This window comes from Tachypleus tridentatus, unplaced genomic scaffold, assembly GCF_004210375.1.
Source record: "Tachypleus tridentatus isolate NWPU-2018 unplaced genomic scaffold, ASM421037v1 Hic_cluster_2, whole genome shotgun sequence".
Classification (NCBI taxonomy): domain Eukaryota; kingdom Metazoa; phylum Arthropoda; class Merostomata; order Xiphosura; family Limulidae; genus Tachypleus; species Tachypleus tridentatus.
The window spans coordinates 57,578,578-57,722,756 of NW_027467782.1; the positions used below are offsets into that span (position 1 = coordinate 57,578,578).

The 144,179-nt window shown below is 35.5% G+C and overlaps 1 pseudogene across 1 annotated transcript; it reads left to right on the top strand.

The window, feature by feature from the left end:
* The first annotated feature begins 32,769 nt into the window (after window positions 1–32,769).
* LOC143242981 (neurotrimin-like) lies at window positions 32,770–102,703 on the top strand (annotated as a pseudogene). Its single transcript, XR_013023541.1, has 8 exons — window positions 32,770–32,890; window positions 49,430–49,636; window positions 54,232–54,387; window positions 56,843–56,971; window positions 57,642–57,932; window positions 62,258–62,359; window positions 62,627–62,698; window positions 101,724–102,703. The product of XR_013023541.1 is annotated as a neurotrimin-like (transcript).
* Window positions 102,704–144,179: the final 41,476 nt, after the last annotated feature.

Here is a 144,179-nt window from a genome sequence, read left to right on the forward strand (position 1 = left end):
AGTCACGCTATATTTTTATCTCTAAGTGTTAACTCATCATATTAACTGGTAGATGTTAAGTCACGCTATATTTTTATCTCTAAGTGTTAACTGATCATATTAACTGGTAGACCATAACTGGTGTTCTATTTCTTATTTTATTCCTGTTGATCTATTTACATAAAACAACGTTTTAAGTTCATTATTATTATTTTTTAATATCTTCATTAGAACAGATATGCTTAATGCATCAATTTCGAACATTGAACCTAAATGTACGTTTTGCATTTTTTGTTGAATATTCAGGTTCGGTTTCTCATCTGTTTATTTCTAGTTCTTATTTCATCAACAAATATTATGCACAAGTTTTGAAGTTGTGTTTCTAACAATCTCTCTTTGCCTGATCTTTACCTGATTGATCTTTGCCTGATCTTTACCTGATTGATCTTTGCATGATCTTTATCTGATCTTTGCCTGTTCTTTACTTGATCTTTACCTGATCTTTACCTGTTCTTTACTTGATCTTTACTTGATCTTTGCCTATCCTTTACTTCATCTTTACTTGATCTTTGCCTATCCTTTACTTCATCTTTACCTGATCTGATATTTGCCTGATCTTTCTGAATCAGTTTCTTTCCTTTTTTAACTGATTGATTTAATTATTGGTTATTTATGTGGTCACAGCAACTGATGTCGTAACTGATTTTTGTTTTATTTCTCAAGTGCTCACCAATTGACTTAGCTTAAATCTCTGATGTTAAGGTCTTGACAAACCTTCAGTCGTATAAATGCTCACTAACAAACGTAGTTTAAACTAAACATATCCAAGACGTGACAAACCTTCAGTCATAAAACTGGTCATGGTCTTGTTTCAGATTCTCATGACCAAATCAACACTTTTCTTTCAATCCAGATTTCCCCAACGCTGACACATTTTTATTATCATGATTCGTCCTTAGTTTTATAGTTGATCACCTCTCGTTTAATCTCAGTTGTTTCACCAACTTACGAGTTCTAAAAGTTATTTTTAATGTTATCCCATTTTAGTTTTTTAGGGCCACTATTTTACGTTTAGAACATTAATTATCTGTGTCGTAGTCAACTCCTGAATTTTGTACCTTGTAAACTTTGTCTGAACTGTAAATAAACGTAATTAGACCTCATAAAATACTGTATCGGTTTTCTCTTCTGTTATTCACTTCTTACTTACGACATATTTACACGAGGGTTTGTTTGTTTTTTAATTTCACGCAAAGCTACTCGAGGGCTATCTGTGCTAGCCGACCCTATTTAGCAGTGTAAGACTAGAGGGAAGGCAGCTAGTCATCACCACCCACCGCCAACTCTTGGGCTACTCTTTTACCAACGAATAGTGGGATTGACCGTCACATTATAACGCCCCCACGGCTGAAAGGGCCACCATGTTTGGCGAGATCGGGATGCGAACCCGCGATCCTCAGATTACGAGACGCACGCCTAACACGCTTGGCCATGCCGGGCCTTACACGAGGGAGTCTACAATAAGTTAAGGGTCTTGTAACGCTAAAATTCAGGGTTCGATTTCTCGCGGCGGACAAAGCGTGTATTGTTCACCGTGCAGCGTTGTGCTAAAATAAACAAAAGAAAAACAATTAATAATAACATGGACGTCATTTTTGCCTCCAAGTCAATTTCAAATCTCACAGAATCCCGGGAATTATCTTATTTTACTCTAATCCCGTCAATATGCCATGGAAAAAAATTCGGGCCAAGCACAGAGTTTCATCTTTTCTTTGTGGTTTCGGATTTAGATTGGAAGATTGACCATTTATCTTAGGACGGGGAGGTTTGGGTATTGTGTCGTGCAGTGAAGCCGATTTCTCACAATGAAAATAAGCAGCCTGTACTTTCTCGTGTAATTTTCGACGCCGCAGGGAAACCGAAGGGGTCTGGCAGCCAGAATTCCCGCTGAGAATTTCGCTGGTAGCTCAATTGCCCTTATCTTCATCAATTTTCCACGACTCCACCTTGTTCACCGCTCTGTTCAGTGCGCGAAGATTGTTAATATAATTCATTGCTAGCCCGCTAGAGTTCTGAAAAGAAGCACCCTATTCATGATGGAATTGCTTACATTAAGAGTTCTAGAAATGTCTGTGGAAAAGCGGCGAAAGGTTTTATCCCACCGATGAGGACTTTCTTTCAAGCAAGGACTCTTTTGAGAGCCTTTAGCTTTCCGACTCTTTAGTTTCGGTTTCTAGATTAAAACAATAGCTGTTGGCAATAAGAACTATTTTTGTTCTATAAGAATTGTTCCCCCGTGTCTTGTGACCTGAAGGTGGGGGGGAACAGTAAAGCGACTTTCTGAAAGGTTGGGTAATATGTACATTGTTTACTTTACGTACACCCGAGAGAAATGTGGTTGTCTCCCATATTTTTGTATTTCTAAGACTACGTTGTATATAGATTGTAAACAAAATTAGAGTGAGAATGTTGTTCTAAGAAATCTTATGAAATAGACACTACTTTCTTTTCTTTATAAAGTTTATTTACAAAATTTATAATCTATACTCCTAATATTATTTACTCATATCGGAATTATATCAAAGAGAAATAACTTTAAAAAAAAACCAAGGGCTGTCTATTGCGTAAAACGTGTTTCATGGCATTGATATGTGTTGATTTATGATAAATTATCCCCCCAAAATCTATCAATAGTACAGGTTGTTATATCACGTTCGTGATAAAAATCTAATATTTCTACTCAACCCTGTTGAAGTGATATACGACAAAGATCATACATGAATGGAACTATTAACGTACGAAGATTTATGGACCATTTTCAGTTTCATAATACGCATAATAAATCAAGCAAAAATACACGTGTAGAAAGACTAATATGTTTCAGGAAAAGAATCACAGCAAAAGATGAGAGAGAAAGAAACAGAAATCGACGGGAAAGTTGAAAAACGGAATAAGATGACATTCCATATTTATGAAATTAAAAGGAAAAAAAATCTGGTAATATATGACGAACGAAAATCCCACTTCGGTCTCACCTGCGACTGTGGGTAATCATACAGCATGTCTCTTTCAGCGATGTCTCTTTCAGCGCAAAGGATTTAAAGATACGTTGGTAACGGTTTTACGTTGTCATTAGATTGATAGAGAGTCAATTTCATAAGCTCTCTCCGAAGCTAATATCCATATGAATATGTTAATTTCTACGTTAACTGGAAGCCACTGAAGGAGGATAAACCTTGTGAAATATATTATTTCTTAAACGGATTGACTGAGAAATATGGGAAATTCAGCCTTGTGTAACGTTGATTATAGAAACGTTGGCCTCGGGGGCTCTTTCGTACCATTTGAGAAATGGTAGGAATAACATTTTCTTTCAGCTGTGCCGAGAAAACTTGTAAATATATATGCTTATTTCTTTAAAGGCCAAGACTTTTTAAAAAAAACAAACTTTCAAAATTGTTGCAAATTATGTTTTTGTTTTTCGCAACAAAGCTACTCGAGGCTATCTGTGCTAGCCGTCCCTAATTTAGCAGTGTAAGACTAGAGGGAAGGCAGCTAGTCATCACCACCCACCGCCAACTCTTGGGCTACTCTTTTACCAACGAATAGTGGGATTGACCGTCACTTTATAACGCTCCCACGGCTGAAAGGGCGAGCATGTTTGGTGCGACCGGGATTCTAACCCTCGACCCTCAGATTACTAGTCGAACGCCTTAACCTACCTGGCCATACTGGGCCCAAGTTGCAAATTATACCGAACAGCAAAGAGAGATAGGTAAATCGGAGGTTTGAGTCAGTGATATAACACGTCTAGAGGAATAAATTTAAAGGCAGGTTATTTTCACGAGTCACAACTGTTCCTGACAGTTTTCATAACATCTTTTGTTGCTAGGAAACACTTTCTTTATCAGTTTTCGTCCTGTCGGGAAAGTACCGATTCGTATTACGACAACTGCTGCAAAATTGGATTTTTGTGTTTTGTTTTAAGCTTTTGATACTCGTAAAATATTTCCAGTTGGTTAATTTTTAGATGTTTCGAGGTATTGAGACAAATGACAAAAGAAACGCTGGAACAATATTGTTTTCATCATAAAACAGACGTGTAAAGTTGGTTCTGATTTTATAAAATTCGTCAAAGAAATGAGTTCTTCTTATTCTACTGTAATTACTGAACATTTCAGGAAAAAAGACAAATAACGAAACGCACCTTTTTATGCTTTAAAAATGCAAATAATCATTTTATTAAATATAATGTTTATTGAACAAAAACTATTATTCCCTGCAAATATTTGTTTTGAATTTCGCGCGAAGCTACACGAGGACTATCTGCGCTAGCCGTCCCTAACTTAGAGGTGTAAGATTAGAGGAAAGGCAGCTTGTCATCGCCACTCACCCGCCAACTCTGGGGCTACTCTTTTACCAATGAATAGTGGAATACCATTATAACGCTCCCACGTCTGAAAGGGAGAGCATCTTTGGCGTGACTTGGATTCGAACACGGGACCCTCGGATTAAAGAGCAGAGAGAAAGAAGCTAGTCATCACCACTCACCGCCAACTGTTGGGCTACTCTTTTGCCAACTAATAGTGGGATTGACCGCCACATAATTAATGCCCTCCACAGCTGAAAGAGCAAACATATTTGGTGCGAGGGGTTTTGAACCCGCGACCCTCAGATTGAGAGTCGAGCGCCCTAACCAGCTGGCGTGCCAGAACTATGCAACATTTAGTAATAAAACGCAACGTTTATCATCTACAAACAGCAATTATTCTTTTATTGAAAATTGTGAAATAAATATGGTTGTATATCATACAATAATTTACTGAAAATTACAATAACTCAACTAAAATAACGTCTTATAAGCAACATATTATTACGATATCCTTTTTTAAAATTACAGTGAACCTAAAAAATCATGCTAGAAGTTTAGTTTCGATGCCCGTAGTGGGCAGAGAACAGACATCCCATTGTGTAGCGTCATGTTTAATTTCTAACAAATAAGCAAGAATCAGTGAATTTTATTCATTTCGAAAAAAAATATAAAAAGTTATTTTAAGATAATGGCTCTTCAGAAGCATGAAGGTTTAATATGATAAAATTCGAGTTTCGATACCTGTCAGGTGCACACCGCGAAGAAACAAGAATAAAAGCAACTACGTTAACCTACAGAAGCAGCTACAACGGTAGTTTTGACTTAAGTGTTGTCCACGTGCTTTTGAAGGTTTCATAAGGCCCAATTAACCCTCGCTATTCATCAGTGTACGTTACCTTCGGCGTATCCTAGTTTTTGTCAGATATACCGAGTTACAAAAGTGTTTTTACTTTTGAATAGTGTTTTGTTAAAAAAAATGTATATATACTATAAATTGTATTTGTGAATTAATAAGCCAAACGTACTGTAAAATTAAATGACGGAAAACACATAATTATCTGTAGATACTGCAGAAGTCACCTAAAGAATCTTTGTTTTAGATACCATCTACAGGTTGATATGTAGCTAAATAGATACATTTTCGCAATAGAAATGTTAGTATATTGTTTATATTCACGAACCACAGAAAACAGCACTTTAACGGTGAACTACAAGATATAGCCTGCTTGTTTTGAGTAATAAGGGTCGAATACCGGTTTCAAGGGTTTCGAACAGAAGATTTAGACTTTTCAGAAACGTGTTTCGTTTCGATATTAGTTGAGTAACTAGCATTTTCAGGACAGAAGTTTTGGTTGCTTTAAAATGTGTTTCGCTTCAGTCTGAACTGAATGGTTAGCGTTCCTACATAACGACTGTCTTAAGAGATACTGGACATTTCTGTTTTATTCAGCACCTCCTGGTGACAAAGAAAGAAATTCATGTTTAAAAATATTAGAGTTTTAGTACGAAAAACAAAACTTTTATATTTTAAGATGAGTTAAAGGTAAAAGTCATAATCAAGATGGTTTTAGAGTGATAATCAATAAACGTTATAGAATACTTTAATTATACTCTGAAAAACTGAATTACAGGAAACTTAGCAACCTGCGCCATATTAGAAGAGATACAAAGCCTCACCAAGCCTTTATAGTTTATGTGTCACGACCGGTCTTGCTTTATCTGACGACTGTACATTTTACCAATAGCACTAGAGTGTAGTTTCCATTACAAAAAGCTATGTCGTATAGCTGTTATAACCGAAGCACACCACTCTTCCTTGCACGCTTTCCATAATCTTACCAAGTATAAGAGGACAAGAACGACTGTTTCTGGATGTTCGTTTCAACAGTCAAGTTGTACAGAACTGTACAGCGACTGGTATATCATCGTAGAGAACAACAAAGATACCGTTTCATTTTCCAGTTGTTTGAGGTGCTGATTTGCATATTAAAATTGTTTTAGCGTAACGTACTAAAAATCTCTAAATAAAGAGTGAAATACTTGAATTTGATACGAACATTGCAAAAAATATCATCCCATGCATTTAGAAGAGCTATTTAAACATGAAAGTGAGCTCAAAACAGATATCTCACCCATTGTTTCTTCAAGAGAGTCAAACCCTGATGTCGAGATAACCGTGAAAGGATACCTTACAGTAACCACTAATTACGATTTTTCCTTCATTTAAGAACTTAATTATTAGATGATAAAACAGTGGATTTCTTTGTGTAAAATGAGCAGTGTGAGAAATTGCCTCTACACAGTTTTCGTTCAATATGTAACGTAAAGAGCTTTTCTCATAACATTGAAATGAAACTTTAATCTTGTTTCTCTTATTTTATTCATGCTACAAAAACTGGATAAATTCTTAGCATTTTGAAATACAATAATCAATTGAAATTAAGGTCAATAAGTCCTAGACTGAAGCATGAGACAACTTTACAATGTCGAAGTTTCAGCAACAGGAAGTTGACTTTCCTGCTCTACTATACAGGTGTTCTGTACATCCATATATACAGGGGAGTGCAGTTTCTCTTTCTGTATAACGTTGACTGACAGACAATGAAGATACTTTAATGTCAGTAATAATTTGAAACATTTAACCCCGAGACAGAAAGCTTAACCTGTTCAATACTCACACAAAAATCTATCTATAATCGTTTACTAATTAATTGTATATATTTTTTGAGCCTCCTTGGGATTCTTTAACCCAAAGGTAATGTACTTGTAAGCCCATTCGAATGACAGAGAATTCAGTATCATTTACTGGTCTCCCATGTATTCCTTTTCTAAATCCACCATCTCCATAAAAATTCCTTGTCAATCTCATTACTGCGACTAACTCTCTGGGTACTATTAGTGGCTAGCCCTCTGGGAAATCTCTTTAATTTGTAAGAAACCAACCAGTAAACGCATCTAAGATTTTTGTGACTATTTTGTCGTATAAACGTTCACTTGCTTTGATCACGTACGTTTCTGTGTGTTACGACAATCGAATAATTAAAAGAAACACTACAATAATTTTAGATTATTTATCCAAAATAGAAAGGAGTATGTTACAGTTAATTAAGCGACGGAGATGTCCTCACAATATGATTTAAAACTGTCTTACAATTCTTCACTTGAAGCCGTTGCATAATAGTTCATATTGTGCGTAATTGTATCGGGCTTTTATCATCCAGACGCCATCATATTTACTGTCTAAAGAGTTATAAAAAACCCAGACACATTGATAATTCACCAGTAATTGAAATGTGCGTTTATTATTTTGGTAACACTTCTTAAAATAAGAAATCTTTAGCAAACGTTTCAAATATGTTGTATTTTATCTCCAAACGTTCAGATTATTATGTTCGTATTCTATGTTTATGATAAACTTACTGACCCTGGAGAAATCAACCAGACACCAGCATCCTACCACTCGTCAATCACGCTAAGGAATTAATTGTTACACTTATAACTCATTCACAGTTTAACGTGCAGGTGATATGTTGTCGTACCTCCTAGAATTATCAAATTATTTTTATATCGTTCGCTACTGGTCGGTTCATATGTTGTGATCTTGTGTTTTTACCTGTTATAATGTTTGGTGAAATACTGACAATATTTGTGTTATAACGTTTGGTGACATACTGACAATATTTGTGTTATAACGTTTGGTGACATACTGACAATATTTGTGTTATAATGTTTGATGACATACTGACAATATATGTGTTATAATGTTTGGTGACAAACTGACAATATTTGTGTTATAATGTTTGGTGACATACTGACAATATTTGTGTTATAATGTTTGATGACATACTGACAATATTTGTGTTATAATGTTTGGTGAAATACTGACAATATTTGTGTTATAACGTTTGGTGACATAATGACAATATTTATGTTACAATGTTTGGTGACATACTGACAATATTTGTGTTATAATGTTTGGTGAAATACTGACAATATTTGTGTTATAATGTTTGGTGACATACTGACAATATTTGTGTTATAATGTTTGGTGACATACTGACAATATTTGTGTTGTAATGTTTGGTGACATACTGACAATATTTGTGTTATAATGTTTGGTGACATACTGACAATATTTGTGTTATAATGTTTTGTGACATACTGACAATATTTGTGTTATAACGTTTGGTGACATACTGACAATATTTGTGTTTAAATTTGTTGCTGACCCGTGTTTTATTAGTGACCTTGTAACCAGCAATGTTATACGTCAGTATGCAATGTGATGTATAAATATTACAGAAAAATATGACAACAGACGTTTTACATCACTTTTGGTAACTCTAGGGTTAAACAGACTATTTTTTTTTTAACAACCGCTTAGCAGATCCGTCACGACCATCTCACCGATCTATGGGATTTCATAAAAACACGAAAACACCCATAATATTTGTATTTAGTTATTTCTTTGTTATTAAGAAGAAAGGGCTATTTGTTATCTGCCCACAACGGGTATCAAAACCCGGTTTATAGCTAGTACAAGTCCGCAGACGTACCTATGAGCCACTGAGGGTGTACTTGTATTTACCTTGTAATGTTTTTGCGTTGTACTTGCGTTTTAGCTATCAGCAACAGTTTATGAAGGAGGCAAGACAGAGTATTCTACTAAAGGATTTATATTTGTAAGATATTGTAATGGAATAGCTAATAAGATACATAGATAGAGTCTCCTGCTAAAAATGTGTATTTGTAAGATATTGTAATGGAATGGTTAATATCATACACAGATAGAGTCACCTGCTTAAAATGTGTATTTGTAAGATATTGTAATGGAATAGCTAATAAGATACATAGATAGAGTCTCCTGCTAAAAATGTGTATTTGTAAGATATTGTAATGGAATGGTTAATATCATACACAGATAGAGTCACCTGCTTAAAATGTGTATTTGTAAGATATTGTAATGGAATAGCTAATAAGATACATAGATAGAGTCTCCTGCTAAAAATGTGTATTTGTAAGATATTGTAATGGAATGGTTAATATCATACACAGATAGAGTCACCTGCTTAAAATGTGTATTTGTAAGATATTGTAATGGAATAACTAATAAGATACATAGATAGAGTCTCCTGCTAAAAATGTGTATTTGTAAGATATTGTAATGGAATGGTTAATATCATACACAGATAGAGTCACCTGCTTAAAATGTGTATGTGTAAGATATTGTAATGGAATGGTTAATATCATACACAGATAGAGTCACCTGCTTAAAATGTGTATGTGTAAGATATTGTTATGGAATAGCTAATAAGATACATAGATAGAGTCTCCTGCTAAAAATGTGTATTTGTAAGATATTGTAATGGAATAGGTGATAAGATATATAGATAGAGTCTCTTGCTAAAGGATATTTATTTGTAGGATATTGTAATGGGATACCTAATGACATACACAGGTTGTGTCTCCTGCTAAAACATACGTATTCGTAAGATGTTGTAATGGAAGAGCTGATAGAATACACAGATAGAGTCTCCCGCTAAAAGGTATGTATTTGTAAGATATTGTAATGGAATAGCTAATAAGATACATAGATAGAGTCTCCCGCTAAAAGGTGTGTATTCGTAAGATATTGTAATGGAATAGCTAATAAGATACAGAGATGGAGTTTCCTGCTAAAAATATTTATGTGTAAAATATTGTAATGATATAATTAAGATTAGGGACAGTTAACTTTTGTATGAGCGTTCTGAGAAAAACAAACAATATAAATTATGTTTATAAGTGTGTGAGTGTGTGTCTGTTTCACGACGATAGACGAGAAAAGACGTCATTCTGCTATCGGTATTCTGGCATTTGACATTTTGTCTCTTGTGGTGAATACAGTGGCTTGTGTTACCGATAACAGTAAATTTTGAAACTGAAGGATAATAAGTGCTTAACCGTAGGGTAATTTTAAAGTATTTTCCAAACCCATTCAACAGTTTCATATTTCATCAAAAGTAAGATATAAAAATTTTCGATGGTTCCTAAATCACATCTCTTTTCCTGCTTAAGTATTTAGTATTAAACAATATAAAATCAGAGGAGAGACATAAGAATTCGGAAGCGACATCTGGAGACCTTAATGAATACATCTGAGATTGCTGGGAAAGAAGGAAGGAAAAGAAAACCTGATGTGGCGCATCGACCGAAACGTTCCATCTGCTGGTTGCCTTCTCAACGAGAAAGAATAGGAGAGTGCAGGTTGATGTGCCACTTAGGGTGTAGTGTCAGCGTAACCATTGTTTCGTGTAACAGATACACATCGATCAACTGTTTTATTCTCGTGTGTGTGTGCATGTGTGGGTCTGTTAGGTTAATGAGAACTTTCTAAATTATCCACACTAAACAGAATTACGGATCAACATCATCTGAACCTATTTAACTGAAAGTGGTGGTGTTATAGACAAAATAAAACTGTATTTATAAGCCATTATAATAAGGTACCAGTGTAGAACTAAACATAAAAAACATATCATTAGTAGCAAATTTGAAAGGACGTAATATAAGTTATAAAAGTTAGTTATAGATCAACAAACACTGACATTCGGACAACGTCGACAAAACACGTTAAATGAGCAGCAACTGCTTATTGTAGAGTGAACAAAGTTATTGTTTATATGGTATGAAAATTGTTAAATAAACATCATATAGACAATAAGTGCTTATTGTAGAGTGAACAAAGTTATTGTTTATATGTTATCAAAATTGTTAATGAAACATCATATAGACAATAAGTGCTTATTGTAGAGTGAACAAAGTTATTGTTTATATGTTATCAAAATTGTTAAAGAAACATCATATAGACAATAAGTGCTTATTGTAGAGTGAACAAAGTTATTGTTCATATGGTATGAAAATTGTTAAATAAACATCATATAGACAATAAGTGCTTATTGTAGAGTAAACAAAGTTATTGTTTATATGGTATGAAAATTGTTAAATAAACATCGTATAGACAATAAGTGCTTATTGTAGAGTGAACAAAGTTATTGTTTATATAGTATGAAAATTGTTAAATAAACATCATATAGACAATAAGTGCTTATTATAGAGTAAACAAAGTTATTGTTTATATGGTATGAAAATTGTTAAATAAGCATCATATAGACAACAAGTGCTTATTGTAGAGTAAACAAAGTTATTGTTTATATGGTATGAAAATTGTTCAAGAAACATCATATAGACAATAAGTGCTTATTGTAGAGTAAACAAAGTTATTGTTTATATGGTATGAAAATTGTTAAATAAACATCATATAGACAATAAGTGCTTATTGTAGAGTGAACAAAGTTATTGTTTATATGGTATGAAAATTGTTAAATAAACATCATATAGACAATAAGTGCTTATTGTAGAGTAAACAAAGTTATTGTTTATATGGTATGAAAATTGTTAAATAAACATCATATAGACAATAAGTGCTTATTGTAGAGTAAACAAAGTTATTGTTTATATCATATGAAAATTGTTAAATAAACATCATATAGACAATAAGTGCTTATTGTAAAGTAAACAAAGTTATTGTTTATATAGTATGAAAATTGTTAAATAAACATCATATAGACAATAAGTGCTTGTTGTAGATGTAGTTTGTCATCAAGTTTGTCTCAGATGAGTCAATATAAGATTTTGTATCCGTTCCATTTACTCTCAGTCACGCAGTAAAACAGGTTAATGAATATTCTGGAAACTACGTTTTAATTACAAACATCGTGTTGTTGTTTCCACTCGCAGTAGTAAAGAAGAATTATTGGAAAGAGAAATATACGTACTCAGTTATTTCTCTTATTTAAGCCTATTTTAGATCATACAAGTATTTAGAAATAATGACGAAGTTGTTCTGGTGAGGTGAAGCTCTCTTACAGAGCTTGTTAAGAAACTGGTATTACTTGGGATAAAACCAACAGCTGGTGACGTTGTTCGCAATGTTTCTAACTCACCGGAATGTCCTTGTCGTGTTGAATGATGTCAGTCCGGTGTTCCTGTCTCTCGTAACACTTGGACGAGTCTTCTTTCTCGTACGCTTCTAACTTTTATTCTTGTACGTGCTTTGAGCAGAATATTATAATAAAAATGTCGTGTAGGCGATTTGTGTGTGAGATTTAACGAAATATTTGCCAAATTTTGATGGATTTCATTTATTGTTTGTATTCAGAATAACAAATTTTGTAAGCTGAGTTACATGCCAAAAACCACTTTTTTAAACCGTCTCTAATGGATATACAAGTTTTGACATTTAATATCAATATATTACATTTATACAATAATCACTAAATGTCTCTGCTTTTAAGGACACATCACCTCCAACATGGATGTATTAGCTAAAGCTACCTCCAACATTGATGTATTAGCTAAAGCTACCTCCAACATCGATGTATTAGCTAAAGCTACCTCCAACATCGATGTATTAGCTAAAGCTACCTCCAACATTGATGTATTAGCTAAAGCTACCTCCAACATCGATATATTAGCTAAAGCTAACGGCAACATTGACGCATTAGCCATAACTCCTTAAATTATCAGTTTTAACACTTATGGATATACAAACAATTAGAAGTTACATTTCTTTACGGCGCAGCGTGACCAGGTAGTTAAGACACTCGACTCGTAAACCGAGGGTCGCGTGTTCGAATCTCTGTCGCACCAAACATGCTTGCTCTTTAAGCCGTGGAGACGGTATAATGTGACGGTCCATCCCACTATTCGTTGGTAAAAGAGTAGCCCAAGAGTTGGCGGCGGGTGGTGATGAATAACTGCCTTCCCTCTCGTTTTACACTGCTAAATTAGGGAACGGCTAACGCAGATAGCCCTTAAGTGGCTTTGCGCGAAATTCAAACCAGTTCTTTATAATAAATATGAGTTTCATTATATTAGAAATATTCAAGTTTTTCTTTTCAACACAACACCCTTTTCTCCAAAGCAAATCCCAGCTTTAAGATCTTCAAGCAAGATAAATCCACTGCTAGTTATTCTATTACTGGAAATTTCTTTAGAGAGATTAACCAATAAGGTCCCTACGCCTTTGTTTGAACCGTTGCTTACTGAGAGTTCTCCTCTTATAAGATAAGAAAAAGCTACTTTGAAGTTTACTGAATAGTGAGATGTGTTAAACAACACAATTCTATATTAATACCAGTTAGATCCAGCAAAACGAATAACTTACAGTAAGTTGAATTGGTTGGCAAAGTTGGGAATAAAAAGTGAATAATCCAAATCATCTGGTTGATGTGACTTCAAAGTCAAACATTTGGCTATACTGATTTCATTCTCCGAGTAACGTGATAGAATCTTCAGTAGAATATTTTTTCTCATTCAAAATTTATCATTATTATTTAAGAAATAATGTGTCAATCCCAGTTTTAGTTTTGTAATTACATACTAATACAGGCTAATTTCATAGTGTTCACATTTTCCCTATTAAATACTAAAAAAAGTTTTTTATTTTTATTTTCCCTTTTATTATTTTCATCTTTCGAAGCTCGACTCAAATAAGTGGTTGAGTCTAACAACGCAAAATGCATATTTTTTCTTTATGTTCTTTGGCCTTAAGATTTTGGCCAGCAGTGTATAAAGACAATAAACTACTGTGCCCCACTTATTTATAAATCATTGTAAACGTATCTACTATTATTGAAAAGTTGCAGTTTATTGCAATTTCAGATTTATTTTGTACTAAAAAACTACTGTTTGAAGTGTCAGAGATTCAGATTTCACAGATGGCGCTTATAGCCTCAATTCTCTGCAAATATTTTCAAACTCTAGTTGTAAAATAAATCTATAATTTCTATAAATGTTTAGAGCGTAGTGATTCGCTTTGTAAAGTTTGTATGGTTTGTTACTTTTTAGTGAGGTTGTCTTCCATGTAACTGAAGTTAAGTTACTTTTTAGTGAGGTTGTCTTCCATGTAACTGAAGTTAAGTTCCTTCCCAGTTGTTTTCTGAGTTATAGGCGTGAATGATGCTCTTCTCAGCGTTAACTTTAGTTATGACGTCACAAAGAGAGTAAGAGATTGTTTGCTTGTTTTTGAATTTCGCGCAAAGCTACTCGAGGGCTATCTGCGCTATCCATCCTTAACTTAGCAGTGTAAGACTACAGGCAATGCAGCTAGTCATCACCACCCACCGCCAACTCTTAGGCTACTCTTTTACCAATGAATAGTTGAAATGACCGTCACATTATAACGCCCCTAAGGCTGAAAGGGCGAGCATGTTTGGTGTGACGGAGATTCGAACTTTCAACTCTCGGATTACGAGTCGAGTTCCTTAACCACTTGGCCATGCCGGACCTTTATAACTTTTTACTTAAAATCAAACGATAATCAGAGTAGCCACTAGAGGTCGCTGGTGTAAAACAAAGTCCGTTGAAGTATTCAAAACGATAGAACCTTACTTGAATATTTAGATGCAGTATTTGTTTCGGGGGGAGTTCCTGAAGTCACCATTTGTACTCGAGAGGTTAAATAATTCCCAGTTCCTTCGAAGGCAAAGTACGTACCTATGACAAACTTCTGTCATGACGTATATACAAGGAGAAGCAAAAATAATTTGTCTCCAATGCACTGAAGCATATTTCTTAATATAAATTCAGAAATACGTTGTTTTTAGTTTCTAGTTTCATACGTTAATAACCATTATACCAACTACGATAGCCATTTGAAAGATTAATGGAGATTGTGTTTTAGCTTCACAGCCCCCGAAGAGTTAAAAAGTTGCACATCTAATTGCATTGCACTTTATACCCCAATACACTGATTATATAAAGAATCTCAAACGTTTTAGGTTCTCATCTGTTTAGTGCCAGCGCACGGAACAGCGTTTAGAGCCGAGAATAAGATGGTCTAGTGTTTCAATGCAATAAAGGTTTTCTGTTTAAGCTCGCGACGGTAACGTGACTGTGGGCGATTACCTAGTAATAAATGATTTCATCTTCCTATCCTACGTCCGTCGTGTCCAAAATTATATTTACTCTCACAAGAATATTGCCGTTTTATTATTAGGTATCCAGCGTAATGACAGAGGGCAGCATGAAACTGTTTCGAAATAACTCATGTCAGTTAAAACAATAGGCTATGTCAGTTCGGTCACACACTAGCTTCTTCCCCTGCATTATCTAGTTCAAGCACGAGGAATATTAACTTTTTAAATTAGCTTCAGAAATCAGCGTATTGCAAAAGCAATAAAGTTTTCTTTACACGGTTCCACTTGCTGTAAACGTCCGTTCGATAATAAACTCTCTAAACAGAAGGGAACCGAACTCGTGTTTACGTTTTCACGTAAAGAACCCTATGACCAGTATAGGATATTTTATGTCCGTCGTTGGAAGACCAAACACCAGCGTGCTTTTTAATACACATTTTACGAACTCCAATGGAAATAAATGCTTCGCTTGCTTGAGTTTTTCTTTCTTTCTTCTTATAAAGTTAATATTCGAAAATTACAGAGGGCACCGATTACGTTTCACGTAAGTTGTGGGATTTTTTTTTATCTTTTAAATGGTTTGGTTTGTTTTTAATTTCTCGCAAAGCTACACCAGCGCTAGTCATCTCTAATTTACCAGTGTAAGACTAGAGAGAAGACAGCTAGTCATCGCCATCCACCGCCAACTCTTGGGCTTCTCTTTTGCAAACGAATACTGGGATTGATCGTCACATTATAACGCCCCCATGGCTGAAAGGGTGAGCATGGTTGGTGTGACGGGGATTCGAACACTCGACTCTCAGATTACGAGTCGAGTGCCTTAATCACTTAGGCAAGCCGGATCAAGCTGAGAGAAAGTTACGTCTTAGTTAGAACTTGGTATATGAACAGCACTTTTAAGGTTTTAAGAGAGTAGGATTAACACATGAAGCTGGGCATATTAACCGTTTCGTGTCTAGTTATAAAAGTCTACTACAGGAAGTCGTGGTGGATCAATACTAGTACAACCGGTTCGTGTCTAGTTATAGAGGTTCTAACATAGGAAGTCGTGGTGGATCAATACTAGTACAACCGGTTCGTGTCTAGTTATAGAGGTTTTAACATAGGAAGTCGTGGTGGATCAATACTAGTACAACCGGTTCGTGTCTAGTTATAGAGGTTTTAACATAGGAAGTCGTGGTGGATCAATACTAGTACAACCGGTTCGTGTCTAGTTATAGAGGTTTTAACACATGAAGTCGTGGTGGATCAATACTAACACAACCGGTTCGTGTCTAGTTATAGAGGTTTTAACATAGGAAGTCGTGGTGGATCAATACTAGTACAACCGGTTCGTGTCTAGTTATAGAGGTTCTAACATAGGAAGTCGTGGTGGATCAATACTAGTACAACCGGTTCGTGTCTAGTTATAGAGGTTTTAACATAGGAAGTCGTGGTGGATCAATACTAGTACAACCGGTTCGTGTCTAGTTATAGAGGTTCTAATATAGGAAGTCGTGGTGGATCAATACTAGTACAACAGGTTCGTGTCTAGTTATAGAAGTTTTAACATAGGAAGTCGTGGTGAATCAATACTGCTACAACCGGTTCGTGTCTAGTTATAGAGGTTTTAACATAGGAAGTCGTGGTGGATCAGTACTGGTACAACCGGTTCGTGTCTAGTTATAGAGGTTCTAACATAGGAAGTCGTGGTGGATCAATACAAGTACAACCGGTTCCTGTCTAGTTATAGATGTTTTAACATAGGAAGTCGTGGTGGATCAATACAAGTACAACCGGTTCCTGTCTAGTTATAGAGGTTTTAAACTAGGAAGTCGTGGTGGATCAATATTGGTACAACCGGTTCGTGTCTAGTTATAGAGGTTTTAAAATAGGAAGTCGTGGTGGATCAATATTGGTACAACCGGTTCGTGTCTAGTTATACAGGTCCTTATATAAAACATCGTACTTGATCGATATTGAAACAAGCGGTTCGTATCGAGTTATACAAATTATAACATAAGAAAGTGAAACTTACAGGTTTGACATCACATCTAAACGTTGTGTGGCCCGGCATAGTTAGGTGGTTAGGGCTTTTTACTAGTAATCTGAGGGTCTAGGGTTCGAATAGAGCTGATTTCTCTGTTAAACTTCGAACGTTTTCTTAGAATAATTTATATATTTTTATTGCTACATTTTGTCTTAATGTATTTAAACATAACAGTACTGTTTGTTGTCTGTCCACGTACCTGCTTTGAAGGATGGATGTATATTCACCGAAATTTGTGTGGAAGTTTATAGTTATGGAGCTACAAAAAGATTTTCAGTTTTGTATTTTGGTTGTTTTATGGTCGTTGTTGCGTTTTGTATCACTACTCCTTTCCATGTTTTTAGATATTCACAAAATTTGGCATGATAGTTAATCGGGTCTATGCCGAAATACGTGCAAATTTGAGATTTCATATTTTATGTTTTGCTGTTTTTAATGGATATTTTTGCGTGTTTTTGTTACAATTACATACAAGTGAGGCATATTTTAATGTCCTAAGAAACGCATTTATTAATCACAGATTTACATAACTACCATCCAGGAGATGGAGTCTCCCAGTGGATGGTGATAAGACTTCGGACTTACAACGCTAAAATCATGGGTTTGATTCCCGTCGATGGACACAGCAGATAGCCCGACATGGCTTTTTTATGGCGAGACACTCATCAGGTGATGAGCTGTCCAATTAGTTTAAAATACGCTTTTAGTATCAGTGAAATTGTTTAAAACATTAAACAACTCAATAGTTATCCAATTAATTCGATAATACATATTAAAAATATTCATAAAATTAATATACCTTCAACTTCTGATCGTACCTAAAAGTGACATAATGAAAATAAATGAAACTTTTCCGTGGTCCAATATTTGATTGAAAAAGTTCAAATAAGTTGGTCATTTCTGTTGAAAGAATTATATGATAAAATTAGAAATGTACCTTCAAGTAAGGAAACTAGAAACATTTATAATGTCAGCCCTAGTCACGTGTTAGGTTTAGTTTGGTCTGTTTTGAATTTCGCGCAAAGCTACGCGTGGGCTATCTGCGTTAGCCGTCCCTAATTTAGTAGTGTAAGACGAGAGAGAGGGCAGTTAATCATCACCACCCACCGCCAACTCTTGGGCTATTCTTCTACCAACGAATTGTGGGATTGACTGTCACATTATAACGCCTACACGGCTCAAGAGGCGAGCATGTTTGGCGCGACCGGGATTCGAACCCGCGACCCTCAGATTACGAGTCGCACGCCTTAACACGCTTGGCCGTGTCGGGCCGGACAAACTGAGGCTTATAATAACATCTGCAGCTTTTTCACTAGAATAGTATATGTATATTTATATTACATATACATTGAAGCCACTAAATAATTCGACTAATCTTTTAATCAATTCTTCCAGTTTTGTTAGTAATAGTGATTTAACTCCAATTTTTTAAAGAATATATCGTTTCACGAGCTCTTTGTGGAAAGATAACATTATAAGACGGACACACCAATGTGTTCTGTGTTCTGCTTGACCAATCTTGATGGCTAAAAAAAAGAAAAAATCTCTTAAGTGTTTCACTCATTAAGAATTTACCATTGAAGGATTACTGGTTCGATTTGAAGAGCAGCTCACTTGTTAATCATCGAAATTTTATGTGAACTTAATTTTAAGTTAATACAGAGGATGTTAAACCGAGTTGAAATTAGCCTAATGATTACAATTTGTGAGTTTAAAGAATTTACACTGCTGGCAGAAATACACCGTAGGGTTTCAATTAACCATCTGATTATTGAATGTGCTTTTACAACTGATCGTATCCTTAGAAACTTTGGATGAGAAATAATTAATCCAAATTAACTATTTGGCTGTAGCCAGTGTCCAGCGGAAAATCTGTAGGAACCTTCTATTATAAAAAGGTTATTCTAAATACAAGTCAGTACAATGTGTACGTAACACAAGGATTTACAACTACAGTTAGCAGGTGTGGGAAAGAAACAGAAGATGAGATATCAGCTCAAAGCCTAATAAGTAACCTCAACGCGATTAAGCCTTTTTTTAAAACATTGCTAAACAAGGCTCATACAAATGATGAACCTGAGTGCTAAACCTAAATTTATTAGAGACGAATCTTGCTTAACGTTCGTAAATGGAAGGAACTATGACATGTTACTTTTAAAATAAAAGATAAATCTGAAGCGAAATACAAAGAGAAATACAAAATTAATGTCATATTAAATGTCTTTGTTCTTAGTTAAGCTCAAAGCTACACAATGGGATATCTTTTCTCTGCCCATCGCGGGTGTGTAAACCCAATTTTTAGCACTCCGAAGCAACTGGGTGTCATCAAAATCATTTTTTTAAATTTTGTTGCAATATTGATAGTGGGTGGTGTCTCGCGTACACTTGTTTTGTGGTTTACAGTGTACGTAGTTTGTGAAGAAAGACAATAATATAACGATATTGGAGTGAATGACGTCATTTTGCGGTTTATTTGTGACACCTGGTTTCAGTTTTGTTATTTTTACACGAAAGTATAAAAGTAGCGAAAAACTTGAAATTATTTCACCGTCAAAACGTTTGTTTGTTTGTTAAACAAATACCTGCACATGGGCTATCTGTGCTGTGCCCACCATGAGTAACGAAATTGCGTTGTTGTACTTATCTTTTCAGTCTCTTTGAGGCGTTTCAACACATTTGGACAATTGGTAGTTACAGCTCGGACGCAATACTAGAAAGGGAAACATCTCATTGGTCGAGACGTGTTCGTGATTCTTCTTAATACGGAATAGATTTTATTATCACAAAGGAAACCTTAGGTTTAGCACCTACTAAAGTGAATTATCCACATCGATAGTAGATACTAAACTATTTCTGTATCGGATGATTCCTTCGGTCGATTAAACACTGAGACCCATGAGGTTTTAAAGGCTCAGCTTGGAATCCTTTACGTAGCGAAAGCGTGTCCTCTAAGCCTAAAGCTTCCGAGCGCAAAACGACTTATAACAATATGTTATCAAACACTCACATCTCTATTGCTATTGATTAGGCTACGTTGAAGATAGCAACTGTGTTTTAATTGGCTGGCTCTTGCTTGCTTTGTTACGTAACTCACGAGGAACTAACAATAGATTTAATTAGCTGAAAGTGTTGGTAAAAGGGTTAATACTCCATTTCAGCCCATTGAACTTTCTTGACAAATAAACAATTCCCAGTTTATAGTAATAGAACTTTTGTTTTTAAAGAAATAACAAATTACATTTGTTTTAGAATGCACTGTATATATATATATATATATATATTATTATTAGTTATTTATGTATGTATGACTATTCCAGAATTTCCAAACGTAAAGTTAGAAGTAAGCAATGATGGTGGAATACTTCATGATAAAAAAGAAAGTTAAGTCATTAACGCTATTATGACTGTAAAAAATATGTGCATACGATCGAGAAGTGCCTAAATAGTTAAATATAAACAAGTATATAACAGGTCAATTAATCTTGATGTGGTCGGGTCCAACTGTAAGGCACGTTAGGATATTCTTCGAGAGTTTCGAAAACGACTTTATCTCTCCACTTAATGAAGACAGGGATACTTGCTCAAAATGTTGGGCTATTTTTCGTAATTAGATTTTTCAAATGCGACATTGCCCTTAACCCTAATGACAACCTGTCAAACTGCTAGGTCGTTGTTGTTTGTTTCTTATTTTTTCAGAGACAAGGGTTATATGTGATGCTGTCATTACCCTTGATCAAGACCAGTCCACCTGTCAAACTGCTAGGTCGTTGTTGTTTGTTTCTTATTTTTTCAGAGACAAGGGTTATATGTGATGCTGTCATTACCCTTGATCAAGACCAGTCCACCTGTCAAATCGCCAGATTAATTTTCAGTGGTTTTGAACGTGACGTTGTCATTACTTCCAATGAGGACAGGCTCACATGTCAGACTATTAGGCTGTTTCCCGAGATATCTTGACTGTAATATTGTTTTTATCCCTGATGAAGACATGCCTACCTATCAAAACCACCAGAGAGTTTTCATGCGTTATTGTTTTAAAAAATTAAAATTGTGAAGTATGTCTGATCGACTGATTTTAATTCTAATGTCATGGCTATGACATGAAAAGTCTCAGAAGAGAAAAGAAGTTAAAACTCGAAACATACAAACTATATGACATCAGAATTATTATATTTTCCGCAAGCTACAATAAAACGTCAGCAACACTTTGGTTTTCACCTGATTCGTTTGTCTGTGTGTCAGTCAACTACACACAGATCTGTATTAGAACAGTGTTTGTTTTCAGTGGATCGTTGCTCACCAAAGATAAACTTTATTCTCTTGTCATTCGCGGTACGGCCCGGCATGGCCAAGCGTGTTAAGGCGTGCGACTCGTAATCCGAGGGTCGCGGGTTCGCATCCCGATCGCGCCAAACATGCTCGCCTTTTCAGCCGTGGAGGCGTTATTATGTGACGTTCAATCCCACTATTCGTTGGTAAAAGAGTAGCCCAATAGTTGGCGGTGGGTGGTGATGACTAGCTGCCTTCCCTCTAGTCTTACACTGCTAAATTAGGGACGGCTAGCATAGATAGCCCTCGTGTTGTTTTGCACGAAATTCAAAACAAACAAACATCTGTGGTACCCTCACCCTGGACGGATGTTACATAAATTCATGATAAGTGAATTGTTATCTTAGGACAGGACACGTCGCTTCCTTTATATGTAATTGAAAAAAAAATCACACAAACTTTCATAAAAAAACTGTAAAATGCGAAATTACAATTTTGTTTGTATTTTTTCATGAACCCTAAAAAGTATTCATGCCAAATTTGGTGGATATACATCTTAGAGGATCGAAACAGTGTTGAGAAACGCGAAAATACTCATAACACTGCTAAATGCAAAATATGAAATTGAAATGTGTATGCACCCTGAAATGGATGCTCATGTCAAGTTTGGTAAGGATCTTTTCTCACCGTGCAAAGTAATTACGTGGATAAACAGAGACAGAGCAATAATATATATATATATCGGTACTCAATGAAGAGGCACGAGTGTGCTTTTATTCCCGAGTCTTTTAAGGCCAATCATGATAGCTGTTACATTCATACAAACGAATGAATAATGTTCTAACATTGGGTGAATTACTTGGAACCAACGGAAATATTACTAATGCGCTTTAAGCTACAAGTTACACCAGTGTTAGTTACTTATAACCAGTTCGTGCGGAATAACGAAGGATTAATACGAGTTCATGTGCCTATTTTATCCAATGTTCTACTGAATGTTTTCACGTCTTTGTTTTCATTAAAATTTTACAGATCGTGTTAATAAAGTTTTCATCAGTGTTTTATAGAATGTGCTTGTATGTTTCCTTCCGCCAACATTCTACAGTACATTAGGGGCTCTGTCATGTGGATTATACCCACAATGTTAACTTAATTTAGTATTATTCGTACTGTAATCCTGAGGATTCATGGTTCGTGGTTTATTGCAGCAAAATCGAGTTCCGCGTTCTGGAACTTTAGGTGTGTTATAAGTGTGACGGTCAAATCATTACTCGTAGGCCAGACTATAGAAGCCTAATAGAAGTTCGTGATGAATTTAGAGATCTGCCACTGAGAAAAACATGAATATCAAGGAGTTATTGTTGAGCTTAGGGATCTATCATTTAAAAGAAGTGATTTAGTGAATGCATTTTCAGCTGTGAAAAAGGAAAAAAATAATAACCATCGGTACCTCGTGTGATGATTATTCCACGTGTCTTTGTTTCCATAGGTACCTCGTGTGATGATTACCCACGTGTCTTTGTTTCCATAGGTACCTCGTGTGATGATTATCTTTGTTTCCATAGGTACCTCGTGTGATGATTACCCCACGTGTCTTCGTTTCCATAGGCACCTCGTGTGATGATTATCCCACGTGTCTTTGTTTCCATAAGTACCTCGTGTGATGATTACCCCACGTGTCTTTGTTTCCATAGGTACCTCGTGTGATGATTACCCCACGTGTCTTCGTTTTTTTTTTTCGGTTAACTGTTGAATACGTTATAATTAAAGTTAGAGACGAACCATCAAGGTACCTGGGTGAGTTGTAAGTTTATCAACTTACAACGCTATAGTTTTCAACTTAAAAATTGTAATAACGTTTCATTTAACAGTTTATGGGGGTCTGAATATTTGATTTCAAGTCCGAAATGGTGGACTAAAACTCTTATAGAATTAATGTTTGGGAACAGAAATCACCGAGAATTTACCTTTTTCTTTCTTGCCTTAATCGAAAGTTCTGACTTAATTTTATGTAATATTACCTCCACAGAAATATAAATCTGAGTATTATGTCTCAAAACCAATAATGGGTTCCAGCAGCTTAAGAGTCCAAATGACAAAGACATAAGGATGACTGGCGCATTGGGAACATTATAACTTTAGTTGCGTTTCAATTTTTGCTCTGTATTTATCATCATTAGTTTCATCATCATCCTTATTCTTATGATGTATATATAAGGATGATAGATGAATAAAATGTGCAGAATTTCAAACTATTATTTACGGTGCTGTATTAATCATACGTAATAATACGTTCGGATATCACCGTGACGTTGGCATAATGGAATGTGGTCTCGGGGTATGCTTCAATCACAACATGAGTTCTTAGATTTCGTTCAACGTGTGGTTCACCGGGGAAGGAAAGCAATAGAACATGAATAATTCGTGTTTTATTAAAGTGAAGGTTTCCTTTCACTGAATGTGATATTACCTTACTTGCACATAATTGTAATACTTTGGGCCAAATTAAAAAAAATAGAAATCGTACTTTTGATTGGTAATAAGATACGTAGCTTGGCTGAGGAACAGTTATTACCACTGATAAATCTGCTAAGGAACAGTTGGTATAACCGCTAAATCGGTTTAAAACATTTAATACCACTGATAAGCCGGCTAAGTAACAGTTAATACAACCTGTAACTTGGCTTAAAACAGTTAATACCACTGATAAGTTAGTTTAGTAACAGTTAATATAACCTATAACTTGGCTTTAAAACAGTTATTATCACTGATAGGCCGGCTTAGTAACAGTTAATATAACCTATAATTTGGCTTAAAACAGTTAATATCACTGATAAGCCGGCTTAGTAACAGTTATTACAACCTGTAACTTGGCTTAAAATAGTTAATATCACTGATAAGTTAGTTTAGTAACAGTTAATATAACCTATAACTTGGCTTAAAAACAGTTAATATCACTGATAAGTTAGTTTAGTAACAGTTAATATAACCTATAACTTGGCTTAAAAACAGTTAATATCACTGATAAGTTAGTTTAGTAACAGTTAATATAACCTTTAACTTGGCTTAAAAACAGTTATTATCACTAATAAATTAGTTTAGTAACAATTATTATAACCTACAACTTGGCTTAAAACAGTTAATACCACTGATAAGTTAGTTTAGTAACAGTTAATATAACCTATAACTTGGCTTAAAACAGTTAATACCACTGATAAGTTAGTTTAGTAACAGTTAATATAACCTATAACTTGGCTCAAAACAGTTAATACCACTGATAAGTTAGTTTAGTAACAATTAATATAACCTATAACTTAGCTTAAAACAGTTAATATCACTGATAAGTTAGTTTAGTAACAATTAATATAACCTATAACTTGGCTTAAAACAGTTAATACCACTGATAAGTTAGTTTAGTAACAATTAATATAACCTATAACTTGGCTTAAAACAGTTAATATCACTGATAAGTTAGTTTAGTAACAGTTAATATAACCTATAACTTGGCTTAAAAACAGTTATTATCACTGATAAGTTAGTTTAGTAACAATTAATATAACCTATAACTTGGCTTAAAACAGTTAATATCACTGATAAGTTAGTTTAGTAACAGTTAATATAACCTATAACTTGGCTTAAAAACAGTTATTATCACTGATAAGCTAGTTTAGTAACAATTAATATAACCTATAACTTGGCTTAAAACAGTTAATACCACTGATAAGCTAGTTTAGTAACAGTTAATATAACCTATAACTTGGCTCAAAACAGTTAATACCACTGATAAGTTGGTTTAGTAACAATTAATATAACCTATAACTTAGCTTAAAACAGTTAATATCACTGATAAGTTAGTTTAGTAACAGTTAATATAACCTATAACTTGTCTTAAAACAGTTAATATCACTGATAAATTAGTTTAGTAGCAGTTAATATAACCTATAACTTGGCTTAAAAACAGTTAATACCACTGATAAGCTGGTTTGGTAACAGTTACTATAACCTATAACTTGGCTTAAAACAGTTAATATCACTGATAAGTTGGTTTGGTAGCAGTTAATATAACCTATAACTTGGCTTAAAAACAGTTAATACCACTGATAAGCTGGTTTGGTAACAGTTACTATAACCTATAACTTGGCTTAAAAACAGCTAATACCACTGATAAGTTGGTTTGGTAGCAGTTAATATAACCTATAACTTGGCTTAAAAACAGCTAATACCACTGATAAGTTGGTTTGGTAACAGCTAATACCACTGATAAGCTGGTTTGGTAACAGCTAATACAACTGATAAGCTGGTTTAGTAACAGTTAATATAACCTATAACTTTGCTTGAAAACAGTTAATACCACTGATAAGTTAGTTTAGTAACAGTTAATATAACCTATAACTTGGCTTAAAACAGTTAATGTCACTGATAAATTAGTTTAGTAACAGTTAATATAACCTATAACTTGGCTCAAAACAGTTAATACCACTGATAAGTTAGTTTAGTAACAATTAATATAACCTATAACTTGGCTTAAAACAGTTAATATCACTGATAAATTAGTTTAGTAGCAGTTAATATAACCTATAACTTGGCTTAAAAACAGTTAATACCACTGATGAGCTGGTTTGGTAACAGTTACTATAACCTATAACTTGGCTTAAAAACAGCTAATACCACTGATAAGTTGGTTTGGTAACAGCTAATACCACTGATAAGCTGGTTTGGTAACAGCTAATACAACTGATAAGCTGGTTTAGTAACAGTTAATATAACCTATAACTTTGTTTAAAACAGTTAATACCACTGATAAGTTAGTTTAGTAACAGTTAATATAACCTATAACTTGGCTTAAAAACTGTTAATACCACTGATAAGTTAGTTTAGTAACAGTTAATACCACTGATAAGTTGGTTTAGTAACTGTTAATACCACTGATAAGTTAGTTTAGTAACAGTTAATACCACTGATAAACTGATTTAGTAACAGCTAATACCACTGATAAGCTGGTTTAGTAACAGTTAATATAACCTGATAAGTTGGTTTAAAACTGTTAATACCACTGATAAACTGATTTAGTAAGAGCTAATACCACTGATAAGCTGGTTTAGTAACAGTTAATACCACTGATAAGCTGGTTTAGTAACAGCTAATACCACTGATAAGCTGGTTTAATAACAGCTAAGTAGTTATATAAACTTGTATTCAGAGCAGTTAGTACCACTGACAGTTGATATACGAGCAGCTAAAGTCATCAAAAACCTAACTTATTAGCAGCTAATACTTCTGATAATTTAGATTAAAAGCAGTTTGTATAATATAATTAGTTTTAATGAATAGCAGCTAATATAACAGTATCTTTATTGTCTGAGACTCGTTCACAGTCGTTTGGTTCAGACATAAGCGTGTTTTTGGTGACAGTTTTATTTTAAGGAAAGTTACTTATTGCAAGAACTGATGCCTTGTTTTAATAATTGTCTGCTAAACGTTTGTTTGGTAACAGTTACTGTTTCAACTAAAGCATGTATAGTAAACCAAGCTATACGCATGGTCTAATAGCACTTCACGTGTGTCCCTATAGTTTTTACTTATGTGTTTGATTTATTACACGAGATTAAATGATTAGAATATTTTGTTAGAAAGAAGATTAGAATGATTTAGTGAGAAGGATAAAAACATTAGTGAGTTAGATGATCAGAAAGTTTTGTTAGTGGAAAGCTAGTATGAAGATTAGAATAGTTTATTAATAAGAAAATTAAAGCATTTTGTTTGTAAAAATGGAGGAACCTTCTGTCAGTACGGTTTGTTTGTCAGTACAGTTTGTTTGGTTTTAATTTGGTGCAAAGCTACTAAAGGGTTATCTGCGCTTGCTCTCTCTAATTTAGCAGTGTAAGACTAGAGGGAAGGCAGCTAGCCATCGTCACTCACTGCCAACTCTTGGACTACTGTTTTACCAATGAATAGTGGGATTGACCGAACATTATAACGCCCCAACGGCTAAAAGGGCGAGCATGTTTGGTGCGACCCTCAGATTACGAGTCGAACGCCTTAATCCTCGAAATCTGATGGTCACGGGTTAGAACTCCCGTTGCACCAATCGAACCCCAAATTTACCACTGATGCACTAGAGAGGTATTTCGCTTTATACACTGGTTTTGAGTACAAAGTGTCATAATAAATATGAAAGAGGTTTATGCGCTCGTTAAAATTCCTTCATAAACCAGTCCAGCATGGCCAGGTAGGTTAAGGCGTTCGAGTTCTAATCTGAGAGTCGCGGGTTCGAACTCCCGTTGCACCAAACATGCTCATCCTTTCAGCCGTGAGTGCGTTATAATGTGACGCTTAATCCCACTATTCGATGGTAAAAGAGTAGCCCAAGAGTTGGTGGTAGGTGATGATGACTAGCTGCCTTCTCTCTAGTCTAACACTGGTAAATTAGGGACGGCCCATGAGTAGCTTTGCGCAAAATTCAAAACAAACAAACAAAGAGAAAGATTTTATTATTTAGACGATTAGAACCATTTCGTTTAGTGACAAAGCTACAAGAATATATTCTTAGTGAGAAAAAATATTTAATAGAAGTATTAGAAATGAAAAATAATCTCACGTACAATATCTGTGAAGTATTTAAAGTGTGAATGAACGTATAATATAACCTGGTGAGCAAGTTTGTGACTAGAAAGTTCTCCAGAATTTGTATACTCGATCGTAAAATGGCTGGAAAACTCGCAGTACACATGCGCACTACAAGGCACAACTTTTTCGAGGAATGGATTAGACATACGGACACAATCAAATAGAGAAATTATGCCAGACGTTTAATGCTCCAGACAAAAGTGTTGTTTAACCAACAAATTCAATACATACATCTATCTATATAAAAAATGTGCAGCGTATGTACGTATCGCTTAACTTCTCCTAAATCGCTGACCGCACCGACTTCTAAGTGGTAGTAAACAAATCAGTCCAGAGGTTTACTGACACAAAGATAAACCTTTATCACCCGAGGAAACCCCGGTATTTCGCGTAAACACTTTTACGGGGATTGATCGAAATCGGATGCGATATTTGGCATTGATTTACATTAAAGCACATAAATAAATAGGCTTAATAATTACTGCTTGCAACTTGTTAAAAAATTAAATTTCGTTATTCCATCAATGATAATTAAATTGAAACAATTCAATATGCTAGTTCAAGCATAAATTTGTATTACAAAGCAGCCCTTTAACCTGTTGACTGCCAAGTATTTTAGTTGCTACGGCAACTCCGAACCAAGTTCAAAATACAACTCTAATGTTTCTTCATTTTGTAACTTTTTTCGTGACGCCATTTTGCATCGAAAGTGAAACAATTTGTAAGTAGGTCAAATGCATGTTTGGTGCTGACATCTAGCGTTGAAGTTAGGTATTATTAAGAACGAATTAACTTGTCCGTGGCACTGTTTTACCGATCGGCTTGGACGAGTTATCTCGTCTACGGCACTGATCAGGTTAAATGTAGGATTCGTCAGTATTTCAAGAACTCTAGTAACCTAACTCGTACTACGGAACTTATATTTTGTTTTGAATATTTAAATGACGCACATTCTAGTTATATATTATACGTTTATCGTATCTTTCTGAACAAAGACAAATTTATGTTCAAAACTGAAATTTCATTTCGATGTATTTGTGCAAGCGAAACGTTTTTCGAAACATAGATCTTTACTGACGCTGCGTTGATCATTCTCGTTTGAGATTATTTCCGGAAACGTTGATTGGATACTTAATGTATTAGGCCGCCACGCACTTTCACGCCTTGTTTAAGAAACTAGATTCTTTGAACATAACACGAGCTATTGCTCAACAGAAAATTCTGAGATGAACCAGTTCACTGTTGATACATAATGGGAGATCTCAAAGCATTAAAGAACTGAATTACACAGATCACCGATCACTCTTGTTGATTCTAAATGTGGTTGTTAATTCAGAGCAAATTTTAAAGCGTACGGAAACGAAAGCGTGTAATTTCTTTCTCGACATGAAGGTGCCTAACGTATGTCAATAAACTTGTAGCACAATCATAAGATGTCTGAGAAGGGGCTATATCAAGCGATATCTTTATGAAAAATATCATACGTATATGCTCGATTTATGACTGTGACGTGACGGTATTACTTCTGGATGAAAGTATGGACCGTGTATACCATGTGCATAGTATGACGAAGAAAAACTTAGAGAAGAAATAATTAATTAACGTAAAGTAATAAACTAAACTGTAAGACTGTCAGATTAAGAGATAGCTGATTGGAGTCAGAGATCTTAATTAGAACGTAACATATGAGATATTTTTACAGTTTTTTTAAAAGGTTAAACTCTTATTTTAAGAACTCATTTTGTCATATGTCAAGTCTTGTTGTGACGTATAACAAGCAGGAAATTTTCGTTTTAATTGAATCCGTCGACACCAGGGGTAAGTTGTCTAGCATGTATTTGATACCGAGGATCATATGACCTGACAGCCAACTAGTTGGCTCTAATCTTTCTCCGGAATTCCAACGTATGCAGCCGTTACCTCGACTACCGAATCAATGTGCCAGTGATTTATGACGAACCTGATAACGATGTTTTCACAATGTGATCCTCCGCGGACTACTGGCAGTGCAGTTTAAACATCATTTGTCAACCAGGGTTCGAAATCTTTAGCCACCATCCTAGTCGTACGTTTAATGTTACTCTGTTTTCTTTGAGCTTAATGTGTTCCGTAATGACTTAGCTATTTAGCAGAAACTTTGAACAGCAACCCCTAATTCTGATGGTTTCCTATGTATTCATAGAAGCGTGTCATAACGAAGTAACCGTCCTAGTAACAAAGTTAGATCGACGGCCATTGTAAAAATGGTAATTTTAGACTTAATTATGAACATAAAAAGACAATATAACGAATGAAACTGTGTGTAATCGTGACAGTTCGAAAGCTTTCTAAATCTGGAGGATTTGATGGCTGATTTTAAAGCGTTCAAAAATGCTTCTCCAGGAATATATCTTTTTCTTCCTAAGGTAAATGTCTGGCATTTAAATATGATGGACTTTCTTAGAAGCAAGTTAACTGACGTGAACGATAGCATTAAAATAAGCGCGTGCATTAATGAAACATGCCTTGAATTCAAACCCTCTGAGAAAGGAAGATAACAAAAATATTATATGGAATGACAAAAGACGTCGTAGGATTGGAAGCTATTTGTTTGACGCGAGATTTTATAATTCTCAATACGTTCCACTGGCAGTTGAATTTCGTACAGTTTTCGTTTTTATAATTTCGCGCTAAGCTGCACGAGGGCTATCTACGCTAGCCGTCCATAATTTAGCTGTGTAAGACTGGAGCGAAGGAAGCTGGTCATCATCACCTACCGTCAACTCTTGAGCTACTCTTTTAGCACTGAATAGTGGGATTGGCCGTCACATTATAACGCCCCCACGGCTGAAATGAGAGCATGTTTGGTGTGACGGGGATTCGAGCCCACGACCCTCCGATTACGCATCGTACGCCATAACCATATTTGTTTTTTTTCTGCAAAGATTCCACATTAAGAAGATACCAACTTTGTCAAGTAAACGCAAACTAGTTTAGATTATAAAATTAAAATAGTTTTTAGGTAAAATGTTTTTACCTTAAAGTTAAAAAAAATGCTTCATAACATCTCATTTGAAATTCATATCCCTAAAGTTATTTGAAAGGAAAAAAAAAGCCCTGGCTATTGTGTAAAATCACATTTTAGTTGATATGTGGTGTTTCTGTTAGCAACCCTTAGCAGGTCCATCATGTGTTTTTCAAATCGTATGCCTACTAAGTATCATGTCTAAAACAAAAATAATTACTAGTAGTTCCCTGATATCATAATGTTATTTAAAAAAATTGACTTTTGTACAATAATTACAAATAAATCAATGAAAGATACTGGAAGATATCAAGATATTTAGTTACGTGTTAAATTGGCCTAAGAAAGCTACTAGAAAACATTAAGATATTTAGTCACGTGTTAAATTGGCCTGAGAAAGCTACTAGAAAACATTAAGATATTTAGTCACGTGTTAAATTGGCCTAAGAAAGCTACTAGAAAACATTAAGATATTTAGTCACGTGTTAAATTGGCCTAAGAAAGCTACTAGAAAACATTAAGATATTTAGTCACGTGTTAAATTGGCCTAAGAAAGCTACTAGAAAACATTAAGATATTTAGTCACGTGTTAAATTGGCCTAAGACAAAGACTGAAAAATCAAGCTACTCTAATGGTTGTTTTAAACGTTCGTATGTTATTGCTATAATTGTTTTAGTTTGTTTGCCCAGTTTTTTGGACATAAGCTGATAAGATCATATGATGCGGATCGACTAAATGGGACCATTATTGATTCTTGTTTGTTGTTATTTCGTGGTACCAAAAGAAAGTACTGAGTGTCACGTGACAATTTCAAGTTTTGGTCAGAATGTTATTATTTATACAGACTGATACTAACAGTTTCTCTCTTCTTGTTTGGTTGTTACAACAGAAACGTGTTTTTGCTGGTGCCGAAGACTAAACCACAGTTATGGTTTTGATCCACAACTTAACTAAACTTAACGGTTATTTAAAGAAGGTAAAGTTAATAAACCTAGCGATAATTGCTTTTTCTAATAAAATATTGAAATCCAGAGTTTATAACGAGAAACCTAGGAAACAGTAATAACAACTCTACTCATGCTATCATTTTTAAGACCTATTTCACTGTTATTTCTCAATTCTTAAAAAAACTGTTTCAGGTTTCGAGACCAAAATTATAATTTACAGCGTCAGTTTCCAGTTGCTTGGCAAGAAAAAGAAAAAAACATTTAAAAGTGGCCCATCTGGAGGTACATTTTTCTTAGATTAGTTGCACCACGAGACAGATGAGCTTCAGAAAATCAATGAAAAGAAAACTGAAACCTGAGGGTTAATAACACAAGCCTAATGGAGTTCCGCTGATGTGAAATAATTAAACAATATTTGATGTCATCAACGTAATTAGAAACTGGACTCTTTACGATCGAAGAGATGATTACCTCTTTCCACGATAATTACATGGCTTTATTAAATAATAAAAAAATAAAGTAATTTGATGGTTAAATTCTCTATATATAACCTTCCAATTCTCCTTTGTATTGCAGTTCTCGGAGGTCAAACGGAAATGTCTTTCGATCCGGAGTTTGCCGAACCTATTCCGAACATAACAGTTTCAGCAGGACGAGATGTTAGCATACCCTGCGTTGTGGATCATTTGGGTTCATACCGGGTAGGATGCAGACCCAGATTCTTACCATTATTATCTGATATCGTTAATTATATACTATTTCTTCTTAAGCGAAAAACTATATACACTATTTCTGTTGTGCCCATCACGGCCATCGGAAAATGATTGTTATTATAATTATACAAATACAAACATGATTTCATTTTGTATGTTTTCCTGTATTTGTGTGTATTTAAGGGGGTTAGAAAGAGTTTGTTCGTTTGCTTGTTTTGGAATTTCGCGCAAAACTACATGAGGGCTATCTGCGCTAGCCGTCCCTAATTAAAGGTGTAAGACTAGAGGGAAGGCAGCTGGTCATCACTACCCATCGCCAACTCTTGGGCTACTCTTTTACCAATGAATATTGAGAGCTGACCGTCACATTATCATGCACTCACCACTGAAAGGGCGAGCATGTTTGTTGCGAGGAGGATTCGAACCCGCGACCCTCAGACTGCGAGTCGCACGCCTTAACCCACCTGGCCATGCTGGGTCACTTGGGGTGGTGACCTCTTAGAGAAAGATAGGTTTGTAACAACACCATTTCACTTTTCAATCACCCCCCACTAGTATAAAAGTAAGTCTACGGATTTACAACACTAAAATCAGGGGTTCGATTTCTCTCGGTGGACTCAGCAGATAGCCCGATGTGGCTTTGCCATAAGAGAACACACACACACTTTTTAATGTGTTTTCACGTATTTGTGTGTGTTTGAGACGGCTAGAGAGATATATTTTCATTCGGGGCCAGGTGGGTTAAGGCGTTCGACTCGTGATCCGAGGGTCGCGGGTTCGAATCCTCGTCGCACCACACATGCTCGCCCTATCAGCCGTAGAGACGTTATAATGTGACGGTCAATCCCACTATTCGTTGGTAAAAGAGTAGCCCAAGAGTTGGCGGTGGGTGGTGATGCCTAGCTGCCTTCCCTCTAGTCTTACATTGCTAAATTATGGACGGCTAGCACAGATAGCTCTCGAGTAGCGTAGCGCGAAATTCAAGAAACAAACAATATTTTCATTCCATAAGTTAATTTGAAACAACTCAATTTCACTTCCTTATATTTCTGTGCGTTTTAAAAAGGTTGGAAAGGGATAGCTGTGATCAATAAATGATTTTAAAACATCCAAATTTCGTTGCTCGTGATCCAAACACAAATCCGAATTGAGCAAGTCAACTTCTGAGAGAACTGGATAAGAACTAGGAAACTGATGTAGAAATATTTACCAATAGTAAGCATTTTACACGAGTGTGAAGAGAATCGTACACTTATTAATTAACGAGACACATCGTAATAGTGTAAAGATAAAATAAAATGAAAAGCTGTTTGTTTGTTGTTTGTTTTGTTTTTGAATTTCACACGAAGCTACTCCAGGGCTATCTGTGTATAAATTAGGCCGTCACTAATTTAGCAGTGCAAGACTAGAGGGAAGGCAGCTAGTCATCACCACCCACCGCCAACTCTTGGGCTACTCTTTTACCAACGAATAGTGGGATTGAGCGTCACATTATAACGCACTCACGGCTGAAAGAGCGAGCATGTTTGGCGCGAAGGGGATGCGAACCCGCGACCCTCAAATTACGAGTCGCACGCCTTAACACGCTTGGCCATGTCGGGCCAAATGAAAAGCTAATTTTAGCCTTCGGATTTCCCCGATAAACTCAGCAGATAGCCCGATGTGGCTTTACCATCAGAAACTACACACACATGCACTATTTAACGACAACATATTGTTATTTTATTTTTGCTATTGACAAACAATATAAATCTCCAAGTGAACTGAACACTTTGATTAGCTGCCATGGTAATGTTACATCTCCCAGCTTGCTTAATTATGATCATTTATCTTCCAATAGAGACGTTTGTTTTCAATTATAAACATTAGCGATTTCATTAGCTCAAAATCATCTTAACCTTAGTACGCCAAACAGTATCGATTTATGGCACCTCTATTATGCAGAAAGTTTACTGTGTAATATAACGTATCCCCAGTTTATATAATTTATAAACGGAATTTCATTTCTACTCTGTTTATAATAAAGTAGAGGTAGATATGCTTTAAAGATGTAAATTTTTGCCCTGAGCCCAATGAAATAAATATTTTGGGCTTATTTATTTAGTAAGTCCATTTTTACGTAAAGTCTACTCAACTTCGATGTACCTTGTTTCATTAACGTTTTATAAGCCATCAGGATTACACCTAAGCCTACTTTCACGTTGTCTGTGTTTAACCGTAACGTCTCTGATAATTTGTTGTAATTTGTTTTTTGACCATTACTGTTGTCTATGTTATATACCTCGTGTGTATACAAAAATGTTAATATAGGTCAAAATAGTGTTTTATGTATACATATATTTTCATGTATTTGTGTATTATTATAAAGTTAGATTTTTGTTTATATAGCGATTTCTTTTGTTACCTATGGATTTTATTTTACACACATTCAAGTACAGCTGTATATTTGATATTGGTTTGTCTCTAAATATTTTATACACTCAAATATCTGATGTTTCTGGATACTGTTGCACATAACTGATAATGTGTTTATTTACACGCAGATGTACATCCAGATGTTTTAGTTAGTCGGTTATTAAGTTATCTAAATCTGTCTGCTATGGAGTGAGTTGTGTTTACCTTAACATTCTCAGGAATTAGATATTCGTGTTATACGTAGCCGTCGCTACGTAAGCCTAAACTTTGGCAGGTAACAGAGGTATTGTGTTAGGACTGACAAAGGTTGTAAGTTCCAACGTATCGAATGATATTTAGGACATTAAGTGAAATGTGAAGTCCAAAGTAAAAGCGGAAAGCACATATGAAGGAAACACGAGAGGGACCTTAAATTCTAAAGAACACTTTAGTGTAGCAATGCTTCAGTTTATCCAAGAAAGCAGAACTCGGATGAAGTTTGTAATCTCAAATTGCTCAGAGCTATGAGTGTCACAGTCAAATTTAAACTGTCAGTTGTTGCTACATTACTTACGTGCTGTTCCAAAGGTGCTACAAGAGAACGAATATTCCTTGTTTACCATAATGAGAAGCAGACACGTGCACATAGAGACGCAGCCGGTAAAATACTTTATTGTTAAGCCTAACATAATGTTTAAAGAAGAATGAAGCTAGTACTTCGAAACTCGGTGTATTAATTCAGTTTAACGTCTCGTAGCTCCACAGTGCACGCTAATAAAGAAGGACAAGAAATGATTCTCAATTATTTATATATCTTTATCAGATTTGTTTTTTAACCTTTTTTTAAGCCCCTTAAGGCTTAGAGGTGAACTAGGAATATAGTAAAATATTAACAAGTGAGCATACACAATGAAAGAACAACAATACACATTCCTAACAATATAAACGTGAAAAGTAATCTCGAACACAGATCTTTCTACGTCAACCATTTGATTAAGATGCGATGCTCGTTACTATAGCAACAAGTCCTTGATGCGACCTTATTTATACATGTATAAAGCTAAAGTAAACATAAAAAAATGTTTCCTTAACATGAAATATATTTCTATTGATTTTAAAACCGAAGTTTTCAGTAGATCGTAGATGAGACAGTATTTTTGACGGAGAAGTGAGTTATTTAGGGCTACAATGGTTTTGTGTTCTTTAGTGTGTGGCTTTAATTACATATCTTAGTGACCCCTCTCCCACGGACTGAGCGGTATTCCCGAAGACATAACGCTATAAACTAGCTTTCGATATCCACTGTTGGCATGAGACAAATAAGTCACTGTGTAGTTTGTGCTTTCTTAAAAGCGAACAAACCTATTGTGACCAAAGTGTAGCTCAGGCTTGACTGAATTTTCGTAGCATCAGTTTAGAAAGTCATCAGATTTCCATGTTTGGAACCTTTTAAAAGCATAAACATTCGTCTTGCATTGGTGGGATTGTTAACCAATCAAGTTCTAGTGAAAAATTCCTTAACGCGTGGTAAACTACCACAAAACAGTTACACTGACCACTGAGAATGATCAAACCTGGCACGTGGTAAACTACAACAAAACAATTACACTGACCACTGAGAAAGATCAAACCTGGCACGTGGTAAACTACCACAAAACAGTTACACTGACCACTTAGAATGATCAAACCTGGCACGTGGTAAACTACGACAAAGCAATTACACTGACCTCTGAGAAAGATCAAACCTGGCACGTGGTAAACTACCACAAAACAGTTACACTGACCTCTGAGAAAGATCAAATCCTTTAGGAAAACAAAGTGACCAGCTGAATAGCCTGTCTGTTTTCTTGGCAAAATAGTTGTTTAATTTGAAATATATGTCACGCTTCACTTTCTACGAGATGAATAGATAAATTAATGTTTTCTCCAACTTAGAGACAATAATACCGTAGTTTTCTAAGGAAGCTTAATTCTATAATTAATTATTTCTCAACCTTCGTCAGTTCCAAGCACACCCTGTCATAACATGTTTTAGTCTAGGTCTATGATATAACAATGTACTTGTTAACAGCTTTATTATACTTTATCCCACAAGAAACTTGAGTTTCTTCTGTAATGTTTAGCAGAAACCTGGTGGTGTGTTGTTGAATTAAACAGATTAATGTTGGAAGAAACTATTTATATTTTAGTTAATACGAAGAAATAACTTTGATCTATGTAATTACACTGATTATTACTGTTACGGACATCGTATGATTAGAACTTCCTGAAAAGACGAAACTGGGAACATTGACGGTTAATGTTTGACCTCTGAAATGTTTTACTTACTAACAACATCCACGAGAGATTTAATCTTGCTAGAGTGTTGAATTTGGGAACATTAAAGGCTAAAAGCACTTTACAATAACTGTAATCCAATCTTCTGTAGCTTTTGGAATTATTCACAACAACACCCATTGGTTGTTGTTAACAGTTTAACATTTCCTTTTGCACGTTAACAATTTTGTTAAAAGTTAAAAGAGAGTACAACACTAACCAACCATACACGATGATAAACTTTTCAATAAAAAGTAAACACCATCTTCCAAAAGTATGTAAAATCAGAAACTGGATCTGCCTAGGAGGACTTGATACGTATATGGTTCAATTAGGAGGACTTGACATGTACATGGTTCAATTAGGAGGACTTGACATGTACATGGTTCAATTAGGAGGACGTGACATGTACATGGTTCACTAAGGAGGACTTGACATGTACATGGTTCACCAAGGAGGACTTGACATGTACATGGTTCAATTAGGAGGACTTGACGTGTACATAGTTCAATTAGGAGGACTTGACATGTACATGGTTCACTAAGGAGGACTTGACATGTACTTGGTTCAATTAGTTTTTTCTAGTTAATTTTTTTCACAGAATAAACGTTTATTTCGAGACTTTACTGAATATTTGTTTTTGAACCTTCGTCAACTTTAACTTCTTATCCACCTAAATGATCTAAAAAACGCTTTAAAATCAAACTCATTGATTTTTTTGGATTGGTGGGTAAATTTTCATAACCCATAACCATCAGTTTATCGCTGAAAACTTTGATCCAGATTTGCTTAGATTTTGTTTCTAAGCCTATTAAGACCCGGCATGGCTAGGTGGGTTAAGACGTTCGACTCGTAATCCGAGGGTCGCGGGTTCGAATCCCTGTCACCCAAAATATGCTCGTCCTTTCAGCTGTAGGGGCGTTATAATGTACGGTCAATCCCATTCTTCGTTGGTAAAAGAGTAGCCCAAGAGTTGGCGGTGGGTGGTGATGACTAGTTGCCTTCCCTTTAGTCTTACACTGCTAAATTAGGGACGGCTAGCGCAGATAGCCCTCCAATAGCTTTGCGCGAAATTAAAAAACAAACAAACAAACGAACACTCTTAGACTATTAAAACCTCAAGCGGTTTGTCGTCTTTCAAGCGTCTTCCTACCACTAATAGTACTGAGGTTCTTATCATAGAAACATTTGTTGTTCGGTTGAACATTAATTAATTTTCTCAGACTATGAATATTCTTTCGTCAAAAAGTTATGGCTTATTTCATTATCTGTAGATTTACCCTGAGCAATATTGCGTTGTCGATTTGGTAAATATTGCAGTCGTAAACAGCTATCTCGAGACAGCAGGGCTCACATCTACCTTCGTAGCTGGGATCGTTTTAAAATATTTAAACAAACGTATATGAACAAATAATTTTGAAAACAATTTAGATGATAGATTAGTATTAAAGAAGGATAACCTACGAATAATTAAGGTTCTGTAAATAACTGATATTAAGTTGATGAACAGTGAGTGGTGAAGAGGTGCCCCCTGTTGATGAAAACTGGCATTTAGTAATTGTGTTTCAATGGTGATTCCTGCAATCTCATTACAAAATAGCAACTGCTATGGAGTGAACAAAGTGTTATATAAACATTAGATAGTTTGTTGTCTACTGAGCTGGCCCAGCATGGCCTGGTGGTTAAGGTACTCGATTCGTAATCTGAGGGGTGGCGAGTTCGAATCCCTGTCACCCAAAACATGTTCGTCCTTTCAGCTGTAGGGGCGTTATAATGTAACAGTCAATCCCACTATTCGTTGGTAAAATAGTAGCCCAAGAGTTGGAGGTGGGTGGTGATGACTAGCTGCCTTTCCTCTAGTCTTACACTGCTAAATTAGCAACGTCTAGCGCAGATAGCCCTCGTGTAGCTTTGCACAAAATCCAAATCAAATCAATTGATTGAGCTTTGACTGGAAATATAAACTTTGTTATCAATATTTTACTATAAAAGTAAAAATCAGACAAGGTAAACACAATCAATTTTATGACAAAACATTCGCGCCTATTTAATGAGATATTGCGCATGTCTTCAGACATTCAGAACGTAATTCTCTAGAAATTAAAGCGTTTTACAGGTAGTAAAGAAAGTTTCCAAACTCTTAAAAATATTTTTTGTTTTTGTTTAGAAAATCAAAATAGTTTTATAATGAAACGAATTAACCAATTTCTTATTTAACAGTGACGGCGCCACTGTTATTTAACATAACTTTCTAGTCTGAAATAAAGTTACCCGCTTTCTTGTCCAACAACAGGAATATGTATCTTAACATTCAAGCTTTGTTGGTTAGGGTTAACTACACTTTAGGTGAACGACAACACACGTTAGAAGAATATTAAAATCAAAGAATAGCCTAACTAGGGTTAAAACAAAAGAATTTCAATGTGGCTAAATATTTCGACGTCACACATTATTCTATGATGTCGTATGAAACTATATAACAAACATGTATAGATCACAAGATAAACCTTCACAAAACACAGATTTATTATATGTAGCTAGCTGTTGTAAACATAATTTCATACACAGGGTGTTCGGAGAGTCACTGTGCACTTATATATTTATTAACAGACATGTTTCAATATAGAATACAGGAGGTAAATATGAATGACAATTATAAACAATGTAGAAAGTGACCCCTGTTGGCATCAATACAGGCCTGGATCCTTCTTATTTTGTTTCTAAACACCGCTATCAGTCGCTGGTTTGAAATGGACTGAATAGACATATGATTACAAAACTGCTCAGTGACTTTCTAAACACCCTGTATTTTAACCAGAACATATGCACATGTTTTTGGAAAATATCCTGTTTTATAATAGAGGAAACGGAATGTATGGATAAATTACAGTCAGTAGAACAATGTACAGTCACTATTGTAGATTAAAATCACTAATGTAAATTATAGTCAGTAATAGAGATTACAATCACTAATGTAGATTACAGTCAGTAATGAAGTTTGCACTCACATAAATTATAGTCACCAATATAGCTTACAGTCAGTAATGAAGTTTGCACTCACATAAATTATAGTCACCAATATAGCTTACAGTCAGTAATATAGATTGCACTAACTAAGGTGAATTATTGTAACTAATACAGCTTATAGTCAGTAATGTAGATCACAGTCAGTAATATATATTACAATCACGAATGTAGATTACAGTCAGTAATACAGATTACTGTCACAAAAGTAAATTATAGTAACCAATAGAGATTAGAGACAATAATGTAGGTTACACTTACTAATATAGATTACAGCTACTAATGTGAATTACAGTCAGTAATACAGCTTACAGTCAGTAATGTAGATTACAGTAACTAATACAGCTTGTAGTCAGTAATACAGCTTATAGTCAGTAATGTAGATTGCAGTAACTAATACAGCTTGTAGTCAGTAATACAGCTTATAGTCAGTAATGTAGATTACAGTAACTAATGCTAGATGTATGTAGTGATCCTTGTGGTATCTATATGTTAATACTAGATGTATCTGGTGTTCATTGTGTTATCTATATGTTAATACTAGATGTATCTAGTGTTCATTATGTTATCTATATGTTAATACTAGATGTATCTAGTGTTCTTTATGTTATCTATATGTTAATACTATGTATCTGGTGTTCTTTATGTTATCTATATATTAATACGAGATGTATCTGGTGTTCTTTATGTTATCTATATATTAATACGAGATGTATCTAGTGTTCTTTATGTTATCTATATGTTAATACTAGATGTATCTAGTGTTCATTATGTTATCTATATGTTAATACTAGATGTATCTAGTGTTCATTATGTTATCTATATGTTAATACTAGATGTATCTAGTGTTCTTTATGTTATCTATATGTTAATACTAGATGTATCTAGTGTTCTTTATGTTATCTATATGTTAATACTATGTATCTGGTGTTCTTTATGTTATCTATATATTAATACGAGATGTATCTAGTGTTTTTATGTTATCTATATGTTAATACTAGATGTATCTAGTGTTCTTTATTATATCTATATGTTAATACTATGTATCTGGTGTTCTTTATGTTATCTATATATTAATACGAGATGTATCTAGTGTTCTTTATGTTATCTATATGTTAATACTAGATGTATCTAGTGTTCATAATGTTATCTATATGTTAATACTAGATGTATCTAGTGTTCATTATGTTATCTATATGTTAATACTAGATGTATCTAGTGTTCTTTATGTTATCTATATGTTAATACTAGATGTATCTAGTGTTCTTTATGTTATCTATATGTTATTATATGTTATTATACTATATGTATCTGGTGTTCTTTATACCAGATATGTTATCTATATATTAATACGAGATGTATCTAGTGTTTTTTATGTTATCTATATGTTAATACTAGATGTATCTAGTGTTCTTTATGTTATCTATATGTTTACCAGATGTATGTTCTTTATGTTATCTATATACTACTAGATGTATCTTAATTTTTATGTTATCTATATGTTAATACTAGATGTATCTAGTGTTCATTATGTTATCTATATGTTAATACTAGATGTATCTAGTGTTCTTTATGTTATCTATATGTTAATACTAGATGTATCTAGTGTTCATTATGTTATCTATATGTTAATACTAGATGTATCTAGTGTTCTTTATGTTATCTATATGTTAATACTAGATGTATCTAGTGTTCTTTATGTTATCTATATGTTAATACAGATGTATCTGGTGTTCTTTATGTTATCTATATGTTAATACGAGATGTATCTAGTGTTTTTTATGTTATCTATATGTTAATACTAGATGTATCTAGTGTATATTATGTTATCTCTGTGTTAATACCAGATGCATCTAGTGTTCTTTATGTTATCTATATGTTAATACCAGATGCATCTTGTGTTCTTTATGTTATCTATATGTTAATACTAGATGTATCTAGTGTTCATTATGTTATCTATATGTTAATACTAGATGTATCTAGTGTTCTTTATGTTATCTATATGTTAATACCAGATGTATTTGGTGTTCTTTATGTTATCTATATGTTACTACTAGATGTATTTAGTGTTCATTATGCTATCTATATGTTAATACCAGATGTATCTAGTGTTCTTTATGTTATCTATATGTTAATACCAGATGTATCTAGTGTTCTTTATGTTATCTATATGTTAATACCAGATGTATCTAGTGTTCATTATGTTATCTATATGTTAATACCAGATGTATCTAGTGTTCTTTATTTTATCTATATGTTAATACTAGATGTATCTAGTGTTCTTTATGTTATCTATATGTTAATACTAGATGTATCTAGTGTTTTTTATGTTATCTATATGTTAATCCTAGATGTATCTAGTGTTCTTTATGTTATCTATATGTTAATCCTAGATGTGTGTTGTGTTATTATGATTATCTGTATGTGATGTTCTTTAGTTTATATTTATGTTAATACTAGGTATGTGTTGTGTTCTTCAGATTTTCTATTTGATAGTACTTGATGTGTCTAGGGTTCTTTTGATTATCTTTAAATCGATATTAGGTATATCTGATTTTCTTTAACATTGACAAATAAATATTTATTTATTTTTAAGTGTAATTTTAAAGGCTGTATGAAGTCCACCTTTTTTGTTCGTTAATGGAATTCTTTTGTTCAGATTTCACATAGTTACATAATTTATATAAAGACTTTATTGAATAGTTTTCTATGATTAGAATTTCGATCCAAGCTTCTGGAAACCCGGTTTAAAGAAACCTCAACTGAAAGTCAAAGTCGTGTTATATCTAATGTTAATGCTTTCCGAAAGCAATCAAATGTTTCGCTGCGTTTCCTATCCAGAGGAAAACGTTCAGCTGTTCTAATGGATTAAATACATCCTGCTAAAGGAGGTTTTTGTTACAGAGAATTAAAGTGGAAAACAGCTAGATGTCTGGAGGCATTGATTCTAGGTAAATTTATACCCGCTACACTAGATATACTTGGCCAGGGTTATCTAGTTAGGAATTGAAGTAACTAAACATTTAGTCTCGTATAACTAGGTGTGTCATTATTTGATTTTGTTTGCTATCTCGATTGGTGTTCATTTCGTAAAATAGTCTTCGTTTTTCTATGGAAGGTGGAGAACATATAAAAATGTTTTAACATTAAGATGATGGACTTTTGTGTTTACAGAAAAATCGTCTCGGTTATTCTGTATTTTTGCTTGTAGAATACACTTTGAAGTTCAAAATAATATATTAACAGTTTGATTTAGTATCCATTATTTGTTTTCAAATTTATAGCTTTAAAACTAATACAATATCACCTATGCACCTATTGTTAACACTAACATAATACCACCTATGTTGCTATTGTTAATACTAATATTATATTACCTATGTAGCTATTGTTAATACTAATTTAATACCATCCATGTAGCTGTTGTTAGTACTAATATAATACCACATCACCTAATTATTTATTGTTAATAGTAACATAACAGGCCCGGAATGGTCCATTGGTCATGGCGCTTGACTCGCAACCTGAGGGTCTCGGGTTCGAGTTCCTGTTCCACAAAAATGCTTGCAGTTTAAACCGAACAGTGAGGGGACTTATAATGTGACGATCAATCCCACTATTCGTTGTTAAAAGAGTAGCCCAAGAATTGGCGGTGTGTGGCCCCATATTCTGAAAGAGCGAGCATGTTTGGTGTGATAGGTGATCTGAACTTTTTTTCAAGAAAGGGAAGTATTAGTACACTGTCATGTGACAGTACATTTATCCAAATAAACAAATACAATTTCTTACTCTGGTGACAACTGAGTTTGATATTAATATTACTTACCCGCGTGTCAATCAAAACCGCCACCTGTTGGTTGTGGAAGAAACATACTTACTGTTTCAAGTTTGTTTTTTGTTTTTTTACTCTTTTGTAGTGGATTTTATTGCGTTGTTATACGATCATATTTCTGATTATGGTTGAATGTAGTTTAATCTGAAATAACTGACGAACTATAATTTTACAAAAGTTGCCGCCAGCTAAAATATTTATTCTGGCTTAATGCAAGTCGGACCGAAATAAATTCTAAATGAACGCAATCTACAGCCTTGCTTCTATCACAACAACTTTGAAATAAAATGATAGATTATAGTACCCATGAGGAATTACTAAAATACAGTACAATGTTACTAAAACACAGTACAATGTTACTAAAATACAGTACAATGTCGTTCTGCAGGAGGAAATATTAGATTGTATTACTATTAACCACATTTTAGTACCCAGGGAAAACTGTTAGAATGTAGTACCCAGGAAATACCACTAGGTTATAGTACCCAGGAAAACCACTAGATTGTAGTAAACAGGAAAAACCACTAGATTGTAGTACCCAGGAAAAACCACTAGACTATAGTACCCAGGAAAAACCACTAGACTATAGTACCCATAAGAAATTACTAAAATACAGTACAATGTCGTTCTGCAGGAGGAAATATTAGATTGTATTACTATTAACCTAGAAAATCTGTCACATTTTAGTACCCAGGGAAAACTGTTAGAATGTAGTATTTAAAAAATACCACTAGATTATAGTACCCAGGAAAAACCACTAGATTCTAGTACCCAGGAAAAACCACTAGATTGTAGTACCCAGGAATAACTACTAGATTCTGGTAGCCAGGAAAAACCACTAGATTGTAGTACCCAGGAAAAACCACTAGATTGTAGTACCCAGGAAAAACCACTAGACTATAGTACCCAGGAAAAACCACATAAACTATAGTACCCAGGAAAAACTACTAGACTATAGTACCCAGGAAAAACCACTAGATTGTAGTACACAGGAAAAACCACTAGATTGTAGTACCCAGGAAAAACCACTAGATTGTAGTACCCAGGAAAAACCACTAGATTGTAGTACCCAAAAAACACCACTAGATTGTAGTACCCAGGAAACACCACTAGATTGTAGTACCACTAGATTGGTACCCAGGAAAACTACTAGACTATAGAACCCATGAAAAACCACTAGACTATAGTACCCAAGAAAAACCACTAGACTATAGTACCCAGGAAAAACCACTAGACTATAGAACCCATTAAAAACCACTAGACTGTAGTACCCAGGAAAAACCACTAGACTACAGTACCCAGGAAAAACCACTAGACTATAGAACCCATGAAAAGCCACTAGACTATACTACCCAGGAAAAACCACTAGACTATAGGACCCGGGAAAAAACCACTAGACTATAGTACCCAGGAAAAACCACTAGACTATAGTACCCAGGAAAAACCACTAGATTCTGGTACCCAGGAAAATTACTACATTCTAGTTCCGTGATGAAAGGTCTACAGGAATACCTACTACATTCTAGTTCCGTGATGAAAGATTTACAGAAATAACTACTACATTCTAGTACCGTGATAAAATGTTTACAGGAATAACTACTGCATTCTAGTACCGTGAAGAGAGGTTTACAGGAATAACTACTACATTGTAGTACCGTGAAGAAAGGTTTACAGGAATAATTACTACATTGTAGTACCGTGATAAAAGATTTACAGGAATAAAAACTACATTCTAGTTTCGTGATGAAAGGTTTACAGGAATAACTACAACATTCTAATACCGTGAAGAAAGGTTTACAGGAATAACTATTACATTCTAGTACCGTGAAGAAAGGTTTACAGGAATAACTACTACATTCTAGTACCGTGATAAAAGGTTTACAGGAATAACTACTGCATTCTAGTACCGTGAAGAAAGGTTTACAGGAATAACTACTACATTCCAGTACCGTGAATAAAGGTTTACAGGAATAACTACTACATTCAAGTACCGTGAATAAAGGTTTACAGGAATAACTACTACATTGTAGTACCGTAAAGAGAGGTTTACAGGAATAACTACTGCATTCTAGTACCGTGAAGAAAGGTTTACAGGAATAACTACTGCATTCTAGTACCGTGAAGAAAGGTTTACGGGAATAACTACTACATTCTAGTAACGTAAAGAAAGGTTTACAGGAATAACTACTACATTGTATTGTAGTACCGTAAAGAAAAGTTTACAGGAATAATTACTACATTGTAGTACCGTGATAAAAGATTTACAGGAATAACTACTGCATTGTAGTACCGTGATAAAAGGTTTACAGAAATAACTATTACATTCTATTACCGTGATAAAAGGTTTACAGAAATAACTACTATATTGTAGTACTGTGATAAAAGGTTTACAGGAATAACTACTGCATTCTAGTACCGTGAAGAAAGGTTTACAGGAATAACTACTACATTCTAGTACCGTGATAAAAGGTTTACAGGATTAACTACTACATTCCAGTACCGTGAATAAAGGTTTACAGGATTAACTACTACATTCCAGTACCGTGAATAAAGGTTTACAGGATTAACTACTACATTCCAGTACCGTGAATAAAGGTTTACAGGAATAACTACTACATTCTAGTACCGTGAGAAAAGGTTTACAGGAATAACTACTACATTCTAGTACCGTGATAAAAGGTTTACAGGATTAACTACTACATTCCAGTACCGTGAATAAAGGTTTACAGGAATAACTACTACATTCTAGTACCGTGATAAAAGGTTTACAGGATTAACTACTACATTCCAGTACCATGAATAAAGGTTTACAGGAATAACTACTACATTATAGTACCGTGAAGAGAGGTTTACAGGAATAACTACTTCATTTTAGTAGCGTAAAGAAATATTTACAGGAAATCTGCTACATGCTTGTACCATGAGGGATGTTTTACAGAATTTTGTTAATTATGTTGAATCGAGAAATGAACATTTTGTTTATAGTGTTCATAAGTTTTCCTGTCACTCACACTTAGTGTGTCACAAAATTAGTTTGTTGATTTTTACCGACTGGTGAAGCATATCTTAACATATCTTTTTCTTGTTACAAAACATCGAAATGATAAATCAAAACCCTCTTTAATGTAGGTGTGATTACAGTAACTTATCACACCATTTCATTACCTCATGTTACTGGTACACACACACAGTGTGATTATAGTAATTTATCACACCATTTCATTACCTCATGTTACTGGGTACACACACACAGTGTGATTATAGTAATTTATCACACCATTTCATTACCTCATGTTACTGGGTACACACACCAAGTGTGACTATAGTAATTTATCACACCATTTCCTCAGGTTAATGGTACACACACCAAGTGTGATTATGGTAATTTATCACACCATTTCATTACCTCAGGTTACTGGGTACACACACCAAGTGTGAGTATGGTAATTTATCACACCATTTCATTACCTCAGGTTACTGGGTACACACACCAAGTGTGACTATAGTAATTTATCACACCATTTCCTCAGGTTACTGGGTACACACACCAAGTGTTATTATAGTAATTTATCACACCATTTCATTACCTCAGTTTACTGGGTACACACACCAAGTGTGATTATAGTAATTTATCACACCATTTCCTCAGGTTACTGGGTACACACACCAAGTGTGACTATAGTAATTTATCACACCATTTCATTACCTCAGTTTACTGGGTACACACACCAAGTGTGATTATAGTAATTTATCACACCATTTCATTACCTCAGGTTACTGGGTACTTACATTAAGTGTAATTATAGTAATTTATCACACCATTTCGTTACCTTAGGTTACTGGGTACACACACCAAGTGTGATTATAGTGATTTATCACACCATTTCATTACCTCAGGTTACTGGGTACACACACCAAGTGTTATTATAGTAATTTATCACAACATTTCCTAACCTCAGTTTACTGGGTACCCACACCAAGTGTTATTATAGTAATTTATCACAACATTTCATTACCTCAGATTACTGGGTACACACACCAAGTGTGATTATAGTAATTTATCATACAATTTTATTTCCTCAGGTTACTGGGTACACACTCCAAGTGTGATTATAGTAATTTATCACACCATTTCATTACCTCAGGTTACTGGGTACACACGCCAAGTGTGAGTATAGTAATTTATCACACCATTTTATTACCTCAGTTTACTGAAAACACACACCAAGTGTGATTATAGTAATTTATCACACCATTTCCTAACCTCAGTTTACTGGGTACACACACCAAGAGTTATTACAGTAATTTATCACACCATTTTATTACCTCAGGTGAGTGGGTGCACACACCAAGTGTGCGATTATAGTCCAAGATCATAGATTAATATGCTCTAATGTTGTTTTTATGCACAGACTGTGCATTCGGTAACTCATGTTTGTCGACCTTTGGCATACAAATCCGCTCCACCTTTTGGGACAGTAGGTACACGATAAGAGTAGTTTCAAATCCCACTATTTGACCAGAAGAGTGTAGCTATTTATAGGTAGTTTTTTGTATGTAGTTTGGTGGAAAAATGTAAAACAAACAATATAATGTTCTCGTATTTAAATTCTGTTATAATTAACTAATTCTTTACCTTACTATAAATCATTGATCTTGAATTTGGATGGTATGTCGCGGTACGTAGCTTTAATAACGGAGTCAATCAACGTATTGGACTTTGTGAGACGAAACGATTCTCTGTGTTACCCCAAACCAAAATATGAAAAAGAGGAAAACGTATGTGTGCGTGCGTATTTTATTCACGAGTGATTTTCTACGACGGCTACATAACTCTTTTTTTTTTTTTCAGTACATTTACCAAATATAATTATCATACTTGTTGTTGAGATAATATGAGAAGCACACTCTTAGTTTTCGAAGAAGGTCGCGCTAATCGTATGTTTCTTTTGTATTTACAGGTAGCATGGATCCACACAGACAGGTCTACCTTATTAACCTTAGCAACTCGTGTAATCACGAGAAATTCTCGTTACCAGGTGTCTCACAACAGCCATCGCACGTGGTGGTTGCACATTAAAACGTACAGATGAGGGACAAAGGACAATACATGTGCCAAATCAACACTTCTCCCATGAAGAACCAAGTGGGATACATAAAAGTGGTTGGTAGGTATTACCTATAGGTTTCTATTAAACCTTTTACATTAAGAACCAAGTAAGATACATAAAAGTGATTGTTCAGTATTACCTATAGGTTTCTATTGAACCTTTTACATTAAGAACCAAGTGGGATACATAAAAAGTGATTGGTCAGTATTACCTATAGGTTTCTATTGAACCTTTTACATTAAGAACCAAGTGGGATACATAAAAGTGGTTGGTAAGTATTACCTATAGGTTTCTATTAAACCTTTTACATTAAGAACCAAGTGGGATACATAAAAAGTGATTGTTCAGTATTACCTATAGGTTTCTATTGAACCTTTTACATTAAGAACCAAGTGGGATACATAAAATGTGATTGGTCAGTATTACCTATAGGTTTCTATTGAACCTTTACATTAAGAACCAAGATACATAAAAAAGTGGTTGGTCAGTATTATCTATTAGTTTCCTATCAAATCTTTACACCAGATGTGATTATAAGAACCATGACATCATTAGGACCGTGGCCTTTAAATCCATGAATTCATAGTTCGCAACCTCTTGCTACAGAAGCACTTTGATACATTGGATGCGATATAAGAGAGACAGTAAAGTCGTACTATTGGATCACTCAAAATTAACTCAATAGTTGACACTGGAAGAGATAACCGGTATCGCTCCCTTTAAACTGTCAGCTGCGAATTCGGGACGGCAGTGTTAAAAGTCGAAAACGAGCACAAATAATTTCGCGGATTACAAACCGATTGTAAAACAGTTAGCATGGACTTTCTTAATGACGTCGTTCATGTGTGACGGTTACGATTCTGTGGTTCTACAGGTTCTACAACCGGTTTATAAGAAATCATTTAGTTTGATTTAAAACATTCGACGAGGTAATCAGTATCAGCGGATGCCCGGCATGGCAAGGATTTAGAAGGGTTAACTCGTAATCTGAGGGTCGCGGGTTCGAATTCCCGTCACACCAAACACGCTGTGAGTTGCGTCATAATGCGACATCCAATCGCACTGTTAATTGGTAAAAGAATGGCCCAGGAGTTGGCGGTGGGTAGTGATGACTGGCTGCCTTCTCTAGTCTTATACAACTAACTCAGGACTGGGAGCGAAGATAGCTCTTGTGTAACTTTGAGCGAAATTCAGAAACAATTTCGGTGTATAGAATAGACAGGAATCAAACACAGGTAGTTAGTATCAGCTTCATTACACTAGACTTCGTAACCGTATTGATTAAGATACAATAATTCGTTTGTTTTTTTTTTGCTGAGCACAAAGCCGCACAATGAACTATTTGTTCTACGACAACTTTAGCCTAGAAAATTACCACTGTTCCTCCGGGAAATTGCCAAGTGTTTTAAGGCGTTCGACTAGTAATCCGAGGGTCGCGGGTTCGAATCCCGGGCGCACCAAACATGTTCGCTCTTTCAGCCGTGGGGGCGTTATAATGTGACGGTCAAGCCCACTATTCGTTAGTAAAGAGTAGCACAAGAGTTGGCGGTTGGTGGTGATGACTAGCTGCCTTCCCTCTATTCTTACACTGCTAAATTAGGGACGGCTAGCGCAGATAGCCCTCGAGTAGCTTTGTGCGAAATTCAAAACAAACAAACAATCCACCGAGAAGGTGTGAAACAAAAAATTTAACCTGTTGACTGCCAAGTATTTCAGCTGCTACAATACAACTCTAATGTTTTTTTCATTTTGTAACTTTTTCGTGACGCCATTTTGGATCGAAAGTGAAACAATTTGTAAGTAGGTCAAATTCATGTATGGTGCTGACATCTAGCGTTGAAGTTATCAAGTTGGTATTATTTAGAACGAATTAACTCGTCCGTGGCACTGTGTTACCCCGATCGGCTTGGACGAGTTATCTCGTCTACGGCACTGGACAGGTTAAACTCATGTGTCTTTTAACTCATCTAACATATCATTAAATGTTTTGTCTTCTGCTGAGGAAGATGTTTTTAAAATGGAAATCGAGGTGGAAAAAACGAGAACATTTTTTGTTCTTTCTTAACAAAAAGAATTTTCTCATGTATTTGTTTTGAGATTACCCTAATAATAATGCTTAATTAGCTTATACTTATTCATTCTTCGTATGAGAAACTTCAATAACCCCAAACATCACATTTCTCTTTTTATGTTTTCAGCTTATGAATTAAAGCTGTATCTAGATTTATGAATTATAGGGTCATTTTCCATTGCGACATATAAGTGTTCAAGCACTGCTTCTCGAATCTCGAAATCTTGTCGTGCACGTGCTGCGACTTTAATTACTCTGGGGTAGGCACAATGACAAATACCTTTTAATTAACTTGATTATTGTGTATAATGAATAAAATAAATGACAACTAATATTACAAGCACGATGCCCGAGAGGCAGATGGAGGTAGAGAACCTATTTCAGGATTTTAGATGCTGCAAGCTAATAATATATTACAGTCGTTTTTTATTTAAAAGTAATATTAATGTTAGTAAATATAAAGAACAAAACATTTGTTATTCTATGGAAACTTTTGTACGCGAAAATGATCAGAAACTTCTACTAGAGTTTAACACCACATTCTTAGTTTTATCTTGTTTGCATTATATATTTATATCGCGTCACAAACAAACAATAGCATGTCAGCCAATAGAAAGTATTGAATATCGTATATACTGAGGTTCACACAGGTTGCTTAGTTTTGATTGGTTTATTGATTCCACTCAAACAGTAATGATCTCAGCTTGATACGATAGCGAATTGACTGTTTTATATTGAAACTTTCCTCGCAAAATGCTTTTTCTTTAAACAATTATTCCTCAGAAATTCAAATTATTCTATAAGTAAAATAAAAATAAGGGTTGGTAGAAACTTTTTACATGTAATATAATTAACACGTTTTTTATTGGTGGAGTTCATGCACCTGGTGGTGAAGAGAAAAAGGTCAAAACAAGACAGATTTGTTTCTTGGTTTAATCAATCATTAATAATATATAATAAATTTAGGTATTGAGTCGTTAAATAAAATATGAAAAGTTGGGTCTCTATACCCATGGTATGCAAAACAAAGGTAGCTCATTGTGTAGAGAACCCAGCATGACCAGGTGGTTGAGGCACTCGACTCGTAATGCGAGGGTCGCGGGTTCGAAACCCTATCACACTAAACATGCTCGCCCCTTTCAGCCGTGGGGACGTTATAACGTGACGATCCATCCCACTATTTGTTGGTAAAAGAGTAGCTCAAGCTGTTGTTGTTTTGAATTAAGCACAAAGCTACACAATGAGCTGTCTGTGCTCTGCCCACCACGGGTATCGAAACCCGGTTTTTAGTGTTGTATGTCCGCAGACATACCGCTGAGCCACTGGGGGGGTTAGAGTAGCACAAGAGTTGAGGGTGGGCGGTGATGACTAGCTGCCTTCCCTATAGTCTTACACTGCTATATTAGGGACGGCTAGAGCAGATAACTCTCGTGCAGCTTTGCGCGAAGTTTAAAACAAACCAAACCAATCATTGTGTGGCTTTGGGCTAATAACAACGAAACCAAAAATGGAATCAAATGAACCGGGTTAATCCCTTTATGTTGACCTTTTATAACAATGTATATACATATATGTAGAAAATAGAATGACCATTGGAACAATAAGGTTTGAATAAATAATAGCGATAAAGGCGCTAAAATATTGTGAAAAATTATAATTAGTTTTGTAGACATTCTAGGTGGCTAGACGAATATTTTTTTCTTTTGAATTTCGCGCAAAGTTACGCGAGGGCTATCTGCGCTAGCCGTCCCTAATTTAGCAGTGTAAGAATAGATGGAAAACAGCTAGTCATCACCACCCACCGCCAACTCTTGGGTTACTCTTTTACCAACGAATAGTGGGATTGATCGTAGGTTATAACGTCCCTACGGCTGAAAGGTACGACGGGATTCGAACTCGCGACCCTCGGATTACGAGTGGAACACCTTAACCCACCTGGCCATGCCGGGCCGTGGCTAGACGAGCAGTTTCAAATCCTTAAGGACTGTGGTTAGAAATATTGTAGTTTTATAAGAATAAATAAGTCTTGTAATAAGGACTTTTGTCAATGACACACGAGTCGGTCAGGGAAAACGTTTTATAACCTTTCAAATAAACTTATAATGATGTTGTTTCTTAGTGATGTTAGGTGCTTTTCTGCTTCTGGAAGACAAAGCTTATATAACGAGCTTGATCTGATTTTGATTGTTTTGAATTTCGCGCAAAGCTACACGGGATATATGTCCTTTTGCTGTCCTCAATTGTGCATCCTAAGGTTAGAGGGAAGGCAGCTAGTCATCACTACTCACCCCCAACTCTTGGGCTACTCTTTTGCAAATACATATAGTGGAATTAACCGACATTATAACGCTCCCATGGCTGAAAGGGCGAGCTTATTTGGTGTTATGGGATTCGAACCCTTGACTCTAACCACTTGGCTCTGCCGGCCTGTTTTGTTATGGTTTTGCACCTATGATAAACTTCGTGTCATTATTCCTGTTTGTGTTTTATCTAATTGAAATGATTCTTAAAGATGTCGAAATAACTTAACAAAATAAACAGATTGATTATCATCTCTCGGTTTCTTATGCCTATGTTGTAGTGCCTCCTCAAATCGACGAATCATTGACGAGCAAAGACATTGACGTAAGAGAAGGAGAGAATGTAAGTCTCAAGTGTATAGCCTCAGGATCCCCGGAACCGGAAGTTACGTGGCGTCGAGAAGATGGTGAGGCAATTTCAATGGATAATAAAAAAGGTCAGTGAATATTTTACTTGAATTAATACGATTACAAGTTACTTATGTCGATTAATATGGTTTGGTTCGGTTTGAATTTCGCGCAAAGCTACACGAGGGCAACCTGCGCTAGCCGTCCCTAATTTATCAGTGTAAGACTAGGGGGAAGACAGCTAGTCATCACCACCCACCGCCAAGTCTTGGGCTACTCATTTACTAACAAATAGTGGGATTCAACGTGACATTATAACGCCCCCCGGGCTGTAAGAGCGAGCATGTTTGGTGCAACTGGGGTTCGAACCTGTGCCCTCAAATTTCGAGGATTAAGGCGTTCGATTGGTAATCTGAGGTGTGACGGAATTCGATAATTAATAGAGCAAGATACAAAAATGAAACATAATTTTAAATGTGTCTAACTTCAGTCGCGAAATAAAATGAAATAAATAACGTTAATTTTTTTTGCGTTTGTGTTGTAATAAAAGAAATAAACAGAAACAAAAAGTTACGAAATCTTTTAACATTATCTTTATTAACGTGTTATTTCTTCTTAAACTACATATGCCAATATGGTAAACGCGAATTTGCCTACTTTTATACTTATTACGCAAATTATATATTTACCTTGAATTATTTCACAAGAAATGTGAAAATATCTTTCCGCTCAGCTGGCCGTGTGTGACTTATGGCTAGCTTGCTAAACTTTCGATTCGAAGATCCACGGTTTGCATCTCATTGTTGAGAGAAAAAACAATGTCAGGGCTGTATATACATAATGATAGAAACAGTCAAACCATTATTAAGTTAGCGTGACCCAAGAGTTGACGATGTGAGTTGTTGACTAATTGTCTTACCTCTCGTCTGTCAGGTCAAAATTACGGGTCAACTTACATTACGCAATGGCGCAGCTTTTCGAAAATATCCGAGTCAAACAAGTTAAGATTAGGCTTCATGTGTTCCATTTAAAAATATTTGCTGTAATGTTTGGTTCGCTCTAATAATGATTCTACCAGAGAGTACTTGTTACCTCTAATCACATTTCTACTGGCACTTGTGTTGTACATTCTCTAACAATATTTCTTCTGCTACGTATGTTCCACATTCTCTATTACCTCTAACAACGTTTCTATAGCACGAGTGTTGTACGTTTCTTGTTACCTCTTACAATGTTTCTACTAGTACGTCTATTCTAGGTACTCTATTACCTCTAACAATTTTTCTACTAGCACGTGTGTTCTTCGTTCTCTATTACCTCTAACAATATTTCTACTAGTACGTGTGTTCTACATTCTCTATTACCTCTAACAATGTTTCTACTAGTACGTCTGTTCTACATTCTCCATTACTTCTAACAATGTTTCTACTACTAAATGGGTTCCACATTCTCTATTACCTCTAACAATGTTTCTACGAGCACGTGTGTTCTACATTCTCTATTACCTCTAACAATGATTCTGCTGGTGCGTATGTTCTTTTATCTATAACCTCCTATTACCTCTAACAATGTTTCTACTAGTACGTGTGTTCTACATTCTCTATTACCTCTAACAATGTTTCTACTAGCACGTGTGTTCTTCATTCTCTATTACCTCTAACAATGTTTCTACTAGTACGTGGGTTCCACATCACCTCTTACAATGTATGTATTAGTACGTGTGTTCTACATTCTCTATTTCCCTCTAACAATGTTTCTACTAGTACGTGGGTTCCACATTACCTCTTACAATGTTTGTATTAGTACGTGTGTTCTACATTCTCTATTACCTCTAACAATGTTTCTACTAGTACGTGGGTTCCACATTACCTCTTACAATGTTTGTATTAGTACGTGTGTTCTACATTCTCTATTACCTCTAACAATGTTTCTACTAGTACGTGGGTTCCACATTACCTCTTACAATGTTTGTATTAGTGCGTGTGTTCTACATCTCTATTACCTCTAACAATGTTTCTACTAGTAATTTGAGTTGTACATTTTATATTATATCTAACAATTTTTCTGCTTCTACGTATGTTTTATATTCCTTGTTACCTTTAACAATGTTTTATTACTATGTATGTTCTAACCTTCTTGTTACCTCTAACAGTGTTTCTATTAGTACGTATGTTCTATATTGCTTGTTACCTCTAACAATGTTTCTATTAGTACATGTGTTCTACTTTCCTTGTTACCTCTAACCATGTTTCTATTAGTATGTATGTTCTACATTGCTTGTTACCTCTAACAATGGTTCTATTAGTACGTATGTTCTACATTGCTTGTTACCTCTAACAATGGTTCTATTAGTACATGTGTTCTACTTTCCTTGTTACCTCTAACAATGTTTCTATTAGTACATGTGTTCTACTTTCCTTGTTACCTCTAACCATGTTTCTATTAGTACGTATGTTCTACATTGCTTGTTACCTCTAACAATGTATCTACTAGTGTATATTCTGAAACATATTATGCCTGGTAACCATGGTATTGTTCTCCTAGTCCACTCTATGAACGGTAGCTACCTCAGTATCAACAAAGTGAGTCGACTTCACATGGGTGCCTACTTGTGCATCGCAGCTAACGGAATCCCTCCAGCTGTCAGCAAAAGGATTTTCCTGGGAGTAAATTGTAAGAAATTTGATATTGACTAGAAATCTATCATCCGAATTACTCACTGTTTTTTCTCTTTCATCTATCAATCAAGTTGTCTCTTTCTTTCTTTCTCCATCAATTCCATAACCGTTCACTGTCTCTTGAACTGATAGTTATATTTTTCATTAGTTTGTCTATCCACTCATGAAGAGTATCGTATCTCTCTGTACTCCTATTCAAACATTTTTGATTTAATCTATCCATAAACCCAATTTTTTAACAATTTTTGTTCGTATATTTATCATTTATTCATCGAATTTTTGTATCTATTTTTCTGACTATTCCTTTCTAAAGTTCACCCAGTTACTTTTCTGAGTTATTCATCCATGTCTCTATATTTTTTACCCTAACCGTATTTATCTGTCCATCAACTATTCCACAACTGTTTCTTTATGTCTTATTCTCCTGATCTCACTTTCACTTCTCACGAACTGTGTTACTCAACTTCCACTTCTCTACCATCCTCAGTTATAAGTTAGTTTCTAAAAACATTCTAAGATGAATTATATTATTCTAGAACCTTTAAAGTAAAGCTCTAAGGCTCCTAAACCTAACTTTCAATCTGTATATTAACTTTTAAGTCTCTAAAGACTAACCACCTTTCTTAAGTTATGAACACTGTTGTTCTAATATTTTATCACAACAGTCTCTCCTATGATATGGATACCAAACCAGCTAATTGGGGCTCCTCTGGGCACGGACGTCGTTCTGGACTGCAATCTTGAAGCTCATCCCACTTCTGTTACGTACTGGATGCGAGAGGGTGGGGTCATCATTATCTCTAACAATAAGTACGAGACAATGGACATTTCGCAAGAAAACTACAAGGGCCAGTTGCAGTTGACCATTCGGAACCTTGAACCCCAAGACTACGGTTCCTACACTTGTGTCGCCAAGAACTCTCTTGGCGAAACCGAAGGAACTATTCGTTTATACGGTTAGAAAATTATTCTATGAACGACGTTACTTGGTTTATTAGTTGTAAAGTTAACTCAAGAGGTTTTTCGAGGTTTTGAAGTGGAACAGATTGTAAGATAAAAGTCCAAGAAAGATTCTGATCTACCTTCAACTTTGTTTTCTTCTTGAGTTTCCTCGCGTGGGAATAAACCATCTTACAATGAGAGAAAAGTCAAATTGTTCGAAACTTCTAATTTAAACTCCTTTGAACAATAAAAACTATGATCATAAGTTTCGAGTAAAGTGCACTTTCATACTAATAAAATTTATTGAAATCGTAGTAGTGGGTCCAAAAGAGACTCTCATAAACATATCTATTAGATGCATCAATCTCTCACACATACGTAGAGAATGTGTTCATATTTTACAATCTTAAGTACACCTAATAAATTTTGCAGTCAGCATATCTTATAACTTTAGAACAATTTCTAATGGTATCTTTATTCCTATGGAAAATTGCTTCTTTAGAGCTCTGGTACACTTCCTTTTTCTCCGGTTATTCCACACTGTCACTTCTAGTTTATATTCCTCATAAATCCTTTTCTTAATCTAGCGTTACCTAAGTATAATATTTTGTTTTTCCTGTCAACTGGGTGTTCGTTTGCATGATGCTGTGAATCTCAATCATAGATAAAGAATACACAGAGATGTGTTAGTGGGTGGAAAAACGTATTCGTATGGTAAATCAGAAAAACGGACACCGAAAATAATATTATAAGGTTTTGTTTTTTTTCTTTGTTTCACAAACAAGACGTAATATCGAACCCACTATTTATACAGTTTTATTGTACCAAACCCATTATTTGTATAGGTTTATTGTATCAAGCCCATTAGTTATATAGTTTTATTTATCAAACCATTTATTTATATAGTTTTACTATATCAAACCCATTATTTATATAATTTTACTGCATCAAATTTATTATTTATATATTTTTATTGTATCAAACCCATTATTTATATAGTTTTCTTGTGTCAAACCCGTTATTTATACAGTTTTATTGTATCAAACCCATTATTTATACAGTTTTATGGAATCGAACCCTCTATTTATATAGTTTATGGTTTCGAACTCATTGTTTACATAGTTTTATGGTATCGAATCCATCGAAGAAGGCCGAAAACAATGTTTCACAGAACGAGTGGCTGCTTTAAGACATTTATAATTCAAATTTCTTTTCATAATTTGTGGTATTTTTTAGTAAGTTGAAAATATGCAAAGTCGTCGCTTATTGGTGATTCTCGCACGTTTCATTCTTGTGGTAACCAATAAGGAGAAGATAAAGATTTATGATTTCGAGATTTTTTATACGTGAGAGTTAGAGTTTCTTTGGTTACAGATTAAGCAAGACGAGTCTCGGGTTCGAATCCGCCATATTTCAATAAACATAAGTTAAATTTGTAACGGCCTTAAATAAAAACGCCCCCTACAATAACAACAACAATTTATTGAAGCATAAGCCCGACATGGCTAAGCGTGTTAAGGCGTGCGACTCGTAATCTTAGGGTCGCGGGTTCGCATCCCCGTCGCGCCAAACATGCTCGCCCTTTCAGCCGTGGGGGCGTTATAATGTGACGGTCAATCCCACTATTTGTTGGTAAAAGAGTAGCCCAAGAGTTTGCGGTGGGTGGTGATGACTAGCTGCCTTTCCTCTACTCTTACCCTGCTAAATTAGAGACGACTAGCACAGATAGCCCTCGAATAGCTTTGTGCGAAATTCAAAAACAAACAAAAACAATTATTGAAGTGTAAAAACACTTAGAAATAAACACAACACTTACCACAACAGAGCTCATAAACAAGTTTCCGGTCAGTACTTGACACTAGTGTCAATAAACACGATATCATAAATATTAATATTATATCGAATATTGGAATCAGGAAGAAGAAACAGAAAAAAATCTAATTATAAAAAAATTGAGTGTACGAAATGTTCCAAAAATTTTAATAACGAAGTTGATCGCTAACCAATAATAATTCACTAAAAGTATTGTGATTCTCTTTCTCAGTGAAGCTTCTCGCAGGATATTTATTCACTGAGTACGTCACGAGAAAACATCTGATGTGATGCTAAATTTACATAAGTTTCTGCTACGTTAATATTATCTCTACGTTACCGCTAGAGACGCTGGTGTCAGTTTCATCATACATGAGTATATTTAGAAGGCGAGTTAGCGTTTTAACTGAACTAAAAACTAAACTAAAGAAGCAACTAGTAAATGAATGACAAACATAAGTACAAACATCAAAAAATAATATAATTTGCTACCTTGCAGACAGAAACCAACTCCATAATGAAAAGCTCGCTCAGTAGATATAACAAAGCCATTTTATGAGAGTCTGATGCTGTTTCGTACACAGAAATCACATATTTAAAAATTAGAATTTTAGCTTCTATGGTGTGAAAATATTCACTTTCTCCACTGAAGTGTTTTTATGTTTCGTGTCAACTTTAGGTCACTGTTTATTTTGTGTCATTTCGGTTTCATACTGTCGTTTACGAGAACGAAGACGGACGCGTTTCAGTGGAACCATTCTAAACCAAATTGTGTCATTTCGGTTTCATACTGTCGTTTACGAGAACGAAGACGAACGTGTTTCAGTGGAACCATTTTGAACCAAATTGTGTCATTTCGGTTTCATACTGTCATTTAGGAGAACGAAGACGGACTCGTTTCAGTGGAACCATTTTGAACCAAATTGTGTCATTTCGGTTTCATACTGTCATTTAGGAGAACGAAGACGAACGTGTTTCAGTGGAACCATTTTAAACCAAATTGTGTCATTTCGGTTTCATACTGTCATTTACGAGAACGAAGACGAACGTGTTTCAGTGGAACCATTTTGAACCAAATTGTGTCATTTCGGTTTCATACTGTCATTTAGGAGAACGAAGACGGACTCGTTTCAGTGGAACCATTTTGAACCAAATTGTGTCATTTCGGTTTCATACTGTCATTTAGGAGAACGAAGACGAACGTGTTTCAGTGGAACCATTTTAAACCAAATTGTGTCATTTCGGTTTCATACTGTCGTTTAGGAAAACGAAGACGGACGCGTTTCAGTGGAACCATTTTGAACCAAATTGTGTCATTTCGGTTTCATACTGTCGTTTATGAAAACGAAGACGGACGCGTTTCAGTGAAACCATTTTAAACCAAATTGTGTCATTTCGGTTTCATACTGTCGTTTACGAGAACGAAGACGAACGTGTTTCAGTGAAACCATTTTAAACCAAATTGTGTCATTTCGGTTTCATACTGTCGTTTACGAGAACGAAGACGGACGCGTTTCAGTGGAACCATTTTAAACCAAATTGTGTCATTTCGGTTTCATACTGTCGTTTACGAGAACGAAGACGAACGTGTTTCAGTGGAACCAGTTTACACCAAATTGTGTCATTTCGGTTTCATACTGTCGTTTACGAGAACGAAGACGAACGTGTTTCAGTGGAACCAGTTTACACCAACTTCATCGAACTTTATAAAAGTTTCACACGTAGACAAACACAAATCTCTCTCTAATGGACGTCAGAGCGCCATTTTAGTTCATGAATCACCCGCTGGTGGCCAAGTTTATGACGCTAAATATGAGATTCGATACCTGCTATAGAGAAAGTGCAGATAATCCATTGTGCAACGTTTCGCTCACCAGTATAACAAATAAAATAGTGTAGAACCGAAGCATTACAAATTGACAATCGGCTCCTTATTTTTCATTGTGTTTACGAAACTCTCGAACCAGTGCTGAATCATTACAAATAGAAAAAAGCCTGCAGCGATTTATATTTATAAAAACAAATAAGGAAAGAGGCAAATAGAATGATTAATAATAGATTTCTAGTAAGACATAAGCCAAGAAGTGTTAAAGTAGCAAAGACAAAAATATGTTAATCCATATACACTTGTTTATTTCCCTCCTCTGTAGGTTGGCCTGATTAAAACAGATCTGCGTTGTGTGTGCATTAGTCAAAGGCCTCTTTGCTTTTCCAGCCTTATCTTCTTTCCTTGAATACATAGTATTTTAGATGCCCAACTTAAGGCAGAATGGTCAAGAGGGTAAACGGTTCTTTCTTTGTTACTCATATATAAGACTATTGTTAGCTACATATTCATAGCTACTACTTTAGTATTGATATTGTCGTTACGTCAGATAGAAGCCACGACCCACTTAGAGCTCAGCAATTTGTGAGAAACACAGTTAGTTTCTGTTTCATTAAAGATTAGTGACAAAAATGATGTTTAATTGTATTTGTTTTCGTTTTGTTGACTTGATGTCAGTTTATTTGTTGTTGTTGTTTTCAGAAATTCCTGGTCTCGATTCTTTTAACTCACGAGGAGAATTTCCGGCAAAATCCGAAAAATTACGAAATGGATATTCGGACAATTCCTTCACAGATAAAAAAGGTGACTATATCTAAACAATTCCATCTGTTAACGATTATAAAACAAATGACGATTCCTTGAGTTAATGGTTGAAACAACGACTATTTCAAAATTAAACTAAGAAAGAAATACCGAATGATGTCAGACTTTAGAACATGCAAAAACAGTGAGTTTTGTTTATTGTAAGGTTCACTTGATTTTAGAAAACAGAGAGAAGTTTGTCATTAGGGTTAGAGCTTCTTTGTATATTAACAACTTACCCTGCTAATGTTTAAGTTACCTTCACAGGTAACAAGGGGGTTCGTGGCTCTAAGGATGCAGGCGATGGTCTTCTTACAGTTCCAGAAGAATCTAAGTCGGGTGAGTTCGAAAATGTATTAAGTTTTAAGGAGAATATTTTTTTAATTTTGCTAACAGAGTGGAACAAACCTTCCTTCCTCAAACATTAAATTAGGTTATACTGTTTACCTTCGAGCTGCCATTTCCAGATGTTAAAACCTTTCCTGGATATAGCTGAAATGTTAACGTATAAATTATTTTCTTTTTAGGACAATAAAAAAAAGTGAAATGCGAACAGGTTTAAAGAAACTTGCGAACGAGTCTGCAACTTCAAAGAATAGTTTGTTGTTTTAACGGAACCGTCTATCCAAATGATAAAATTACCTGAACATCCAACACACACTATCGCTCCAGTGCATAATTGTAATCCAAAGATTTCATTCCGTTTCCCGAAAAAAAAAACAAACAAGAAGACAAAAACAACAAAACTTTATGTCTGTCTAAGGACCTTCCAATAATTAATTATTCGAAAGCCAGGCGAGGTGAAAACGACATGAATAGTGCATTACGGAAACGAATGCTTGAACACTGAGCCACAGAAGATAGCTCGAAGTAAGACTTAGGCATTCGGATCTCTCATATTGATTTTCCTCGTATTCGATGACGTTTTAATCCGACTCAACGAAACAGGAAAGAAAAGGAAGCCCCAAAACACTGACAAGAGCCTAGTAAAATGTGTCATGTTATATTTTGTTTAACAACCTGGGGCGAAGAGAGACGGGTCTTTAATTCGCTTCCTTCTACTGTGGCCAATGATGACTAAGCCTAGAAGATTTCTTTTGTAATCTTTCTTTAGAGCCATTCTTTGAAAGTTTGGTAAGCGTATTATCCTTGGACGGGTTTGAATTACTTGGAAAGCAATTAAACAAGTGTTTATTTATGAACGAAAGGTGGTCTTCCGTAACAGTGTCTTGGCACACTCCATAACTCATATTTATGAACGAAAGGTGGTCTGCCGTAACAGTGTCTTGGCACACTCCATAACTCTCATATATCACAGCAAAAATTAGTATTGTGCTTGGTCTCAAAATATATTTTAGTTCACATTTATAAACGTCAAATATCTTAGAAGGTTTTATGTCAAGGGTCATCTTGTATGCTGCAAACAACACAATTCACAAATGTACAAAATCACACTTCTGTGTAAATCTTAAAATTTGTCAGAAAACAAAATTACCTTTCGTTTATCTAAGGACATTATTTTCAAATCACAGAATATTCTTGACTTGTAATGTTTAAGTTCATTCAAGATCTTCCAATTGGTTTCCCAATATGTTTAATATTTGTTGGTTTTAGTCCCGGCCTGCCCTTGTAGTTAGAGCATTCCAACCACAACCATCACCGAACATAATTGTCCAGCTATGGGGGCATTATACCGTGATGGTCAACTTCCCTATCTGTTGATAAGTTAAAATCCTAAGAGTTGGTGGAGGGTGGTTTTTACAAGCTGGATTCCATCTGGTTTATCACTTCAAATTTAGGGGGCCGTCTGGAGCAAATAAATAGTTTTATGGGAAACTCAACAAATCAACGAGTTAGTCCCGGACAATAAGTGAGCGGAAACCACTTGCAATGTTGTCAGTAAATTTAGTCACGTGTCTTAAAGTTCCCATTAACGAAATAATTTCTCGTTGCTCAACTTTTACAGGTATTCGGTTTTTGGATGTAGTTTAATAAAATATTGGTTTAACTGTTTTGTTTCACCTGTTCATCGTCCCAGCAAACTTTAAGTAAAGAGAACAAAAGCTCGTGACACGACCGAACACGAGAAAGGAAATTAATTCTTGAGAAAATAGACATTTGTCGTCCTGCACGTATTAACAACCGTCATATCAGTGTTCGCGTCCAAAATAAACAGAGACAGCTCGTGCAACTGATATCGTGTGATATGTAATGAAACGTTGTTGTCGTAACGTTTTAATATTACAAGTAATTTAACACCAAATGTACAACGCCAGGATTACACATGTAAAACTATCAAACTAGGGGGCGTACTAAGTATGAATATGTTATAAATAAACCAGTGGAATATATATGTATCTATATATATCCATCAAAATAACAGTATACTCGTGTATGTGAACCAGTGTATGTCACACTGTGTGTATATAAATGTATGTTTATTGGAGTTAACAACGAGAAACAACTATACCTGTATTATATAAACAAGAGGTAACTAAGACATGGCACGAGCTTGGAGCGGCGTTACTAATGTTTGTCTTGAATTAGAGAGCGGGGTTACTAATGTTTGTCTTGAATTAGAGAGCGGCGTAACTAATGTTTGTCTTGAATAAGAGAGCGGCGTTACTAATGTTTGTCTTGAATAAGAGAGCGGCGTTACTAATGTTTGTCTTGAATAAGAGAGCGGCGTTACTAATGTTTGTCTTGAATTAGAGAGTCGCTAACTAATGTTTGTCATGAGCTATTGAGTAGTGTTATTAATGTTTGTAGTGAGCTGTTGAGTAGTGTTATTAATGTTTGTAGTGAGCTGTTGAGTAGTGTAATTAATGTTTGTAGTGAGCTGTTGAGTAGTGTAATTAATGTTTGTCATGAGCTGTTGAGAAGTGTTATTAATGTTTGTCATGAGCTGTTGAGTAGTGTTATTAATGTTTGTAGTGAGCTGTTGAGTAGTGTTATCAATGTTTGTCATGAGCTGTTGAGTAGTGTAATTAATGTTTGTCATGAGCTGTTGAGTAGTGTTATTAATGTTTGTAGTGAGCTGTTGAGTAGTGTTATTAATGTTTGTCATGAGCTGTTGAGTAGTGTTATTAATGTTTGTCATGAGCTGTTGAGTAGTGTTATTAATGTTTGTCATGAGCTGTTGAGTAGTGTTATTAATGTTTGTAGTGAGCTGTTGAGTAGTGTAATTAATGTTTGTCATGAGCTGTTGAGTAGTGTTATTAATGTTTGTCATGAGCTGTTGAGTAGTGTAATTAATGTTTGTCATGAGCTGTTGAGAAGTGTTATTAATGTTTGTAGTGAGCTGTTGAGTAGTGTAATTAATGTTTGTCATGAGCTGTTGAGAAGTGTTATTAATGTTTGTCATGAGCTGTTGAGTAGTGTAATTAATGTTTGTCATGAGCTGTTGAGTAGTGTAATTAATGTTTGTCATGAGCTGTTGAGAAGTGTTATTAATGTTTGTCATGAGCTGTTGAGTAGTGTTATTAATGTTTGTCATGAGCTGTTGAGTAGTGTAATTAATGTTTGTAGTGAGCTGTTGAGTAGTGTTATTAATGTTTGTCATGAGCTGTTGAGTAGTGTTATTAATGTTTGTAGTGAGCTGTTGAGTAGTGTTATTAATGTTTGTCATGAGCTGTTGAGTAGTGTTATTAATGTTTGTCATGAGCTGTTGAGTAGTGTTATTAATGTTTGTAGTGAGCTGTTGAGTAGTGTAATTAATGTTTGTCATGAGCTGTTGAGAAGTGTTATTAATGTTTGTCATGAGCTGTTGAGTAGTGTAATTAATGTTTGTCATGAGCTGTTGAGAAGTGTTATTAATGTTTGTAGTGAGCTGTTGAGTAGTGTTATTAATGTTTGTCATGAGCTGTTGAGAAGTGTTATTAATGTTTGTCATGAGCTGTTGAGTAGTGTAATTAATGTTTGTCATGAGCTGTTGAGTAGTGTAATTAATGTTTGTCATGAGCTGTTGAGAAGTGTTATTAATGTTTGTCATGAGCTGTTGAGTAGTGTTATTAATGTTTGTCATGAGCTGTTGAGTAGTGTTATTAATGTTTGTAGTGAGCTGTTGAGTAGTGTTATTAATGTTTGTCGCGAGCTACAGGGTACCGTTATTAATGTTTGTCATGAGCTGTTGAGTAGTGTTATTAACGTTTGTCGCGAGTTATAGAGTAGTGTTATTAATGTTTGTCGTGAGCTATTGAGTAGTGTTATTAATGTTTGTCGCGAGCTACAGGGTACCTTTATTAATGTTTGTCATGAGCTATTGAGAAGTGTTATTAATGTTTGTCGCGAGCTAAAGAGTAGTGTTATTAATGTTTGTCGCGAGCTACAGGGTACCGTTATTAATGTTTGTCATGAGCTATTGAGAAGTGTTATTAATGTTTGTCGTGAGCTAAAGAGTAGTGTCATTAATGTTTGTCATGAGCTGTTGAGTAGTGTTATTAATGTTTGTCGCGAGCTACAGGGTGCCGTTATTAATGTTTGTCATGAGCTATTGAGAAGTGTTATTAATGTTTGTCGCGAGCTAAAGAGTAGTGTTATTAATGTTTGTCGCGAGCTATAGGGTACCGTTATTAATGTTTGTCATGAGCTATTGAGAAGCGTTATTAATGTTTGTCGTGAGCTAAAGAGTAGTGTTATTAATGTTTGTAGTGAGCTGTTGAGTAGTGTAATTAATGTTTGTCGCGAGCTACAGGGTGCTGTTATTAATGTTTGTCATGAGCTATTGAGAAGTGTTATTAATGTTTGTCGCGAGCTAAAGAGTAGTGTTATTAATGTTTGTCGCGAGCTAGAGGGTACTGTTATTAATGTTTGTCGCGAGCTAGAGAGTGGTGTTATTAATGTTTGTCGCGAGCTAGAGAGTAGTGTTATTAATGTTTATAATGAGCTATTGAGTAGTGTTATTAATGTTTGTCGCGAGCTAGAGGGTACTGTTATTAATGTTTGTCGCGAGCTAGAGGGTACTGTTATTAATGTTTGTCGCGAGCTAGAGGGTACTGTTATTAATGTTTGTCATGAGCTATTGAGAAGTGTTATTAATGTTTGTCATGAGCTCGATTACAACCAAACTTAACTTAATATAAACAAGAGGTAAGTAAGCCAGTCACCTAGAAGAGATATTTGGAAAGGTAAGGTGTTCACATCTTGAGGAAATATGTGAGTAGCTATGGAGGTTCAAATTCTATGGCATGCATCGTCTATCAAACGGAACGTCTACTTACAAACCTTAAACACTGAGAAACATGAAACCGAAGAAAAGTAAAAACACTAAAATGTTTTGTTAAAGGAACTATACATGTAAATACAAATCCAAAATTCATGAAGAAAGCAGGAAATTATTTCCACCAGAAAAAACTAAAATAAAGACAACATAGATAAAATGCAGGTGTCTCTCTGTGTACGTCATTACCGTGTATGAATGCATGACTGATATCTGGATACATGTATGCATAAAATATGGTCCAATTGTCTTTGATAGCAAAGGCACGTGCCATATCTTATCTGATCTGCATAGTCTTATATTTTCTTCATTCATTTTAAAAATTCTGTGTACGAAACGTTTCGAAGCTTAAAAAATACATTTCGAAACGGTCTTGATTATATAAAGTGATACTTTTGATGTTTTGTAGGTCACGTGATTGTGAATTTTGTCTAACGGTGCGTTGGAACTTTATATAGATAATAGAGCCGATGTTCTAAGGCTCAAGCCAACATCTAACTTTACGTTCTGTCTTCTTATCTGTAATAGAGTTCAATTACTGGTGTGAAAAGCTTGGGTTGTAGGGAGGAATTCGAAATAACCCTTTTCCAGCCCCAGCCATCAAGTCAGTGCGAGGGAGTGATCAATCACTCTGTCTTGATCCTCAAGTTGGCACATTACCTAAACTGTTAGAGGGTAAACTTCTCTTTACTGCACGAGGTGTTTGTTTGGCCAGATTAACTTAGCTCACACGAAAACAGTTGGAGATAACTAATCAGAAGTCGAGTTTAGTACTCGAAGTGTCCCTAATATGTACCGTTATAAATAAAACTTAACTGAAATAAATATGCTTTCAAACAGAACATAAGGATACCATATACAGTATATATTTATATATACTAACTTATTCAGAACATAGGGATACAATATACATACATACATACATACATACATACATACATACTAATTTGTTGTAGCTTAGAAACAAGTCGACACAAAAATAAATTACACCAAAAACGCTGCACAAATTAAAAAGATCCCAGGGTACAAACTATAATGTGGGATTATAAAATGTACCTAAGTATTGGAGGTGACTATGGATGTAGGACCCACACTGAGGTGGGGACACACCGTCTATCAGTCTTAACCTCCATTCGCCAGTCTTACATAAGAAGTAAAAGAGTATAATTAGATATAGAAATAGAAATTAGGACAGTGAGATGAGGGTGCTCAAGCCCATATCTACATCACCATTCACTGCCTACAGACAGTTGTGGGAAGGTGAGTGGTCTCCAAAGTAACGAAAAAAATAATTGAAATAAAAATAAGGAAAACAATTTAAGGAGAAACCATTGAGAGTTAAGTCAGATGAAAACATACCTCTTGAAAATAGTCTTACAGCCCCAACTATGATAGAAAGGCACTAATTTATATCCCAGAAGACGAATAATACCATTACGAAGCGTCCCATCCAATTATCTAAATAAACTAGTATTTTTCGCAAACAACACCCATTTATAAAGTTAAGTGCGACTATCATGTTCTAAACAAACCTCTATATGCGACGAGGTGAACATCCGCATACTAACTTATGCAAAACACAGGGACACCTTATACAGTATATATATAGAGAGAGTAACTTATTCATAACACACAGGGAACTAAATAATACATATACTGACTTTATTAGAGCCAGGAAAAAATTTACCGTAAACTAATTTCTTTAGAAAACTAAAAAAATTGCAAATAAACTGTATTTTGTTCTTCACACAAAGTAATGTTTTTCGGCTTTTTTGTACAGTGTTAGGTTCATTCGTTTATTACATATTCTCGTCTACTGTTTTATTGTAGGGAGAGATATACTATTTTGTTCCATTGTCAGGTCTACTATTTTATTATAGGGTGAGATATGCTACTTTGTTTCATGGTCAGGTCTACTGTTTTATTATAGGGTGAGATACATTACCTCGTTCCATGTTTAGGTCTTCTGTTTTATTGCAAGGTGAGGAACACTACCTTGTTCCATTATTAGGTCTACTGTTTTATTATAGGGTGAGATACTTTACCTCGTTCCATGTTTAGGTCTTCTGTTTTATTGTAGGGTGAGTTACACTACTTTCTTCCATGGTCAGCCATGATATTTTGTTTTAGGACTGGAGCAGTTGAGCTGTCCTGTCTCAGGTAACACCTCAGAAGGAAAGTGGTTAGACACGAAGATGAGGCTTTTCCGTGAAGTAAACGTAAACACCCGTTTATTGGTTTGTTTTTTATAGTAATAATCGGTGTTATCAACAATTTTGTTCTTATATAAAACTGAAATTTGTCGTCACATCTCCTAGTACATCTGGGTAGGACATTGTTAGTGTTATCTCGTGCTTTATGTCTGGGTAGTACTTTGTTAGTGTTGTCTCATGCATTATATCTGGGTAGTATATTGTTAGTGTTATCTCGTGCTTTACGTCTGGGTAGTACATTGTTAGTGTTATCTCGTGCTTTATGTCTGGGTAGTACTTTGTTAGTGTTATCTCGTGCTTTATGTCTGGGTAGTACATTGTTAGTGTTATCTTGTGCTTTATGTCTGGGTAGTATATTGTTAGTGTTATCTCGTGCTTTATGTCTGGGTATTATATTGTCAGTGATATCTCGTGCTTTATGTCTGGGAAGTACTTTGTTAGTGTTATCTCGTGCTTTATGTCTGGGTAGTACTTTGTTAGTGTTATCTCGTGCTTTATGTCTGGGTAGTACTTTGTTAGTGTTATCTCGTGCTTTATGTCTGGGTAGTACTTTGTTAGTGTTATCTCGTGCTTTATGTCTGGGTAGTACTTTGTTAGTGTTATCTCGTGCTTTATGTCTGGGTAGTACTTTGTTAGTGTTATCTCGTGCTTTATGTCTGGGTAGTATATTGTTAGTGTTATCTCTTGCTTTATGTCTGGGTAGTACTTTGTTAGTGTTATCTCGTGCTTTATGTCTGGGTATTATATTGTCAGTGTTATCTCGTGCTTTATGTCTGGGTAGTACTTTGTTAGTGTTATCTCGTGCTTTATGTCTGGGTAGTACTTTGTTAGTATTATCTCGTGCTTTATGTCTGGGTAGTACATTGTTAGTGTTATCACGTGCTATATGTTTGGGTAGTACTTTGTTAATGTTATCTCGTGCTTTATGTCTGGGAAGTACTTTGTTAGTGTTATCTCGTGCTTTATGTCTGGGTAGTACTTTGTTAGTGTTATCTCGTGCTTTATGTCTGGGTAGTAATTTGTTAGTGTTATCTCGTGCTTTATGTCTGGGTAGTACTTTGTTAGTGTTATCTCGTGCTTTATTTCTGGGTAGTACTTTGTTAGTGTTATCTCGTGCTTTATGTCTGGGTAGTACATTGTTAGTGTTATCTCGTGCTTTATGTCTGGGTAGTACTTTGGTAGTGTTAGCTCGTGCTTTATGTCTGGGTAGGACATTGTTAGTGTTAGCTCGTGCTTTATGTCTGGGTAGTACTTTGTTAGTGTTGTCTCGTGCTTTATGTCTGGGTAGTACATTGTTAGTGTTATCTCGTGCTTTATGTCTGGGTAGTACTTTGTTAGTATTATCTCGTGCTTTATGTCTGGGTAGTACATTGTTAGTGTTATCACGTGCTATATGTTTGGGTAGTACTTTGTTAGTGTTATCTCGTGCTTTATGTCTGGGTAGTACTTTGTTAGTGTTATCTCGTGCTTTATGTCTGGGTAGTACTTTGTTAGTGTTATCTCGTGCTTTATGTCTGGGTATTATATTGTCAGTGTTATCTCGTGCTTTATGTCTGGGTAGTACTTTGTTAGTGTTATCTCGTGCTTTATGTCTGGGTAGTACTTTGTTAGTGTTATCTCGTGCTTTATATCTGGGTAGTACTTTGTTAGTGTTATCTCGTGCTTTATGTCTGGGTAGTACTTTGTTAGTGTTATCTCGTGCTTTATGTCTGGGTAGTACATTGTTAGTGTTATCTCGTGCTTTATGTCTGGGTAGTACTTTGTTAGTGTTATCTCGTGCTTTATGTCTGGGTAGTACTTTGTTAGTGTTATCTCGTGCTTTATGTCTGGGTAGTACATTGTCAATGTTATCTCGTGCTTTATGTCTGGGTAGTACTTTGTTAGTGTTATCTCGTGCTTTATGTCTGGGTAGTAATTTGTTAGTGTTATCTCGTGCTTTATGTCTGGGTAGTACTTTGTTAGTGTTACCTCGTGCTTTATGTCTGGGTAGTACATTTTTAGTGTTATCTCGTGCTTTGTGTCTGGGTAGTACTTTGTTAGTGTTATCTCGTGCTTTATGTCTGGGTAGTACATTGTTAGTGTTATCTCGTGCTTTATGTCTGGGTAGTACTTTGTTAGTGTTATCTCGTGCTTTATTTCTGGGTAGTACTTTGTTAGTGTTGTCTCGTGCTTTATGTCTGGGTAGTACTTTGTTAGTGTTATCTCGTGCTTTAAGTCTGGGTAGTACATTGTTAGTGTTATCTCGTGCTTTATGTCTGGGTAGTACTTTGGTAGTGTTAGCTCGTGCTTTATGTCTGGGTAGGACATTGTTAGAGTTAGCTCGTGCTTTATGTCTGGGTAGTACTTTGTTAGTGTTGTCTCGTGCTTTATGTCTGGGTAGTACATTGTTTGTGTTATCTCGTGATTTATGTCTGGGTAGTACTTTGTTAGTATTATCTCGTGCTTTATGTCTGGGTAGTACATTGTTAGTGTTATCACGTGCTATATGTTTGGGTAGTACTTTGTTAGTGTTATCTCGTGCTTTATGTCTGGGTAGTACTTTGTTAAAGTTATCTCGTGCTTTATGTCTGGGTAGTACTTTGTTAGTGTTATCTCGTGCTTTATGTCTGGGTATTATATTGTCAGTGTTATCTCGTGCTTTATGTCTGGGAAGTACTTTGTTAGTGTTATCTCGTGCTTTATGTCTGGGAAGTACTTTGTTAGTGTTATCTCGTGCTTTATGTCTGGGTAGTACTTTGTTAGTGTTATCTCGTGCTTTATGTCTGGGTAGTACTTTGTTAGTGTTATCTCGAGCTTTATTTATGGGTAGTACTTTGTTAGTGTTGTCTCGTGCTTTATGTCTGGGTAGTACTTTGTTAGTGTTATTTCGTGCTTTATGTCTGGGTAGTACATTGTTAGTGTTATCTCGTGCTTTATGTCTGGGTAGTACTTTGGTAGTGTTAGCTCGTGCTTTATGTCTGGGTAGGACATTGTTAGAGTTAGCTCGTGCTTTATGTCTGGGTAGTACTTTGTTAGTGTTGTCTCGTGCTTTATGTCTGGGTAGTATTTTGTTAGTGTTGTCTCGTGCTTTATATCTGGGTAGTACATTGTTAGTGTTATCTCGTGCTTTATGTCTGGGTAGTACTTTGTTAGTATTATCTCGTGCTTTATGTCTGGGTAGTACATTGTTAGTGTTATCACGTGCTTTATGTTTGGGTAGTACTTTGTTAGTGTTATCTCGTGCTTTATGTCTGGGTAGTACTTTGTTAGTGTTGTCTCGTGCTTTATGTCTGGGTAGTACATTGTCAATGTTATCTCGTGCTTTATGTCTGGGTAGTACTTTGTTAGTGTTATCTCGTGCTTTATGTCTGGGTAGTAATTTGTTAGTGTTATCTCGTGCTTTATGTCTGGGTAGTACATTTTTAGTGTTATCTCGTGCTTTATGTCTGGGTAGTAATTTGTTAGTGTTATCTCGTGCTTTATGTCTGGGTAGTACTTTGTTAGTGTTATCTCGTGCTTTATGTCTGGGTAGTACTTTGTTGTGTTATCTCGTGCTTTATGTCTGGGTAGTACATTTTTAGTGTTATCTCGTGCTTTGTGTCTGGGTAGTACTTTGTTAGTGTTATCTCGTGCTTTATGTCTGGGTGGTACTTTATTAGTGTTATCTCGTGCTTTAAGTCTGGGTAGTACATTGTTAGTGTTATCTCGAGCTTTATGTCTGGGTAGTACTTTGGTAGTGTTAGCTCGTGCTTTATGTCTGCGTAGGACATTGTTAGAGTTAGCTCGTGCTTTATGTCTGGGTAGTACTTTGTTAGTGTTGTCTCGTGCTTTATGTCTGGGTAGTACTTTGTTAGTGTTGTCTCGTGCTTTATGTCTGGGTAGTACATTGTTAGTGTTATCTCGTGCTTTATGTCTGGGTAGTACTTTGTTAGTATTATCTCGTGCTTTATTTCTGGGTAGTACTTTGTTAGTGTTGTCTCGTGCTTTATGTCTGGGTAGTACTTTATTAGTGTTATCTCGTGCTTTAAGTCTGGGTAGTACATTGTTAGTGTTATCTCGTGCTTTATGTCTGGGTAGTACTTTGGTAGTGTTAGCTCGTGCTTTATGTCTGGGTAGGACATTGTTAGAGTTAGCTCGTGCTTTATGTCTGGGTAGTACTTTGTTAGTGTTGTCTCGTGCTTTATGTCTGGGTAGTACTTTGTTAGTGTTGTCTCGTGCTTTATGTCTGGGTAGTACATTGTTAGTGTTATCTCGTGCTTTATGTCTGGGTAGTACTTTGTTAGTATTATCTCGTGCTTTATGTCTGGGTAGTACATTGTTAGTGTTATCACGTGCTATATGTTTGGGTAGTACTTTGTTAGGGTTATCTCGTGCTTTATGTCTGGGAAGTACTTTGTTAGTGTTATCTCGTGCTTTATGTCTGGGTAGTACTTTGTTAGTATTATCTCGTGCTTTATGTCTGGGTAGTACTTTGTTAGTGTTGTCTCGTGCTTTATATCTGGGTAGTAAATTGTTAGTGTTATCTCGTGCTTTATGTCTGGGAAGTACTTTGTTAGTGTTATCACGTGCTTTATGTCTGGGAAGTACTTTGTTAGTGTTATCTCGTGCTTTATGTCTGGGTAGTACATTGTCAGTGTTATCTCGTGCTTTATGTCTGGGTAGTACTTTGTTAGTGTCGTCTCGTGCTTTATGTATGGGTAGTACTTTGTTAGTGTTATCTCGTGCTTTATGTCTGGGTAGTACTTTGTTAGTGTTATCTCGTGCTTTATGTCTGGGTAGTACTTTGTTAGTGTTATCTCGTGCTTTATGTCTGGGTAGTACTTTGTTAGTGTTATCTCGTGCTTTATGTCTGGGTAGTACTTTGTTAGTGTTATCTCGTGCTTTATGTCTGGGTATTATATTGTCAGTGTTATCTCGTGCTTTATGTCTGGGTAGTACTTTGTTAGTGTTATCTCGTGCTTTATGTCTGGGTAGTACTTTGTTAGTATTATCTCGTGCTTTATGTCTGGGTAGTATATTGTTAGTGTTATCACGTGCTATATGTTTGGGTAATACTTTGTTAATGTTATCTCGTGCTTTATGTCTGGGAAGTACTTTGTTAGTGTTATCTCGTGCTTTATGTCTGGGTAGTACTTTGTTAGTGTTATCTCGTGCTTTATGTCTGGGTAGTAATTTGTTAGTGTTATCTCGTGCTTTATGTCTGGGTAGTACATTGTTAGTGTTATCTCGTGCTTTATGTCTGGGTAGTACTTTGTTAGTGTTATCTCGTGCTTTATTTCTGGGTAGTACATTGTTAGTGTTGTCTCGTGCTTTATGTCTGGGTTGTACTTTGTTAGTGTTATATCGTGCTTTATGTCTGGGTTGTACATTGTTTGTGTTATCTCTGCTACCACTGTCTGGGTAGTACATTATTAGTGTTATCTCGTGCTTCATGTCTGGGTGTTACTTTGTTAGTGTTATGTCGTGCATTACTTCTGGGTAGTTCATTGTCATATTATCTCGTGCTTTATGTCTGGGTAGTACATTGTTAGTGTTATCTCGTGTTTTATGTCTGGGTAGTACTTTGTTAGTGTTATCTCGTGCTTTATGTCTGGGTAGTACTTTGTTAGTGTTATCTCGTGCTTTATGTCTGGGTAGTACATTGTTAGTGTTATCTCGTGCTTTATGTCTGGGTAGTATATTGTTAGTGTTATCTCGTGCTTTATGTCTGGGTAGTACTTTGTTAGTGTTATCTCGTGCTTTATGTCTGGGTATTATATTGTCAGTGTTATCTCGTGCTTTATGTCTGGGTAGTACTTTGTTAGTATTATCTCGTGCTTTATGTCTGGGTAGTACATTGTTAGTGTTATCACGTGCTATATGTTTGGGTAGTACTTTGTTAGTGTTATCTCGTGCTTTATGTCTGGGAAGTACTTTGTTAGTGTTATCTCGTGCTTTATGTCTGGGTAGTACTTTGTTAGTGTTATCTCGTGCTTTATGTCTGGGTAGTACTTTGTTAGTGTTATCTCGTGCTTTATGTCTGGGTAGTACTTTGTTAGTGTTGTCTCGTGCTTTATGTCTGGGTAGTACTTTGTTAGTGTTGTCTCGTGCTTTATATCTGGGTAGTACATTGTTAGTGTTATCTCGTGCTTTATGTCTGGGTAGTACTTTGTTAGTGTTATCTCGTGCTTTATGTCTGGGTAGTACTTTGTTAGTGTTATCTCGTGCTTTATGTCTGGGTAATACTTTGTTAGTGTTATCTCGTGCTTTATGTCTGGGTAGTACATTTTTAGTGTTATCTCGTGCTTTGTGTCTGGGTAGTACATTGTTAGTGTTATCTCGTGCTTTATGTCTGGGTGAGTATTTTGTTAGTGTTATCTCGTGCTTTATGTCTGGGTAGTACTTTGTTAGTATTATCTCGTGCTTTATGTCTGGGTAGTACATTGTTGGTGTTATCACGTGCTTTATGTCTGGGTAGTACTTTGTTAGTATTATCTCGTGCTTTATTTCTGGGTAGTACTTTGTTAGTGTTGTCTCGTGCTTTATGTCTGGGTAGTACTTTATTAGTGTTATCTCGTGCTTTAAGTCTGGGTAGTACTTTGTTAGTGTTATCTCGTGCTTTATGTCTGGGTAGTACTTTGTTAGTGTTGTCTCGTGCTTTATGTCTGGGTACTACATTGTCAATGTTATCTCGTGCTTTATGTCTGGGTAGTACTTTGTTAGTGTTATCTCGTGCTTTATGTCTGGGTAGTAATTTGTTTGTGTTATCTCGTGCTTTATGTCTGGGTAGTAAATTTTTAGTGTTATCTCGTGCTTTGTGTCTGGGTAGTACTTTGTTAATGTTATCTCGTGCTTTATGTCTGGGTAGTACATTGTTAGTGTTATCTCGTGCTTTATGTCTGGGTAGTACTTTGTTAGTGTTATCTCGTGCTTTATTTCTGGGTAGTACTTTGTTAGTGTTGTTTCGTGCTTTATGACTGGGTAGTACTTTATTAGTGTTATCTCGTGCTTTAAGTCTGTGTAGTACATTGTTAGTGTTATCTCGTGCTTTATGTCTGGGTAGTAAATTTTTAGTTTATCTCGTGCTTTGTGTCTGGGTAGTACTTTGTTAGTGTTATCTCGTGCTTTATGTCTGGGTAGTACTTTGGTAGTGTTAGCTCGTGCTTTATGTCTGGGTAGGACATTGTTAGAGTTAGCTCGTGCTTTATGTCTGGGTAGTACTTTGTTAGTGTTGTCTCGTGCTTTATGTCTGGGTAGTACTTTGTTAGTGTTGTTTTGTGCTTTATGTCTAGGTAGTACATTGTTAGTGTTATCTCGTGCTTTATGTCTGGGTAGTACTTTGTTAGTATTATCTCGTGCTTTATTTCTGGGTAGTACTTTGTTAGTGTTGTCTCGTGCTTTATGTCTGGGTAGTACTTTATTAGTGTTATCTCGTGCTTTAAGTCTGGGTAATTACATTGTTAGTGTTATCTCGTGCTTTATGTCTGGGTAGTACTTTGTTGAGTGTTAGCTCGTGCTTTATGTCTGGGTAGGACATTGTTAGAGTTAGCTCGTGCTTTATGTCTGGGTAGTACTTTGTTAGTGTTGTCTCGTGCTTTATGTCTGGGTAGTACTTTGTTAGTGTTGTCTCGTGCTTTATGTCTGGGTAGTACATTGTCAATGTTATCTCGTGCTTTATGTCTGGGTAGTACTTTGTTAGTGTTATCTCGTGCTTTATGTCTGGGTAGTAATTTGTTAGTGTTATCTCGTGCTTTATTTCTGGGTAGTACTTTGTTAGTGTTGTTTCGTGCTTTATGACTGGGTAGTACTTTATTAGTGTTATCTCGTGCTTTATGTCTGGGTAGTACATTGTTGAGTGTTATCTCGTGCTTTATGTCTGGGTAGTAAATTTTTAGTGTTATCTCGTGCTTTGTGTCTGGGTAGTACTTTGTTAGTGTTATCTCGTGCTTTATGTCTGGGTAGTACTTTGGTAGTGTTAGCTCGTGCTTTATGTCTGGTAGGACATTGTTAGAGTTAGCTCGTGCTTTATGTCTGGGTAGTACTTTGTTAGTGTTGTCTCGTGCTTTATGTCTGGGTAGTACTTTGTTAGTGTTGTTTTGTGCTTTATGTCTAGGTAGTACATTGTTAGTGTTATCTCGTGCTTTATGTCTGGGTAGTACTTTGTTAGTATTATCTAGTGCTTTATTTCTGGGTAGTACTTTGTTAGTGTTGTCTCGTGCTTTATGTCTGGGTAGTACTTTATTAATGTTATCTCGTGCTTTATGTCTGGGTAGTACTTTGTTAGTGTTATCTCGTGCTTTATGTCTGGGTAGTACTTTGGTAGTGTTATCTCGTGCTTTATGTCTGGGTAGGACATTGTTAGAGTTAGCTCGTGCTTTATGTCTGGGTAGTACTTTGTTAGTGTTGTCTCGTGCTTTATGTCTGGGTAGTACTTTGTTAGTGTTGTCTCGTGCTTTATGTCTGGGTAGTACATTTTGTTAGTGTTATCTCGTGCTTTATGTCTGGGTAGTACTTTGTTAGTATTATCTCGTGCTTTATGTCTGGGTAAGTACATTGTTAGTGTTATCACGTGCTTTATGTTTGGGTAGTACTTTGTTAGTGTTATCTCGTGCTTTATGTCTGGGAAGTACTTTGTTAGTGTTATCTCGTGCTTTATGTCTGGGTAGTACTTTGTTAGTGTTATCTCGTGCTTTATGTCTGGGTAGTACTTTGTTGAGTGTTATCTCGTGCTTTATGTCTGGGTAGTACTTTGTTAGTGTTGTCTCGTGCTTTATGTCTGGGTAGTACTTTTGTTAGTGTTATCTCGTGCTTTATGTCTGGGTAGTAAATTGTTAGTGTTATCTCGTGCTTTATGTCTGGGTAGTACTTTGTTAGTGTTATCTCGTGCTTTATGTCTGGGAAGTACTTTGTTAGTGTTATCTCGTGCTTTATGTCTGGGTAGTACATTGTCAGTGTTATCTCGTGCTTTATGTCTGGGTAGTACTTTGTTAGTGTCGTCTCGTGCTTTATGTCTGGGTAGTACTTTGTTAGTGTTATCTCGTGCTTTATGTCTGGGTAGTACTTTGTTAGTGTTATCTCGTGCTTTATGTCTGGGTAGTACTTTGTTAGTGTTATCTCGTGCTTTATGTCTGGGTAGTACTTTGTTAGTGTTATCTCGTGCTTTATGTCTGGGTAGTACTTTGTTAGTGTTATCTCGTGCTTTATGTCTGGGTAGTACTTTGTTAGTGTTATCTCGTGCTTTATGTCTGGGTAGTACTTTGTTAGTGTTATCTCGTGCTTTATGTCTGGGTAGTACACTTTTTTTTTAGTGTTATCTCGTGCTTTATGTCTGGGTAGTACTTTGTTAGTGTTATCTCGTGCTTTATGTCTGGGTAGTACATTGTTGGGTGTTATCTCGTGCTTTATGTCTGGGTAGTACTTTGTTTAGTATTATCTCGTGCTTTATTTCTGGGTAGTACTTTGTTAGTGTTGTCTCGTGCTTTATGTCTGGGTAGTACTTTATTAGTGTTATCTCGTGCTTTATGTCTGGGTAGTACTTTGTTAGTGTTATCTCGTGCTTTATGTCTGGGTAGTACTTTGTTAGTGTTGTCTCGTGCTTTATGTCTGGGTAGTACATTGTCAATGTTATCTCGTGCTTTATGTCTGGGTAGTACTTTGTTAGTGTTATCTCGTGCTTTATGTCTGGGTAGTACTTTGTTAGTGTTATCTCGTGCTTTATTTCTGGGTAGTACTTTGTTAGTGTTGTTTCGTGCTTTATGTCTGGGTAGTACTTTATTAGTGTTATCTCGTGCTTTATGTCTGTGTAGTACATTGTTAGTATTATCTCGTGCTTTATGTCTGGGTAGTACTTTGGTAGTGTTAGCTCGTGCTTTATGTCTGGGTAGTACATTGTTAGAGTTATCTCGTGCTTTATGTCTGGGTAGTACTTTGTTAGTGTTGTCTCGTGCTTTATGTATGGGTAGTACTTTGTTAGTGTTGTTTTGTGCTTTATGTCTAGGTAGTACATTGTTAGTGTTATCTCGTGCTTTATGTCTGGGTAGTACTTTGTTAGTATTATCTAGTGCTTTATTTCTGGGTAGTACTTTGTTAGTGTTGTCTCGTGCTTTATGTCTGGGTAGTACATTTTTAGTGTTATCTCGTGCTTTATGTTTGGGTAGTACTTTGGTAGTGTTAGCTCGTGCTTAATGTCTGGGTAGGACATTGTTAGAGTTAGCTCGTGCTTTATGTCTGGGTAGTACTTTGTTAGTGTTGTCTCGTGCTTTATGTCTGGGTAGTACTTTGTTAGTGTTGTCTCGTGCTTTATGTCTGGGTAGTACATTGTTAGTGTTATCTCGTGCTTTATGTCTGGGTAGTACTTTGTTAGTATTATCTCGTGCTTTATGTCTGGGTAGTACATTGTTAGTGTTATCACGTGCTTTATATGTTTGGGTAGTACTTTGTTAGTGTTATCTCGTGCTTTATGTCTGGGAAGTACTTTGTTAGTGTTATGTCGTGCTTTATTTCTGGGAAGTACTTTGTTAGTGTTATCTCGTGCTTTATGTCTGGGTAGTACATTGTCAGTGTTATCTCGTGCTTTATGTCTGGGTAGTACATTGTCAGTGTTATCTCGTGCTTTATGTCTGGGTAGTACTTTGTTAGTGTCGTCTCGTGCTTTATGTCTGGGTAGTACTTTGTTAGTGTTATCTCGTGCTTTATGTCTGGGTAGTACTTTGTTAGTATTATCTCGTGCTTTATGTCTGGGTAGTACTTTGTTAGTGTTGTCTCGTGCTTTATGTCTGGGTAGTACTTTGTTAGTGTTGTCTCGTGCTTTATATCTGGGTAGTAAATTGTTAGTGTTATCTCGTGCTTTATGTCTGGGAAGTACTTTGTTAGTGTTATCTCGTGCTTTATGTCTGGGTAGTACATTGTTAGTGTTATCTCGTGCTTTATGTCTGGGTAGTATATTGTTTAGTGTTATCTCGTGCTTTATGTCTGGGTAGTACTTTGTTAGTGTTATCTCGTGCTTTATGTCTGGGTATTATATTGTCAGTGATATCTCGTGCTTTATGTCTGGGAAGTACTTTGTTATTATTATCTCGTGCTTTATGTCTGGGTAGTACATTGTTAGTGTTATCACGTGCTATATGTTTGGGTAGTACTTTGTTAGTGTTATCTCGTGCTTTATGTCTGGGAAGTACTTTGTTAGTGTTATCTCGTGCTTTATGTCTGGGTAGTACTTTGTTAGTGTTATCTCGTGCTTTATGTCTGGGTAGTACTTTGTTAGTGTTATCTCGTGCTTTATGTCTGGGTAGTACTTTGTTAGTGTTGTCTCGTGCTTTATGTCTGGGTAGTACTTTGTTAGTATTATCTCGTGCTTTATGTCTGGGTAGTACTTTGTTAGTGTTGTCTCGTGCTTTATGTCTGGGTAGTACTTTGTTAGTGTTGTCTCGTGCTTTATATCTGGGTAGTAAATTGTTAGTGTTATCTCGTGCTTGATGTCTGGGTATTATATTGTCAGTGATATCTCGTGCTTTATGTCTGGGAAGTACTTTGTTAGTATTATCTCGTGCTTTATGTCTGGGTAGTACTTTGTTAGTATATTCTCGTGCTTTATTTCTGGGTAGTACTTTGTTAGTGTTGTCTCGTGCTTTATGTCTGGGTAGTACTTTATTAGTGTTATCTCGTGCTTTAAGTCTGGGTAGTACTTTGTTAGTGTTATCTCGTGCTTTATGTCTGGGTAGTACTTTGTTAGTGTTGTCTCGTGCTTTATGTCTGGGTACTACATTGTCAATGTTATCTCGTGCTTTATGTCTGGGTAGTACTTTGTTAGTGTTATCTCGTGCTTTATGTCTGGGTAGTACTTTGTTAGTGTTATCTCGTGCTTTATTTCTGGGTAGTACTTTGTTAGTGTTGTTTCGTGCTTTATGTCTGGGTAGTACTTTATTAGTGTTATCTCGTGCTTTAAGTCTGTGTAGTACATTGTTAGTATTATCTCGTGCTTTATGTCTGGGTAGTACTTTGGTAGTGTTAGCTCGTGCTTTATGTCTGGGTAGGACATTGTTAGAGTTAGCTCGTGCTTTATGTCTGGGTAGTACTTTGTTAGTGTTGTCTCGTGCTTTATGTATGGGTAGTACTTTGTTAGTGTTGTTTTGTGCTTTATGTCTAGGTAGTACATTGTTAGTGTTATCTCGTGCTTTATGTCTGGGTAGTTCTTTGTTAGTATTATCTAGTGCTTTATTTCTGGGTAGTACTTTGTTAGTGTTGTCTCGTGCTTTATGTCTGGGTAGTACATTTTTAGTGTTATCTCGTGCTTTATGTTTGGGTAGTACTTTGGTAGTGTTAGCTCGTGCTTAATGTCTGGGTAGGACATTGTTAGAGTTAGCTCGTGCTTTATGTCTGGGTAGTACTTTGTTAGTGTTGTCTCGTGCTTTATGTCTGGGTAGTACTTTGTTAGTGTTGTCTCGTGCTTTATGTCTGGGTAGTACATTGTTAGTGTTATCTCGTGCTTTATGTCTGGGTAGTACTTTGTTAGTGTTATCTCGTGCTTTATGTCTGGGTAGTACATTGTTAGTGTTATCACGTGCTATATGTTTGGGTAGTACTTTGTTAGTGTTATCTCGTGCTTTATGTCTGGGAAGTACTTTGTTAGTGTTATCTCGTGCTTTATTTCTGGGAAGTACTTTGTTAGTGTTATCTCGTGCTTTATGTCTGGGTAGTACTTTGTTAGTGTTGTCTCGTGCTTTATGTCTGGGTAGTACATTGTTAGTGTTATCTCGTGCTTTATGTCTGGGTAGTACTTTGTTAGTATTATCTCGTGCTTTATGTCTGGGTAGTACATTGTTAGTGTTATCACGTGCTATATGTTTGGGTAGTACTTTGTTAGTGTTATCTCGTGCTTTATGTCTGGGAAGTACTTTGTTAGTGTTATCTCGTGCTTTATTTCTGGGTAGTACTTTGTTAGTGTTATCTCGTGCTTTATGTCTGGGTAGTACATTGTCAGTGTTATCTCGTGCTTTATGTCTGGGTAGTACATTGTCAGTGTTATCTCGTGCTTTATGTCTGGGTAGTACTTTGTTAGTGTCGTCTCGTGCTTTATGTCTGGGTAGTACTTTGTTAGTGTTATCTCGTGCTTTATGTCTGGGTAGTACTTTGTTAGTATTATCTCGTGCTTTATGTCTGGGTAGTACTTTGTTAGTGTTGTCTCGTGCTTTATGTCTGGGTAGTACTTTGTTAGTGTTGTCTCGTGCTTTATATCTGGGTAGTAAATTGTTAGTGTTGTCTCGTGCTTTATATCTGGGTAGTAAATTGTTAGTGTTATCTCGTGCTTTATGTCTGGGAAGTACTTTGTTAGTGTTATCACGTGCTTTATGTCTGGGTAGTACATTGTTAGTGTTATCTCGTGCTTTGTGTCTGGGTAGTATATTGTTAGTGTTATCTCGTGCTTTATGTCTGGGTAGTACTTTGTTAGTGTTATCTCGTGCTTTATGTCTGGGTATTATATTGTCAGTGATATCTCGTGCTTTATGTCTGGGAAGTACTTTGTTATTATTATCTCGTGCTTTATGTCTGGGTAGTACATTGTTAGTGTTATCACGTGCTATATGTTTGGGTAGTACTTTGTTAGTGTTATCTCGTGCTTTATGTCTGGGAAGTACTTTGTTAGTGTTATCTCGTGCTTTATGTCTGGGTAGTACTTTGTTAGTGTTATCTCGTGCTTTATGTCTGGGTAGTACTTTGTTAGTGTTATCTCGTGCTTTATGTCTGGGTAGTACTTTGTTAGTGTTGTCTCGTGCTTTATGTCTGGGTAGTACTTTGTTAGTATTATCTCGTGCTTTATGTCTGGGTAGTACTTTGTTAGTGTTGTCTCGTGCTTTATGTCTGGGTAGTACTTTGTTAGTGTTGTCTCGTGCTTTATATCTGGGTAGTAAATTGTTAGTGTTATCTCGTGCTTTATGTCTGGGAAGTACTTTGTTAGTGTTATCACGTGCTTTATGTCTGGGTAGTACATTGTTAGTGTTATCTCGTGCTTTATGTCTGGGTAGTATATTGTTAGTGTTATCTCGTGCTTTATGTCTGGGTAGTACTTTGTTAGTGTTATCTCGTGCTTGATGTCTGGGTATTATATTGTCAGTGATATCTCGTGCTTTATGTCTGGGAAGTACTTTGTTAGTATTATCTCGTGCTTTATGTCTGGGTAGTACTTTGTTAGTATATTCTCGTGCTTTATTTCTGGGTAGTACTTTGTTAGTGTTGTCTCGTGCTTTATGTCTGGGTAGTACTTTATTAGTGTTATCTCGTGCTTTAAGTCTGGGTAGTACTTTGTTAGTGTTATCTCGTGCTTTATGTCTGGGTAGTACTTTGTTAGTGTTGTCTCGTGCTTTATGTCTGGGTACTACATTGTCAATGTTATCTCGTGCTTTATGTCTGGGTAGTACTTTGTTAGTGTTATCTCGTGCTTTATGTCTGGGTAGTAATTTGTTAGTGTTATCTCGTGCTTTATGTCTGGGTAGTACTTTGTTAGTGTTATCTCGTGCTTTATGTCTGGGTAGTACATTTTTAGTGTTATCTCGTGCTTTGTGTCTGGGTAGTACTTTGTTAGTGTTATCTCGTGCTTTATGTCTGGGTAGTACATTGTTAGTGTTATCTCGTGCTTTATGTCTGGGTAGTACTTTGTTAGTGTTATCTCGTGCTTTATTTCTGGGTAGTACTTTGTTAGTGTTGTTTCGTGCTTTATGACTGGGTAGTACTTTATTAGTGTTATCTCGTGCTTTAAGTCTGTGTAGTACATTGTTAGTGTTATCTCGTGCTTTATGTCTGGATAGTACTTTGGTAGTGTTAGCTCGTGCTTTATGTCTGGGTAGGACATTGTTAGAGTTAGCTCGTGCTTTATGTCTAGGTAGTACTTTGTTAGTGTTGTCTCGTGCTTTATGTCTGGGTAGTACTTTGTTAGTGTTGTTTTGTGCTTTATGTCTGGGTAGTACATTGTTAGTGTTATCTCGTGCTTTATGTCTGGGTAGTACTTTGTTAGTATTATCTAGTGCTTTATTTCTGGGTAGTACTTTGTTAGTGTTGTCTCGTGCTTTATGTCTGGGTAGTACTTTATTAGTGTTATCTCGTGCTTTAAGTCTGGGTAGTACATTGTTAGTGTTATCTCGAGCTTTATGTCTGGGTAGTACATTGGTAGTGTTAGCTCGTGCTTTATGTCTGGGTAGGACATTGTTAGAGTTAGCTCGTGCTTTATGTCTGGGTAGTACTTTGTTAGTGTTGTCTCGTGCTTTATGTCTGGGTAGTACTTTGTTAGTGTTGTCTCGTGCTTTATGTCTGGGTAGTACATTGTTAGTGTTATCTCGTGCTTTATGTCTGGGTAGTACTTTGTTAGTATTATCTCGTGCTTTATGTCTGGGTAGTACATTGTTAGTGTTATCACGTGCTATATGTTTGGGTAGTACTTTGTTAGTGTCGTCTCGTGCTTTATGTCTGGGTAGTACTTTGTTAGTGTTATCTCGTGCTTTATGTCTGGGTAGTACTTTGTTAGTATTATCTCGTGCTTTATGTCTGGGTAGTACTTTGTTAGTGTTGTCTCGTGCTTTATGTCTGGGTAGTACTTTGTTAGTGTTGTCTCGTGCTTTATATCTGGGTAGTAAATTGTTAGTGTTATTTCGTGCTTTATGTCTGGGAAGTACTTTGTTTGTGTTATCACGTGCTTTATGTCTGGGTAGTACATTGTTAGTGTTATCTCGTGCTTTATGTCTGGGTAGCATATTGTTAGTGTTATCTCGTGCTTTATGTCTGGGTAGTACTTTGTTAGTGTTATCTCGTGCTTTATGTCTGGGTATTATATTGTCAGTGATATCTCGTGCTTTATGTCTGGGAAGTACTTTGTTATTATTATCTCGTGCTTTATGTCTGGGTAGTACATTGTTAGTGTTATCACGTGCTATATGTTTGGGTAGTACTTTGTTAGTGTTATCTCGTGCTTTATGTCTGGGAAGTACTTTGTTAGTGTTATCTCGTGCTTTATGTCTGGGTAGTACTTTGTTAGTGTTATCTCGTGCTTTATGTCTGGGTAGCACTTTGTTAGTGTTGTCTCGTGCTTTATATCTGGGTAGTAAATTGTTAGTGTTATCCTCGTGCTTTATGTCTGGGAAGCACTTTGTTAGTGTTATCACGTGCTTTATGTCTGGGTAGTACATTGTTAGTGTTATCTCGTGCTTTATGTCTGGGTAGTATATTGTTAGTGTTATCTCGTGCTTAATGTCTGGGTAGGACATTGTTAGAGTTAGCTCGTGCTTTATGTCTGGGTAGTACTTTGTTAGTGTTGTCTCGTGCTTTATGTCTGGGTAGTACTTTGTTAGTGTTGTCTCGTGCTTTATGTCTGGGTAGTACATTGTTAGTGTTATCTCGTGCTTTATGTCTGGGTAGTACTTTGTTAGTATTATCTCGTGCTTTATGTCTGGGTAGTACATTGTTAGTGTTATCGTGCGCTTTATGTCTGGGTAGTACTTTGTTAGTGTTATCTCGTGCTTTATGTCTGGGAAGTACTTTGTTAGTGTTATCTCGTGCTTTATTTCTGGGTAGTACTTTGTTAGTGTTATCTCGTGCTTTATGTCTGGGTAGTACATTGTCAGTGTTATCTCGTGCTTTATGTCTGGGTAGTACATTGTCAGTGTTATCTCGTGCTTTATGTCTGGGTAGTACTTTGTTAGTGTCGTCTCGTGCTTTATGTCTGGGTAGTACTTTGTTAGTGTTATCTCGTGCTTTATGTCTGGGTAGTACTTTGTTAGTATTATCTCGTGCTTTATGTCTGGGTAGTACTTTGTTAGTGTTGTCTCGTGCTTTATGTCTGGGTAGTACTTTGTTAGTGTTGTCTCGTGCTTTATATCTGGGTAGTAAATTGTTAGTGTTATCTCGTGCTTTATGTCTGGGAAGTACTTTGTTAGTGTTATCTCGTGCTTTATGTCTGGGTAGTACATTGTTAGTGTTATCTCGTGCTTTGTGTCTGGGTAGTATATTGTTAGTGTTATCTCGTGCTTTATGTCTGGGTAGTACTTTGTTAGTGTTATCTCGTGCTTTATGTCTGGGTATTATATTGTCAGTGATATCTCGTGCTTTATGTCTGGGTAGTACTTTGTTATTATTATCTCGTGCTTTATGTCTGGGTAGTACATTGTTAGTGTTATCACGTGCTATATGTTTGGGTAGTACTTTGTTAGTGTTATCTCGTGCTTTATGTCTGGGAAGTACTTTGTTAGTGTTATCTCGTGCTTTATGTCTGGGTAGTACTTTGTTAGTGTTATCTCGTGCTTTATGTCTGGGTAGTACTTTGTTAGTGTTATCTCGTGCTTTATGTCTGGGTAGTACTTTGTTAGTGTTGTCTCGTGCTTTATGTCTGGGTAGTACTTTGTTAGCATTATCTCGTGCTTTATGTCTGGGTAGTACTTTGTTAGTGTTGTCTCGTGCTTTATGTCTGGGTAGTACTTTGTTAGTGTTGTCTCGTGCTTTATATCTGGGTAGTAAATTGTTAGTGTTATCTCGTGCTTTATGTCTGGGAAGTACTTTGTTAGTGTTATCACGTGCTTTATGTCTGGGTAGTACATTGTTAGTGTTATCTCGTGCTTTATGTCTGGGTAGTATATTGTTAGTGTTATCTCGTGCTTTATGTCTGGGTAGTACTTTGTTAGTGTTATCTCGTGCTTGATGTCTGGGCATATATATTGTCAGTGATATCTCGTGCTTTATGTCTGGGAAGTACTTTGTTAGTATTATCTCGTGCTTTATGTCTGGGTAGTACTTTGTTAGTATATTCTCGTGCTTTATTTCTGGGTAGTACTTTGTTAGTGTTGTCTCGTGCTTTATGTCTGGGTAGTACTTTATTAGTGTTATCTCGTGCTTTAAGTCTGGGTAGTACTTTGTTAGTGTTATCTCGTGCTTTATGTCTGGGTAGTACTTTGTTAGTGTTGTCTCGTGCTTTATGTCTGGGGTACATTTGTCAATGTTATCTCGTGCTTTATGTCTGGGTAGTACTTTGTTAGTGTTATCCTCGTGCTTTATGTCTGGGTAGTACTTTGTTAGTGTTATCTCGTGCTTTATTTCTGGGTAGTACTTTGTTAGTGTTGTTTCGTGCTTTATGACTGGGTAGTACTTTATTAGTGTTATCTCGTGCTTTAAGTCCGTGTAGTACATTGTTAGTATTATCCTGTGCTTTATGTCTGGGTAGTACTTTGGTAGTGTTAGCTCGTGCTTTATGTCTGGGTAGGACATTGTTAGAGTTAGCTCGTGCTTTATGTCTGGGTAGTACTTTGTTAGTGTTGTCTCGTGCTTTATGTATGGGTAGCACTTTGTTAGTGTTGTTTTGTGCTTTATGTCCAGGTAGTACACTGTTAGTGTTATCCGTGCTTTATGTCTGGGTAGCACTTTGTTAGCATTATCTAGTGCTTTATTTCTGGGTAGCACTTTGTTAGTGTTGTCTCGTGCTTTATGTCTGGGTAGTACATTCTTTAGTGTTATCTCGTGCTTTATGTCTGGGTAGTACTTTGGTAGTGTTAGCTCTGCGCTTAATGTCCGGCAGGACATTGTTAGAGTTAGCTCGTGCTTTATGTCTGGGTAGCACTTTGTTAGTGTTGTCTCGTGCTTTATGTCCGGGTAGCACTTTGTTAGTGTTGTCCTGTGCTTTATGTCCGGGTAGTACATTGTTAGTGTTATCCGTGCTTTATGTCCGGGTAGCACTTTGTTAGCATTATCCCGTGCTTTATGTCCGGTAGTACATTGTTAGTGTTATCACGTGCCATATGTTTGGGTAGTACTCTTGTTAGTGTTATCTCGTGCTTTATGTCTGGGGAAGCACTTTGTTAGTGTTATCTCGTGCTTTATTTCTGGGAAGTACTTTGTTAGTGTTATCTCGTGCTTTATGTCTGGGTAGTACTTTGTTAGTGTTGTCTCGTGCTTTATGTCTGGGTAGTACATTGTTAGTGTTATCCTCGTGCTTTATGTCTGGGTAGTACTTTGTTTAGTATTATCTCGTGCTTTATGTCTGGGTAGTACATTGTTAGTGTTATCACGCGCTATATGTTTGGGTAGTACTTTGTTAGTGTTATCTCGTGCTTTATGTCTGGGAAGTACTTTGTTAGTGTTATCCTCGTGCTTTATTTCTGGGAAGTACTTTGTTAGTGTTATCTCGTGCTTTATGTCCAAGTAGTACATTGTCAGTGTTATCTCGTGCTTTATGTCTGGGTAGTACATTGTCAGTGTTATCCCGTGCTTTATGTCTGGGTAGCACTTTGTTAGTGTCGTCTCGTGCTTTATGTCTGGGTAGTACTTTGTTAGTGTTATCCTCGTGCTTTATGTCTGGGTAGTACTTTGTTAGTATTATCCTCGTGCTTTATGTCTGGGTAGTACTTTGTTAGTGTTGTCTCGTGCTTTATGTCTGGGTAGTACTTTGTTAGTGTTGTCTCGTGCTTTATATCTGGGTAGTAAATTGTTAGTGTTATCTCGTGCTTTATGTCTGGGAAGTACTTTGTTAGTGTTATCTCGCGCTTTATGTCTGGGTAGTACATTGTTAGTGTTATCTCGTGCTTTGTGTCTGGGTAGTATATTGTTAGTGTTATCTCGTGCTTTATGTCTGGGTAGTACTTTGTTAGTGTTATCTCGTGCTTTATGTCTGGGCATTATATTGTCAGTGATATCTCGTGCTTTATGTCTGGGAAGTACTTTGTTATTATTATCTCGTGCTTTATGTCTGGGTAGTACATTGTTAGTGTTATCACGTGCTTTATGTTTGGGTAGTACTTTGTTAGTGTTATCTCGTGCTTTATGTCTGGGGAAGCACTTTGTTAGTGTTATCTCGTGCTTTATGTCTGGGTAGCACTTTGTTAGTGTTATCCGTGCTTTATGTCTGGGTAGTACTTTGTTAGTGTTATCTCGTGCTTTATGTCTGGGTAGTACTTTGTTAGTGTTGTCTCGTGCTTTATGTCTGGGTAGTACTTTGTTAGTATTATCTCGTGCTTTATGTCTGGGTAGTACTTTGTTAGTGTTGTCTCGTGCTTTATGTCTGGGTAGCACTTTGTTAGTGTTGTCTCGTGCTTTATATCTGGGTAGTAAACTGTTAGTGTTATCTCGTGCTTTATGTCCTGGGAAGCACTTTGTTAGTGTTATCACGTGCTTTATGTCTGGGTAGTACATTGTTAGTGTTATCCTCGTGCTTTATGTCTGGGTAGTATATTGTTAGTGTTATCTCGTGCTTTATGTCTGGGTAGTACTTTGTTAGTGTTATCTCGTGCTTGATGTCTGGGTATTATATTGTCAGTGATATCTCGTGCTTTATGTCTGGGAAGTACTTTGTTAGTATTATCTCGTGCTTTATGTCTGGGTAGTACTTTGTTAGTATATTCTCGTGCTTTATTTCTGGGTAGTACTTTGTTAGTGTTGTCTCGTGCTTTATGTCTGGGTAGTACTTTATTAGTGTTATCTCGTGCTTTAAGTCTGGGTAGTACATTGTTAGTGTTATCTCGTGCTTTATGTCTGGGTAGTACTTTGTTAGTGTTGTCCTCGTGCTTTATGTCTGGGTACTACATTGTCAATGTTATCTCGTGCTTTATGTCTGGGTAGTACTTTGTTAGTGTTATCTCGTGCTTTATGTCCGGGTAGTAATTTGTTAGTGTTATCTCGTGCTTTATGTCTGGGTAGTACTTTGTTAGTGTTATCTCGTGCTTTATGTCTGGGTAGTACATTTTTAGTGTTATCTCGTGCTTTGTGTCTGGGTAGCACTTTGTTAGTGTTATCTCGTGCTTTATGTCTGGGTAGTACATTGTTAGTGTTATCTCGTGCTTTATGTCCGGGTAGCACTTTGTTAGTGTTATCCTCGTGCTTTATTCTGGGTAGTACCTTGTTAGTGTTGTTTCTGCGCTTTATGACTGGGTAGTACTTTATTAGTGTTATCCTCGTGCTTTAAGTCCAGGTAGTACATTGTTAGTGTTATCCTCGTGCTTTATGTCCGGATAGTACTTTGGTAGTGTTAGCTCTGTGCTTTATGTCTGGGCAGGACATTGTTAGAGTTATCCTGTGCTTTATGTCCAGGTAGCACTTTGTTAGTGTTGTCCTCGTGCTTTATGTCCGGGTAGTACCTTGTTAGTGTTGTTTTTGTGCTTTATGTCCAGGTAGTACATTGTTAGTGTTATCTCGTGCTTTATGTCTGGGTAGCACTTTGTTAGCATTATCTAGTGCTTTATTCTGGGTAGTACTTTGTTAGTGTTGTCCTCGTGCTTTATGTCCGGGTAGCACTTTATTAGTGTTATCCTCGTGCTTTAAGTCCGGGTAGTACATTGTTAGTGTTATCCCTGAGCTTTATGTCTGGGTAGTACATTGGTAGTGTTAGCTCTGCGCTTTATGTCTGGCAGGGACATTGTTAGAGTTAGCCCGTGCTTTATGTCTGGGTAGCACTTTGTTAGTGTTGTCCTCGTGCTTTATGTCTGGGTAGTACTTTGTTAGTGTTGCTCGCGCTTTATGTCTGGGTAGTACATTGTTAGTGTTATCCCGTGCTTTATGTCTGGGTAGCACTTTGTTAGCATTATCCTGTGCTTTATGTCTGGGTAGTACATTGTTAGTGTTATCACGCGCTATATGTTTGGGTAGTACTTTGTTAGTGTCGTCCTCGCAGCTTTATGTCTGGGTAGCACTTTGTTAGTGTTATCTCGCGCTTTATGTCTGGGTAGTACTTTGTTAGCATTATCCGCGCTTTATGTCCGGGTAGCACTTTGTTAGTGTTGTCCCGCGCTTTATGTCCGGGTAGCACTTTGTTAGTGTTGTCCTCGTGCTTTATATCCAAGTAGTAAACTGTTAGTGTTATCCTCGTGCTTTATGTCCTGGGAAGCACTTTGTTTGTGTTATCACGTGCTTTATGTCCGGTAGTACATTGTTAGTGTTATCCTCGTGCTTTATGTCCGGGTAGTATATTGTTAGTGTTATCCGTGCTTTATGTCTGGGTAGCACTTTGTTAGTGTTATCCTCGTGCTTTATGTCCGGCATTATATTGTCAGTGATATCCCGTGCTTTATGTCCGGGAAGCACTTTGTTATTATTATCTCGTGCTTTATGTCCGGGTAGTACATTGTTAGTGTTATCACGTGCTATATGTTTGGGTAGTACTTTGTTAGTGTTATCTCGTGCTTTATGTCTGGGAAGTACTTTGTTAGTGTTATCCTCGTGCTTTATGTCCGGGTAGTACTTTGTTAGTGTTATCTCGTGCTTTATGTCTGGGTAGTACTTTGTTAGTGTTATCTCGTGCTTTATGTCTGGGTAGTACTTTGTTAGTGTTGTCTCGTGCTTTATGTCCGGGTAGCACTTTGTTAGTATTATCCCGTGCTTTATGTCCGGGTAGTACTTTGTTAGTGTTGTCTCGTGCTTTATGTCCGGGTAGCACTTTGTTAGTGTTGTCTCGTGCTTTATATCCGGTAGTAAACTGTTAGTGTTATCCTCGTGCTTTATGTCCGGGGAAGCACTTTGTTAGTGTTATCAATGCGCTTTATGTCTGGGTAGTACATTGTTAGTGTTATCCTGCGCTTTATGTCTGGGTAGTATATTGTTAGTGTTATCCCGTGCTTTATGTCCGGGTAGTACTTTGTTAGTGTTATCCTCGTGCTTTATGTCCGGCATTATATTGTCAGTGATATCCTCGTGCTTTATGTCTGGGAAGCACTTTGTTATTATTATCCTCGTGCTTTATGTCCGGGTAGCACTTTGTTAGTATATCTCGTGCTTTATTTCTGGGTAGCACTTTGTTAGTGTTGTCTCGTGCTTTATGTCTGGGTAGTACTTTATTAGTGTTATCCTCGTGCTTTATGTCCAGTAGTACTTTGTTAGTGTTGTCCTCGTGCTTTATGTCTGGGCACCACATTGTCAATGTTATCTCGTGCTTTATGTCTGGGTAGTACTTTGTTAGTGTTATCTCGTGCTTTATGTCTGGGTAGTAATTTGTTAGTGTTATCCTCGTGCTTTATGTCCTGGGTAGTACTTTGTTAGTGTTATCCGTGCTTTATGTCTGGGTAGTACATTTTAGTGTTATCCCGTGCTTTGTGTCTGGGTAGTACTTTGTTAGTGTTATCTCGTGCTTTATGTCTGGGTAGCACTTTGTTAGTGTTATCTCGCGCTTTATTTCTGGGTAGCACTTTGTTAGTGTTGTTCTGTGCTTTATGACTGGGTAGCACTTTATTAGTGTTATCCTCGTGCTTTAAGTCTGTGTAGCACATTGTTAGTGTTATCTCGTGCTTTATGTCTGATAGTACTTTGGTAGTGTTAGTCTCGTGCTTTATGTCCGGTAGACATTGTTAGAGTTAGCCTGTGCTTTATGTCTGGGTAGTACTTTGTTAGTGTTGTCCTCGTGCTTTATGTCCGGGTAGCACTTTGTTAGTGTTGTCTCGTGCTTTATGTCCGGGTACCACATTGTCAACGTTATCCTCGTGCTTTATGTCCAAGTAGCACTTTGTTAGTGTTATCCTCGTGCTTTATGTCCGGGTAGTAATTTGTTAGTGTTATCCTCGTGCTTTATGTCTGGGTAGTACATTTTAGTGTTATCCTCGTGCTTTATGTCCAAGTAGCACTTTGTTAGTGTTATCCCGTGCTTTATGTCCGGGGAAGCACTTTGTTAGTGTTATCCTCGTGCTTTATGTCTGGGTAGTACTTGTTAGTGTTATCCCGTGCTTTATGTCTGGGTAGTACATTGTCAGTGTTATCCTCGTGCTTTATGTCCGGGAAGCACTTTGTTAGTGTTATCCTCGTGCTTTATGTCTGGGTAGCACTTTGTTAGTGTTATCCTCGTGCTTTATGTCTGGGTAGTACATTGTCAGTGTTATCTCGTGCTTTATGTCTGGGTAGCACTTTGTTAGTGTCGTCCTGTGCTTTATGTCTGGGTAGTACTTTGTTAGTGTTATCCTCGTGCTTTATGTCTGGGTAGTACTTTGTTAGTGTTATCCTCGTGCTTTATGTCTGGGTTGTACTTTGTTAGTGTTATCCCGCTTTATGTCTGGGTAGTACTTTGTTAGTGTTATCCTCGCGCTTTATGTCCGGGTAGCACTTTGTTAGTGTTATCTCGTGCTTTATGTCTGGGTAGCATTTTGTTAGTGTTATCCTCGTGCTTTATGTCCAAGTAGTACTTTGTTAGTATTATCCTCGTGCTTTATGTCCAAGTAGTACTTTGTTAATGTTATCCTCGTGCTTTATGTCCGGGTAGTACATTGTCAATGTTATCCTGTGCTTTATGTCCGGGTAGCACTTTGTTAGTGTTATCTCGTGCTTTATGTCCTGGGTTACTTTGTTAGTGTTATCCTCGTGCTTTATGTCCAAGTAGTACATCATTAGTGTTATCCTCGTGCTTTATGTCCGGGTAGTATATTGTTAGTGTTATCCCGTGCTTTATGTCCGGGTAGTACTTTGTTAGTGTTATCCCTGTGCTTTAAGTCCGGGTAGTACTTTGTTAGTGTTATCTCGTGCTTTATGTCTGGGTAGTACTTTGTTAGTGTTGTCTCGTGCTTTATGTCTGGGTACCACATTGTCAATGTTATCCCGTGCTTTATGTCTGGGTAGTACTTTGTTAGTGTTATCCCGTGCTTTATGTCTGGGTAGTAACTCTGTTAGTGTTATCCCGTGCTTTATGTCTGGGTAGTACTTTGTTAGTGTTATCCTCGTGCTTTATGTCTGGGTAGTACATTTTTAGTGTTATCCCGTGCTTTGTGTCCGGGTAGTACTTTGTTAGTGTTATCCTCGTGCTTTATGTCTGGGTAGTACATTGTTAGTGTTATCCTCGTGCTTTATGTCTGGGTAGTACTTTGTTAGTGTTATCCTCGTGCTTTATTTCTGGGTAGTACCTTGTTAGTGTTGTTCTCGTGCTTTATGACTGGGTAGTACTTTATTAGTGTTATCCTCGTGCTTTATTCTGGGTAGTACATTGTTAGCATTATCCTGTGCTTTATGTCCGGGTAGCACTTTTAGTGTTAGTCTCGTGCTTTATGTCCGGGTAGGACATTGTTAGAGTTATCCCGTGCTTTGTGTCTGGGTAGCACTTGTTAGTGTTATCCTGCGTGCTTTATGTCCAGTAGCACATTGTTAGTGTTATCCGCGCTTTATGTCCGGGTAGTACTTTGTTAGTGTTATCCTCGTGCCTTTATTCTGGATAGCACTTTGTTAGTGTTGTCCTCGTGCTTTATGTCCGGGTAGTACATTGTTAGTGTTATCTTGTGCTTTATGTCTGGGTAGTACTCTGGTAGTGTTAGCTCGTGCTTTATGTCCGGGTAGGACATTGTTAGAGTTAGCCTGTGCTTTATGTCCGGGTAGCACTTTGTTAGTGTTGTCCTGTGCTTTATGTCCAAGTAGCACTTTGTTCGTGTTGTCCCGCGCTTTATGTCTGGGTAGTACATTGTTAGTGTTATCCCGCTTTCTGTCCGGGCAGCACTTTGTTAGTATTATCCCGTGCTTTATGTCCAGTAGTACATTGTTAGTGTTATCACGCGCTATATGTCTAAGTAGCACTTTGTTAGTGTTATCTCGTGCTTTATGTCCGGGGAAGTACTCTTGTTAGTGTTATCTCGTGCTTTATGTCCCGGTAGTACTTTGTTAGTGTTATCCCTGTGCTTTATGTCCAAGTAGCACTTTGTTAGTGTTATCCTGCGCTTTATGTCTGGGTAGTACTTTGTTAGTGTTGTCTCGTGCTTTATGTCTGGGAAGCACTTTGTTAGTGTTATCCCGTGCTTTATGTCCAAGTAGCACTTTGTTAGTGTTATCCTCGTGCTTTATGTCCAAGTAGCACTTTGTTAGTGTGTTGTCCTGCGTGCTTTATGTCCGGTAGTACATTGTCAGCGTTATCCTGCGCTTTATGTCCAAGTAGTAACTTTGTTAGTGTCGTCCTCGTGCTTTATGTCCAGTAGTACATTGTTAGTGTTATCCCGTGCTTTATGTCCAGTAGTACTTTGTTAGTGTTATCCCTGCGCTTTATGTCCGGGAAGCAACTTTGTTAGTGTTATCCCGCGCTTTGTGTCTGGGTAGCACTTTGTTAGTGTTATCCTCGCGCTTTATGTCCGGGTAGTACATTGTTAGTGTTATCCTCGTGCTTTATGTCCGGGTAGCACTTTGTTAGTGTTATCCTGTGCTTTATGTCCTGGGTAGTACTTTGTTAGTGTTATCCCGTGCTTTATGTCCAGTAGCACTTTGTTAGTGTTGTCCTGCGCTTTATGTCCAGTAGTACATTGTCAATGTTATCCCGTGCTTTATGTCCGTTGTAACTTTGTTAGTGTTATCTCGTGCTTTATGTCCGGGTAGTAATATGTTAGTGTTATCCCGTGCTTTATGTCCAAGTAGTACTTTATTAGTGTTATCCCGTGCCTTTATGTCCAAGTAGCACATTTTTAGTGTTATCCCGTGCTTTGTGTCTGGGTAGTACTTTGTTAGTGTTATCCTGTGCTTTATGTCCAAGTAGTACATTGTTAGTGTTATCTCGTGCTTTATGTCCAAGTAGCACTTTGTTAGTGTTATCCCGTGCTTTATTTCTGGGTAGTACTTGTTAGTGTTGTTCTGCGCTTTATGACTGGGTAGCACTTTATTAGTGTTATCTCGTGCTTCTAAGTCTGGGTAGTACATTTTAGTGTTATCCTCGTTCTTTGTGTCTGGGTAGTACTTTGGTAGTGTTAGCTCGTGCTTTATTCTGGGTAGTAATTTTGTTAGTGTTGTCCTGTGCTTTATGTCTGGGTAGTACTTTGTTAGTGTTATCTCGTGCTTTATGTCTGGGTAGTACATTGTTAGTGTTATCCTCGTGCTTTATGTCCAAGTAGTACTTTGGTAGTGTTAACCCGTGCTTTATGTCTGCAGGACATTGTTAGAGTTGTCCTCGTGCTTTATGTCCGGGTAGTACATTGTTAGTGTTATCCTCGTGCTTTATGTCCAGTAGCACTTTGTTAGTATTATCCTGTGCTTTATGTCCGGGTAGCACTTGTTAGTGTTGTCCCTGCGCTTTATGTCCGGGTAGTACATCATTCAGCGTTATCTCGTGCTTTATGTCCAAGTAGTACTTTGTTAGTGTCGTCTCGCGCTTTATGTCCGGGTAGCACTTTGTTAGTGTTATCTCGTGCTTTATGTCCTGGGTAGCACTTTGTTAGTGTTATCCTGCGCTTTATGTCCGGGTAGTACTTTGTTAGTGTTATCCCGTGCTTTATGTCCGGTAGTACATTTTAGTGTTATCTCGTGCTTTGTGTCTGGGTAGTACTTTGTTAGTGTTATCCTCGTGCTTTATGTCCGGGTAGTACATTGTTAGTGTTATCCTGCGCTTTATGTCCGGGTAGCACTTTGTTAGTGTTATCCTCGTGCTTTATGTCCGGTAGCACTTTTGTTAGTGTTATCCCGTGCTTTATGTCCAGTAGTACCTTTGTTAGTGTTGTCTCGTGCTTTATGTCCGGGTAGTACATCATCAATGTTATCCCTGCGCTTTATGTCCAGTAGTACTTTGTTAGTGTTATCCCGCGCTTTATGTCCAAGTAGTAACATGTTAGTGTTATCCTCGTGCTTTATGTCCAGTAGTACTTTATTAGTGTTATCCGCGCTTTATGTCCGGGTAGCACATTTTAGTGTTATCCTGTGCTTCTGTGTCCGGGTAGCACTTTGTTAGTGTTATCCTGCGCTTTATGTCCGGGTAGTACATTGTTAGTGTTATCTCGTGCTTTATGTCCGGGTAGCACTTTGTTAGTGTTATCCTCGTGCTTTATTCTGGGTAGCACTTTGTTAGTGTTGTTTCTGCGCTTTATGACTGGTAGTACTTTATTAGTGTTATCCTCGTGCTTTAAGTCCGGGTAGTACATTGTTAGTGTTATCCTCGTGCTTTATGTCCAAGTAGCACTTTGGTAGTGTTAGCCTGTGCCTTTATGTCCGTAGGACATTGTTAGAGTTAGCCTGTGCTTTATGTCCGCGTAGCACTTTGTTAGTGTTGTCCCGTGCTTTATGTCCGGGTAGCACTTTGTTAGTGTTGTTTTGCGCTTTATGTCCGGGTAGTACATTGTTAGTGTTATCCCGTGCTTTATGTCCGGGTAGCACTTTGTTAGCATTATCCAGTGCTTTATTCTGGGTAGCACTTTGTTATTGTTGTCTCGTGCTTTATGTCCGGGTAGCACTTTATTAGTGTTATCTCGTGCTTTAAGTCCGGGTAGCACATTGTTAGTGTTATCCCGCGCTTTATGTCCAAGTAGTACTTTGGTAGTGTTTAGCCTCGTGCTTTATGTCCAAGTAGGACATTGTTAGAGTTAGCCTGTGCTTTATGTCCAAGTAGCACTTTGTTAGTGTTGTCCTGCGCTTTATGTCCGGGTAGTACACCTTGTTAGTGTTGTCCTCGTGCTTTATGTCCGGGTAGTACATTGTTAGTGTTATCCTGTGCTTTATGTCCGGGTAGCACTTTGTTAGCATTATCCTCGTGTGCTTTGTCCGGGTAGTACATTGTTAGTGTTATCACCCACATATGTTTGGGTAGCACTTTGGTAGTGTTAGCCTGTGCTTTATGTCCGGGTAGGACATTGTTAGAGTTAGCCTGTGCTTTATGTCCGGGTAGGACATTGTTAGAGTTAGCCTGCGCTTTATGTCTGGGTAGCACTTGTTAGTGTTGTCCTGCGCTTTATGTCCTGGGTAGTACTTTGTTAGTGTTATCCTCGTGCTTTATGTCCAAGTAGCACCTTGTTAGTGTTATCCCGTGCTTTATGTCTGGGTAGTACATTTTAGTGTTATCCTCGTTCTTTGTGTCTGGGTAGTACTTTGTTAGTGTTATCCCGTGCTTTATTTCTGGGTAGTACTTTGTTAGTGTTGTCCTCGTGCTTTATGTCCGGGTAGCACTTTGTTAGTGTTATCTCGTGCTTTATGTCTGGGTAGTACATTGTTAGTGTTATCCTCGTGCTTTATGTCCAGTAGCACTTTGGTAGTGTTAACTCTGTGCTTTATGTCTGGGTAGGACATTGTTAGAGTTGTCCTGTGCTTTATGTCTGGGCAGTACATTGTTAGTGTTATCCTCGTGCTTTATGTCTGGGTAGTACTTTGTTAGTATTATCCTCGTGCTTTATGTCTGGGTAGTACTTTGTTAGTGTTGTCCTGCGCTTTATGTCTGGGTAGTACATTGTCAGTGTTATCCCGTGCTTTATGTCCAAGTAGTACTTTGTTAGTGTCGTCCTGTGCTTTATGTCTGGGTAGCACTTTGTTAGTGTTATCCGTGCTTTATGTCCGGGTAGTACTTTGTTAGTGTTATCTCGTGCTTTATGTCTGGGTAGCACTTTGTTAGTGTTATTCTGTGCTTTATGTCCGGTAGTATTTTTAGTGTTATCCCGTGCTTTGTGTCCAAGTAGTACTTTGTTAGTGTTATCTCGTGCTTTATGTCCAAGTAGTACATTGTTAGTGTTATCTCGTGCTTTATGTCCGGGTAGCACTTTGTTAGTGTTATCCTCGTGCTTTATTCTGGGTAGTACTTTGTTAGTGTTGTCCTCGTGCTTTATGTCCGGTAGTACATTGTTAGTGTTATCACGTGCTATATGTTTGGGTAACACTTTGTTAATGTTATCTCGTGCTTTATGTCCGGCAAAGCACTTTGTTAGTGTTATCCCGTGCTTTATGTCTGGGTAGCACTTTGTTAGTGTTATCCTGCGCTTTATGTCCAAGTAGTAATTTGTTAGTGTTATCCTCCGTGCTTTATGTCCGGGTAGTACTTTGTTAGTGTTGTCCTGCGCTTTATGTCCGGGTAGCATACTGTTAGTGTTATCCTGTGCTTTATGTCTGGGTAGCACTTTGTTAGTGTTGTCCCTGTGCTTTATGTCTGGGTAGCACTTTGTTAGTGTTGTCCCGCGCTTTATATCTGGGTAGCACATTGTTAGTGTTATCCTGCGCTTTATATCTGGGTAGTACTTGGAAGCATTGTCTCGTGCTTTATGTCCAAGTAGCACTTTGTTAGTGTTATCCTCGTGCTTTATGTCCAAGTAGCACTTTGTTAGTGTTATCTCGTGCTTTATGTCCGGGTAGCACTTTGTTAGTGTTGTCCTCGTGCTTTATGTCTAGTAGTACTTTGTTAGTGTTATCCCGTGCTTTATGTCTGGGAAGCACTTTGTTAGTGTTATCCGTGCTTTATTTCTGGGTAGTACTTTGTTAGTGTTGTCCTCGTGCTTTATGTCCTGGGTAGCACTTTGTTAGTGTTATCCTCGTGCTTTATGTCCGGTAGCACTTTGTTAGTGTTGTCCTCGTGCTTTATGTCCGGGTAGTACTTTGTTAGTGTTGTCCCGTGCTTTATATCCAAGTAGTACGTTGTTAGTGTTATCCCGTGCTTTATGTCTGGGTAGCACTTTGTTAGCATTATCCTCGTGCTTTATGTCCGGGTAGCACTTTGTTAGTGTTATCCGTGCTTTATGTCCGGGAAGCACTTTGTTAGTGTTATCCTCGTGCTTTATGTCTGGGTAGTACTTTGTTAGTGTTATCCTCGTGCTTTATGTCTGGGTAGTACATTGTCAGTGTTATCCCGTGCTTTATGTCTGGGTAGTACTTTGTTAGTGTTGTCCTCGTGCTTTATGTCCGGGTAGTACATTGTTAGTGTTATCTCGTGCTTTATGTCCTGGGTAGTAACTTTGTTAGTGTTATCCGTGCTTTATTTCTGGGTAGTACATTGTTAGTGTTGTCTCGTGCTTTATGTCTGGGTTGTACTTTGTTAGTGTTATATCGTGCTTTATGTCTGGGTTGTACATTGTTTGTGTTATCTCTGCTACCACTGTCTGGGTAGTACATTATTAGTGTTATCTCGTGCTTCATGTCTGGGTGGTACTTTGTTAGTGTTATGTCGTGCATTACTTCTGGGTAGTTCATTGTCAGTGTTATCTCGTGCTTTATGTCTGGGTAGTACATTGTTAGTGTTATCTCGTGCTTTATTTCTGGGTAGTACATTGTTAGTGTTGTCTCGTGCTTTATGTCTGGGTTGTACTTTGTTAGTGTTATCTCGTGCTTTATGTCTGGGTTGTACATTGTTTGTGTTATCTCTGCTACCACTGTCTGGGTAGTACATTTTCATTGTTATCTGCTACCACTGTCTGGGTAGTACATTTTCAGTGTTATCTGCTACCACTGTCTGGGTAGTACATTGCTAGTGTTATCTGCTACCACTGTCTGGGTAGTACATTGTTTGTGTTGTCTTGTACCACTGTCTGGGTTGTACATTGTTAGTGTTATCTGCTACTACTGTCTGAGTAGTACATTGTTAGTGTTATCTGCTATCACCGTCTGGGAAGTACATTGTTAGTGTTATCTGCTACCACTGTCTGAGTAGTGCATTGTTTGTGTTATCTGCTACCACTGTCTGGGTAGTACATTGTTAGTGTTATCTGCTACCACTGTCTGAGTAGTACATTGTTAGTGTTATCTGCTACCACTGTCTGAGTAGTACATTGTTTGTGTTATCTGATACCACTGTCTGGGTAGTACATTGTTAGTGTTATCTGCTACCACTGTCTGAGTAGTACATTGTTAGTGTTATCTGCTATTACTGTCTGGGTAGTACATTGTTAGTGTTATCTGCTACCACTGTCTGGGTAGTACCTTTTCTGAGTGTAGAAATTATAGCTTTATAAAACTGGAAACTCAGAGATAACCATGTTACAGATTTACTGGAATTTAATCTTTAGAAAATTCAACCCGTAAAATGAGTTGATTTTGTATGTAAATATGGTGATTAATAACCATAGTTTGTAACAGTAACAGGGTAACATTTCAAAATACACTTTAATAAGTAACATTGTTCTGTGCTGTCAAATGTTTTTGTATTTCGTATACCTATATTTAAGGCTACACGGATGATGAGTTATTTATGGGTTGTTATATGGTTATTGGGTTGAAACTAGGACGGAAAATAACCTCTAATATTATGTGTGTTCCAACTCAAACGATACGACATTTTTTAATGGAACAGTGTATGTCACAAATTTAATGAATTATTTTATTTTACATTTCTCTCTTATAGGAAACGTGAATTCGTCGACCCAGTTTGGTGGAGGTCATAGTTCAACAACATTCGTAGCTCTGTTGTTTTCTTTGATGACAAAACTCGCCTCACGATAAAGTTTGTTTTGACCTCCGTCGTCTTTTCGTCGGTTCTTCGTTCTTCTACAGCTGTTACGTCACGTCTGAGGGTAAACCAATCATAACGATTTAAAGTACTGCTATATAGACTTTCTTGGAACTCTACTGAGGAAAAGGAAAAGGTGATACGGAACAGAATTTAAAGAAACGAGCGAGGGTATATTCAGAAATTAAGTGTGTTACCAAAGAGGGCGTGTTTCATCTCATATTTATGAACTTATTTGCTTACGTATCACTTATTTAAAGTCGATTTTCTATAATTTCCTGGTGTTTAAAATCTTTAGGCAGGAAGACGTTAGTGTGCGAACAGTACCCTGACTGCCAACAAGCCATTGTTCTGATCTTCAAAGTTTTAACTGTTTTATTTGTTTTAGTTGGCCACAACCTGCGAAACGAACAACAACAACAGAAACTCATGAACTCTAGAAGTGTATCTTTTGTTAATAATTCGTTATACAGTTATTATTAGCAAGACGAAAAGATAAAACTACCTTGTACATAAAGTTAAAAGTCAAAACTTCCACATTTCAACGTAACTAGAAGTGATTTGATTACACACTGTTTTAAAAATCAAAGTGTATAATTTTATTTTATAAGTAACGCTAAATTTAAGGCTTAACATATATATCACCCTCTATGTCAGTAATGTGTCACAGAGATGACACGAATTTGTCCTCATAGTTTTGACATGTGAGGCGATCTGTATTATATGTTGAGCTCTTACCCTCACCTCGTGTCTGCTTTTGTTGCTTGTCTCAAATCTTCGCGTTGTTCTGTGATTAAAAGCGTATTCTCACAAGAGATCACGTGCAATATGGTTAATAAACATTGGTCTGAAATAGACAGTTTTCACCACGTGACTTGGACTCTTATTATTAAATATCGTTGTGAATATATAATACATTTTGGCGTTCTTTTGTTTTATTATAGACAGACCTAAGTCGAAATTATACTTTCTTTAACCATAATGTCTCAGTAATACAGCATCATAAACGGATTAACATTTAGTTCTAACTGATTAAAAACCTGGACAAAAAAGTGACACAGTTATACGATTTAGATTCACTTAGTTTCTTTCATACACAAAATACCATAATTAGTTAGAATGTCATTTTCTTGTGGATTTTCGGAATGACACTTGAGATGCAAGTTAATAAACAGGAACGGATCACTTGATCCTTCCAGTCAGGGGGATTATGTCAGAAAGATGGTAGTTCGTTACGTAAAAGCGAAAAGTTTGTGAAATCTAAACACTGAGGCGTCTTGTGAAACCTCAGGTTATTCTTTCGATAACTAATACGGAATATAATATTGTGTTTTGTCAGTCCGTTGAAAGGAACGCCACGTTTTGGGTTTTCTACTAAAAATTATTGTTGCAATGGCCTTAAGACGTCTCAAGTTCTTTCATTACCGCCCCCACTAGTACAGCGGTAAGTCTACAGATTTACAACTCTAAAATCAAGGGTGCGATTCCCTTCGGTGGGCTCCGCAGATAGCCCGATGTGGCTTTACTATAAGAAAACACACTTTCGTTACTACACGTAACAGGGTTGTTTTCTTTACGAATAATCTTATTTCTAAACTACTTTAAATATTAAAAATAAACTAAATCTTTATGTTTATCTATGTCGTACTAGTTGCGAAAAATAAAAGTTTGCTGGTGCAGGTTAAACTTGCCATTGTGTAGGTTACATAAATTCCTTTTTACATGCTGGTAAACATGCTTCGTGCAAACAATTGTTAAATTTCAAACCTTATTTCTATTAAATAACTTTATACCAAATTTCATGCCAAATGGAAAATAAGTTATACTGCTTTAAAATGTAAACCATTTATAAACCCGACATGACAAGGTGGTTAGGGTCTTGAGTCGTAATCTGAGGGTCGAGGGTTCGAATTCCTACCGCACTAAACACTCTCGCCCTATCAACCTTGGGACGTTATAATGTGAGGTAAACCTCACTATTCGTTGGCAAAAGAGTAGCTCAAGAGTTGACGGTGGGTGGTGATGACTAGCTGCCTTCCCTCTAGTCTTACACTGCTAAATTAAGGAAGGCTAGCGCAGGTAACCCTTGTGTAGCTTTGTGCGAAACTTAAAAACACCGTCTATAAGTATAACTTATTTCTGAAATGTTATACATGTATATAAAGAATCTACAAAGTTTTATTTTAAAAAAAAACAATAACAAATCCTTGACGAAACGTAGGTTTGTTTTAGACTTTAAAGGAACCTGAAACATCGATAAATGTTTTGTATTATCCAGCCATTGTGGTTATTCATAATATTTTGTTCACAAAGCAGAAAAAAATGTAAAATATTATCACATAAGAAGCCCAAGCCTGTCTATTTAGAACCCTCATTATAGTAAACTGACTTGAAGGCATCAAGACAATGTTTTAGCTCCATAGTAGATAATATTCTAACTGATTCATCTTTTATACTTGGCCGCTATATTAAGATAAACACGCCTGTGTAAGAAACGTATTGAACATGATTTCTAACACTTCTGGTTTATGCAAGATGAAGATAAGTGTGCCCATATAAAGAATATTATAAGTTGTTTTTTTACCCCATTTATCATTAGAACGGCACTCACGAGCAATTCTACTTTAATAAGACAGTAAGTACCATGAACACGGCAACGTTATAAAGGCAAAATAATGTGTTAGATAGTTAAATATATCTTAGGAGGAAAATATATAGAAATATATTGGAATCACTGTTAGAATGTCAGTGTTATATTCATGAATTATGAAGGAGATAAAACCGTCTGACGATTTATCAAAGAAAGACAAAGTTTAATCCGAGAATTGTTCACATCTTATGTACCTATTTGTGCAAAATACATGTAACAAAGCAACTAACGACGGTACGTAAAGTGGCCATTTAGTGCAAAGAATGCTTTAAATCATGCTTGTTTCTTCCTATATTGGGTGTCGTCCCTCCATATTATTATCAGTGGTAGATCTGAAGGTTCGTAATGTTAAATACCGGGTTTCGATACTCGTTGTGGGCACGTCACTGTGCAGCTCTGCGCTAAACTACAAAGAAACAAAACGCGTGTTAATACCACTAAACAGCAGTAGGTAGAACAGTGGTAAAGTTATGGATTTAAAACCACCTTAAAATCCGTGGTTCGAATCCTTGCGGTGGACGCTGGAAATCATTTTGAAGTAGAGCATTTCGTTATTAAAAATAAAATATGTTTTTTAAAAATAAAATTATTGTTCACTGATGAATCATATTTGTTAAAATCTTCGAACGTTTCGTTTTTAAACTAATATCCTGCAGTTTCAGATAAATAATAAAAATAAATAAACTATTTATTTCTTGCTTTTACTACTATTTTATTTTGGTAACAATTATTTGATTTTGTCTGAATCATCACCACAAAATAACACAAGAAACATTTATCAGACTTATCCGTCTCTTTAAAGATCGTACCTTTATAACGCTCCAACGGCTGAAAGAGCGAGCATGTTTGTACAAACTATATCAAAGAGAATTTATTATAAGGTTTGATTTATCTGCAAAGTTGATAGAGACCAGTTACGTTTTGTCAAGTCAATAGAAGGATAGTAGCACAAGCACGCAAGTCCCTGGGCCTATGTAGTTCACAATCAACATTCTGTGACAGACAAGTCCCTGGGCCTATGTAGTTCACAATCAACATTCTGTGACAGACAAGTTCCTGGGTCTATGTAGTTTACAATCAACATTCTGTAACAGGCAAGTTCCTTAGCCTATCTGATTCACAATCAACATTCTGTAACAGGCAAGTCCCTTGGCCTATGTAATTCACAATCAATATTTTGTAACAGGCAAGTCCCTGGGCCTATGTAATTCACAATCAATATTTTGTAACAGACAAGTCCCTGGGGTTATGTAATTCACAATCAATATATTGTAACAAACAAGTCCCTGGGCCTATGTAATTCACAATCAACATTCTGTGACAGGCAAGTCCCTCGGCCTATGTAGTTCACAATCAACATTCTGTGACAGGCAAGTTCCTGGGTCTATGTAGCTCACAATCAACATTCTGTAACAGGCAAGTCCCTGGGCCTATGTGATTCACAATTAATATTTTGTAACAGGCAAGTTCATTAGCCTATGTGATTCACAATCAACATTCTGTAACAGGCAAGTCCCTGGGCCTATGTGATTCACAATCAATATTTTGTAACAGACAAGTCCCTGGGCCTATATAATTCATCATAACGTTTTAAGAAGCAGCTGAAACGTCCTATCATGTGTGTGTTGCTAGTGTTCTTCATTAACCACGTGGTGTGTTAGGGTTACGTTTTTAAAAACACCTAATGGTTAGTAACAAGCTGATACAAGTTTGAGTGGTAACATATTGATACCAGATTGAATGGTAGAATACTGATAATAGATTGAGTGGTAACAGGCTAGTATCAGATTGAGTGGTAACATATTGATACCAGATTGAATGGTAGAATACTGATAATAGATTGAGTGGTAACAGGCTAGTATCAGATTGAGTGGTAACATATTGATACCAGATTGAATGGTAGAATACTGATAACAGATTTAGTGGTAACAGGCTAGTATCAGATTAAGTGGTAACATATTGATACCAGATTGAATGGTAGAATACTGATAACAGATTGAGTGGTAACAGGCTAGTATCAGATTGAGTGGTAACAGACTTGTATCAGATTAAGTGGTAACATGCTGATAACAGATTTAGTGGTAACATACTGATAACAGATTGAGTGGTAACATTCTGATAACAGATTGAATGGTAACATGCCGATACCAGTTTAAATGGTAACATTCTGATAACAGATTGAGTGGTAACATGCTGAAAACAGATAGAGTGGTAACATACTGATAACAGATTGAGTGGTAACATACTGATAACAGATTAAGTGGTAACATACTGATAACAGATAGAGTGATAACATACTGATAACAGATTGAGTGGTAACAGGCTAGTATCAGATTGAGTGGTAACAGGCTTGTATCAGATTAAGTGGTAACATGCTGATAACAGATTTAGTGGTAACATACTGATAACAGATTGAGTGGTAACATTCTGATAACAGATTGAATGGTAACATGCCGATACCAGTTTAAATGGTAACATTCTGATAACAGATTGAGTGGTAACATGCTGAAAACAGATAGAGTGGTAACATACTGATAACAGATTGAGTGGTAACATACTGATAACAGATTAAGTGGTAAACATACCGATAACAGATAGAGTGATAACATACTAATAACAGATTGAGTGGTAACAGGCTAGTATCAGATTGAGTGGTAACAGGCTTGTATCAGATTAAGTGGTAACATGCTGATAACAGATTTAGTGGTAACATACTGATAACAGATTGAGTGGTAAACATTCTGATAACAGATTGAATGGTAACATGCCGATACCAGTTTAAATGGTAACATTCTGATAACAGATTGAGTGGTAACATGCTGAAAACAGATAGAGTGGTAACATACTGATAACAGATTGAGTGGTAACATACTGATAACAGATAGAGTGATAACATACTGATAACAGATTGAGTGGTAACATACTGATAACAGATTGAGTGGTAACATGCTGATAACAGATTGAGTGATAACATGCTGATAACAGATTGAGTGGTAACATACTGATAACAGATTGAGTGGTAACATGCTGATAACAGATTGAGTGGTAACATACTGATAACAGATTGAGTGGTAACATACTGATAACAGATTGAATGGTAACATTCTGATAACAGATTGAGTGGTAACAGGCTAGTATCAGATTAAGTGGTAACATATTGATACCAGATTGAATGATAGAATACTGATAACAGATTAAGTGGTAACATACTGATAACAGATTGAGTGGTAACATACTGATAACAGATTAAGTGGTAACATACTGATAACAGATTGAGTGGTAACATGCTGATAACAGATTGAGTGATAACATACTGATAACAGATTGAGTGGTAACATACTGATAACAGATTGAGTGGTAACATGCTGATAACAGATTGAGTGGTAACATACTGATAACAGATTGAGTGGTAACTGCCGATACCAGTTTGAATGGTAACATTCTGATAACAGATTGAGTGGTAACAGGCTAGTATCAGATTAAGTGGTAACATATTGATACCAGATTGAATGATAGAATACTGATAACAGATTAAGTGGTAACATACTGATAACAGATTTAGTGGTAACATACTGATAACAGATTGAGTGGTAACATACTGATAACAGATTAAGTGGTAACATACTAATAACAGATAGAGTGATAACATACTGATAACAGATTGAGTGGTAACATACTGATAACAGATAGAGTGGTAACATACTGATAACAGATAGAGTGATAACATACTGATAACAGATTGAGTGGTAACATTCTGATAACAGATTAAGTGGTAACATTATGATAACAGATTAAGTGGTAACATACTGATACCATTAGTACCATGAAAAGTGTTATTGATTTTGAGAAATTTCACACATTATTAACTACTATTAATGCTCTATTTATGTCAATAAAGTATTCATAAGTGTTTTAACCAGTTTCGCTCTAAACTGTACTTTTATTTCACGTATAAATGAACCAACCTAGAATCTACACTTTATCGTAACAACCTGAACTCTCAATAGCCAGAGGTTGTAAAATTTGTTAAAACAAAACTCCAGTGACTGTTATAAAGCTCAGTAAATCACTTTAATGCTGTTTTACAACAGTTGGTAAACAAATTCAACCCCGTGAATTGTAGTGATGGGTGGTAATAACAATACGTTCGTTCATATTTTACTGTTACGTTAAGTAATCACATTTTGTTTTATTACGTGCAACTTTGAATGTTCTTTCGTATAATCTGATTTCAGAAGTCTGAAGGAACAAAGCTGATTTTCATTGTGTCGATTTCGTATTCATTTTCATTTTCTATTCCAACGAAACGCAACATAATCATAAGAAATGGGCTCAGTAAATATTTGTTAGTGAAACGACTAGTTTTACGTCTTTAGGCTAAATGTTTATAAAGTAAAAGTTTCGCTCATTTAAATTCGAAACTAACATAACGCTTATAATTTATATTCCGTCAGTAAAACACTCAAATACACTACAACTCTGTGTTTACCGCTAAGTTTGTTTGTTTTCGAATTTTGCGCAAAGCTACACAAGGACTATCTGCGCTAGCCATCCCTAATTTAGCAGTGTAAGACTGGAGGGAAGGCAGCTAGTCATCACCACCCACCGCCAACTCTTCGGCTACTCTTTTACCAACGAATAGTAGGATTGACCGTCACATTATAACGCCTCCATGACTGAAAGGGCAAACACGTTTGGTGTTACGAGGATTGGTACCCGCGATCGTCAGGTTACCAGTCGAGCGCTTTAATCATCCAGCCATGCGGAACCTACTGCGACGGGGGAGTTGTTAACCACGTGCTTCCTGCGCAGCTAGAAAGGCACTCTGTCTTATTGAGAGTAACTTAGCAAGTGCTTACTGAAAACCTAGATGGATACTTTGTTCAGTTAAAGTGTTACAGAACAAATACTTATAAACTCTGGATTTTGTGGAGCAGTTATAATATTACGACGTGTTTCAAATGGTCTATTTCACTCCTGGCTTTTTCTATAGAACACTATTAATTAATTCACTCTTTACAAACTTTGTACGCGACAAACTCTGCCAAACTTCTATAGAACACTATTAATTAATTCACTCTTTACAAACTTTGTACGCGACAAACTCTGCCAAACTTCTATAGAACACTATTAATTAATTCACTCTTTACAAACTTTGTACGCGACAAACTCTGCCAAACTTCTATAGAACACTATTAATTAATTAACTCTTTAAAAACTTTGTACGCGACAAACACTACCAAACTTCTATAGAACACTATTAATTAATTCACTCTTTACAAACTTTGTACGCGACAAACTCTGCCAAACTTCTATAGAACACTATTAATTAATTCACTCTTTACAAACTTTGTACGCGACAAACTCTGCCAAACTTCTATAGAACACTATTAATTAATTCACTCTTTACAAACTTTGTACGCGACAAACTCTGCCAAACTTCTATAGAACACTATTAATTAATTCACTCTTTACAAAATTTGTACGCGACAAACTCTGCCAAACTTCTACAGAACACTATTAATTAATTCACTCTTCACAAACTTTGTACGCGACAAACACTACCAAACGTTTATAGAACACTATTAATTAATTCACTCTTTACAAAATTTGTACGCGACAAACTCTGCCAAACTTCTATAGAACACTATTAATTAATTCACTCTATACAAACTTTGTACGCGACAAACGCTGCCAAACTTCTATAGAACACTATTAATTAATTCACTCTTTACAAAATTTGTACGCGACAAACACTACCAAACTTCTATAGAACACTATTAATTAATTCACTCTTTACAAAATTTGTACGCGACAAACTCTGCCAAACTTCTATAGAACACTATTAATTAATTCACTCTATACAAACTTTGTACGCGACAAACGCTGCCAAACTTCTATAGAACACTATTAATTAATTCACTCTTTACAAAATTTGTACGCGACAAACTCTGCCAAACTTCTATAGAACACTATTAATTAATTCACTCTATACAAACTTTGTACGCGACAAACTCTGCCAAACTTCTACAGAACACTATTAATTAATTCACTCTTCACAAACTTTGTACGCGACAAACGCTGCCAAACTTCTATAGAACACTATTAATTAATTCACTCTTTACAAAATTTGTACGCGACAAACACTACCAAACTTCTATAGAACACTGTTAATTAATTCACTCTTCACAAACTTTGTACGCGACAAACGCTGCCAAACTTCTATAGAACACTATTAATTAATTCACTCTTTACAAAATTTGTACGCGACAAACGCTGCCAAACTTCTACAGAACACTATTAACTGGCCCTGATTCACTCACTTCCTCTTTACAAACTTTGTACGCGACAAACTCTGACAAACGTTCTAGTTAAGAGCATACTCAGTTTTGTTTTGTTTTATTAAAATACAATAATTTTGTTACGGTCTCCATAAACAATAACAGTGAGCATCAAACCCTAAATTTTAGCGTTACATAAGTGTTCATCGCTGGGCCTCTAAGGACCAAATTATTCAGTTTTTTTCTTGTTTATTCATACACTCATTTTTTAAAAATAGGAACATAGACTACCGGTTTAAAATAGCTTAGATGATGGAACAAGGGGTTTCTATTTATATATAAATCAATATAAATAATTTGAACTATAATTACAAGAAGCTGCTACGCCAACACCAAATAAAACAAAACTTACCATTATTATCATTGTAATACAGTATTACATTATTCTTACGTAGACGCCAATAAATCGATTGATTCATCAATACTTAAACATTCAGGTTTGTCTGGTTCTAGGGATGTCCTACAAGGAAACTCGCGTGATAAGTTTTAAAATATATAAGTTACATATGGTCGTGAGCTCTCTACTTCAGCTGGCTTCAACAATCAAAAGGGCTATCGCTCATAAAACCGCTATCCACTTACGTATAAAATGAACACATTTATAGCGGCAATACCGAGAAATGTTTGCCAACAGAGCGGTCGGTACATTTATCGTTGTTAGTGTACGGAGTAGTTATTCAGTAGATATATATCGTGGGTTAGTTTCTATCTTAACCACTTCCCATTGACCAGTATGGAATGTGTTACAGACCTTTTGTAGAGAAAGTTACTTACAACGTGCGTTTCAGGTAGATACGAGTGTATCATCACGCTAAACGTTATATATGTGTTAACTTTAGTCAATCTCAATAGAACATTCATTCCATTTTATATTGACAAAAGTAAACCAAAAATAAACCAAAAAGTCCTGGTGAAAAGATAAAAAGCCAGCAAAAACGTACACAAGTATCACCCAAACCACGAAACGTGTTGTATCTTTCTGTCACTGAAATGTCTTAAATTTTATAAATAAAATTTAAATAACAAATTCTCTTTTCTGCTGTATTAAAACGTGCTACTGAATAATTGAATTCAGTTCCTTCGGGGAATAAGGCGGTTAGTTATACGTAAGCTGTATGTTTCTATCAGCGAGGGTTATTGAAAACGGATCATATTTTCATCGGTTTTTCGTTGTTAAGATAAGATATGTAGAACTGTAATATAAGGAATAAATGAGTGACGAGTTATAGTCACATATCCAAACTTTCCAGCCCCTGGGATTTTCACTAGCATGTCGAAAGGCTCATAACGTTGAAAATCTTATTTCGATACCCACGGTGGACAGAGCACATACAGCCTATAGTACAGCTTTGTGTTTAATAGCAACCTTATTAACACAGAACTGCGTTGTTTCGTAACACATAAAATTACTGTGAAGTATTCTCACAGAACAGCATTGTTTTTGTAACACGTAAAATTACTGTGAATTATTCTCACGGAACAACATTGTTTATGTAACACGTAAAATTACTGTGAATTAATCTCACAAAACAGCATTGTTTATGTAACACGTAAAATTACTGTGAATTATTCTCACGAAACAGCATTGTTTATGTAACACGTTAAATTACTGTCAATTATTCTCACATAACAGCATTGTTTATGTAACACGTTAAATTACTGTGTATTATTCTCACAGAACAGCATTGTTTATGTAACACGTAAAATTACTGTCAAGTATTCTTACAGAACAGCATTTTTTATTTAACACGTAAAATTACTGTGAATTATTCTCACGAAACAGCATTGTTTATGTACCACGTTAAATTACTGTGAATTATTCTCACGAAACAGCATTGTTTATGTAACACGTAAAATTACTGGGAAGTATTCTCACGGAACAGCATTGTTTATGTAACACGTAAAATTACTGGGGATTATTCTCACGGAATAGCATTGTATATGTAACACGTAAAATTACTGTGAGTTATTTTCACGGAACAGTATTGTTTATGTAACAGGTTAAATTACTGTGAATTATTCTCACAGAACAACATTGTTTATGTAACACGTTAAATTACTGTGGATTATTCTCACGGAACAGCATTGTTTATGTAACACGTAAAATTACTGAGGATTATTCTCACGGAATAGCACTGTATATGTAACACGTAAAATTACTGTGAATTATTCTCACGGAACAGTATTGTTTATGTAACACCTAAAATTACTGTGAATTACTCTCACGAAACAATATTGTTTATGTAACACGTTAAATTACTGTCAATTATTCTCACAGAACAGCATTGTTTATGTAACACGTAAAATTACTGTGAATTATTCTCAAGGAACAGCATTGTTTATGCAACACGTAAAATTACTGTGAATTATTCTCACGGAACACCATTGTTTATGTAACATGTTAAATTACTGTGGATTATTCTCACGGAACAGCATTGTTTATGCAACACGTGAAATTACTGTGAATTATTCTCACGGAACACCATTGTTTATGCAACACGTAAAATTTCTGTGAATTATTGTCACGGAACAGCATTGTTTATGTAACACGTAAAATTACTGTGAGTTATTCTCACGGAACAGCATTGTTTATGTAACACCTAAAATAACTGTGAAGTATTCTCACGGAACAGCATTGTTTATGTAACACGTAAAATTACTGTGAATTATTCTCACTGAACAGCACTGTTTATGTAACACGTAAAATTACTGTGAGTTATTCTCACGGAACAGCATTGTTTATGTAACACGTAAAATTACTGTGAATTATTCTCATAGAGCAGCATTGTTTATGTAACATGTTAAATTACTGTGGATTATTCTCACGGAACAGCATTGTTTATGCAACACGTAAAATTACTGTGAATTATTCTCAAGGAACAGCATTGTTTATGCAACACGTAAAATTACTGTGAATTATTCTCACGGAACAGCATTGTTTATGTAACACGTAAACTTACTGTGAGTTATTCTCACGGAACAGCATTGTTTATGTAACACCTAAAATAACTGTGAAGTATTCTCACGGAACAGCATTGTTTTTGTAACACGTAAAATTACTGTGAATTATTCTCACTGAACAGCACTGTTTATGTAACACGTAAAATTACTGTGAGTTATTCTCACGGAACAGCATTGTTTATGTAACACGTAAAATTACTGTGAATTATTCTCACAGAACAGCATTGTTTATGTGACACGTTAAATTACTGTGGATTATTCTCACGGAACAGCATTGTTTATGTAACACGTAAAATTACTGTGAAGTATTCTCACGGAACGGCATTGTTTCTGTAACACGTAAAATTACTGTGAGTTATTCTCACGGAACAGCATTGTTTATGTAACACGTAAAATTACTGTGAATTATTCTCACAGAACAGCAATGTTTATGTAACACGTAAAATTACTGTGAATTATTCTCACATAACAGCATTGTTTATGTAACACGCAAAATTACTGTGAATTATTCTCACAGAACAGCATTGTTTATGTAACACGTAAATTTCTGTGAATTATTCTCACAGAACAGCATTGTTTATGTAAGACGTAAAATTACTGTGAATTATTCTCACAGAACAGCATTGTTTATGTAACACGTTAAATTACTGTGGATTATTCTCACGGAACAGCATTGTTTATGTAACACGTAAAATTACTGTGATTTATTTTCACGGAACAGCATTCTTTATGTAACACGTAAAATTACTGTGAATTATTCTCACGAAACAGCATTGTTTATGTAACACGTTAAATTACTGTCAATTATTCTCACAGAACAGCGTTGTTTTTGTAACACCTAAAATTACTGTGAATCATTCTCACGGAACAGCATTGTTTATGTAACACGTAAAATTACTGTGAATTATTCTCACAGAACAGCATTGTTTATGTAACACGTAAAATTACTGTGAATTATTCTCACGGAACAACATTGTTTATGTAACACGTTAAATTACTGTGGATTATTCTCACGGAACAGCATTGTTTATGTAACACGTAAAATTACTGTGCAGTATTCTCACGGAACAGCATTGTTTATGCAACACGTAAAATTACTGTGAATTATTCTTACAGAACAGCATTGTTTGTGTAACATGTTAAATTACTGTGGATTATTCTCACGGAACAGCATTGTTTACGCAACACGTAAAATTACTGTGAGTTATTCTCACGGAACAGCATTGTTTATGTAACACCTAAAATAACTGTGAAGTATTCTCACGGAACAGCATTGTTTTTGTAACACGTAAAATTACTGTGAATTATTCTCACGGAACAGCACTGTTTATGTAACACGAAAAATTACTGTGAGTTATTCTCACGGAATAGCATTGTTTATGTAACACGTAAACTTACTGTGAATTATTCTCACAGAACAGCATTGTTTATGTAACACGTTAAATTACTGTGGATTATTCTTACGGAACAGCATTGTTTATGTAACACGTAAAATTACTGTGAAATATTCTCACAGAACAGCATTTTTATGTAACACGTAAAATTACTGTGAGTTATTCTCATGGAACAGCATTGTTTATGTAACACCTAAAATTACTGTGAATTATTCTCACGGAACAGCATTGTTTATGTAACACGTAAAATTACTGTGAGTTATTCTCACGGAACAGCATTGTTTATGTAACACGTAAAATTACTGTGAATTATTCTCAGAGAACAGCATTGTTTATGTAACACGTAAAATTACTGTGGTTTATTTTCACGGAACAGCATTGTTTATGTAACACGTAAAATTACTGTGAATTATTCTCACAGAACAGCATTGTTTATATAACACGTAAAATTACTGTGAAGTACTCTCACGGAACAGCATTGTTTATGTAACACCTAAAATTACTGTGAAGTATTCTGATATAGCTGTACTATTTACAAAATACTATAAATCCACTATCAGTTGTTACGACACAGATGCACTGTTTACATTTTATATACTTTAAGCTGTCTATCGTCAAAGTCATGGCCTACTGCATGGATTAGTTTTAATGGTGAAGTGGCTTCTATGAATACGTTGAAAACTCTTTCGCTCCTGGGAGCTGCCCATCATTTCTACGTTACACAATGTTTCACAATCTCTCACAGAGATACACTGTCTCTTCCTCTCCTCATCAAACCACAACAAACATTAATATGTGTTTATCTTCGCTGTCTGTGGTGACGTAAACAGAGACTCGCGAGAAAACGAATGTTTATTGGTTTAATCGGTATTGGTTTACAACATCGTTACAGATAACGAAAAGAATTTGAAAGTTTTGATATTGTTTTAATAATCCTAAGTTTTGACAGTGTTTTAATAATCTGTAAGTTTTGATAGTGTTTTAATAATCTGTAAGTTTTGATATTGTTTTAATAATCCTAAGTTTTGACAGTGTTTTAATAATTTGTAAGTTTTGATAGTCTTTTAATAATCTGTAAGTTTTGATAGTGTTTTAATAATCTGTAAGTTTTGACAGTGTTTTAATAATCTGTAAGTTTTGACAGTGTTTTAATAATCTGTAAGTTTTGACAGTGTTTTAATAATCTATAAGTTTTGACAGTGTTTTAATAATCTGTAAGTTTTGATATTGTTTTAATAATCTGTAAGTTTTGATAGTGTTTTAATAATCTGTAAATTTTGACATTGTTTTAATAATCTGTAAGTTTTGACAGTGTTTTAATAATCTGTAAGTTTTGACAGTGTTTTAATAATCTATAAGTTTTGACAGTGTTTTAATAATCTGTAAGTTTTGATATTGTTTTAATAATCTGTAAGTTTTGACAGTGTTTTAATAATCTGTAAGTTTTGACAGTGTTTTAATAATCTGTAAGTTTTGATAGTGTTTTAATAATCTGTAAATTTTGATATTGTTTTAATAACTTCTAAGTTTTGATAGTCTTTTAATAATCTGTAAGTTTTGATATTGTTTTAATAATCTGTAAGTTTTGACAGTGTTTTAATAATCTGTAAGTTTTGATATTGTTTTAATAATCTGTAAGTTTTGATATTGTTTTAATAATCTGTAAGTTTTGATAGTGTTTTAATAATCTGTAAGTTTTGATATTGTTTTAATAATCTGTAAGTTTTGATATTGTTTTAATAATCTGTAAGTTTTGATAGTATTTTAATAATCTGTAAGTTTTGATATTGTTTTAATAATCTGTAAGTTTTGATAGTGTTTTAATAATCTGTAAGTTTTGATATTGTTTTAATAATCTGTAAGTTTTGATAGTGTTTTAATAATCTGTAAGTTTTGATATTGTTTTAATAATCTGTAAGTTTTGATAGTGTTTTAATAATCTGTAAGTTTTGATAGTGTTTTAATAATCTGTAAGTTTTGATATTGTTTTAATAATCTGTAAGTTTTGATAGTGTTTTAATAACTTGTAAGTTTTGACATTGTTTTAATAATCTGTAGGTTTTGACCGTGGTTTAATAATCTGTAAGTTTTGATATTGTTTTAATAATCTGTAAGTTTTGACAGTGTTTTAATAATCTGTAGGTTTTGACAGTGTTTTAATAATCTGTAAGTTTTGATAGTGTTTTAATAATCTGTAAGTTTTGATATTGTTTTAATAATCTGTAAGTTTTGACAGTGTTTTAATAATCTATAAGTTTTGATAGTGTTTTAATAATCTGTAAGTTTTGATATTGTTTTAATAATCTGTAAGTTTTGACAGTGTTTTAATAATCTATAAGTTTTGATAGTGTTTTAATAATCTGTAAGTTTTGATAGTGTTTTAATAGTCTGTAAGTTTTGACAGTGTTTTAATAATCTGTAAGTTTTGATAGTGTTTTAATAATCTGTAAGTTTTGACAGTGTTTTAATAATCTATAAGTTTTGACAGTGTTTTAATAATCTGTAAGTTTTGATATTGTTTTAATAATCTGTAAGTTTTGACAGTGTTTTAATAATCTGTAAGTTTTGATAGTGTTTTAATAATCTGTAAGTTTTGATAGTGTTTTATTAATCTGTAAATTTTGATATTGTTTTAATAACTTGTAAGTTTTGATAGTGTTTTAATAATCTGTAAATTTTGACATTGTTTTAATAATCTGTAAGTTTTGACAGTGTTTTAATAATCTGTAAGTTTTGACAGTGTTTTAATAATCTATAAGTTTTGACAGTGTTTTAATAATCTGTAAGTTTTGATATTGTTTTAATAATCTGTAAGTTTTGACAGTGTTTTAATAATCTGTAAGTTTTGACAGTGTTTTAATAATCTGTAAGTTTTGATAGTGTTTTAATAATCTGTAAATTTTGATATTGTTTTAATAACTTCTAAGTTTTGATAGTGTTTTAATAATCTGTAAGTTTTGACAGTGTTTTAATAATCTGTAAGGTTTGACAGTGTTTTAATAATCTATAAGTTTTCACAGTGTTTTAATAATATGTAAGTTTTGATTGTGTTTTAATAATCTGTAAGTTTTGACAGTGTTTTAATAATCTGTAAGTTTTGACAGTGTTTTAATAATCTGTAAGTTTTGATATTGTTTTAATAATCTGTAAGTATTGATATTGTTTTAATAATCTGTAAGTTTTGATATGTTTTAATAATCTGTAAGTTTTGATAGTGTTTTAATAATCTGTAAGTTTTGATAGTGTTTTAATAATCTGTAAGTTTTGATATTGTTTTAATAATCTGTAAGTTTTGACAGTGTTTTAATAATCTGTAAGTTTTGATATTGTTTTAATAATCTGTAAGTTTTGATATTGTTTTAATAATCTGTAAGTTTTGATAGTGTTTTAATAATCTGTAAGTTTTGATATTGTTTTAATAATCTGTAAGTTTTGATATTGTTTTAATAATCTGTAAGTTTTGATAGTATTTTAATAATCTGTAAGTTTTGATATTGTTTTAATAATCTGTAAGTTTTGATATTGTTTTAATAATCTGTAAGTTTTGATAGTGTTTTAATAATCTGTAAGTTTTGATATTGTTTTAATAATCTGTAAGTTTTGATAGTGTTTTAATAATCTGTAAGTTTTGATATTGTTTTAATAATCTGTAAGTTTTGATAGTGTTTTAATAATCTGTAAGTTTTGATAGTGTTTTAATAATCTGTAAGTTTTGATATTGTTTTAATAATCTGTAAGTTTTGATAGTGTTTTAATAACTTGTAAGTTTTGACATTGTTTTAATAATCTGTAGGTTTTGACCGTGGTTTAATAATCTGTAAGTTTTGATATTGTTTTAATAATCTGTAAGTTTTGACAGTGTTTTAATAATCTGTAGGTTTTGACAGTGTTTTAATAATCTGTAAGTTTTGATAGTGTTTTAATAATCTGTAAGTTTTGATATTGTTTTAATAATCTGTAAGTTTTGACAGTGTTTTAATAATCTATAAGTTTTGATAGTGTTTTAATAATCTGTAAGTTTTGATAGTGTTTTAATAGTCTGTAAGTTTTGACAGTGTCTTAATAATCTGTAAGTTTTGATATTGTCTTAATAATCTGTAAGTTTTGATAGTGTTTTAATAACTTGTAAGTTTTGATAGTGTTTTAATAATCTGTAAGTTTTGATAGTGTTTTAATAACTTGTAAGTTTTGATAGTGTTTTAATAACTTGTAAGTTTATAACGTGTGACACATTATAAGTGAAAGTACAAAGTTATGTGTTATGATGTGTTACACATGAGAAGTACATTAACATTTTATTTAAGTTATTTTAAGTTAGACGTATCAAATAACAACACTGTTTAGTTTGTAAAACATTGGTTTCTGGAAGATAGTTCCATGTTACTGTTCTCTCTTCCAAGAAAGACTTTGACAAGTAAAGTGATTACAGAAAAAAGAATCACATTCCAAAATGGAGTTGTTGTTTTTATTAAGTCCCTCCTTGTACGAGGCCGACCGTACCTACAATCTGAAGTATCACATTCCAAAATGGTGTTGTTGTTTTTATTAAGTCCCTCCTTGTACGAGGCCGACCGTACCTACAGTCTGAAGTATCACATTCCAATATGGAGTTGTTTTTTTTGTGAAACCTCTAAACTTCCAGATTTTTCAACAGCCATTGGTCAATATCAACATAAATGAAAAATAACAAACAGATGATTTTAAAACAAAGACATTTAAACAGATTTCAACAAAAGTAAAACAAAACATCGTGTAACTGTATGTGACCAAAATTATATCGTATATTGAGTTAAGTATAAATGTGACAAAGAATATGTCTGGAATACAAATGGACCATTGAGGTCACACATCACGAACTACCGTGTCGCCTCTGGACAACCAGACACTATTAGCCATCATGTAACGCGGAATATTATGGATCAAGGCTATAAATTGAGAGTGCCACAGTTTTAATCTAGAATCTACAGATATGAAAGGAAGAAGCCTCCATGATTACGACGTTAAAAATCGGGCTTCTATACCCGTGGAAGGCAGAGATCAAATAGTTCATTGTATAGCCTCGCGCTTAACAGCAACCAAAACCAACAAAGAAATAGAAGGAATCCTTCAAATAAAAATAACAAACACAAGTACATAAGACAGAATGAACAGTAGCAGTTAAGTCCATACATTAACCTCTATCTCATCCAGCAAAGAGTCCTGCTATATTGAACACATAAAGATCAATGGACTATGACATAACATACCGTGCATACCCCATGACTAAAGGCTGCAAAATGAATTCCGAAAGCTTTGAAAAACAATAAGCATAAACGTTGTGACAAAAGTCACGTTAAGTGCTGATGGGTTTTTGGTTTTTAAATTTCTCTGTGTTGGTTTCAAAATAAAAAGAGGCGTAATAGTAGTATTTCAGGCTTAACTTTTCTCTGTTATCCTTCAGCACAATTGATGAGGTCTGATATCGAGCAAAAAGCTTCTTGCGTAGTGACTTATAGACTTGAAAGAAACGCTATTTTTTTTCATCTCCTATTTTTAATCCGAAGCTTACAAATTAAGAGAAATGTATGTGTGTTTTTTTGTTGTTGTTTTTTTTTGGGGGGGGGGGGTGATAATACGGTTAACAGGATTTTTATTACACGTTTTCAAGCGTAATAATTACAGACAATATTCCTTTGGTATTAATTATAATGTCCAAACTTGCATATGGTTTAACAGCATATTAGTATCAATACTGTTCTGTTAATTGAACTATATTATTGGTTAATAGCCTTTATTAATACTTATGTACCTGTGAGATATATTTTCAACACACTCATAGCAACTAATATAAATATGATCTCATATTTTTCTCGCACTATTATTTCTATTTTGTAAGCTCTTATTAAATTAATGATGCAATTTATCGGGTGAAGAGCTGCAAGAAATAAAACCCTTGTAGATTTAACATGGTACTTCGGCCAGAGATTATCTTTTTAACATTAACTTTTAACCCGTTTAAACGACATCAAAACAATGATTGTGGTGTTCGTTCTCTCTATCGATACCCAGTTTTACTTACACATTAACAGTTTTAACTGGCCACTGCACCTGTCTTATTATGATCACTTTTTAATATGGTGCTGACCAACGACTGCTTCTTTTCATGCTCAGCGTTTATATCTCTCAGTAATGACCTTCAGCTCTGTACTGACCACCAGTTAGGCTCATGTTTAACCGGTTAAATATTATGAGAATGGTTTCTTATTGCTGCGTTTACCATACCTCATGTCCAGTTATGTATCAGTAGTATGACTTTTATCTTTACACTGACCATAGCCTCTCCTCATGTCCAGTCTTTATCACAGTAAGATAACTTAGTAGTTCTGCACTGACCACAACTTTTCTCTATATGTAACTTGTGCATTTCACAATGGACTCCTCTCAGCTCTGCACTGACCACAACGTCTCCCTATATGTAACCTGTACATTTCACAATGGACTCCTCTCAGCTCTGCACTAACCACAATGTCTCCCTATATGTAACCTGTAAATTTCACAATGGACTCCTCTCAGCTCTGCACTGACCACAACATCTCCCTGTATGTAACCTGTAAATTTCACAATGGACTCCTCTCAGCTCTGCACTAACCACAATGTCTCCCTATATGTAACCTGTAAATTTCACAATGGACTCCTCTCAGCTCTGCACTGACCACAACGTCTCCCTATATGTAACCTGTACATTTCACAATGGACTCCTCTCAGCTCTGCACTAACCACAATGTCTCCCTATATGTAACCTGTAAATTTCACAATGGACTCCTCTCAGCTCTGCACTGACCACAACATCTCCCTGTATGTAACCTGTAAATTTCACAATGGACTCCTCTCAGCTCTGCACTAACCACAATGTCTCCCTATATGTAACCTGTAAATTTCACAATGGACTCCTCTCAGCTCTGCACTGACCACAACATCTCCCTGTATGTAACCTGTACATTTTACAATGGACTTCTCTCATCTCTGACCACTAAAAGCAGTAGCTCTTATCTGTTCTTATGGTAAACATTTTTACCTTATATTAATATGTATTGACTCTGCGTCTTTTATACCTAACTTCTGCATTGCGTCACACGTGTCTTCACAGTAAATCTTCTTTAACAGTTTGCACAGACATCTGTTGCTACACATCTTCAACTTTTCTATCTCATCTTTAACACCTTGATTCTAATTACTGCTCCTGTAGAAACAACTGCTGTAAATTACCGAAAGACTGAAATGTTTCCCAAAGGAATTATCATACGTTTTCTGTTCGGCTGATGGAAAACTGACTCCCACCCAGTAACTGACGTTTTTATGTTGACGTAGATAACGAAGTGTATTCAAATATCTGGAGTATCACGTGCTTTTACTCAGTTCTAGAAACTTCATCCTTGTGATTTATGGTTTGACAGTTTCCTTTAGTATTGTTTTTCTTCTTGTGAAATTAATAAGGCTGTTTCCAAAGGTTAAAAACAACAACAATGTTTAGTACCTGTTTGTGAAATACTACCACACAGTACAGTTTACCACTTGCTTTTAAATCACTACCACACAGTACAGTTTACCACTTGCTTTTAAATCACTACCACACAGTACAGTTTACCACTCGCTTTTAAATCACTATCACACAGTACAGTTTACCACTTGCTTTTAAATCATTACCACACAGTACAGTTTACCACTTGCTTTTAAATCACTATCACACAGTACAGTTTACCACTTGCTTTTAAATCACTATCACACAGTACAGTTTACAACCTGCTTTAAATGACTACCACACAGTACAGTTTACCACTTGCTTTTAAATCACTATCACACAGTACAGTTTACCACTTGCTTTTAAATCACTACCACACAGTACAGTTTACCACTTGCTTTTAAAACACTACCACACAGTGCAGTTTACCACTTGCTTTTAAATCACTACCACACAGTACAGTTTACCACTCTGCTTTAAATCACTATCACACAGTACAGTTTACCACTTGCTTTTAAATCACTATCACACAGTACAGTTTACCACTTGCTTTTAAATCACTACCACACAGTACAGTTTACCACTCGCTTTAAATCATTACCACACAGTACAGTTTACAACCTGCTTTTAAATGACTACCACACAGTACAGTTTACCACTTGCTTTTAAATCACTATCACACAGTACAGTTTACCACTTGTTTTAAATCACTATCACACAGTACAGTTTACCACTTGCTTTAAATCACTACCACACAGTACAGTTTACCACTCGCTTTTAAATCACTATCACACAGTACAGTTTACCACTCGCTTTTAAATCACTATCACACAGTACAGTTTACCACTTGCTTTTAAATCACTATCACACAGTACAGTTTACCACTTGCTTTTAAATCACTATCACACAGTACAGTTTACCACTTGTTTTAAATCACTACCACACAGTACAGTTTACCACTCGCTTTAAATCACTATCACACAGTACAGTTTACCACCTCGCTTTTAAATCACTATCACACAGTACAGTTTACCACTTGCTTTAAATCACTATCACACAGTACAGTTTACCACTTGCTTTTAAATCACTATCACACAGTACAGTTTACCACTTGCTTTTAAATCACTACCACACAGTACAGTTTACCACTTGCTTTTAAATCACTACCACACAGTACAGTTTACCACTTGCTTTTAAATCACTACCACACAGTACAGTTTACCACTTGCTTTTAAATCATTACCACACAGTACAGTTTACCACTTGCTTTTAAATCACTACCACACAGTACAGTTTACCACTCTGTTTTAAATCACTATCACACAGTACAGTTTACCACCTCGCTTTTAAATCACTATCACACAGTACAGTTTACCACTTGCTTTTAAATCACTATCACACAGTACAGTTTACCACTTGTTTTAAATCACTATCACACAGTACAGTTTACCACTTGCTTTTAAATCACTACCGCACAGTACAGTTTACCACTTTGTTTTAAATCACTACCACACAGTACAGTTTACCACTTGCTTTTAAATCACTATCACACAGTACAGTTCACCACTCGCTTTTAAATCACTATCACACAGTACAGTTTACCACTTGCTTTTAAATCACTATCACACAGTACAGTTTACCACTTGCTTTTAAATCACTACCACACAGTACAGTTTACCACTTGCTTTTGAAACACTACCACACAGTGCAGTTTACCACTTGCTTTTAAATCACTATCACACAGTACAGTTTACCACTTGCTTTTAAATCACTACCACACAGTACAGTTTACAACCTGCTTTTAAATGACTACCACACAGTACAGTTTACCACTTGCTTTTAAATCGCTACCACACAGTGTAGTTTACCACTTGGTTTTAAATTACTACCACACAGTACAGAAAACCACTCGCTTTTAAATCACTACCACACAGTACAGTTTACCACTCGCTTTTAAATCACTATCACACAGTACAGTTTACCACTTGCTTTTAAATCACTATCACACAGTACAGTTTACCACTTGCTTTTAAATCACTATCACACAGTACAGTTTACCACTCGCTTTTAAATCACTATCACACAGTACAGTTTACCACTCGCTTTTAAATCACTATCACACAGTACAGTTTACCACTTGCTTTTAAATCACTATCACACAGTACAGTTTACCACTTGCTTTAAATCACTATCACACAGTACAGTTTACCACTTGCTTTTAAATCACTACCACACAGTACAGTTTACCACTCGCTTTTAAATCACTATCACACAGTACAGTTTACCACTCGCTTTTAAATCACTATCACACAGTACAGTTTACCACTTGCTTTTAAATCACTATCACACAGTACAGTTTACCACTTGCTTTTAAATCACTATCACACAGTACAGTTTACCACTTGCTTTTAAATCACTACCACACAGTACAGTTTACCACTTGCTTTTAAATCACTACCACACAGTACAGTTTACCACTTGCTTTTAAATCACTACCACACAGTACAGTTTACCACTTGCTTTTAAATCATTACCACACAGTACAGTTTACCACTTGCTTTTAAATCACTACCACACAGTACAGTTTACCACTTGCTTTTAAATCACTATCACACAGTACAGTTTACCACTCGCTTTTAAATCACTATCACACAGTACAGTTTACCACTTGCTTTTAAATCACTATCACACAGTACAGTTTACCACTTGCTTTTAAATCACTATCACACAGTACAGTTTACCACTTGCTTTTAAATCACTACCACACAGTACAGTTTACCACTTGCTTTTAAATCACTACCACACAGTACAGTTTACCACTTGCTTTTAAATCACTATCACACAGTACAGTTCACCACTGCTTTAAATCACTATCACACAGTACAGTTTACCACTTGCTTTTAAATCACTACCACACAGTACAGTTTACCACTTGCTTTTGAAACACTACCACACAGTGCAGTTTACCACTTGCTTTTAAATCACTACCACACAGTACAGTTTACCACTTGCTTTTAAATGACTACCACACAGTGCAGTTTACCACTTGCTTTTAAATCATTACCACACAGTACAGTTTACCACTCGCTTTTAAATCATTACCACACAGTACAGTTTACAACCTGCTTTTAAATCACTATCACACAGTACAGTTTACCACTTGCTTTTAAATCACTATCACACAGTACAGTTTACCACTCGCTTTTAAATCACTATCACACAGTACAGTTTACCACTCGCTTTTAAATCACTATCACACAGTACAGTTTACCACTTGCTTTTAAATCACTATCACACAGTACAGTTTACCACTTGCTTTTAAATCACTATCACACAGTACAGTTTACCACTTGCTTTTAAATCACTACCACACAGTACAGTTTACCACTCGCTTTTAAATCACTATCACACAGTACAGTTTACCACTCGCTTTTAAATCACTATCACACAGTACAGTTTACCACTTGCTTTTAAATCACTATCACACAGTACAGTTTACCACTTGCTTTTAAATCACTATCACACAGTACAGTTTACCACTTGCTTTAAATCACTACCACACAGTACAGTTTACCACTTGCTTTTAAATCACTACCACACAGTACAGTTTACCACTTGCTTTTAAATCACTACCACACAGTACAGTTTACCACTTGCTTTTAAATCATTACCACACAGTACAGTTTACCACTTGCTTTTAAATCACTACCACACAGTACAGTTTACCACTTGCTTTTAAATCACTATCACACAGTACAGTTTACCACTCGCTTTTAAATCACTACCACACAGTACAGTTTACCACTTTGCTTTTTAAATCACTATCACACAGTACAGTTTACCACTTGCTTTTAAATCACTATCACACAGTACAGTTTACCACTTGCTTTTAAATCACTACCACACAGTACAGTTTACCACTTGCTTTTAAATCACTACCACACAGTACAGTTTACCACTTGCTTTTAAATCACTATCACACAGTACAGTTCACCACTCGCTTTTAAATCACTATCACACAGTACAGTTTACCACTTGCTTTTAAATCACTATCACACAGTACAGTTTACCACTTGCTTTTAAATCACTACCACACAGTACAGTTTACCACTTGCTTTTGAAACACTACCACACAGTGCAGTTTACCACTTGCTTTTAAATCACTACCACACAGTACAGTTTACCACTTGCTTTTAAATGACTACCACACAGTGCAGTTTACCACTTGCTTTTAAATCATTACCACACAGTACAGTTTACCACTCGCTTTTAAATCATTACCACACAGTACAGTTTACAACCTGCTTTTAAATGACTACCACACAGTACAGTTTACCACTTGCTTTTAAATCGCTACCACACAGTGTAGTTTACCACTTGGTTTTAAATTACTACCACACAGTACAGAAAACCACTCGCTTTTAAATCACACCACACAGTAGTTTACCACTTGTTTTAAATGACTACCACACAGTACAGTTTACCACTCGCTTTTAAATCACTACCACACAGTGCAGTTTACCACTTGCTTTTAAAACACTATCACACAGTACAGTTTACCACTTGCTTTTAAATGACTACCACACAGTGCAGTTTACTACTTGCTTTTAAATGACTACCACACAGTACAGTTTACCACTTGCTTTTAAATTGCTACCACACAGTGTAGTTTACCACTTGGTTTTAGATGATTACCACACAGTACAGTTTACCACTTGCTTTTAAATCACTACCACATAGTACAGTTTACCACTCGCTTTTAAATCACTACCACACAGTGCAGTTTACCACTTGCTTTTAAAACACTATCACACAGTACAGTTTACCACTTGCTTTTAAATGACTACCACACAGTGCAGTTTACTACTTGCTTTTAAATGACTACCACACAGTACAGTTTACCACTTGCTTTTAAATCATTACCACAGTGAAGTTATTAGCTTTACGACATTGTATCATATTTTTCGTCAACATTTTCGGAAGAAAATCGATTATTTACTTATTATGAATATCAGCCTGTGAATAAATATGAACTTTAGCTACACGTGCAAATAAGTGATTCACATCCTGGAACAGCTGATTTGAACGGCAAAATCAACTACGAGTACGTTTTCTTAAAGAGAAACGTTCACGAACAACGTATTATTGACGCGTTTCAAAACGTAACGCGAGAAACTTCTAATATCGTGACCTAAACTTCTCATCCAGAAAGAAAGAAATAAAATTTCAAACACACCTTCGTTACCCACGATGAAATTTCAAGTCACGTTCAGCCAGTGAACGTCACGCTTAAATTGAGAAAAATAGTTTCTTGATATTACATGCATAGTCTGGGACAGAATACTGACTGTAAGTTTTTACAGAGTAATATGTTATGTATTACGTGATGCATTGTTGGAAATGTGACACACGACAAGTGAGTATAGTATTTGGTATTACATGGTGCATTGTTAGAAATGTTACACACGAGTAGTGACTATAGTATTTGGTATTACATGGTACATTGTTAGAAATGTGACACACGACTAGTGACTATAGTATTTGGTATTACATGGTGCATTGTTAGAAATGTGACACACGACAAGTGACTATAGTATTTGGAATTACATGGTGCATTGTTAGAAATGTGACACACGACAAGTGACTATAGTATTTGGTATTACATGGTACATTGTTAGAAATGTGACACACGACTAGTGACTATAGTATTTGGTATTACATGGTGCATTGTTAGAAATATTACACACGACTAGAGACTTACATGGTGCATTGTTAGAAATATTACACACGACTAGTGACTACAGTATTTGGTATTACATGACGCATTGTTAGAAATATTACACACGACAAGTGACTACAGTATTTGGTATTACATGATGCATTGTTGGAAATGTTACACATGACAAGTGACTATAGTATTTGGTATTACATGGTGCATTGTTGGAAATGTTACACATGACAAGTGACTATAGTATTTGGTATTACATGGTGCATTGTTAGAAATATTACACACGACTAGTGACTAGTATTTGGTATTACATGGTGCATTGTTAGAAATATTACACACAACTAGAGACTTACATGGTGCATTGTTAGAAATATTACACACGACTAATGACTATAGTATTTGGTATTACATGGTGCATTGTTAGAAATGTTACACACGACAAGTGACTACAGTATTTGGTATTACATGAGGCATTGTTGGAAATATTACACACGACTAGAGACTTACATGGTACATTGTTAGAAATATTACACACGACTAGTGACTAGTATTTGGTATTACATGGTGCATTGTTAGAAATATTACACACAACTAGAGACTTACATGGTGCATTGTTAGAAATATTACACACGACTAATGACTATAGTATTTGGTATTACATGGTGCATTGTTAGAAATATTACACACGACAAGTGACTACAGTATTTGGTATTACATGACGCATTGTTGGAAATATTACACACGACTAGAGACTTACATGGTACATTGTTAGAAATATTACACACGACTAGTGACTATAGTATTTGGTATTACATGGTGCATTGTTAGAAATATTACACACGACTAGTGACTATAGTATTTGGTATTACATGGTGCATTGTTAGAAATATTACACACGACAGTATTTTATCTTATGTGATACACTGGGTAAGGGTAATATCTTTGTCTTCTGAACATGGTAACTATATATATGGTTACCGGCTACAGTATTTCATGGTACATAATACATCGTGAGCAGTTAATAAGTATACATATGGCTACATATATATTATTTTATTGTTAAACATTGGTTGATTGGTAACTTTATATATGAGTATTGACTACAATATTATTATGATACATTTGAAATTATAGGAGGACGAAAACGCTTTTGGAACTTTAAATAACATTAAGATTGATTTTAGATATTGTTATAATGTAACATTAAGATTGATTTTGGATATTGTTATAAAGTACATTAAGATTGATTTTGGATATTGTTATAATGTACATTAAGATTGATTTTGGATATTGTTATAATGTACATTAAGATTGATTTTGGATATTGTTATAATGTACATTAAGATTGATTTTGGATATTGTTATAAAGTAACATTTTGTGAAACATTTGTTCGATTAATGTTTTCTATTTGATGAATACAAGTTTTAGTGATTCGCCCTTGTTGAAAAGAAGCGGTTTTCATATGTACTGATACATACCAAGTTTACTGGTTCTTGTTGAAGCTTGGTTAGTTGTAAGAAGCGGTTTTCATATGTACTGATACATACCCAGTTTACTGGTTCATGTTGAAGCTTGGTTGGTTGTAAGAAGCGGTTTTCATATGTACTGATACATACCCAGTTTACTGGTTCATGTTGAAGCTTGGTTGGTTGTAAGAAGCGGTTTTCATATGTACTGATACATACCCAGTTTACTGGTTCATGTTGAAGCTTGGTTGGTTGTGGATACTGTTCTCAGAATTAATTGAAATGAAACGTTATACGTTAGTAATTATTCCTTTGAGTAAATAAGAAAAATGTATTCATAGCATGGTTTCATGTGGCGGGAAGACATACATCTTTATGGTGCCACTAAGTAAGAACTCCTCAGATTACCAAATTGAACTCTTTAGGATTCACATTACCAGTCGCTACTTGTTCTATAAACATCTTATGACTTCTGGTTTTATCAATACCTCATTCTAGCAAGATCCATCTGATGGCTCAACGGTAAGTCCGTGGCTTATAGTGGTATATATCGTGTTTCGATACCTGCAGTGGACAGAGCACAGAGAGCCTGATCTGTTTGACACCAAAGACGTTTGTAGCTGGGAGCTGGTGACTGGGGCGCTCGACTTGTAATTTAACGGTCACGGGTTCGAATCCCGGTTACCGATCATGCTCGTCCTTTCAGCTATGAAAGCGTTATAATATAACAGTCAATCTCATTGTTGTTAAACAGTAGTCCAAGAGCTGACTGTGAGAGGTGTTGACAAGTCACTTTCTATGTCTTTAACTGCTAAGTTAGGGATAGATTGCGCAGATAGCCCTCGTGTAGATTTGTAGATAGCCCTCGTGTAGATTTGTAGATAGCCCAACTTGTACGAGAGATGACACATAATAATGTTTTCCTTTTATTTTAAACGCTATAGAGATTTAGTTCAGTGGAAATTCTCCTGATGTTTCAGTTGGGACATAATCTTATTTCACCCCGCTTGTGTTACGGAGAGAAAGTTAGGAGGAGTCTTTTAGGATTTAAAATAATATAATGTTTGGATCGATGTTCTAAAAAAATTTGGGCAATTTTAATTAAGACTAGGATGGTGTAAGTGTGTGTGTTCTTATAACAAAGCCACATCAGGCTATCTGCTGAGCTCACTGAGGAGAATCGAACCCATTATTTTAGCGTTGTAAATCCGTAGACTTAACGCTTTACTAGCGGGGGACTATCAGGATGAAAAGGATCTTCTATAAACATATTGATAAAGATGGGGGATATGTCATCACTGATTTTGTAATGGGGGATATGATAATGTTTTATTAAGAACCCTCAAAATCATCACCGATGTTGTAATGGGGGATATAATAATGTTTTATTAAGAACCCTCAGAATCATCACTGATGTTGTAATGGGGGATATAATAATGTTTTATTAAGAAGCCTGAGAATAATCACTGATGTTGCAATGTGGGATATAATAATGTTTTATTAAGAACCCTCAGAATCATCACTGATGTTGTAATGGGGGATATGATAATGTTTGATTAAGAACCCTGAGAATAATCACAGATGTTGTCTTAAATTAAATTAACTTTTAGATGTATTTAAAATCGATTACTCCTGTAAGATATTAACTAATTATTATTTGGGGCTTTACAAAATGAGCTGATTCTCTCTTGAACTGACATGGCCAGGCTATTAGAGTGCTGGAGTCGGAAAGCGAAGGTCGCATCCCGTCCCACCAAACATGCTCGTCCTTTCACGCGTGAGGGAGTTATATGTGATGGTCAATCCTACTATTTGTTGTTTAAATAGTGTCTCAAGAGTTGGTGGTGTTGATTTGTTGCCTCCAATGTAGTCATTTACGGATTACGAGTCAAGTGCTTTAACCATGCCGGCTCAATATCAGTTTCACTCTAAATTACTGGATGAATTGTTTTCTGTCTGTCTGCAAAAGCAGTTATATTATTTTTTTAAAAATTAAACGTTGTGATATTAATTACCTCACAATGGTATTCTCAACAATCAGTTATTTCATACTGGAGTCAATAGAATCATTACGCAAAATGTGATTTCACATGGTTATTTAAAATACATGCTAGGCCTAAGTTTGTAAAATAAGTCAAATTAGTCTCGAGACTGAACGCAGTTAAATCAGATAATTAATTTGTTGTGTTCTTGGTCTAGAAGTTTAAAACCAATGACACTATTGTAGGAGTGCCATGTTTATGAAAACATCTAAATAATTCACAAACATAAGACTTATTTAATTAACCAAGTACAAACGTTCTATTTCTTAGTTTCTTAACGTGTTATTGGAACACGACAATCGGTTTAGTCGCAGACCAAACTCATTTTAAGCCATATCCTGGTTGAGGAGTGTGTGTCATTGGCTGGAGGGAGGTTCAAAGTAATTGATCCGAACGCAATATATAGAATGTCTTTCATTCACGTTCTGACAGTTTAGAGACAAAAACATAGTTATTGATTCATAAATTAATGACTTCACGAGACCAATGATAAACATCATAGGGTCATAAGAGTCAGACGTTCAGAAACATAAAACATTAGATAGCAGCATAGTTAAGATTCGCTGAACCGATCAGAATAGGCCCCGGCATGGCCAGGGAGTTAGAGTCCTCGATTCATAATGTGAACGTCGTGAGTTCGAATCCCCGTCACACCAAACATGCTTGCTTTTTCAGCCTTGGGGGCGATATAATGTGACGGTCAATCCCACTATTATTTGGTAAAAGAGTAGCCCAAGAGTTGGCGGTGGGTGGTAATGACTAGCTGCCTTCCTTCCAGTCTTAGACCTAGCAGTCTTTCAATGCACCTGCTTAATTATCATTTTCTGTGTCGTAGGTTTCATTTCCGTCAAGTTAATTATACGAAAACAATTAAGACCAAACCATTTTTAATTATTTCTAACGAGATGAAGGGAAAGTATAATTCCTACTGAGAGATCGGTTTGTCAGTTTGTAAATTACATACGTCTTAAGGGTTTGGCTTTTTATTCTCGATGGCAGACAGCTTTTAAATGGTTTTGACTCGAATCTATATTTGAAAGGACAAGATCACGCCCTTAGGAATTGGTCTCAAAAGCTACAATACACCATTGAAAATAAGTACTTGAAACCAAATCCATGAAGAAGTTAAACATTAAACATATATTATATACTCGGGCGTGGACAGGAATAGTCACCAGCATAATAAAGGAGAAGCAAGGATAAATCAGCCAAGAGGAATTTAATAACATGAACCTTTGACCCTGTTACTAAGTATTCACCTAGCAGGTTCTTTAATACCGATGTAACTGTATTACTTTCTTTGATGTATTGTTTTCACCTCATAGGATAAGATCTTTGGGCTTTAATATGTATTATATTTGTAATTCAAAGTTTATCATAAATTAGATTCATATTCAACGGTTTATCATATATCTTATCACCCTTAACAATGTTTTTGTTAAAAGTCTGTTGTTGTTTATCTTGCATTGTTAATATGATTCGGTCCACTGTTTATTATACATTGTTAATATGATTCCTTCCACAGTTTATCATGCATTGTTAATGTGATTCGGTCTACTGTTTATCGTACATTGTTAATATGATTCCTTCCACTGATTATCATGCATTGTTAATATGATTCGGTCTACTGTTTATCATACATTGTTAATATGATTCGGTCCATTGTTTATCATGCATTGTTAATATGATTCCTTCCAATGTTTATCATGCATTGTTAATATGATTCGGTCTACTGTTTATCATACATTGTTAATATGATTCCTTCCACTGTTTATCATGCATTGTTCATTAGATTCCTTCCACTGTTTATCATGCGTTGTTAATATGATTCGGTCCACTGTTTATAATGCGTTGTTAATGTGGCTCCTTCCACTGTTTATCATGAATTGTTAAAGTGATTCGGTCCACCGTTTATCATGCATTTTTAATATGATTCGGTCCACTGTATATTATGCATTGTTAATATGATTCCTTCCACTGTTTATCATGCATTGTTAATGTGATTCATTCCACTGTTTATCATGAATTGTTAAAATGATTCCTTCCGCTATTTATCATTCATTGTTAATATGATTCCTTCCACTGTTTATCATGCATTGTTAATGTCATTCTTTCCACTGTTTATCATGCATTGTTAACATGATTCCTTCCACTGTTAATCATGCATTGTTAATGTGGTTCCATCCACTGTTTATCATGCATTGTTAATATGATTCGGTCCACTGTTTATAATGCGTTGTTAATGTGGTTCCTTCCACTGTTTATCATGCATTGTTAATATGATTCCTTCCACTGTTTATCATGCATTGTTAACATACTTTCTTTCACTGTTTGTCATGCATTGTTAATGTGGTTCCTTCCACTGTTTATCATGCATTGTTAATATGATTCCTTCCACTGTTTATCATGAATTGTTAAAGTGATTCGGTCCACTGTTTATTATGCATTGTTAATATGATTCCTTCCACTGTTTATCATGCATTGTTAATGTGATTCGGTCTACTGTTTATCGTACATTGTTAATATGATTCCTTTCACTGTTTATCATGCATTGTCAATGGGGTTCCTTCCACTGTTTACCTTGCATTGTTAATATGATTCGGTCCACTGTTTATAATGCGTTGTTAATGTGGTTCCTTCCACTGTTTATCATACATTGTTAATATAATTCCTTCCACTGTTTATCATGCATTGTTAATATGATTCCTTCGACTGTTATCATGCATTGTTAAGATGATTCCTTCCACTGTTTATCATGCATTGTTAATGTGGTTCTTTCCGCTATTTATCATTCATTGTTAATGTGGATTCTTCCACTGTTTATCATGCATTGTTAATATGATTCCGTCCACTGTTTATCATCATTGTTAATGTCATTCTATCCACTGTTTATCATGCATTGTTAATGTGGTACCTTCCACTGTTTATCATGCATTGTCAATATGATTCGGTCCACTGTTTATCAGGCATTGTTAATGTCATTCCTTCCACTGTTTATCATGCATTGTTAATGTGGTTCTTTCCACTGTTTATCATGCATTGCTAATATGATTCAGTCCACTGTTTATCACGCAATGTTAATATGATTCTTTCCTCTGTTTATCATGCATTGTTAATATGATTCGGTCCACTGTTTATCATGCATTATTAATGTCATTCCTTCTACTGTTTATCATGCATTGTTAATGTGGTTCCTTCCACTGTTTATGATGCATTGTTAATATGATTTGGTCCACTGTTTCTCATGCATTGCTAATATGATTCGATCTACTGTTTATCATGCATTGTTAATGTGGTTCCTTCCACTGTTTATCCTGCATTGTTAATATGATTCCTTCCACTGTTTATCATGCATTGTTAATATGATTCCTTCCACTGTTTATCATGCATTGTTAGTATGATAACTTCGACTGTTTATCATGCATTGTTAATATGATTCCTTCCACTGTTTACCTTGCATTGTTAATATGATTCAGTCCTCTGTTTATCATGCATTGTTAATGTCATTCCTTCCACTGTTTATCATGCATTGTTAATGTGGTTCCTTGCACTGTTTATCATGCATTGTCAATATGATTCTTTCCACTGTTTATCATGCATTGTTAATGTCATTCTTTTCACTGTTTACCATGCATTGCTAATATGATTCGATCTACTGTTTATCATGCATTGTTAATATGATTTGACCCACTGTTTATCATGCATTGCTAATATGATTCAATCTACTGTTTATCATGCATTGTTAATGTGGTTCCTTCCACTGTTTATCCTGCATTGTTAATATGATTCCTTCCACTGTTTATCATGCATTGTTAATATTATTCCTTCCACTGTTTTTCATGCATTGTTAATATTATTCCTTCCACTGTTTATCATGCATTGTTAATGTGATTCATTCCACTGTTTATCATGCATTGTTAATATGATTCCTTCCACTGTTTATCATGCATTGTTAATATGATTCGGTCTACTGTTTATCCTGCATTGTTAATATGATTCCTTCCACTGTTTATCATGCATTGTTAATGTGGTTACTTCCACTGTTTATCCTTCATTGTTAATATGATTCCTTCCACTGTTTATCATGCATTGTTAATATGATTCCTTTAACTGTTTATCATGCATTGTTAATATGATTCCTTCCACTGTTTACCTTGCATTGTTAATATGATTCAGTCCTCTGTTTATCATGCATTGTTAATGTCATTCCTTCCACTGTTTATCATGCATTGTTAATGTGGTTCCTTGCACTGTTTATCATGCATTGTCAATATGATTCGGTCCACTGTTTATCATGCATTGTTAATGTCATTCTTTCCACTGTTTACCATGCATTGCTAATATGATTCGATCTACTGTTTATCATGCATTGTTAATATGATTTGACCCACTGTTTATCATGCATTGCTAATATGATTCAATCTACTGTTTATCATGCATTGTTGATGTGGTTCCTTCCACTGTTTATCCTGCATTGTTAATATGATTCCTTCCACTGTTTATCATGCATTGTTAATATGATTCGGTCTACTGTTTATCATGCATTGTAATATGATTCGGTCTACTGTTTATCATGCATTGTTAATGTGGTTTTTTTCCACTGTTTATCATGCATTTTTAATGTGGTTCCTTCCACTGTTTATCATGCATTGCTAATATGATTCGGTCTACTGTTTATCATGCATTGTTAATATGATTTGGTCCACTGTTTATCCTGCATTGTTAATATAATTCCTTCCACTGTTTATAATGCATTGTTAATATGATTCCTTCCACTGTTTACCTTGCATTGTTAATATGATTCGGTCCCCTGTTTATCATGCATTGTTAATGTCATTCCCTCCTCTGTTTATCATGCATTGTTAATGTGGTTTTTTCTACTGTTTACCTTGCATTGTTAATATGATTCGATCTACTGTTTATCATACATTGTTAATATGATACGATCCACTGTTTATCATGCATTGTTAATATGATATGGTCCACTGTTTATTATGCATTGCTAATATGATTCGGTCTACTGTTTATCATGCATTGTTAATGTGGTTTTTTCCACTGTTTATCATGCATTTTTAATGTCATAACTTCTACTGGTTTTCATGCATTGTTAATGTGGTTCCTTCCACTGTTTATCATGCCTTGTTAACATGATTCCTTCCACTGTTTATCATGCATTCTTAACATGATTCCTTCCACTGTTTATCTTGCATTGTTAATATGATTCGATTCACTGTTTATCATACATTGTTAATATGATTCTTTCCTCTGTTTATCATGCATTGTTAATATGATTCCTTCCACTGTTTACCATGCATTGTTAACATGATTCCTTCCATTCTTTTTCATGCATTGTTAATGTGGTTCCTGCCACTGTTTATCCTGCATTGTTAATGTGGTTCCTTCTACTGTTTATCATGCATTGCTAATATGATTCGGTCTACTGTTTATCATGCATTGTTAATATGATTTGGTCCACTGTTTATCATGTATTGCTAATATGATTCAGTCTACTGTTTATCATGCATTGTTAATGTGGTTCCTTCCACTGTTTATCCTGCATTGTTAATATGATTCCTTCCACTGTTTATCATGCATTGTTAATATTATTCCTTCCACTGTTTTTCATACATTGTTAATATTATTCCTTCCACTGTTTATCATGCATTGTTAATGTGATTCATTCCACTGTTTATCATGCATTGTTAACATGATTCCTTCCACTGCTTATCATGCGTTGTTAATATGATTACTTCGACTGTTTACAACGGATTGTTAACATGATTTCTTCTACTGTTTATCATGCATTGTTAATATGATTCGGTCTACTGTTTATCATACATTGTTAATATGATTCGATCCACTGTTTATCATGCATTGTTAATATGATTGGTCCACTGTTTATTATGCATTGCTGATATGATTCGGTCTACTGTTTATCATGCATTGTTAATGTGGTTCCTTCCACTGTTTATCATGCATTGTTAATGTGTTTCCTTCCACTGTTTATAACGCATTGTTAATGTGATTCCTTGCATTGTTTATCATGCGTTGTTAATGTGATACCTTCCACTGTTTATCATGTATTTTTATATGCAAAAAACGGCTCGTTTGGGCTGAGAAAACACTTTACATAGAAGAGCGAACAACGTTTCGACCTTCTTCGGTCATCGTCAGGTTCACAAAGAAAGAGGTAACTGACCGGAAGCTGACCACATGTTTGAAAGGGGTTGTGTAACTGTGTGTCGAAATGTAGAGGGCGGTATTAGATGTTTGAATATATAATTTATTATATTAATATAGGTATAAAGGCGTTCCTTTATATTGGTTTATTTTGGGTTTAAGTTGTTGTATAAGTAAGGCTTCTTTAATTTTACGTTTGTTTATGTTTGTTTCTTTATTTAATATTTGAGTGTTTTCTATGGTTATGTTGTGTTTATTTGACTTGCAGTGTTCGAAAACGTGTGAAGGTGACTTTTTATGTTCTTTGAATCTGGTTTCCATTTTTCTACTTGTTTCTCCAATATAGAAGTCGTGGCAGTTTTCACATTGTATTTTATAAATAATGTTGGTGTGGTGTTTGTCAGTGTAGTTTTACATAGTATAGACCTCAGTTTTGTGCCGGGTTTTGAATAAATTTGGTATTAATTGGAATGTCATATTTTGTTACTAATTTTGCCAAATGTTGGTTATTTGTTTGCTGATGTCAGGAATATATGGTATACAGCAGTATATGGTTTCGTGGTTTTTTTGATTCGTGAGCTGTATTTACTTTAGTTGGTTGATTTTGCTTTCTGTCTAGGTGTGTGCGTATAATGTTTTCTACGGTTTGTGGAGGAAACTTATTGATGTTGGTGAAGTATTGTTTTATTTTGTCTAATTCATCGTTAATTTTATCTGGTGAGCATAGTTTTATGGCTGTGTTTATTTGGTTTCTTAGTATGTTGAGTTTTTGTGTTGTTTCATGTGCTGAGTCCCAAGGAATGTATAGTCCAGTATGGGTGATTTTTCGGTGGATTTCTGTTTGAAATTGTGTATCAGTTCTTGTAATTTTGAGGTTAAGAAATGATATTTGATTGTTTTCTTCCTGTTCACATGTGAAGTTGATGTTGGGATGTATAGAGTTAATGTGATTGAAAAAATTAAGTATGTGTTCTGTAGATTTGAATCCCGCAACCGTGTCATCTACATATCTATACCAGTATAGTGGTGGATGTAATGCTGTGTTAATTGCTTGTGTTTCAACTTGTGTCATAAAAATATTGGCTAGAACTGGTGATACTGGGTTGCCCATGCTTAGGCCGTTTGTTTGTATATAGTTTTGGTTGTTGAACATGAAGTTTGTCTTTATCGTGGTGAATTCTATGAGGGTTGCTAACTGGTTACTGGGAATTTCTATAGTTGGGTTAGGGTCTCGGATATAGAGTTCTAAGGCTATCTTGCAGGCTTCAGTGGTTGGAACTTCTGTAAAGAGGGATATAACATCGAAACTGGCCATTAAGGCTTTATGATTAATAACACATTTGGCAAAAATTAGTAACAAAATATGACATTCCAATTAATACCAAATTTATTCAAAAACCCGGCACAAAACTGAGGTCTATACTATGTAAAAACTACACTGACAAACACCACACCAACATTATTTATAAAATACAATGTGATAACTGCCACGACTTCTATATTGAGAAACAAGTAGAAAATGGAAACCAGATTCAAAGAACATAAAAAGTCACCTTCACACGTTTTCGAACACTGCAAGTCAAATAAACACAACATAACCATAGAAAACACTCAAATATTAAATAAAGAAACAAACATAAACAAACGTAAAATTAAAGAAGCCTTACTTATACAACAACTTAAACCCAAAATAAACCAATATAAAGGAACGCCTTTATACCTATATTAATATAATAAATTATATATTCAAACATCTAATACCGCCCTCTACATTTCGACACACAGTTACACAACCCCTTTCAAACATGTGGTCAGCTTCCGGTCAGTTACCTCTTTCTTTGTGAACCTGACGATGACCGAAGAAGGTCGAAACGTTGTTCGCTCTTCTATGTAAAGTGTTTTCTCAGCCCAAACGAGCCGTTTTTTGCATATAAATTTCTCAATAAGTGGGTTTCTCGTCATCACTGATTATTATTTCATCACGGCGACTGTACGAGAAGTGTAAGTTTTTGTGTTTTTCTCAGTGTATTTGTACTTACCTGTTACCTGTTACCATTATGTCTGAACTAGCATACCGTACACCACTATTAACAGTGCACGCTCACACGATCGTTAAGAAACTAAGAAATTTAAACCAACGAATTATTAATAGAAGAAATGACATTTATTTTATTCAACAATGTAGAAAAGAACAACTAACCCCTAATTTTGTAAAGGTAAAACTTTCAAAAAATTTTAATACATACACAAACATTATTCAAAATTTACAGAAAAAACTACTGAAAGCCATGTTGAACACAAAATACAAAGAACTACATGACTTACAAAAACAAAAAATGAATCTAGACCATCAACTGTCATGCTGCATTAAACCAGAGATTTACGGACTTATACAACGAAACATAAACCAAATCAATACTAAAAACGACAGAGACAAAAAGATCTGCCACAACAAAAAAACTAGAAAAACTAAGATGCAAACAACAGAAAAGACACCAAAACGACAAACCGTTGACTAACCTCATAATTAACAGATCCGACCGTCAATTAAACACAGACGAGATACATCTACTTAACAAAGGACTCAACTTCGCTATAGCACCAAGGTACATTCCAACCATAGAAATCAAAACATGTTTAGAAGACCTAGCCAGGAGACTTGTGATACTTTCTACAGAGAACAAAAAACAAGGAAACAACCAAAACAACCAACAGAAAGAAGACAACTTAGATAATTTTATTGACATCCAACAGCCAAACTTCCCAGGTAAAATTACAAATTTATATTTTCCAGAAACACCTAAAACAACATCTTAAACGATTTTTCAAAGAATTTTCTCACAAAACCATCAACATAATTCCACAAAACAGAAAACTGAAAAACAACCTTACAAAAAGAGACATTAATTGCATAAAAAACCTAAAACAAGACAAAAACATAAAAATTCTAAAAGCAGATAAAGGTAACGCTATAGTCATAATGAACACGAATGAATACATCCAAAAAATGAATAACATCCTATCAGACACGAACAAATTTAAACCAATACACACAAATCCAACAAAGACACACGAGACGCAACTGAACAAATTACTACTACAAATGAAAAAAGCCAACACCATTTCACAAACACTTTATTCCTACCTACGTAAAACCGACTCACGCACACCGCAAATATACGGCATCCCCAAACCTCATAAACCAGATTGTCCATTACGACCAATAATGTCCACATATGAATCGTTTAATTACAATCTTGGTAAATAACATAGCATGGGCATTCTCCAAATATGTAACATCAGCCAGCTCATTCATCAAAGACTCTTTTAATTTCAAGTCTAATCTAAATCAACTTAATCATAAAGCCTTAATGGCCAGTTTCGATGTTATATCCCTCTTTACAGAAGTTCCAACCACTGAAGCCTGCAAGATAGCCTTAGAACTCTATATCCGAGACCCTAACCCAACTATAGAAATTCCCAGTAACCAATTAGCAACCCTCATAGAATTCACCACGATAAAGACAAACTTCATGTTCAACAACCAAAACTATATACAAACAAACGGCCTAAGCATGGGCAACCCAGTATCACCAGTTCTAGCCAATATTTTTATGACACAAGTTGAAACACAAGCAATTAACACAGCATTACATCCACCACTATACTGGTATAGATATGTAGATGACACGGTTGCGGGATTCAAATCTACAGAACACATACTTAATTTTTTCAATCACATTAACTCTATACATCCCAACATCAACTTCACATGTGAACAGGAAGAAAACAATCAAATATCATTTCTTAACCTCAAAATTACAAGAACTGATACACAATTTCAAACAGAAATCCACCGAAAAATCACCCATACTGGACTATACATTCCTTGGGACTCAGCACATGAAACAACACAAAAACTCAACATACTAAGAAACCAAATAAACACAGCCATAAAACTATGCTCACCAGATAAAATTAACGATGAATTAGACAAAATAAAACAATACTTCACCAACATCAATAAGTTTCCTCCACAAACCGTAGAAAACATTATACGCACACACCTAGACAGAAAGCAAAATCAACCAACTAAAGTAAATACAGCTCACGAATCAAAAAATCCACGAAACCATATACTGCTGTATACCATATATTCCCGACATCAGCAAACAAATAACCAACATTTGGCAAAAATTAGTAACAAAATATGACATTCCAATTAATACCAAATTTATTCAAAAACCCGGCACAAAACTGAGGTCTATACTATGTAAAAACTACACTGACAAACACCACACCAACATTATTTATAAAATACAATGTGAAAACTGCCACGACTTCTATATTGGAGAAACAAGTAGAAAAATGGAAACCAGATTCAAAGAACATAAAAAGTCACCTTCACACGTTTTCGAACACTGCAAGTCAAATAAACACAACATAACCATAGAAAACACTCAAATATTAAATAAAGAAACAAACATAAACAAACGTAAAATTAAAGAAGCCTTACTTATACAACAACTTAAACCCAAAATAAACCAATATAAAGGAACGCCTTTATACCTATATTAATATAATAAATTATATATTCAAACATCTAATACCGCCCTCTACATTTCGACACACAGTTACACAACCCCTTTCAAACATGTGGTCAGCTTCCGGTCAGTTACCTCTTTCTTTGTGAACCTGACGATGACCGAAGAAGGTCGAAACGTTGTTCGCTCTTCTATGTAAAGTGTTTTCTCAGCCCAAACGAGCCGTTTTTTGCATATAAATTTCTCAATATGTGGGTTTCTCGTCATCACTGATTATTATTTTATCATGTATTGTTTATGTGATTCCATATTTGACCACGTACTTGTAACATTCAATAACAAGTATTAGTATTGTTATTATGCTACCTTGTTTTATTTTAATTTATTCTGAGTTTAATTTTTCAGTTTGTTAAAACATACCTGAATAGTTTTCTGATTTCTGTACATACTTCACAGTTGATAATTACTGTTTTAAGTTGGAGGATTTGGTAACATCCGCCATCATGATGGTTCTCTGACATTTAGTGATGGAGTTCTGTCGTATAACATCCGTTATGTAACCGTTGTACTGTCGGTAATTTTGAAACCTCAATATTAGGGTAGAAAGGGTCAACATCAACCTACTTCTATTGTATATATTATTTAACAATGATTCAATTATCTATTTTCATATATAATTTGCTATAAGATCTTATGTTCTCGATATTACAGCAAAACGTCAAAAAGGTCAAATAGTCAACCTTTTCATTCCCAAATGAGGTCAAAATTGACTTTGATAATCGTATTTTTGAACTAAGTTATTTGAGAACAAAAGCTATAAAGTAAGCCAGACGTTTCCTCTTTTTTTATGTAACTGTGAACCAAGATAGTGGTTCATAATAGGGATCGCAAGTAGTTGTACAAAACACTAACAGAATGTTCGAGAAAAAATAAAAAATCTTAAACAGAAAAGGTTCAAATCAAGTTACTTTTTTAAATTATTTTATATTGATTGCTGAGATTGTACACACATAAAAATGCAAAAAAGCATGTTTGTTAGCAGAAACGTAGCTCTGGACAATATTTCTCTTTGTATAGTTCTGTATAAATTATTGAGTAACATGCTTAGCAGGCAGATTGAGTCCCGATCTGGCCAACTGACCTACTGTACCTACAACTGCGTATTTTAGACTTTCAAGGATAAGAAAATTTGCTCAAAATGACCCGTTTGTAATTCATATTTATATTATCTTTTTACTAACCTTTAACAAAAACAGTTTGGTATATTGTACCTAAACCTACTGTAGAATATAAATAAGGTACTGTGAAGATCGTAATGGTACTGGAAAAGCAGTTTGGTTGTTAATATTTTTCCATAGCTAAAGCAACATCATAATACTTCTGTAAACTAAATTTAAAGAAGTATTGTTATCCTTAGAGATTAGCTTTATTACACACATCTATTGGTCTTTTAAAGAGCATAACACAGGGAGAAGTAGAAATCACCAGCCAACAACATATGAATATGATTGTAACAACTAGATACTAAATGCTTTGTACACTATAC